This window comes from Urocitellus parryii, chromosome 4, assembly GCF_045843805.1.
Source record: "Urocitellus parryii isolate mUroPar1 chromosome 4, mUroPar1.hap1, whole genome shotgun sequence".
NCBI classification, from domain to species: domain Eukaryota; kingdom Metazoa; phylum Chordata; class Mammalia; order Rodentia; family Sciuridae; genus Urocitellus; species Urocitellus parryii.
In genome coordinates, this window is record NC_135534.1 from 30417610 (window position 1) to 30540567 (window position 122958).

General features: G+C 43.9%; 1 protein-coding gene across 1 annotated transcript; it reads left to right on the plus strand.

Annotated features, from left to right (window-relative positions):
* Nucleotides 1-681: 681 nt before the first annotated feature.
* On the plus strand, nucleotides 682-115858 carry Slc1a2 (solute carrier family 1 member 2). Its single transcript, XM_026405123.2, has 11 exons — nucleotides 682-1026; nucleotides 55160-55299; nucleotides 57054-57206; nucleotides 59016-59266; nucleotides 64049-64214; nucleotides 68947-69073; nucleotides 76912-77145; nucleotides 82201-82395; nucleotides 88183-88317; nucleotides 102224-102455; nucleotides 106662-115858. The coding sequence occupies exons 1-11, from the start codon at nucleotides 1004-1006 to the stop codon at nucleotides 106731-106733; spliced, it is 1728 nt and encodes a 575-aa protein (XP_026260908.1). The 5' UTR covers nucleotides 682-1003; the 3' UTR covers nucleotides 106734-115858.
* Nucleotides 115859-122958: the final 7100 nt, after the last annotated feature.

A 122958-nucleotide genomic window follows, 5' to 3' on the forward strand; every position in this document is an offset into this window, starting at 1 on the left:
ATAATTGGGGTGTCTAAGGATCCAGGGCTGTTCTCTTGACTCTTCCTGTCCCGTCTCTTGGCTGGCCTTCTTCTGGGTTGTCTTTGTTTTAGGCAATGACAACCTTTAGCAGCTCAAGATTTACAGCATCCTCAAGCTTAATGACCCCAGCAAAGAAAGGCGCCTCTTTTCTGAGACTTCCGGGAAGAGGGCCAGGGAGGAGTCTCATTGGCTGGATTTCAGCCCCGCCCACTCCTGGTCTGACCACTGAGGAAAGGGCTGCTGTGATTGGCCGGGTCTGGATCTTTGTGTTCCCAGTCTGTGGAACAGATGGAGAAGGGTGGTACCCCAGAGAGGTTTTGGAAAGACTAAAAGAAAAGAAGGATGGAAGGAAGGGAGGGAAATACGTGTGGCCACTACAGATTCCTAAAAATCTCATAATTAGATAACTTAAACCTCAGCCCAGAACTTCTTTGCAGCTTAGTTGTCAAGATTTTCTCCCTTTCCCCCACCTCCATGTATGTGCAAGTTTTAAGTGAAGCGTTGTTTCTTCTCACCTGAAGCTTTAGCAGTTGCGTGAATCCTGCTTCTTTAAGCTCAGTGAGTCATTAACGGCATAACAGCCACCCTGTGCTGCTTAACCTCTCCCCACAGATTCTAAAAATACCCAGAGGACCTCAGAACAAGCAGGGAGCCCTATGTGTGCTATGCAGACTCGGCCTCTAGTTCCTTAGCACCGTCTCTGTGGAGAGGGTTGTCAGCGCGCTCGGCTCTCTATTTCTTTAGTTTTGGTTCCCCTATACCTCTGTTGACACTAAAGAGGAAGGGGTTGAGGGATGGAACAGCATTGACTAGAAGAGAGAAAAAGAGGGAAACTCGTGCCCTCTCTTTTTCCATCTCTCTATAAAACTGAAAAGATGTATCAAGAGATCAGACCAGTCCAGGGAGCAGCACAGATTAGCTGGGATTTAAAATAAAACTCTTTACCAAGAGATCACCTAGAATAACTCTCCCGTATGTATCCATGAAGAGACCCAAGGACCACAGGTTAGTGCTCGCGGAGAACAGGGCTACAGCCTGGCTTATTTTTCAAAGATAAAACAAAGATCAAGCCCCTTTCTGGGGAATCTTTAGGTGGTGTTGATACATACCAGGGACCAGGGACTTCTTAATTCAAGGTCACGTTTTGTTTTATGGACCTGAGGGGCTGAGGGTATTGGCAGCCTAGACTGTGCATCTGCAGTTTCAGAACCAGCTCAGTGTTGGTTGTGTTATCAAACTAGTGAGCAACAGGGTTTTACAAAAGCTGCCCTAGGGATTAAATGATAATAAGAGACAAGTTATGGAAATATGTGAGTCATAACAGACCTGACCTTTTATATACTGCCTGGAAGCCTCGGATGTCTGCTTATTTGGATAATGAACCTGACCTAGTGTAAGCATGCAGAGCAATGTCTTTTGCTGGTGGTGGTCAAATATTATCTATTAGATGCTGCTAGAGATGATCATGGAAAAGAGAAAAAGAGGCCATAATGTCTTACCAACTCTGTGGATGTCTGGACCTCATGGAACATCCTTGTCAGCCATTGGGAATTGCCACGTGGTTAATAGATTGCCCAGAAGTTGTTCTCAGAGCAACCTTTCAGTTGGCCGGTTTCAGCAGAATCCTGGGATTTAAATTAAAAAGTTAAACTTTAAAGGATAAGCATGAGTAAGTTCTTGGGACAGAATGTGCTCAGCATGTTTCCATCCATACGTGAGTGGAGGAAGCTCATGTTCCCTGGACATGTGCTTCTCATTGGAAAATTTGTCTCTGTCTCTCTAGATCGGTTCTCATGGAAAGTCCTTGGCATCTTCTCAAGCTTCAAATAAAGGCTTCTGAGCTCCCAGATTGCTAGGTGGTCACTCCCAGGGAACGTGTCAGAGGCAGGGGTGCCTTGCTCTTTGTGGGTGGGAGTTTGCTTCTCCAGTTTTTCATGTCTACCTTTAAGAGGAAAAAAAAAAAATCTGCATTGCCTATATAAATTGCATCACCTAAGTGTAGCAAAGGATTTAGAATAGTTTATGAGTCAGGGCAGCCTATTAATAATATTAGTAGTAACAGCAGACACAACTCAGTAAGATCTAGCACAGTGCTTCTGTGTGGGCCAGCTGCTGTTCTATGTGTTGCAAAACGCAGTGCAATTAATCCACAGACAATGGATTTTGGACTTATTCCTCTACCTTCTCCTTCCCTTTCTCAGAGCTAAGATTAGTCCGTTTGGCTATGCACCCTTTCTGAACCTACTTTACCTACTAACCCTACTTTACCTGCATCTTTGCAGCCTTGCCTTTGAGTAGAATCTAATTGAAGACAGCTATGGGTTATGTACTTGTTTACAAATTCCTTGTCTTCACATTCTTGTTGATCTCATGGCCAGTAAATTCAAAGCACAGGACTCATTGTTCCAGCGGAGAGATTCAGTTACAAGGACCCAGTTCCCTTGCCCCTTTTTACTCCACACATTAGAAACGTTCTTAATTTCATGCTGGTGGTTCTTAATTTTCATTAAAAGGCGGTACAGTGGATGTTCAGAGTTGCTCAGAGAAACACCGATTGCTGATGTGACTGAAAAGGGAAACTCTTTGGGAGATAAAGATTTTAACAAGTCAGTCTAGGCTTGTGACAGATTTAAATGGCTTCAGATCAGCCAGGCCTCATGTTGGTTCTTTTTTTTTTTTTTTTTTTTGCCTTTGGTGAAAGATGTACCCTATGCTACAGGGAGTGGCTCTCGTGTCTTCCCAGGAGGCACAGCCCAGGCTCTCTGGTGTCATCACCCAAACAACCTTCCAGGGAGTCCCTAAGGCATTGTTTTGTAAAGGCATCCATCCAGCTGTTTCCACTTGAGCCTGACGATTGGATCTGGGGGTTCTGCTGTTTCCAAATTGGCATATTGACTTCCTTTTTCAGAATTTGGAACCCTGAGCTGTGAATGGGTTTTGGGGATGGGCTGAAAGGGTGTTGTTCACATTTTCAAGTGTAAAACTGGGCCTGGCTTTGTGAAGCTCCTCTGGTTCAGTCTGGCTTTATTCTGACCTAAAGGACTAAAGGGACTTCCAAATTTCTTTACCATGCTGGCTCCCTTTACAAGGTCCAAGTGTTTACTGAAATGGGTTTTGAGTCTTATTCTTACAGAAAAACTCATGTTGGAAGGAAGGACAGGGGTGTTTGTAATTTTCGAGGTAAATTAGAACATAGGTACTAAAATAGGTGACTTAGGCCCCCAAAGCAAACAAAACAACGGAAGCTCTTTCTATTTGCTGAGGGTCTGAGTTACCTGGAGTTGACAAGCCTGACAGGTGACATTAATTGGATGATGGCCAAGTCAGCATGATTCTGCCAGGCTTTCTAGGGCTACTTCCCAGGGTCTGCTGGGGTTCCCTTCCTGGTACTTGCTTAATGATTTTTGCACCTTGAAAGCCTTCACACAGTGGAGTGAGCACGGGCTTTCGCTCTGGGGAGTGTGTGGGTTTAAACCACTAAGCTGTCTGGTTGATGGACCAGTTACTCAGGCTTTTGGAGCTCATGGCTCCCCATTCAAAGGACCGAAGGGAATGATGGATGGGGAGCACCTGCTCCCTGGTTGTGCTCTGTGGCATTTGTCTGGTTCACTCCATGTCCCACTCTTGGAGTTGAAGACAAACCAGGGGATGATTTGACAAAGATTGCAAGTCCAATATTGATTGGAAGAAAGAGATGCCTACAGTCTCTGGAGGCACATGGTTTCCAGGTTCTAACGCCAGCTCTACTGCTGACTTGCTGTGTGGCCTGAACTCTCTCATCAGTCTCCTAATCTGTGAAGTGGGTATGATAATAATGCCTCCTCCCCCCCTAAAGCAGCGATGAGTTTTAAAGAAGTGAATGCAGGAGAGGGTTTTACCTTGTATAGGAGGGAGACTGCCGACTCCATTTATCCTTTATCCTTCTGGCTCTCAGCCATCTTGACCCTTGTGAGGATACCTGGGTCTTCCTGGCTTGCTCATTCCTCAGTGTGTAGAGTCCTGTTACATTTCTGGAGCCTCATGCCTGCCCACATGTGACCTTTTACCTCGGGAGGTTGTAGCCCTTCCTAGCAGCGGCCATCCGTGTGTGTGGATGGAGTAGATTGGCTGGGAACATGAGCCAAAGGCAGGGAGATGGTGGATTAGCACAGCAAAGCCTGTGGGAGTGTGCTGTTCTGCTGAATCAGGTCCAGCTTGCTCAATGTAAGCATCGCCAGCGTAAAAAAAAAAAAAAAAAGAAATTATTATTCACAATTTAAAACACATTTAATGTTAAATCAAGGTGAGCACACATTTGCATGCATATGTAGAAACAAGGTAATCTGATTATAATTGCAAAACAAGCATGTTCGTTTATACACTGGGAAAGTCAGTGGCTTTTTTTGTCATTTGAATGTAACAATTATTTTTATTTTGAGATAGTTTTATACTTGTGGAAGAACTGCAAAAATAATATATAGAATTCCCATATTCTCCCTGCCCAACTGCCTGTAATGCCATCTTACATAACCACAGAACCTTGAGCAAAGCTAAGAAATTAGCCTGCTGCTAATACTGCTGCTTAGAGCTTAGGTGGATGCCACCCGTGTTCCCACGAAGGGCCTTTGTCTGCTCCCCCACGTGCACTTAGCTGCCCTGTCTCCATCGTCCCCCCACACTGCCTCCATGGGGGTTCCTCGGTGTCTCCATATCTTCATGACCTTGACACTTTCAAAGAGGACTGATCAGTTATTCTGTAGAAATATTCCTCGATTTGGGATTATCCGATTACTTTCCCAATTTTCAGCTTTTTAATTGCCTGCACTCCATACATTTTACTGCTCAAGGATCCAGTGACAAGTGGAAGTTATTAGTCCTAGTTATCTAGCTATTTCTGAGACTAGCCTGACTGAGCATTATAGATCCTGGAGGGTGGGAGTATGGATTCTGGAGCCAGACGACCTGGGTTCTGTTCATGGCTCAGTGACTTATCTGCTGTGTGATCCTGTGAATATTACTTGACTTTTCTGTGCCTTGATGTCATCTACAGAACGGGAATGATAATGTAGCTGACAAAGCACAGAGAACAGTGGCTCATGGGTAGCCATCTGCACTAGGTCTTCCCTGTTGCCATGGCAGCACCCTCCCCCCTCGCCCCCTCCTGTGCAGGTGCAGTGAAACACTGATGTCATACCTCAGCTCTGCAGGTTGTGCTGGCACTGATGGCTTTGCAGCAAGCCCTGGGGTGTCCAAGCACGGCTCTCATGTCCTAGCTGGAGTAGCTGCTTCAACCAGAGGGCCCGCGCCCTGGGTCTGGCACTTGTTGGGGCTCAGTATCCAGGCCCACTAGCTGCCCTCTCTCCAGCCCTGCACAGCTGCCCTGAGATCTGCTTGGAAACAGCTCCAGGCTCCCCTTTCCTGCCCTCCTTTCCTGACCCCCTTGTGTGTCTCTTGGGCTTCCTACCTGGGCCCTCTCCTCACCTTGCTGCTCTGGGTGGAGGGGAAGGGTGGGCGTGGTGGCTAGCTGGGTTTGCTTCTAGCCCTGCTTCTTAAGAAGCACCGAAGTCTCTGTTCTTCCTCTTCGTGGTATCCAACAGTGGCTGGTAAAAGCAATCACTGTTAAAGTTACTGAGGTTTCTTCTCTAAATGGTACCACTGTTATTTTATTGAATCCTCATCATGACTATAAATACTAATGACATAAATACTAAGTCAATCCCAGGAAGAAATTGCAAAACAGAGTTTTAGGTAACTTGTCCAAGATCACACAGCTAAGACGTGGAGGAAGCAGAACTCAAACCAGACCTGATTTGGGAGCCCACGTTCTCCCCCACTGTCTATGAGGGATAACTAAGATCATCTACCCAGAGCATTTAGCAAAGTGCCTGGCTCAGAGTTAATACTTTAAATTTTAGCTTTTATTAATCCCATGATCTGATTTTGGTGGCCTCTGGCTCCTAGGGGATCTGACTCTGGGATGCTGTTTCTAGTGTTTGCTAGTCCCTGATCTGTGCCCATTTCCCACACAAGTGTGCCCCCTGCCTGTGGTGCAGTAGCTCTGCAAGCCCCCACTCAGGAGATGGGATCACTGATGGCTGTGGAGTTCACCTTGATACAGCTCAGCCTGCAGTCCTCCACCTGTTTTAGACTAACTCAATTTCTGGTGTCTTCACCCACTTCTATCTAGTTTCACTTTGTACCTTGACCTTGGTTCTGCTTCTCTGACCAATTATTCTGTTTTTCCTCCCTCACCCACAGCCTGGCCTCACCTCCTGCCCAGGTCAGCTGCTTCCTTGCTCTTTGCTTGGTCTCTGTGGCCGGCCATGTGGCACAGTCTTGGGCAGATCCTCATGGGTGGTGATCCTGCTGGGCTTGCCCAACTCATGAGGGACCCAACCCTACTAAGGAAAGAGCTGCATTTGGCCCTGGGCCTGGAAGTCTGAAGGAAGGTCTTCAAAGTAGGAGGGATTGTGAGAGGACAGAAGCAGAAGGGACAGGAGGCAGGAGGTGGCCTGCATTTCAGATGTGACACTTCACTCCCTGGTCCCAGGATGCCCCTTTCCTCACTCACTCTGTGTGACTCGGAGGCCCTTTGTGTTCTCTGGGCTGTCATGTCACCCTCCCTGAAAAGACGTAGCTCAGCCCTGCTTTGTGGCCTTAGAGCTTCTGAATTTGGAGCCCTGAGCTGCACACAGGCCCAAGTCTCTGACCATGATCATATAGTGGGCAGAGCCCAGTTGCCTCAGGCAGATGTGCTAAACAAGCTCTGGCAAGTTTCTGAAATCCCTCTATGCCTCAGTTTCTCCATCTGTAAAATGGAGATCCTCCCAACTGCACAAAATTAAGGATTAAATAAATTCACACAAGTAAAAGGCTTAAGAAAGCACTGGCATCTGGTAAGCACTCCAGAAGGGTTATGGACCAAAATAATTCTATAACTGGCAATTTCTGGAGGCCATGTAAAGCGTTGTTCTTGCTTTTGGGGCTGGTCCTGGCTTAGATCCTTCCTGGTTATTGAGAATAGGTTTGCAATAAGCACTCGAGGATTTGAGTCTAAATATCTCAAATAAATCGCAGGACATGTGTGCTGGGAGATGCTAGAAGCAGTAGAAGAGTTTCTGTCTCGCTCAGGGAGTTTTAACTTGCGCCCCTGCTTGGCCTCCACTGGGTATGTGCAGACAGACCTCACCTCTCACATCGCCACTCCTGTGAGCCCTTCCCTCCTCTCATGAGTCTGGGCTGGAGAGCTTAGAAGGCAGACTCTGCTCCTTGGAATTCTCTTCTAATCCATCAATTCCACCTGTCAGGCTCCAGAGTTTGCCCTGACTTGGGCCTACTTCTTCTTCAGCTGGTGAGGAAGGTGGTTTACTACAACTCAGCACAGTCCTTGCCCACCTAGATGCATCCTGCAGGCCACTAAAGGTCAGTAGGAAAGGGCGGAGGAATGTCCTGTGGTCAGCCTCAACCCCATCACTTTCTCTGAGGGCCTGGGCTAGGTTCCTGGAATGATCATTCCTTTGACCTTCAGCAAGGCCAAGCTCATTTTCCTTCATCTGAAAAATGAGGCTCATAATGCCGTATTCTTATCGAGGTGCTGTGCAGAAGAAAGTGGGTGCTCTGAACTAGCCTTTGCCCAGCCGGTGGCTTAAGCACATCCTAAGCATTAGTGATGATTGAGGCTGACATCTGACCTGCGGCCTAATTATAGGTAGCATGTACTTTCTCTTCCCAGCCTTCGCCCAAGCTGCTCCTTCTGCCTCCCCTCAGTGTCCTCTCCTCTCACCCTCACTTGCTATGAGTCTGTTGAAATACTACCTTACTTAGCCGGGCACCGTGGTGCCCGCCTGTAATCCCAGCAGCTCGGGAGGCTGAGGCAAGGAGGATCGTGAGTTTGAATCCAGACTCACTAGAAGCAAGGTGCTAAGCAACTCAATGAGACACTGTCTGTAAATAAAATACAAAATAGGGCTGGAGATGTGGCTTAGGGTTCTAGTGCTTCTGAGTTCAATCCCTGGTCCCCCCCCCAAAAAAAATTACCTTACTTATCTCTAATTCTTATTTTCAAGAATCAGATTCTGCATTAAAGGCCTGGATGGGCATTCTCAGGAGTCTCCCATGAGTCTTCCAGATATGGTATTTCTATATGGACCATTTCTTGCTTTGCCGGCTGGAGCTGCGTGTCATGTTCTGAGTTTCGCTGGCATTAGTGATGTATTTGAGTCACTACCAGGCTGTCCTACCCCTGCTCCCTCCCTCAGTCCATACGCCCTGGTATCCACCATGAGTATCTGTTCTCAGAGGGCAGGGCCAGCCTTGTGTGGCCTGCAGGTGGAGCACAGAAGGCAGCCAATGAAAAGTCAGAATTAGTGGAAGCTTGAAGTGCAGGTGAACTCTTTTCTGGCACCTGTGTGTGTGGCTCTGTCACACTCTGGTGGCTCTGGGGATCTGGTGTTTGGAATAATGCTGTCACAAGCATCAACAAAGCCGTTTTCACAAATAGGAGAACATGTTTCTATCCCGTGTTCTCCTTCTTGCAGATGCCACTTTGCAGCCTCAGGTGTCTGTGGCCGTGGCTCTGAGCTCTTGATGCCATGTCTGTCACGAGCCTCCTGAGGACACCCAACCAGTCCTTTACTGCAGCACGGAGGGGCCAAATCCAAGCCATTCAGAGTCCAGCAGATGCTGGGAGGTGGAGCAGTTGTTCTGGTCTGTTCCACCTGTCCCAGGGCTCCCAACATGGGCTTGGGCCTCTGCTGCAGACTCCTGGGTGTGCTCTGGGAGACCCTGTGGTGGGTGGAGAGCTCCCCTCAGTCCTCTGTCCCAGGGTCCCTTAAACGATTTAGCTCCCTTATCCCCAAAGCCCCTGTGCTTCCCATTCCCAGCCCCAGAAGGGGGTTCCATTCATTCTCTGTACATTGTTTTGCTTCAACTTGGGGTCAGGGAGAGTCAGAGGCCTCTGATAGGAGACCTTGAGCCTTGTAGCTAATCCTAGACTAAGGACAGAAAGCCCGAAACACACTCAGACCTCGTGGGTCACGCTGATGGCTAGCTTGCAAAATTTCTGCTGAAATGGTGTCCAATCCTCCCCTCTTCGTCCTTTGAGTTCCATGAGAAATGACACCCCTCTGTCCTTGATCACCAAACCCCTTCAGTCTCTGAGAAGGTCGTGGGGCAAAGACCGTGACACGCTCGGCCTGTCTCATTTCTGCTGTTCACTCACGGCCCACTCCAGAGCAGAACTTGGTGTCTGAGGTCCAAAGAGGGATGTGGTGTGTTGTCCCCCAGATGTGTGCTTTTCTGCAATTTTAGAGTATTCTCTGCAGGTGGAAAGGAATGAGCAACTAAGATCAGGGGGGAAGTGTATCAGTGGAATCTTAAAAATAAAAATGAACAGGACTGACATTTTCCACACTCGTCTCTATCACAAGGTAAACGACAGGTCTCCGTACCACTGATGCTTCTCCAAGAGATGATAGGTGAGACCCCGGCCTTCATGTGCCTTCCTCCACAAAGGTGAACCTCAGGCCAAGTCAGCACATTTTGGGGGCCAAAGACCTGGCAGGAGCATCAGAACTGGGCCTGAGTCCGCTCCCCCTGATTGCCTATGTCCTGGACCAATGCACTCTGTATTTGAGTGTGAGGAGTTAGGAAAGATAAAACAGGGCAGGGATAACAATACCTGACTCAAGATACAGAGGAGAAGCAAGGCTGTGGGACCTTGAGGGGTTGCTTAACTGGGTCTTACTTTCTTCATCTGTAGAATGGGTATCAAAATACCTATCACACATATTTGGTGATAATAAATAATAATGCTATCCATAACAGGTTGAGCACGACTCTTGGCTGAGCATTTTCTGAAAGCCTTCACATAATGAAGGACTATGATTCTCCCCATTTTGTGGATGGGACTATGATTTTCCCCATTTTGTAGATGAGAAAAGAGCTCAGAGAGGTGTAGTGACTGCCAAGGTCACACAGCTAAGAGATGGTAGAGCAGGAACCAAACTTACATCTGATAGGCTGTAAAATCTGTGTTATCCATAATTCAACCATTCAGGTGTAAGGATCCAGGGAAATAATACACCTTTATTCAAAGTGCAAAAGGGATGCCCTGGTAAAGTGAAAGATGATGTGAGGAGCACACGAGGTGACTGGGTACTGTGACGAGAAATTAAGTGCCATTGTACAGTGTGGTGAGAAAATGATTTCTTTTTCAGTTCTCTGTCAGTCTTTCTCATTATGACAGAGACCAAAGCTTGGTCAGGTTCTGTTGTGTCTTTGAAACTGTCCTAGTAGCTTTAAACTTCCCTTTTTTAACAAAGAGCTAGCAGGGGGCAAAACAGCCATATTCAGCGGGTCTTCGGTAGAAGGACCTTCTTCAGTAGAAAGTCCTTGCTCTCAGTCATTTTCATGCCCACCTTATGCTAATGGCGAGTGATACTGGTTTTTCTGTTGGCGGTGGTAATGTGAAATTTCCTCTTGGAATGCGTGGGTTGAAGTTCAAAGCATCAGTCAGTGTCAAAGCCAGTGTCAAACTTTATCAGGAAAGGAATGATAGAGGCGATACTCAGACATGGAAAAGATAGCCAAGGCTGATGGTGAGTGTGCAAGACGTGGTGAGAAGCCTCTGGCAGTAGTTACCAGCTGATGCACAGCACATGGTTCCCAATCAGTAGAGGTCCAGGGCAGAGGAAAGGAAAGGCGTGGCTTTCACTAATGATCTGTTGGAGGAGAAAAGAAACAAGCCATTTGTAAAATGAATGAGGCAGCCTTTCTCCTAACAAGTTCGTTTTGGTCCTCATTGACATAGAAGCTGAGTGCTGGGATGGAGCTCCATCTCAGGGTCAGATCCTCTCTTGGGAAGCTTCAGATGGGAAAGGACTTCCCCAAGGTCGCCCCTGCTGAGAGGAACTGCAGCGTGACGATGACTTTCATTCCTTTCTGGCCAACCTCCACCATCCGTAGTCTTCCCACAACAGCAACCAGGACTGAGCTGACTCACTGAAGCCCACACAGCTCAGGGTCAGACCCAGCAGTCCGTAGGTGCTCATCAACTCCCCAGCACTGCACAAGGCACAGTGAGTTACAGAGACTCACAAAGGGAAGGAAGTAAATAATTGTCTCCAAACTCTAGGAGCTGACAGGGTTCTGCTGTCTGATTTTGCTCTAAGAAGAATGTCGTTGGTGACCTAAGTAGCACAGGCTTACTATCAACGAGTTAGCTAAGAAGGTTCCCAAGAATTGAAAAGCTATTAGTCAGCTTTTATCAGGTTATGCTGCAGTAACAACCATCCCCAAATTTCAGTGGTTTCCAACAATAAAATTTTGCTTATTATGTCTGTTATTTATTGGTTGCAGGTCAACTATAGATGTTCCCCATGTCTCCTTCTGAGGGGACCCAGGTGGAAGAAATAGCCCCTACCTGGTTGGTGCCTCTCTTGTAGCAGAGGGGGAAAAGAGTAATGTCAGAACCATGGAAAGTTCTTAATACTTCTGCTTGGAAGTGATAAGTGTGACTTGGATTCTGTATTGATTTGGGTTCCTAGGAGATGCTTCTAGGACAAGGGTTCAGGCGTATGTAGCTCATTTAGGAGGATTAGAAACACCAGAGGGGAAGTGAGACAGGAAGGGAAGCCAGCCAGGAAAATGTGGGTTAAAAAGTTAGCTATACTCCGCAGCAAACTTGAGTTAAATCCCATTTCCCATGGGCAAATTCTGGAAAACAGGTAAAACAGAGTTATCCTCTCAGGGATCAGGGGAGCTGGATATTTACACATCCAAACCTGTCAGTCTTTGGTTGAGGGTTACTTCCAGGGGCTTTGATTCCCCAGCACCGATGGCCTGTGTGGACACAGGCAGAACAGCCATCTAGCTTCTAGAAAGACCTCAGACACAAGATAGGCATAAGCAGCTGGAAGCTGGCCTAGGAGTGATGAGGTGAAGGGACTTCATTGGCCAAAGAATCACACGGCAAAGAAAATCTTCAGGGATGGGGGAGTGTCATCCTCCCACTGAGCTTCCAAATTCCCAGATATTTGAGAACAAAAACATTTTGCAACGTGTCCTGAGCCCTGATGTATGAAGTCAGCAGAGTTGATCACAGCACCTTGATCTTGGCACTGCTGGCATTGGGCTGGATAGCTCTGCACCGTGGAGGGCTGTCCTGTGCACTCCAGGATATTTAGCGGTGTCCCTGACCTCTCACCCACCAGATTCCTGCAGCTTCCTTGCTTTCTGTCTCCCATGTGTAATAACCAAAAATGTCCTCAGACGTTGCCAAATGTTCCGTGGGGGCAAAATCACCCTTTCACCCCGAAAACCAGTGAGGTACACCATACGTGCATGGCTAATTCTCAAGGAATTGCAATAAAGAGTAGGTGGCTGGATGGAGGAGGTGACAACCTAATGGGAGAGACTAACGGACACATAGCCTATAATGTCAAGTCACTCTATGTTACAACAATTTGAAATAGTTTCAAATATGAAGAATAAATTGTTCAGGAGTGGGGAAACATTAGTTCTGTTAAGAGTTGGAAATGGTCAAAGAAGGCTTTACAGATGTGAGATAGCTGAGCAAGGTTTTGAAGGTTGAAGAGGGGTTTTCCAGATGAGCAATACCACATGTGGAATTTAAGTGTCATCTCTGGGGATGCTGAGCATAGCTCGGGAATGCTATACTAATTGAACTTGGATATGCTGACCTCAGAGTCTTCTTATACCAAGAAAGGCCAGTTGTCCAGTTTTACCAAGCGATCAACATTGTGTACAGAGCAATGTCAAGGGCTGTGGGGGACGGTTAGATGAGTCGCCCTAATGGCATGGATTCAACCCAGCCTCAGAGAAACCAAGAATGCCCTTGCTCTGTGACGTTTCGTTCAGGGAGAAGGCCAGGTAATTCTGTGGGCTTCTCAGTACCATTTCCTGATCCATCTGCTTTGATGTTTGTGACATGATGTTGCACAAAGAACACTGCATACAGTTTCATCATTTATCATCTCTTGCTTGAGTTACTTTACCTGTGAGGGAGGGACCAAGGGCGCTCTCGCTCTCTCTCTTTCTCTCTCTCTCTCTCTCACTAGCTTCGTAGTCTTGTTCTAACCACACAATGAGAGCATAAGCATTAACTGCACACTCAGGTGGTCCTGGTCCCAGGACAGCTCTGTCATTGGTCAGGTGTGGACTTCTGACTCCCCACTTTCTCATCTGTGAAATGGGTGTGGTGCTTGTCTCATGAGGCTGTCTTATAGACGGAGTCATGTGAAATCATTGAGCTCTGAGCCCTGCACCAACACACACACAGAGGAATAGATGCCTGTGTATTGTTACCATGACAACATAGGTTGTGAGCACAATGGTAGCTGAGTTCTCTTGAGTGCATATGGTATTCTGGGCACGGTCATGAGGCTCTGCCTGTATTAATCTATGTCTGCCGGAGTCATTACAGTTCTCTGCATTTTACAGATGAAGAAACTGAGGTGCGGAGGCGTCTGATGGCCTGCCTGCTGTGCACGGCTAGCGGGTGGTACTCAGACTCCAGCTGACTGTCCCAGTGAGTCATCACTTTGCTGGATTGCGTAGTACCCAGTGTTTCCCCAAAACTCTGGGGGAAAACAATCAAGGGCTGAGAGAGTCCTAAAGCCACTGTGGCCACTTCTGGGTAAATGAGGTTTCCTTGTCATGGACTGAAGGCCCTTAATACATTCACAGAATGTTAATGAGCAGGGATATATTATTAACTACAGTATCTGAGCTGGCCCCAAACTGACCCCTTCCAGAAACGTCTGTGAGAGCAACCCAAAGGGAAGCCTCGAGTGGCTTACCTCTCTTGCACCTGCACCCCCACCCCCACCCTGCACCCCGCTATTGAAATAAAACTGGAGAGATTGTTCGCCATCGTCTGGACACCACCTCCAGAACAGTGGGGAGTTTGTCTTCTCTGCCTTTGTGGCAGGGACCCATATGGTGTTTTTTGGGCTACAGGGGACAGATTCTGTTCCAAGAGCTGCCTGAAATGTTGCCTCTGTACTCAGAGTGGCAGCAATAAAAAGCTGAGCAGGGCCCTCTGGCCAACGGGCACCTCGTCCTGCCCATTTTCCTGCCTGTGTTGGGGGCACCTATTCTTGTCTGTCCTCTGATACTTGCTAAGCTCTCACCTTGGACAACCTTGCCTTGCTCGGAACAGAGAGTACAGCTGAGCGCGCCACGGTCCTGGCCTCTCTGGTGCAGCTGGGTGTCCCTGCCTCTGGCTGGGCCTCCAGAGAGAAGGAGTCAGTGGATGACAGGTGGGAACGCCCACTCCTGCTCCAACTGCACCTGCTGTGTAGGGGGCGGGCCGTGGGGGGGGGGCAATTCTTTCCCTTCTTTGTCTCATTCCTGGCCACAATTCTTGTCAGTCACATGTCTCTGAGGCAAGTGACTTTCTCTCTCCGCCTTATTTTGGGCAAAGGGTTGCAGGAAGGACTCAGGGAAGCACCTGCCAGACAGGAGGTGCTCTTGCTTCAGTTCTTCTCTTGGTTATTTCCAGATAGAGTCAGATGAGTTGGAGATGTCCCCGGAGACCTGCCTCCTGCAAGTCCACAGCTTGATGGGCTCTTAGGCACCTCTGGTTCTGAATCCCAAATGCCTTTGCGGCCCTCTGATGAGCTCCCTGTTTCACAGATACAGAACCCTCTGGCAACCCAGAAGAGGCATGTGTAGCGGCCTCACTCCTTTGCTGTGTCCTAGGCTCCAGGCTGTCCCCTGGCCCCCATCCTTCGTTGCTGCCAGACAGCAGCTTGCTGTGGCCTCCTACTCAGATGTCTAAGGTCTGGAGCAACCGGGCACTGTCTGCTGGGGCTGAATGTCAGCCTGGGCTCTGCTGAGCCTGACTAATTGATTAACGGACTGTTTTCTCTACACAACACCCAAAGATGGCTTGACTTTCTGTGCCTTGCCTGGTTCCTCCAACTTCCCATCTTTTTTTATGCATTCTACTGGAGAGACGGCAAACACCTTCAGTGAGAGAGAGGCAGAGTGTGTAATGGTTTGTGCACAGGGTCAGGAATCAGACTTGAAGGCTCTGCATTGATCCACTGTGTGAACTTGGGCAAGTTACTTGACTTCTCTGTGCCTTCTCCTTGTCTACAAATAGGGATAACAGGGTGCCTGCCTTATAACATTACTGAAAGATTTCAACAAGCCAGAAACATGTAAAGCACTTGGAATATGCCTGGCACATAGAAAGCCTCCTGTGAAGGTTAGCTAGTATCCTAAAGTGACCCATGTCAGCACAACAGGAAGTAGATATCAGAATTCAAACGCAGTCAAAGGTGCCAAGGAGATATGAGACCAGAAAATCCAGTTTCATGTGGATTTGCTATGATTCCAATGGCAATTTCAATAGCAAAATTGCTTGTAAGAATTTAAGGATTCATGAGGCAATGGTTATTTTTGCCTAAGAAATATTAATGTAATGAATAAATCCTGGTGATGAGAATAAAAATTAGCCTGTGTTACATTTGTTCCAGGCACTTTTATACATATTGACTAATGTAATTATCACAACAGTCCCATGCATTGCTATTATTATAATTATTACTACTATTATAAGCATCCCTTTTATAATGAGGTATGTAAGTTCGTAGTTGTCAGGCCCAAGTTCACGCAGCTCAGGAGTGGTGGAAGTAGGATGGAAATCTCAGGTGGAGCTCCTAAAGATGTCCACTGCAGGCTCCAGTACTCCTCATTCTGGTATATTTACTTAAAGCTGCAACTAGGAACCAAAGATCCTTTCTCAGGGGCAGGTTCTCCTATGAAAATTTCTGATTGGGACGGAAATGGGCCACCATGGGGCCAGAGACAACTTGTGAAAAGAGCCACACAGATGGCGAGAACTCTAGTGGATCAGATCCTCTGGGCTGGAGGATCAGGCCAAGCCTCCACTGTGGGGGTTCCTCTTCAGGTCACCTGCAAAATACCTCCGACACCTGCATTCTAGGGTGGATGATGGCTCCCATATTTCCTGGCCTCTTTCTTATCAACACCCGTCCTGGTTGAGCTCCATTCTCTGTGCTAACTTTGGTCGGATTAATCATTCTACGGGGCAATCTGAATCTTAGCAATTTTTGACAAAAGCCTTTAGTTAGATGTAGATCCAACTAGGTCCCTCACCCCACTAACCCTTCTCTCAACCTGAAAGGTTGTCCCAATATGGGGTTTCTGATGGCTGGCAAGGGATGGGGGAAACAGAGACCAGGAGACAATGATGAGGCAGACGCTGAGGAGGCTGGGCCCTTGCCACGTTAAGGAGCTCCATCTTTATATGGCAGATACTGCTTCAGAGTGTGACCCTGGATCATTGAACCCATAACATGCCCATAGTGCTTATGTAGGAAAGTAAAACAAAAGGAAACAGGTTGTGGGTCCCAATAACCTGGAGTCTGGCTTGGTTAAATGACGTTGGTGAGTTTCTTCACGGTGGGGCTTCTTAGAACCTTTCATGCATTAATGCACATTACCTCCAAGGGTGAGGGGTGCTTTCCAATCTTATTTGACACCCTTCAGTTTGGGGTCCAAGAGCCCTTTGTGGGATTAATAATCTGAGGGACACATTTCTGCGAGATGATGTGTGCTTCCACTGGGAAGACTTTGAAGGTGACACAGGAAGGCCTGCTGTCCAGACCTGCCTTGAACAAGTGGGATTTGCATTTTACATTTAATTAGAGGTCCTTAAATTTTACATTTAAACAGGAGTCCTTCAACCAAATCCATGGATAAATTAAAGCTAGAATTTTAGCACAGAAGATCAGAAGCTGGATCATTTCTGGGTCTCAACAGGAGTCAGTTTCTTTTATTTACACTGGGGATTATAAATTAAAGACTCCCTGCAGTAGGGCTGAATGTCAAGATCAAGGCTTCCTGGGATTGCATGGTTAATGAACATGGTGGTTGGAGGGACAGGGTTAGAGAAATGGTAGCAGGTGCCATGGAAGATCTTCTGGGAATAGAGCAGTTGAATCCGGGGCTTAGCACTGAGCTGTTTGGATAGCAAGTGGAAATTCACAAAACCTGGGAAGGAAACAGCCCTGTTTCTTGCTCAAGGAGAGGAGAGGGACATCAAAGCCCAGAAATAATCCTGATGAGGTCTTTTCTCCCATAATTACACAATGTCCAAACAAACGCTGGGCAACCTTGGGATCTGAAGCCAAATATCAACCATCAATAGGACAGTTTGTGACTTCTTTGACATCAAAACACTGATTGGGTAAACTTTAGAGCACCTGACACGTTTTCCCCTGGGGTACAGGGGGACAGTGATGGAAGATGGCATTCATTCCAGCACTCCACGGTCCCCGAATCCCTGGAGCTACAAGAATGAGGTCAGGAGTCTTGGGTGGGCAGGGATGGGCTGTGAGGAGAAGGGAGGAAGCACTTCACATTCAGGAGAAAGAAGAGGCATGACCAGGGAGGAAGGACCAGCAGAGGTTACTATAAGGTAACCATGAAAGTCCCTGTGGCATGTGGCAAATCACTTGGTTTGCCCAGGGGCTGAGTGACTTGAGCTTCCATCAATGTAGAAGATCTTCCTTAGGAACGTAGAGAGAGAAAGAAGGCGTGGAGGTTTGGAAGCACCATCTGTTTATGCTTCTGTAGACAACTGGCCTCTGATCTCAGGATGGTGTACAAAATGCATAGGTCCCTGGACCCCGGTGCCTGACCATGAGCCAGACACATGGTACCTTTGGAACGAATGTATGTTGAAAGGATCAGTGATATTTATGTCTTCCCACCTGGGATATTTTCCTCTTTAAGTGACTGCTTAAATGATGCATTAATAAGACATCTATCTAGTGGTGGATTAGAAAAAGTTGTATATGTTACAAAACCATCACCCAGGGTCATATCTCATAAAACTTAAGCACCCAGAGGTGCGTGACATCATCCTTAATGAGAATGTTTTCTGCACTGAGTTACAAGTTCTTTCTAGAGATTGAAAGGTTAGCATCTTCATCAATTGCTGCTGAGGAAATGGGTCTAGATAAAAATCCATGATTTTCAGATCTGCCTGTTGGGTGATAGCTGTTGTTTCCATTTATAAAGGTGAAGTGAATGACTTAATATTTTTGTCAACTGATTATCCTGTTGCAAAGCTCTGCAGGCTCAAAATCCAAAGCAAAAGTGTAAGTGATATCACACTCTTCCTGCAGTTGGTATGGTGGGAAAAAACAGCAGGTTTGGTTTTGATGGTAGAAAAGGAAGTTTCTAGTATTACTACATCCATAAGGTCAAATGATATCTGCAGGACCTTATTAAATATTTCTCAGAGTGTGGGTATAAAAAGTCCACCAGCTCCCTCTTGCCTTTAAGTTACTCTTCAGATTCCTCTTCCTTCTCCTCCATGGTTAGAAAAAAAATGGCCTTGATCATTTAGTCCCTCAACAAAATCTATTGAATGTATGCGAGGTTCTAGGCACAGTTCGAGGATTTACCAGAATTGGAGCAATGTTCAAGTGTTCCATCCTTTTACACATTGGCTTCCCTTTTCAGAAGTCCAATAAGATGACACACAAAAATGTCATCAGTGAGGAAGAATCTGCTGATAGCAATGACTCAGGAAACCAAAAAGCACAGAGAGCATGGAAAAGCTGGACTCCGAGAGAGGGCTTTCTGTAGTGGCTTGGTCCTGGGTGATGCAAAATTATGAGAAATCTAATATTTTTATATCAATATAAATGACTTGTTTAGCTTCTATTTTGTCTATTTAAAACAGATTCCTTAATGTTGATTTGTTCAGTTTCATTTTTTTAAAAAAGATATTGATACTATGATTATAAAAATTCTATATGTTCATTTCAGCGAATTGTTAACATATGCAGAAGTGTAAATCAGGGGGAAAATCATTTGCAACTTCTTCAACCAGAGATAAACATGGTCAAAATATAGATGCATCTCCTTCTTATTATAGTATACAATAGGTATTTGGGATGTCTCATGTGGCTTTAGTCCAATATCTGTTTTTTAAGTTGCCTCCTTTTTTTTTTTTTTTTTAAGAAAAAGAACTTAAACTGTTTACCATGCAATCCTGTTCTAGACCCTCTCTGGTCTGGGCATTGTTCTTCTGTCTGTAGTTAAATTGTGTGGATGTTTTCTAGAATCTGCTCTGTGCTCAGCTCTGTGGACACTGAGTTGCCACACAGGAATATGACATGAGAATATGGATGACAAATGACATCTTTTAATGGATCTATCTCCTGCACTATTGCTGTCATTTGCTTAACCTTTTGGCAGTGGTTGAACTGGGTCGCTTTGAGTTTTCTCATTTTTATGAAGTAGGGCTGCAAATGACCATCTTTGTCTCTATTGCATTTATTTTTCTTGGAGATTGTTCCACGTACCATATTCCCAAAATGGGGTCACCAGGCCTGGGTGCGCAAACAGATTTATAACACTTCCTATCCATTTCCCCAAAGACCAAATCTGGTTAATACTGCTACCCTGATGGCCAAATGCACTTGTTTGTACAAAAAAACACTCCTGTCAGGTTTAAATAATTTAGATTTTCTGCTTTAGTAGGGATATAAAATTAAGTTAAATATAGGCTGAATTTAGTTTTTAAAACTCATACCTTTTTTATAAAAAGAAATGATATTTGCAATAAAATGTGCAAACTGAATGAATAAGAAGTTAATTTGCCTGAGTAAACAATAATATATATTGTTATATATAAATAGATATAATATATATTGTTATTAGAAGAATAGTTTCTACATTTTTAAATAATAAAATAAACATTGGTTTTCCTGGGGAAAGTTCTGAAAGAACAAAAGCTGTTTCTATCTTCATTTCTTCTCAGTTTTCATCTCCTCTCCAAACTGTCAGAAACTGGTGTCTTCTCAGTGCTAGTTACCTACCCTAAATGTTTTAAAACCAGCCTAAGCCATAAGACTAAAGTGACATTATAGTCCCTGAAGTGACTAAGAAGGGTGCTTGGATTTTCTTCTCAAGAGAGAAAAGACATATTATGTTCCTGACCCAAAGTAGCTGTCTCCCATCCCCCACCAAAGGCATTCGGGCAGGGCTCCAGGTGAGCCCTGGGTTGCCCTGAGTCTCAGCAGTCTTAGGTACTGCACAGCCACAGTGCTTGGCCAGAAAAGCCCAGGAACATGAGTGAATTTTCTCCAGTTAAGCCTTTCCGTAATACATGGACACCAGTGTTTAAGAATAACCTAATCCCCTGAAATATGATAGACCAAAGCAGCACATTTCCACAATATTTCTGTTAAAAGTCAATTTTCAGTGATATTATGTGCATTGATGATAGGCTCATGAGGATAAAGTTGGAGAAAAAAAAAATCATGGAGGTCCCCATCTGGGTGTATTCAGTGGCATTTCATCTGCTCAGGAACTCCTGCAGTGTGGCTGAGGACAGTGCTACAGGGTCTTTGGAATCATGGTGGCTGGGTATCTTACAGAGTCTGCTCTGGAGACCAAGCCAACGGTTAAGGGCAGTGGACTATGCACTGTGTATGCTGCATGATTTTTTTTTTTTTATATATTTAAAGAGAAAAAACAGCACTTGGTGGAAAGCATCACCACCTTTCATACAGAGAGCCAAGGCCCACAGTGGCCTAACTTGTCTAAGCAGACAATCAGAGAGGGTGTTAGCCTGGATCTGTGACCGGCTTCCCTCCAAAGCCCGTGTGCTGACCACTCCTGTGTTCTGTAAGCAGGATCCAAGGTGCATCTTTCCCAGTGAGCTTCAGTCGGCCCCAAGTGCTGGCACCAGCCAGTTAAAGCAGAAAAGAGATAGGGAGTGTAAATGTGGGGAGAAGGGTTGGGAGGAAGGAGACCAGGGCGATGATGCTGAGATTTTAAAAATAATCCCCCATGGCTTCATTCCGAGGGGAGAGTCTCATCCTGAGGGTAAAGTCTATGCTTGAAGCCTTTCTATCAACAAGGCAGAAAAATAAGAACTCCATTGGCTGAAGGAGACTGCGAAAGGGAGGAATTCTTTGAAAGCTTGTGTTATCCTTGGGAATCAAACAGATTTTGTATCATTCTCCATCATCTTTGTGTGTTTATTCCTAGGTGACCATTATGTTTCATACTACATAACATGTAATCACCTCTAAGAGGTTCCAATGACTTCATGACAGCATTCCCCCACACACACACTTTTTTAAGGAAACTACATTAATTATAAGACACCCTACAATTTCAGAAATGTTAAAATATGAGAAGAATATATATCTTAGGCTAAAATAGTCCTCAGAAGATGTGTGGTGTTTCTGGTGGGGCCTGTCTTCTGGCAGATATTTGTGTACAGGTGGGATTGGACAGCACCTCGGTAGGTGACACACAGTCTCAGATGTGAGGCTGAGTGGCAGGCGTGGGGTGGTCAGGGGAGAGGTGGGAGGAATTGCCCAGGGTCTGTTCGTGGTCCTTCTGCCTCCTCTGACATCTGTTAGGGCAGGATTTCTCTCTGTTGGCACTGTTGACATTTGTTGTGGGGGAAGATTAGCAGCATCCTGGTTAATACCCATCCGTATAATTGCTTCCCCCAGTTGTAACAACTAAAAATGCCTCCAGTTATTTCCAAGGGTTTCTAGTTGTGAAGCTGTTCTCAGTGGTTGATAGGATCATGGGGTTTTAGAGAGCACTAATAATAAGTAGCATTCTTCTAATTCCCCTGTCTGTTGAAGTCTTCCTTCCCTAAAGTTTAAAAGGTTTTTAGTTTTGCCCTAAATGCTGTGGTCATGCTCTTTATCTACTTAATATCCTCTTATATGAGGCTTTGGTTTGTAATTCAAAAAGGAGCAAGAAAGAGTCATCAGGAGCTCACAGGGCAAAAAGCACAAATAATAGTAAATGCCTAAATATTATTTGACATGCAGTTAAGTATCAACATGGCTCAGTGATGGTAGGAAGATGACTAGACTTTCTCCTTTTCTGAAGGTCTAGTTCATGCCCACCATTGCACTTGGCTATGTTTGTTAAGGATGATTGAAAAACTTACGATCACTGGAGTGGAAATCAAACATTTATCTTCTGTCTATTAGAGACTTACATTTATTCCTGTAGCAAGAATTTATTGAAGTTTCTATTGTGTTCTTAGATAGTAATATAGCAGTGAGGGGAAAATGGTCCCATTCTGGCCTCATGGTGGGTACAGTCTACTGGGGGGGGGGGCAGAGATGATATCACACAGAGTGACAGGGGAGTTGGACGTGTTCAGGTAAGCCAGAAAGCCTTCCTGGGGGAGGCAGTGTTTGCTCACCCTGGAGGATGAGCAGGTGGGCACATTGCTTCTGTGCATTTCCATGAACAGCTGGGACAGTGGCAGCTTTACCATCTCAGAGACATAGGAAGGAGGAAGTCAGGGCAGCCTCATCTGTTTCTCTCAGGAGATTCTTCAATGCATTTGCTCCATACGAAATCACCCTTGATTGTAAGTTGTGCTGGAATTTCAATAATAGTTTTTTTGGAATTAAAAAAAGAAACACTTTATTGGATGTATATTGAACATAATATACATCACAATCTCAGCAATGTTAAAAGCAAAAAAACCCAAAAAACAAAAAACAAGAAAAGAAACCCCCCAAACGAAAAACAAACTGCCTTGAAATCAAGGCGATAAGATATTAAAATTTAAAGAACAGGGGCTGGGGATATAGTAGCTCAGTTGGTAGAGTGCTTGCCTCGCAAGCACAAGGCCCTGGGTTCAATCCCCAGCACTATAAATAAATAAATTTAAGGGTCAGTCTCAAAATGGTTATTGTTGTTGTTATTATTATTATTGACATCCCTTGGACATGCCACCAGCTGGGATAGCTTCCACTGGGCATCTCTGCCATCAGGAAGCCACCTACCTCCCCACCATGTGGACAGGACCTCTTGCTCCCTGGTCATTTCTCTCCTCTCTCCTCCCCATGCCACTCATCCCAGGCCCCAAGTTCTCATTTATTTCTCATGCAGGGTAGTCTAGCCATTCGGGATCTCAATCGCAGCCATCTCAGCCTACACCACGTAGTGAATCGTGTCCACGAGGTGAGTTACAGGATAAGTGCAGCCCTCTCTGCCTGCAGGCAGCACCCGAGGCAGCTGCAATCCCAGAGTTGGTGAGAATGTTAGGAGGGGAATGGTGGGTCCTCTGGAGAAGGGAGCTGTGCCTGGGTTGGCTCCTGGGGACACAGCTTTGGAATGGCTTTTAGAAAGCGTGGCTTGGCTCTATGACAGGATGAAAATGCCTTCTCTCTGTGACCTCGGTGACCTTTGAGGCTTGGCCAAGGCAGGAGGGGAGGAAGAGTTGACCGGCCCTGCCTGCCAGCCAGGAATAGTGTGGGCTGTTCCCAGAGCTTTCGCTATTGAAGCCTTCCCTCTGCGGAAGGCCATGGCCTGGGCTGGAAAAGGCTGTGGGTGTGTGGAGGGGCCTCATGCTCAACTCTGACAGCCTCCTGCTCATATCAGAAGCTGGTTTGCAAAACCCAGAAGTGCAGGTGGAGGTGGACGTTCATAGCCAGGGCTCCACGTGTGCATTGTGAGAGGGGTTCCAGATTAGGTTGTTCACTGTCTCATTGTGAGACAGTGAGGTCACTTCCAGATTAGGTTGTTCTTTGTCTTACTCCAGGTCACCTAGACTCTGTGTGTGCACATGGTCAATCGACTTATTGTAGAAACTCTTTTTTTGGTTTTATTTATAGAGCTGAATTCATATTTGTTGTAGAAAGTTTGAACATAAAGGCGAGACTCAATGAGGAAAAACAAAGCAATACTTTCCCACCATTCACAAATAGCCTCTGGGATCTTTTATGTCTTTTTTTTCCCCCTCAGTGCAATATATGGTTTTAAAAAATGTTTAGATTATGATTTTTCTGTCTTGTCTTTAAATAGACCTTAACATACTTCGAATGATATTTTGTATCTTGGGTCATTTTGCCGATGTCTTGGGGGGCACCAGAATCAGGAGGCACCACAGCTTTGTAGGTTCAAACAGCAATTCTTTATTCCCGATCTCACACCAGCCTCCACACACGTTCAGGGGCAATTCCAATATGTCCGTTCCCAAATCCTACTCCACGAGGCTTTTTTCAAATCCCATTTGAATCTCACGAGAACTCAACGGGAACAAGCAGCAGGAACACCCTAATCCCAGCAGCAATAATCTTCAACCTCAACTTCCCTAAAACTCCTATTGTCACGCCCTAAACCCAAGGACGGAGATACTTCCTGCAGGAATACGCCCTAATCCTGGATCCACCCTGGTGATTGAGCAGGGTCACCTTTCTCAAACACACAAGCAAGGTCGCAGCAAATTTCCAAGGCAAGTCCATTTAACATGGGGTACACTGGCAAGGATTACGATGCGTCATACCTACTTGGTAATGGCCCTCAGCATCTCCCCCCTTCTGATTAATTAAACAACAAGCAATGTGGCTTAGGACCGTGCCTGGTAGGTTGTCCAATTCAACATGTGGTTCTTACCCGTCATGGGAGAGCTGACCTTTGGGCGTCAACTTCCTGTCTTAGGTTGAATCCACTGCAACCAGATCAACCCATCACTGACTACCGGTCCAGCATTCAGCCATGCTTGTGGATAGGCCTAAGCACCAGTGGGGGGGTGAGGTTCTTGCCTCACCTCTGTTGGCCCCCAAATTTAACCTAGGTGCCAGTGGGGGGGTGAGGTTCTTGCCTCACCTCTGTTGGCCCCCAAATTTTAGACCATCACTAGTAGAAGGGAGGAAGACACAGAAATGCCACGACACCAAGCCAGTTGACGGCTCCTTTGGAAAAATTGCGTCACTGGTGACACCATCAGCAAAGATGCCAGCATTACCACAATTAACATGGGGTGCACTGGCAAGGAAATTGCATCACTGGTGACACCATCAGCAAAAATATGCCAGCAGTACCACAGTTCGCTGCATCAGACGATAGTTCACAATGCATGCAACTGATATATAGTCCAGGCAAGTTCTGCAGGCAGTTCAAAGTGGAAGAGTCTATCAATATGTCCATTTCCTCCCAAAGTAAATCAAGTCCTTGATTGAGCATTACTTGTTAAGTTATATTCATTGATGCATCAGTTTATACAGTTTACTGTGATACTATCATAGAAGCTGTAGTTTGGTTTTCTTAGTCTTCACCGGCACTGGGATGGAGATGGGAATTCTGGCAATGATGTTAAAGAGACATTATCCTGAACAGAATTATTAAATATAAAGAAAAGGAAAAGTGAAAGTAAACAAACAGATCTGTCAATCACTTTTAAAAACAATAGTAAGCAAACAGATCTGTTAACCACCTTTGAAAACAATCATTAACAGCTGTTTACCTAATTTAGATGAAACCACTTAAATCACGTGAATAAAAAAAATTCGGATCCATTATTTCATGAGCGATCCTCATATAAAAATATGGACATACACACATACAGACATACTACACAAAACAGTACACACATAACATACAACACATAAGACAATAATAAGTAAAGGCCTTGTAGCTATACCTAGGTGAAATCTCCATTGCAATGTTTAAAAACTCAACAGTCAAAAAATAAAACACAGTCAAAAAACAAAACTGATCAGAAAAACATTAACCTAGGTTTCTATGAGCTCAAAAAACAAAATAGAACTTTATGATGTGGGAAAAATGCAATAATAAAATAGATATTGAAAAAAAAGCACCGTGGTTAATCACTGTTGCAGATGTAAGAATAGCCGAGCTGGAGCTCTGGATATCAGCTGTTATGGATTTCAGTCAAATCATCTTCTTTTTCTGTAGAAATTGTTTTGGTTAACCTCTCTGGAATCCAAATCGGCTGCTATTCTCCCTGTGGGAACACACAAACGGAACCCCGACTCCAGACAATAACTGGGTCAGGACCTTTCCATTGTCCTGTTAGAATATCTTTCCAAAGTACCTTAGGCTTATGTACATTTTTCGGATACATATGTCTTTCTGCAGCACTAAGTCCTGATGAATCCAAATTTAGAAAGTTTAGAGTAAAAAGGGTTATTTTAAGTTTATCTTTGGGGGATATATACCCCTTAAAGATCCTTTTAAATTTAAGTCTTTCAAAAGCATTCTGCCTTAGTTTTTAGAATTACTTTAGTCCTTTAATTTTTAGATGTGGTTTTAAACCATAGTTGTCTTAGCCTTTTGCATTTTCTATCTGAAATACCTTTACTTGACATTTTCAACCATTTACTATCTTATTTCTATCTTCTAGTTTTCTTCTAAGGTTTTTATATTTACCCTTAGTTGCTTTTTTCCTCTCCTAGTTTTCTTGTTTCCTATTTTGTGGGTTTAAAATTCTTGTCTTTCTACATCTTTATTATCTTCCTATATCTCTTTTTTTTTTTTATCTTTCTACATCTTCTCTCTTTTTTTTACCTTTATGTACTTCTGTTTTTGAAGTTTTGGATCAAAGAAATTGATACTTAATAGTGTTCATTGCCATCCTGTCTTAAAGGGAAAGAACTCTGCTGGTGTCATCTGAGCAGCCATTTTAAAACTTAAAATCATTTTAGACTCTTAGCAGAGCAACAAGGATGCATGCTTATATATCCTGGCCTGGTAAAAGTTGTGCAATTTGAGAGGTAGAGGAAAAACCCACTGTGTCTTCCATGGATACTGACTCTTATTTGCCTTGGTGCTAAAATCAAATGAATCAAGTCCTTGTACAAGCTATTAATTGCCTTTGAAAATCTGGCCCATCTTATTCCAAGGCAAGTCCATTTAACATGGGGTACACTGGCAAGGATTACGATGCGTCATACCTACTTGGTAATGGCCCTCAGCAATTAACTATTACTTGGAAGTCAGACCGTTTTTAGCTTCAGACCTCCTTAGGGTGCCCACTGAGTTGTGGACAGGCTGGGTGAACTCATGATGGTAGGAGGGCCCTCTGCTCTGGAGTGATCTTCAGGCAGAGTCCACAGATGCAGGAGAAATCGAGGTGCCTTCTGGGAGAGCAGAGGTGTGTGGTCAGTCATTCGGGAGGTGAGCAGGAATGGGAGCTCCCAACCTCCCTGGAGAGTCTCACTCAGAGGACAGAGCGTAGGCTCCCAGGAAAGCCTTCCAGGTTGGGATTCTGCCTCCACTACTTCCTGGTTACTGGATCTTGATTAACCAATCTAACCACCTCCCCCTCACCAAACCTCTGTTTTCTTGTCTATGAAGTGAAACTAATGATCATCTGTTTCTCTGGGTTACTGAAGGATAGTAACCCAGGACTCAATACCTGTCAACCATCATTAATTTATTACTGTTATTCGTCTCTCAGTTGAAGACCTGATCATCTGATTTCATGGGACAAGAATAGTGTATAGGTGGGTTCTATCTTTAAGTTATTCTCTCTAAAGAAGTGAAAATATTGGCAGGTTCTAGTGTATTCTCTTGGAGAAGTGGTGGGTTTAAGGTTTAGGGTGCTCAAAAGAATGGAATCTTCAGACTCCCTCCCTGACATGCTGGCCATGAGTCCAGGGGGCGTCAGTGCCTGGAGAAGAAGCCAAGTCTCAGTCTAGGCATCTGCCTGTCTCCGTCAGGCTTGAGTAACTCATCGAAGGGTTCATTACCTCATCCAGGCTTTCTTGAGTCCTAAATTGAGAAGCTCAGATAAAAATCTTATCTCAGTGAGTGTTCTGGAAGGATCCCCAGGGTCTGGGGTTCAGGCCTGGCTCAAGTCAGGAGCCAAGAAGGAGCATGAGGTGGTTGGAGAAACCTGGGTTTGGATCTCATCTTTGCTGTTTATCAGCTGCTGTGTGACTTTGGGGACGTTTTATACCTCAGCTTCTCTTTATTTTCTCAGTTAATGTGAGGCAAACATTGGTACCTCTTGGGTTGTCAGGGGGATTAGAGGAGACATGGTCTATGACATGCTGCTAGGATTTGGGTCTGGACTCTCCCCCAAGAGCTCTTGTGTGAGGCCATGCTGCCATGTTCAGAGGTGACATGATTGGCTTATAAGGGCTCTGACCTAATCAGTGGATTCATCCATTTGGTGGATTAATAATTTCAATGAGCTACTGAGTGGTGGTAAAAATTAGGCAGGTGGGGCATGGCTAGAGGAAGCAAGTCACCAGGAACGTGGCCTTGGGGACTATTTCTGTCCCTGGCCCCTTCCTGTCTCTGTTCCCAGGCTGGGTGATCTCCCCCTTCAGTGCTCTCCTTTCCAGATGGGAAAAACTGAGACTAAGGGACATTAAGAAACTCACCCCCAATTTTTTTAACCGTTGAAAGGTAAAGCTAGAATTTGTACCTAGGTCTCTCTAGAGCTCAGGTTCACAACTACTCTAAATGGATCTCACACTATGTAAGACTTCTGCCCCCTGCTGGAAAAGTAAGTGCAATGCAGACTAAGATGACCTTTCAGCTGGTTTATCTTAAGCCCCCTGAGCCCAGACACTGTGAGCTACCTTCTGGATCCCCTCCCAGGCTTGCAGCCACTAAGGAACCATGGAGGCACATGCTGGAAATAGAAGATCTGGGCCAGATGTCCCCAGAGGGGCAAGCACCTGATTTCCTATAACCTGAGTTCAGCAGATGCTTAGCATTGCTTAGGGAGAAACCAGGATTTCTCAGATCCTGGATGGCTGCCCAGAGTGAAGAGAACCTGGAGGGGAAGGCCCTTCTCTCTGGTTATCACATCTCCAAGTGAAGGGAGTAAATTACCCAGGAAGGGGAGCTGAGAAGAGCAAGACAGCTCCTCGGGTATCATGAGAGAGGGCATCTGAATTACTGGTTTCCAGGCCCTGAATGTTTGCTGGACGAGGCTTGTGGGGTCTGTAGGCTACATCAGAATCCAGGTCTGTTGGATTCATAGAGAATTGCCACCCACTGTAATCTCCTTTTATTTCCCGCCCCCTCCCCCGCAATCTGTTGGCCTTTGATTTTTTTTTTTGCAATTTTGATTCCTGCCCAATCCTCCCTTTTGATTTGGCCCTAGTTTTTATCTTTATTTCAATCTGTAGAGTGCATACCTTAATTTGGAATGCAAACCTCACTGCCTACCTTCCTGCAGTACCCGCCTCCCCATTCATAGATTGGTGTCCCTGCTTCTGACCTTGCTCCAGCTGCTCCAGCTTCACCCCTGGGTCCTGTCTGTGTCCCATCTTGCTTTTCCTGCCTTGGAGTGTTTGCTCCGGGTTTCCCCTGCCTGATCTGTCTCTCCCTTTCTGCCTCCCTACCCAAAGTCTGCCCATGGCCTTCAAATCCTTCTCTTTATGAATGTTTCAATTGATTCCTTAAGTCTCTGCCTCTTTCCTCCCTCCCTCCCTCTCTCTCCCTCTCTCTCCCTCTCTCTCCCTCTTCCTTCCTCCCCTCTCCTTCCTTCCTTCCTTCCTTCCTTCCTTCCTTCCTTCCTTCCTTCCTTCCTTCCTTCCTTCCTTCCCAGGGATTTTACCCAGGGACACTTAACCAATGAGCCACATTCCCAGCCCTTTTCTAAAAAGAAAATTATTTATTTAGAGATAGGGTCTTGCTAAATTGCTCAGGGCCTCACTAAATTGTTGAGGCTGGCTTTGAACTCACGATCCTCCTGTCTCACCCTCCTGAGCCACTGGAATTACAGATGTGCACCACTGCGCCTGGCAGTCTGTGTCTTCTTAATTCCAGAAGCACTGACATGTGTCTCTGTTGGTCCATTTGGCACTTGATCATGTGCTTCCTCCTGACCCTCTTTGAGCTTCACTTGCCTCTTAGAGCAGAATTTCTCACCTGTTTGTCTTCCTTTCTACCTATGCTGGAAATGATTTAAATTTAACATTCCTGACTTGTTCATTGGACATCTTCTACATGCAAGTGCCTATAGAGGCTTGAGAGACAAGAAAGAGGAAATACAGGGTTTGCTCATCAATACACCCTTGAGGGGAGACCTCCAGAAATGTGTGTCCGTCAACCCAGCCCAATTCTAGACAGTTCTCTCACCGTCAATAGAAGAGGCCAAATGTACTCCATATGCCTTTGTACCTCATCTCTCTTATATAAAAACCAGATGCTCAAAAAACACTTTGGGGATATCTCCAGTTGCCAGGCTTGATCGGAGGGAGGCTCTGCCCATCAGTTCCAGGATCCGTTAGCTGTGTTAGTAACAACTTCTGCAGGGCCACGGCTTGGTGGGATCTGTTTGGGTTCAGTCCACAGAACAAGAGCTGCCTGAGTTCATCCCAGGTGGAGCACGGACCTTCACAGGGATTTGACCCTAGGCAAGGTCAGCATGAAAGGCGACTTCAAAGCCAGAGGTCTTTCCTGCCACCCGTGCATTCCGAAAGCTCGCAGCAACCAGCTTCTTTGTCTTTGTTTTTCTTAGGGACAAATGAGTTTGATCATTCACTTCACAAACATTGGCTGAGCAGTTTGCACAGTGCTTACCTGGCACAGGGCCTGGCACAAAGGTAAACATGACTATCTCTGCTCTACATGAGCCCCTAGCTAAGAACTAAAGGGAATGCAAGTAATCCAAAGCAAGCATGGCAAAGAGGGGCACCTATGTGGCCATGTCTCTATTTTGTGTTTGAGGCAGAGATTGCTAATCAATCACAGATCTCATTCTCTATTTTGAGGGGGGAAGGGTGCTGGGGATTGAACCTGGGGTGCTTTACCACTGAGCTACATACCCTGCCTCTCGTTTTTGAGACAGGGTCTCACTAAGTTGCTTAGGGTCTCATGTTGAGCTTCATTCTCTTTGAATCGGGATTAAGCCTCAGAATCCTTCTCAACACATTGCTCCAAGCAGCCACTAATAGTGAATTGGACTTTGTACATGAAAAGAAATCTGCTTATAATCCCTTTTTGTCTTTAAAGTGGTCTAAAGGCCTGGAGATAGAGGAAAGAGGCTCAAAATAGCCATCAGTCTACTTGTCAGTAAGTCTGGCTAGGACAGACCAGGAGAGTCACTTACTGGCGTGTTCAAAAGCCCTGGAAAATTGTTCTGTAAGATGCTTTCGTGGGGCTGCTCTGTCTCGTGGCTCCTTCCTGTCTGACTTTGTGGATTCTTCTTTCCCTTAGAAGTGGCTGTTTCTGTAAGATTTAGACTTCATCCCCCTTGTCTGTCCTCTCAGTTGGAGAGCTAATCTCTCTTCTCGGCCTTTACTAAAGCCTTGAAGTAGCTAACTCCCAAATCTATCTTTTTCCAAGTTTCAACTCCTTCCTTTGGCGATCGGGCAGTTCTGCCATCTGACACTAAGTATCTTTCCAGCCTGGCCCCTGCCTTCAGAGCTTCTGCTGTGACCACACAGTCTCCCTCCATCCTGGGTCATTGGCAGTGGGGAGACCTGTCCCGTGTCTTGGCTTGAACATCACCCCTCTTCTCTGCTGTGTCCAGTCACAGCCAGCCCAGAGTCTCAGCTTTGCTGTTACTTCACCAAGAAAGTTATTCCTCACTTCTTTATGACAGAGAAGAGGGCCATGTGCTGATCTCACACTTTCATTCACTCAACATTCACTGCATGTCTCCTGTGAATCCAGGGAATGCAGAGAGACCCTTCCCTCAAGGGGCCTAGAGTCTGGTCCTGTCTCCTGCCCTTGTTTATATGTCCCGTCTCTGCCTCTAGATTAAACCCCTTGCTGTCAATCATTGCATCCCCTCAGCCCTGTGCACATGCTAGATGCTCATCACAGCCCGAGTTGTGTGAAAATTGGTGTTCTTCTCTGCCAGGTGAGCGGTCAACCTGTGAGTGTATGGCGCTCAGGGAAGCCCCCTTCTCCTGGAGAGCTGTCAGGAGAAGGAAAAACCCAAGGAACCAAAGAATGGAGATGTCACTGCTGTGTGCTCGAGCAGCTGGACAGGGATGAAAGTGGATGTGTTGAGTGGAAAGTGATTGTGGTGAAGTCCTGTCAGGAATACAGAGGTTATCTGAGTTCTAGCTCCTTTGCGTAATAATTGTGAGACCTTAATAATTGCAGAGTACTTACTTTCTCTGTGTATTCTCAGCTACAAAATGGGTCTTAAAATAATGGTCCACCCTATTGAATGGTTGGGAGGTTTAAGTGAATAAATGAGTTTAAATGAGTATGAACATTGAAAGCAATCCTTGGTCCAAACGCTGGCTATTACTTCAAGTTTCCCAGCTATGAGATTGACTGGTGGTTTTCATTTTTTTAAAAAATTTATTCTTTCTGCAAACAAAATGCACATTATCTATGTAATCTGGAAAGTATATGCTACAACCATCTCTCATTCTCTCTCTCTCTCTTTTTTAAGGGATAAGGACAGAATCTGGTGGGTGAGGAGGGTCTAATTGACCTTGCTGGCAGTGGCCCCTTGCCCAGTGTGGGGAATTTCATGGTGCACAGGGCAAGGTAACCTTCAGCTCCCCTTCGCCCCTGCCTGCCGCCGCTATCCTGGTCCCCTTGCCAGTTAGCAGAGGCTCCAGCCGGCCTGGATGGTGTCACGTTGGCGCCTGTAGAACTAGGGATGAAGTCACCTGGCGGTTCCTCTGCGGAGAGTGCAGGGGCAGGCCAGGGGCCTAGGCCTTCTCAGAACTCTTAGAACAGAGGGTTCTAAGAGCTGGGAAGTGCTTCCCAGAGCCAAGGGGAGAAAGGAGGGAGGCGTGGCCGGGTTTGCAAAAGCAGGAGCAAGGTCCACACGTTTTATGAAGTGTTTTATGGGGCAGCTGTAATGGGAAGGCTGGTACTTAGCAAGAGTTATGAGGTGTGATGGATCATAACACTGAGAGCCCAGTGGTGGTGCGCGCGACGCTGGCATGAGAAACAGGCCGAGGTTTCGGGGGGTGGGTTGCTTGGACCCACTATGCTCCTGAAATCAGCCTGTGCATGGTGCTTAAAATAACTACTATCATTATGATTATTTCACTCTTGGGACATTCAAAGCTCAACTTAGAGGCAAACCAAAAATGCATGTCAGTTATTCACTCCCTGTGAGAAGCAGAGCTGCCAAGACTGAACTAAAAGGCCCAGTTCTCTTAGTACCTCTGGGGACCAAAAGCGCCTCCAGGTCACTTCCAACCCAGAGTGCAGTAGAATCTGATCCTCCAGGGTGCTCAGGACTCCAGATGCCTCTTCCACGTCCCTGTGAGTGGGCGAGGTCTGTGCTCCTCATCACCCCAGGTTAATTTCTCAAGCCCAGGTAGCAAAAAGATCTCCCATTCTTTCAGAAATTCCAAAGAAGAGGTTTGATTTCTCTTTTGGTCTTGCTTTTGCCCCATGAGGGATGGCAGCCAGGATTACACCTTTTTTTTTTTTTTTGTATCAGAGATTGAATTCAGGGGTGCTTAACCACTGAGCCACATCCCCAGCCCTTTTTTTGTATTTTATTTAGAGATAGGGTCTTGTTGAGTTGCTCAGGGCCTGAGTTGCTGAGGCTGACTTTGAACTTGAGATCCTCCTGCCTCAGCCCCCTGAGCTGCTGGGATTACAGGTGTGGTGACCCCGTGCCCGGCAGGATTTGGTCTTTTTGAGCCATGGGATCATGTCACATGCAAAAAGTGGTTAGAGTAGAACAAGAGAGGATCTTCACCAGGAGCTGTGGGTGAGGGTCTGCAGGGGTCTGAAGTTGTAAGAACAGTTTGCCTGAATGTGCTTTGGGGGAGAGCCCCTTATTCCCATTAGCCTGTGTTCACAGGATTTTGCCTGTGCACCTCATGGTGAGGAAATCCTCCTTTCTATTTCTAGAATTTGTCCCAATTTTTTTCAGTTTCCTCTCTGAATATTTTCCCTATGAGCCCACTCTCACTTTCTCTAAGTCACTGACTAAATGTCCCCTCCTGGCTACCTTACATGAAACATATCCTGTTACTATTCTACTCACTGTGACATGAATGCGTGGTTCTTTACAGTACTTATTCCCAAAGGGCTGTAACCACTTGTTTATTTATGATCTCCTCCCTTGATATGGATGCCTCTGTGGTGTTCACAGTGGGACCTGCAGCATGTAAACAGAGCCAAGCCCAGAGCAGATGCTCAGAGAATATCTGTTAATGGGCCAGTGAATGAACATATTAATAACTTTCTTCATATCTGGGCTTCAGATGTAAAAAAAAATTAATATTTTTTTTTTTACTGATGGAAAAAGAGACCTGAGTTCTCAAAGGTCTCTTTCGGACCCCTAAACCTTTCATACCTCATGAAATGGTCACCTGGTCATCTGGGCACTGCAACAGATGTTTAAGGCAGAGGTTGCCGAGAGATTTCACAATGTTTGTGAATTTCATCAATCCTCCAAAAATACCCAGTGTGTGTGTGTGTGTGTGTGTGTGTGTGTGTGTGTGTGTAAATACAGAGGCTGGGTTCTAGTGCAGAGTAATGGCTGTCCCCATTTGAAGATGGGATACCACCACTATTGACACACCACATAGCTCTCGCGCCTTGTCTGGGGCTGTGTGTACGAGAGCAGGACAATGGTGGAAGTCCTATTTGTAACCTCACTCTGGAGTCATGATTATTCCATTCCAGAAAGGACATCCCAGGGATTGAACATCAGTGTCCAGAATCAGCCCAGGGCCAGAATTTTCCAATGTATGAACTCCAGCGTGAATGAGGTGTGACTGCCTCTTATTGAATAAGAGATGGATTTTTTCTAATTTTAAAGGAGATAATAAAAAGTGCCATTCTAGAAATCAATATGTTGTATTTCGTTAAAAAAAAAAAAGAAAGGAAGAAAGAAAAAATGGTAGCCACTCCATTAAGGGGAGAATTCCCTCTAAGGCAGAGAAACCTCTTCTTTTCTGGACAAATTGTTTGCTTTGATTGTCAGGCATAAACCTCAGAATCATTAGGGACAAAAGGTTATCTTTTGTCAATATCTGTAGCAGGTGAGCTTGGAGGTAAATTCATCACTCAGTGCTTATCCCATTGCTGGAAACATCCTTTGAAAATGGTAGTTCATGTTTTAAAATATTAATATTTTCCTGTAGTAAAAAAACAAAATACCATTCTCTTCCATTTTAGATGGCTGATTTACCATTTCTCATAAGAAGTTTTAACTAGGCATTGTAATATGTGAACAGCATTGCTTTAAAAGTAAAACATACCAATATAAAAAAACCACCTATAAAATAAATCAAAAGCTCCCTTTACGCATCTGCCTTCAAAACCTTCTTCCAGTCTCAGAGGTAACCCTGACAAATTTTTTTACTTCTCTTTCCACGCAGTATAATGTTCACATGCACACCGGTTTTCACCATACACCTGAAGATGTGTCTTGGATATTTTTCTGTGTCAGCTCATACAGTGTAACTTCAATCATTTAAACAAGTCCATAGTCTTTCATGGCATCAAAATATGTCAGGATTTATTTAACCACCCCTATTGATGATATAGAGGTGGTTGAATAAATACTCATAATAAGCAGAATTCTTTAAAGAATTTTTGTAATAATTTCTCTAGAATAAATATTAAGAAAACTGGTTTTGAGCATCAAAGCATATCATATACTTCACATTTTGATAGAAACTACCAGATTCCCCCCACTCCCAGTACCAGTTTGGACTCCTTATTTAAAAACTTTATATTTTTACCCATCATAGGTGTTATCAACTTTTAAAAAATACTTTGTCAATTTGATGTGCAAAAGTTGATGTTTTCAGTGGTTGGGGGGGATGTAGTTCAGGAGTAGGGCACTCACCTAGCATGCGTGAGGCCCTGGGTTTTATCCCCAGTGCTGCAAAAAAAAAAAAAAAAAAAAAAGTTTTCACTTGCTTTCCCTTGATTTCTGAGATGGTTGAGCGGGTTTTTGTTGGTTGCTAGTGGTGTTCTCTATGTGTGAGTTTTTAACATAGTTTCAAACATTTTTGTTGATAAAACTATTTCAGAAGGACTTTTCTTCCAGGACTGATGTGCAGCTAGTAGTGGAAATGTTTTCAGTTATTGGTATTGACAGTTAACAAATGATTGATGCTTGTTGGTACAGTACCCCAGCTCAATCTTTGCCAAGGTCAAGTCAGTGCCCTCTGTCCTCTGCTCTGCCCTCTGGCTTCAGTCCCACACCTGCCGAGGAGGCAGCAAGGAAGAGGTTAAAATGCAGTGCTTCAGGCCTGCTCAAGAGCAGGCCAGCCTCTATTCAGATAATTTGGCATCCCGACATACCATTTCAAAGGTATTTCTGCAGTGCCCTCCCCAACAAAACATACTCAGCTCCTTCTTCACATAAGCTTCTGGCCTCTGAGAAATCCATGGTAACATACTGCTGGTGTGCTTCTTGAATGGGTCCCTGCTTTGTCTGCCAATTTCTTAGGATTATGCTTACATAATTTCCCTTTGATCTTAGCCTCCACACCGTAATCCAAGAGGGCAAGTGGGGGGGACTAAGATGACCCTTATGTAACTCGTTACGTAAGAGTCCAGCGATGCCCAGGGTCACTTGAGAGTTGGTGGGGTTTTCTAGGAAGTCTGAAAGTTCATTTTGACCGAGTTTCGTGTGATCTCTTTTCTTCAGTGAAGTCTTTAGAAAACATTCTTTCATTCTGAGATGGCCAAAGGGAAGAAGGAATGAAGAGAGGGTAGTACTGATTGCTACTAAGAAGTAGATACTTAATAAAAGTTATTGCACCTAATTTACTCTTCTCTAGGTCTTCTTCCCAAGTACAATAAGGAAACTGAGACTCTCAAGGATTCAAGTGAGTGGCCAAGGATCATATAGCTAAGGAGTGGCAGAACTTGGCTTTAAAGCAAGACCGAAGTCTTCTTATAGTGTGTGTGTGTGTGTGTGTGTGTGTGTGTGTGTCTCCAGGACGGTGGAGTGCCGAGTAATCCATGCTGACCAGTTCTGTGTCATGTCCCACTCTCTTGAAGTCTTAAACTTGATCCATTGGCTGTAGCAAAGCAGACAGGGAGCTCAGACCATTCCAAGGACTTCGAGCTCCCTGGAGACCCATTGTGATCAACTCTTTGATCTCTGTGCCAAGATGCCTGCCCTGTCCTGTCTGTGCCCAGATGGACAGTGGGGCCTTTGGAGCTGGAACTCTGGACTCCCTTATGACCCCCCTTCTCTTCCTGTCTGGTCTGCCACTGAGCTAGGGCATTCCCCCCAAGCAACAGGCCCTGTGTAACATGTGTGCCTGGCACAAGCTGGCATCTTCTCTGTCCTTAGGGAAGTGACACATGGAGCAGAGAGCTCATGTCCACATTGAGTGTCTGCAATGGCTGCTGTCACCAAGCCTCTGAGGAGAAAGCCCAACCAGAAGGCCCGAGGACATGGGGTTCTGGTTGTTGAATTTTTAGGGTCATTGAGACATGATCAAACCCCAATAGGGTTGTGTCTTTAGATACATTTTTGCTAATTTCTTTTTATTTTTAACCCTGACTTTGAAAAGTATCAAGCTTGTGTGGGAAAATGTTCAAACCGTGCTAAAAAGTATGTAATGATTAGTGAGTCACACTCCTATTTGAGAAACCCAGGTCCGCAATCTCCCTGGAGGCCACTGTCATTAACTCTGTTCTGCAGTCCTTCCAGACATATTGCTTGCAATCCTTGTATATATAACAAGTGTGTAATTTTATCTTTACTATCGATTTTCCATCTCTCTCTAATCTATCTAATCACCCATCCATCCAACCAACTTACACTTAACTCTCATGGTTGAATTCATTCTCCTGAGCTTGAATTCCTTCTCTTGTCTTGACTTGGTGTGCTGAGATCAGTATACCCCTGATAGAGAGTCTTTGTGTCTCTAAGATGTCTGTCTGGCCCCAGACCTCATTAGAGAGTCCTTCAGTGGATTAAAGTTAGCCACATATCAACCAAAGATCTCTTTGTGAGGTCTCCTCTTGGATTCTGTCTTTCTCTTCAAAGCAGAATATAAGAAGATGCCCTGGGAGATGTGTGGTTCCAGTTAGAAGTGATTTCACGGAAACTGGGTTTGAGCAAGGTCCCATCCTAACTCAGTCCTTGCCACAGAAAGGTCTCAACCCACAGCCTTTGTCCCCACATTGAGGCTGCCTGGTTATATATGTTACTTGCTGGGTGACCAAACGTCCCAACAGAAGAAGTCACCTTTCTCCCCAGCATTTTTTTATTTTGGCAGTTCCATGGCAAGAGTAAAGGGCTGGGAAGTATTGGGCACCGCTCTTTATTATAACTCCTCCTGAATTACCACATGAGAAGCTAGTATTCTACTGGGCCTTGTCATGGGACAGTCACAAGTAGAAAACAGGATGATCCCCAAAGAGCTGCCCTCTGGAGAGGAGTGATGTGATTTGGAAGCCTTCTTCTTCAAAGACAGAAAAATAACCTGCTGTCTCTGTTCCTGGTCCTAGCCAGGTCTCAATGCTGGCCCCTTCATCTCATACAGCGCTGTGAGTCTCAGCTTCTGCCACTCACTAGCTCTGTGACTTTGAGCAGGCAAGTCTTAGTAGGGAAAATAATTATGTATATTTCAAAGGGTTATTATGTTTTAGTTGCTTGCAAGTGACAGATGCCTAACTTAATCTGGCTTAAATTTAAAAAAAACATGCATTAGTTTATTAACTGAAAAGTCTAGGTGTAACTGGATCTAGAGGCTAAGGTCTTATCATCAGGACTTATTCTCTCTCCAGGTCTCTTGGTCTTCAAACATAGGCAGGTTATTTCCATGCAGGCTCCAGGGAGCTCTGGACTTCTAGTAGCTCAGAAACGTCAGCAAAAGAGAGCTTCTCCTTCTTACCTATTTCTAGAAAATGTCTTAGAATTTCTCATTAGATCAATGTGTTCTAAGTACCCAGTCATGATTGTAGTCATGGGATGGAGTATTCTGATTCTCTCCAGGCCTGAGATGGGAAGCAGGTCAGCTCCACCCAAACCACGGGAACCAGAGTGGAAGAGGGAAATTCAGGAGACTGGAACCAAAGGAGTAGTGAGCAGATACTAGGTAGGCGAGGGCTTCAGGTTGCAATGCAGGGTCTCAGTGAGGGGGTCAGCAGTTTTTCTGTAAAGGACCAGATAAATACTTTAGAGTTTCTGTTACAACTCTTCAACTCTGCTCTTAGAGTGAAAGAGCAACCTCAGAGAGTAGGTAAAGCAACAGACTTGGCTGTGTCCTAATAAGACTTTGCCAGAACAGGCCTGGACTGGGTTTGGCTTATGTAGAGCGGAGTCTTCTTCCCATATATTCTAGAAATTTCAACCAGTAAGATCTGTCACATACAAAGAATTCAACACGTGTTGGCAGTTATTATTATTATCATCTTTGCCATAAGTAAGAGTAATGACAGTGATAACATTGGTGGTAATTACAAGAACACTAATTGAATAAGGAGCCTTAACGAATTATGAGTCAGATGTCAGCCATGTATTTCAGGATCATTTTTACACTGTTGTTGGAGCTTTCTCTCCACATGCTCATGGAGCTGGAAGGCACAGCAGAAGTATCCAACTCACCCATTTTTATAGGTGAACCTATAAAAGAGATGGCAGCTCTTTTATAGGTTCAGCTAAGAGATGGCACAGGCCCTAGTTCACACAGTAAGTTGGGGCAGTTTTGGAATCTAGAGCTCTTTCCTCCAGTCTTTATGTAGCCTTGAAGGACTCGTCCTTACAGCATCTGGTATGCCTCATACTTTTAAGCACATAGGTATCATCAGATAAATATTCATGCTTGAATCCAAACTGGTTAGGGTAATAATGGTATGGGTCAGATTCTTGGTATGTCATTGAGCTGGTGGAAAGATCTGATTTGGGACCAGCAGGTGTTACATGACTCATGAGAACCCCCTGCTGCTAAGATGACTCATGTCTGTGTTCCACAAAGATTACCCAACACCCCCCACTACATTGAAGACAATGAGTAAGATGGGCCGTTCCTCACTGCCTCCCTGACTACCCTCTTTGTCACTATCTCTGCTGGCTGAGCATGCTGGCAGCTACCCGGCTAGACTTGAGTTTGGCCACATGCCGGTGAGAGGATTCCCCTCAAATCCTCCATCACTGTGGACAGAGGAAGGTCTGTGGGCACTTTAGTCTGCACTCAGTGTATATCCATTCGTCAAATTCTTCTTGACTCTGGAAGAACCCCCCCTGGATTTTGGTTAACCAGCAGCTCCACCACAATCCAGGTGGCGGATGTTATAGGACCACAACTCCTTAGCTCTTGTTTTTCCTTTTTCCCAAATTTATTTCCAACTGTCATCACTCAGAGCCATTTCATGAACCAATGCAAAGAAAGGTTTTCATGAGTCAAAAAGAAGCTGTAGAATCTTCTGGTGCAAGTACTACAGAGATCTCAGTGGATGGAATGGGAAATTGGGGATTTGGTTTACTGTCCCTCTTAACTGAGGATCAGCCAAGTTTTTCTGTAAAAATCCAGATAGTAAATATTTTACGATGGGCCGTGATTCACAATCCCTGCCTCGAGTGTTGGTAAGTTTAAACATAAGATGGAGTGTTTGAATTAGTTTCTTAGACACTTGAGTAGTCTCTGAAAACTAGGGCTTTGGAATTGGGTGGATGTAGGTTTGGCTTTGCAGTCCAATTACCTACTAAGTGATTTTAGGCACTTTGGTTCCTTAGTTGCTTATTTTATTTTTGTAAAATTGAGTTCAGGGGCACCCAACCACTGAGCTACACCCCCAGCCCTAGTTTGTATTTTTTTTAGAGACATGGTCTCACAGAGTTGCTTAGAGTCTTGCTTTTGCCGAGTTTGGCTTTGAACTTTCTGTCCTTCTGTCTCAGCCTCTAGAGCTGCTTGGATTTCAGGCTTTTTTAATTGCTTTTTTTTTTTTTTTTTTTTTGTAAATTGAAAATAATGGCAGTACTGAACTCACCCCCTTCCCAAGCTGCCCACAGAGCTGTTGTCAAAATGATCAAGCACAAGTCAGTTACCTACCCCAGAGCTGGGATGCTCTGTAAACAACAATAGTAGAATCGATACTGCTAACCAAGCTCATGGGGCGAAAGCAACATTTCCAAGAGCATAGATAAGATAATGCACTATATGTTAAAAAACAAAACTAGGTGAAAGGATTTTGAATGTTTTAGCCATAAAGAAATGATAAATGTTGGTGGAGATAGATATGTTTAACCTGTTTTAAACGTTAAACAATGTATATCAAAATATCACATGGAACCCCATAAATATGTACAACTTTTATGTTTTTATGTACCAGTTAAAAAATCCCTTCAAAGGGATCTGGAGAACATCAATAAACCTTTCCCCAGCATTGTCTTTGGGGAAAGTCTGAAGGGATTGATGGGATTTTGCTTATCATTGTTGCTATATCCTGGTGCTAACTTGTGACAAAATGAAGTTGTTTCTCAAAAAAAAAAAAAAAAATGATGCTTTGCAGTATTCAGAGGAAATATTTTACATTAAATAAACATCCTTTCCAGAACATTCCCTTCAGCCACCGAGTTAAGCTAAATAGCATGCATGGGGTCAGGATTGTCAGCATGGTTGGAAACCATGGTGAGGAGCGATTACAGGCCAGAGGAGCTGGACACTTCAGCTAATTAGTTCCTAGTGACCTCATCTTGATGCCTTCGTGGCTACTATGGTTACCACTGGAGTCTGAAAGGACTTGGCCTGAAGCCACCTACATGTCCGACATATGTTGCTTTCCGTAAGTAAGCTTTGTGGATATTTGTGAAGAATTAGCAGCTTTGAGGTTGAGGATGGGTATGTTGGTAAGACTAGAATGAGAAGTTTGCTTGAATAAACAAATAAAAAAAATACAAAGCACCAGTCCCCCTTTCTACAACACACACACACACACACACACACACACACACACACACACACTAATTGAGACAATTGAAAGTCATTCATATTAAAGTCCTAGGCCCGTGTTGCCACCCTGTTGTATAAAAAGCAACTGTGCTTAAATGAAGACAGACACAAGAGATACGATTCCCAGTTCTGTGCTTTCCTAGCTACCTGACAATGGGCAAGTTACCTAAACCGTGCTTCCTCATCTGTGTAATGACTAAGAATCAGTGTGCCAACTGTTTGTCTTAAAAGAGGCTATAAAATGCTCCTGTCTGGCCAGCCTTTACGGGCTGAGTCCAGCTCCGCCATCTGCACACTCTATAAACTTGTAAAGAAGAGGCTGAAGTCATGTCTCAGTGCCCCAGCACATACTGAGTCAATACTCCAGAGGGTTCTAATCTTGGGACTATTGATAAGGAGACAGGCAGAGAGGAGGATGAAACCTACTCAGTCCCCGTCATCTGTAAGAATCAGAGTCAGTCTTGGCCTCTGCCTGCTTTTAGGCAGGTGAGATCACAGTTCATTTACTTCTCTGCTCACACTTGTCCCCAGGGAAACTGCTCCAAGTTGTAAATTATGTGACAGATTTAGTGGTGACAACATGATTCACTCTGTTAAACCACACCATACCTACTTTGTAGTTGGGTGAAGAAATCTGCATTCCTTGTTGGGGATTTTGTTTGAGCATATGGAGAAAGCTCCCATCTGTACAATATGAGGCGCAGTGGGGAGGGGGCTGTTCACGTAACAGAGGCCAGGCAGGTGTGTACAGGGAATCAGGATAGTTTACTTTCCTCTTAACACTTCTTTCAAATAAAGAGCAGTGGAAGCCTGATGATAAATAATTGACACTTGGTGTTGGTGTCAAGGATATGATAGGAACTCGTGGGGACTGTAGCATGCTGGAAAACTCATACCTGACTAAAGGACAGTCACTTCTCAGTTCTAGCTGATGCTTGCTACTCAGGAATGTAGATTCCAGAGCAGCTATATTTTCTAGTACTTTATAAGAGAAGGGTGAAATCTGGATTTTGATGCTAAATCAACCAGCTTTTAAATGCTGTTAAAATCCGAATTTAAAAAGCAACAACATGGGCAGCCCTGGGCTTCCCTTGAGTTTATAAGCACTCTTAATGATAGCATGGGAAAGTTGTGAGGGGATTGGTAGTGTAGGCGAGTGCTCTTCAAATTGTAGGTGACATTTACCACAAAAGACTCTCCACAGAAGCAGCTTGCCTATTTATTCAAGTTTTTTTTAAAAAAATGTTTTTTAGTTGTAGTTGACACAATACCTTTATTTTATTTATTTATTTGAGGATCGAACCCAGGGCCTTGCATGTGCTAGGCAAGCGCTCCACTGCTGAGCCACATTCCCAGCCCTCAAGTTTTATCCTGTCCTTAAACTCCATTTATCAAGGAAGGAAAGTAGACAGACACCTTTAGTTTCTTTCAATTACAGGGTTATTTGATAGAATTTGCTAGAATTTACCATTGTAAATGAAAAGGTTTTAGAATTCATTCCAAACGCTTTATCATGAACATTGTTAACATTACTGCTTATTAAGCTTAGGAAAAAAAAAAGGAATCCTGACTTAAAAGATATTAGGCTCCTTGCTGGCCCTCCAGACCCAAGGATCTGGATTCAACCAGCCACAGACAAAAAATTATTTGGAAAACAAATTGCATCTGTATTGAACAGCCAGACTCCTTTTGCCTTGTCATTTCTAAACACAGTGTAGCAACTGTTTACATGGCATTCACATTGTATTAAGTATGGTAAGTGATTTAGAGATGATTTAAACATCAGGAGGGTGTGTACAGATTGTCATGCAAAAATGATATGCCATTTTATATAAGGGACTTTTGCATCCTCAGGGGTCCTGGAACCAACCTCTCATGCATGCCAAGATCAGTTGTGTGCATTGGCTCAGGGTAGATACACTGTCCTTGATTCCAGGTCTAGTGGGACAGGCATTCAGACCAGAAGCCAATCCTATGAAGGGAATGAACCATGCAACCTGAGATCACAGAGGCATGAAAAATAGATTGGTGGCCCGGGAGAGGATTATTCAAACTAAGAACACTGAAGAATCCACTGAGATTCCGGTTCTCATGGGTGAAGTCACATAGTCCCCAGACACCATGAATGAATAACGGAAGAGGACACAGCCCATTGTGGATGATGCCATTGGACTGGTGCAGAGCTCTGTGAGCCAGCCTCTCGATAAGCTACCAACGTGGGAGACGCATGTTCTCTGTCAGAGGTGCCTGTCTGGGGTGACGATTCCCCTTCTGGATGGCACAGTCTAGCACTTGTAAAATTAGCATATCAGACTAGTTAAGCCCCGTGGGTAGTCAGTAAGCTGAATTGATTGGTGGAATCAGCAGGGACTGGATATTTAGTGACTGATCAATAGCCACAAATTTAATGGTTCATTAGAAGAAAACCAAAGTAAGCAAAGGCACAAACCCTTTGGGAGGCCTTGGAATGCTCCTGTCTGCAGTAGGAGTCATTTGGGGCTTGGGGTTTTCAAGTCTTTTAAACAAGTTATTGGCCAAGGAGAGAAAGATGTATCTTTATTCTGTGTTTAGCGAGGGCCTCCCTCAAAGCAGGAAGGAGAGAAGAAGGGCAGATCTAGAAGACGCCTGCTGGCATCTGAGGGGGCCTGGGAAGCCGGTGTCTGGTGCATACTGCCTCTCTGAACAGATTCCTAGAAGGAGCGATGAGTGGGTTTTGACAGGAAGCCGTCTCCCACCTCAACTCACAGGCTTATTGCAAACGTCAAGATAACGTACAGAACACTTAGCATAGGGTCTGGTACCACATCGGCTTTATGTTGTTCCTGTGACAAATTGCCATAAATGCAGAGGCTTAACTTAAGACCAATTTATCTTACAGTGGCCTGGGAGAGGATTATTCAACTATCTTACAGTTCTGGAGGTCAGAGATCTGACCAGGTTCTCACTGGGTGTCAGCAGGGATGTATTCTTTTCTGGAGGCTTTAAGGAAGAATCAGTGTTCTTGCCTTTGCCAGCTTCTAGAAGCTTCCCACACTCTCTGGCTTGTGGCTCCTTTATCTTTAGAGCCAGCAATAGAGAGCTGAGTGTTTCTCATGCTGCTGTCTTTCTGGTCTGCTCTCTCTGGCTTCCCTCGTCCACCTAGAAGGACCTTGTGATGACTTTGGGCCCACCTGGATACTCTGCCCATCTCAAGGTCAGCGGCCTAGTAACCTTGGTGCCACTTGCAACCTTGTTCCCCTTTTGCCATGTAAGTGACATATCTACAGGTCCTAGGGATTCAGTTGTGGACATTTGTTGAAAGGGGCCATTATTCTGCCCATCATGGCACATAACGTGAAGTCAACAAATGGTCTCTACTCATTAAGCTCTACCCAGACATGGTGAATGGGGATGGGGCTTGTTTTTTGATTTGTTTTATTTGTTTAGTAAACTCTTTTTGGTTTTGAATTTTTTATTGGTACATAATAATCATACATAATAGTGGGTCTTTATTTTTTTTAAAGTAGTTTTAGGTTCACAGCAAAATTGAACAGAAAGACATATCTATCTCCTGTCCCCACACATTCACCACCTGCCACCACTGTTCACATCCCCTACCAGAGTGGTACGATACATATAGCTGATGAATCTACACTTCACTATCGTATGAAGACCATAGTTTATATTAGGAGTTGTCTTGGTGTTGTGCATTCTATGGGTTTGGATAAATCTGGAATGGCAAGTGTCTGCCATTTTAGTATCATAAAGAGTATTTTCACTGCTCTAAAAAGTCCTCTGTGCTCTGATTATTTATTTCTACCCTCATAGTTTAGGCCAAGATTCATGTCATGGGGTTCTTCCAGCAAATCCTGGTCTTAAGGAGGGATTGAGAAGCTCCTTTGAGCTGGGGTGACAGTGATTGGGTTGTTTTTTCCATATGGCTTTGACTTAAATCGGAGTCCTCTATTGGACTAGAAAGGGACAGGGCTTCAAGGAGAAATTCCAGGCCCCTGGGAGCTGCAAGGCCTTTGGGTGAACTCCGAGGAAGGCTTAAACATGCCTTAAAAAGCACAGTGTGGCCAGCCCTGGGAATCCTCGAGATTCCCATGGTCACGATGGTGACTTGCCTTCTTACTTGAGACAGCGCTGCTTTGCTCCGTCTAGAAAGAAGAGAAAAGGCACAGAGACCAATGGCTGTGCTTGAAGAAGGGAGAGCACTCCAGTGAAGAAAAGCGATCATAAGGCATCCCTGAGACACTAAGAAGATCCCAGTGACTGAATACCCTGCCCAGCTCTGTCTGGTGCCCAAGGGAACTGCAGTTAATTTAGCCATTTCCTGGTCAGCATCCCAGCTATACTCCCATCTGGGAGACCCATTGGGAAAACTCAGCTTGGAAGAAAACTCGAGAAGAAGCAGCTCCCCAGCCTGAGTGCCAAATCTAGAGCTCTTAGCCAAAGCGCTCCCCGAATCAGGATTCTGTTGATCCTTAGAAAGGGAGCAAATATTCATTTCTCTGAAGTTGAAGAACCACAGTTTGGAGGGTCTACATTTAGAGATGTTGATGCTTTATGATTGGGTCCTAAGAAACTCTTCAGGGACCAGGGCATCTTCTTGTGTCCTCACTAGTTTCCCCCAAAGGCCTGGGTACCTGAGCCTAGACTGACTGGTTCCTGGTGCTATCTTTGAGAGTGCTGGGAGCACTGGGACTGTCATGCCTTGAGCAGGTCAGCAGGACCAAAGTCACCAGCAGAGAAGGACCAGCCTTGCCCTGGTGCTCAGCTGCCACTTTCTGTCACTTGCTGATTTTTCTAACGCAGATGTTTCTTGCATCTTGCAGGATGGACTTTCCCACTTGTCATTTCTGATCTCCCTGCTTTTATTTCTCCCTTTTCAGGTTTCTTAAGCTTTTGGACCACAGTTCTTTAAAACTGAGTGTCATATAGAACCTATGACTTGGATATATGTTTTATCTAATCATCCATCCATCCGTCCATTCATTCATTCAACACACAGTCATTGAACATCCAAATGCTAGGAATGATGCTAGGTGTGTGGGGAGGGAGAGTTAAATAAGACAGTCTTATTCCTAAGAGTTTACCTTCTAAAGGGGAAGACAGGTGAACTGTGAGAGACGTCTAGAGAACACAGGTGATATGATCACCTGCAGAGGGAGCATCCTTGCAGGTCAAGGAAGCCTTCCTGAGGGAACTCATGCATGAGTTTTGAAGGAGAAATAGAAATTAGTCTTAGCAGACTGGGCCAGAGGGAGGGTAGGGAAGACATTCAGCTGGGAGAGACTTATTCAAAGCAATCTGCCTTATTCATATGGAAGTGAATAATTTTTCTGTGGCTCAAAACCCAAGTGCATTCCACCCAAGTCTCCCCAGTTTATTGGAGTTGTGTGAAGTTTTAGATGAAGTTTCATGTTTTCCCATGAACCAGAGGTGGGTAGCAATTACTTCAGAAGTGACATGTCTTTGGGGACTGGGCTGGCCAGCCAGCGTGCTCCTGGGCCATGGCATAATCTTTATTTTTAGAAGTGATTTCCAACTGGGGATGATTGAACACCCCACCCAGTCTCTCACCAGGTCCAAAGATTCACTCTTCCTTGGTGTCTTATTTCTGTTTGGGGTGGTGAGTATTTATGGAAATGAGCCAATGTGTTGGGTCAAGGCTGGCTTAAGTCTGTCCTTTGGGAGTGTTTCCCAGAGTCCAGACGTTTTATGTGGAAGGTGGTATTCCTGATGTTCTCTGTGAGATTGTCCAGGCATTCCATTGTCTGGGACATAATGGCAGTGGGGACTTCTTAGGCCCCATGTCAGCCCTTCTAGAACTTCCTCCTAGTAAAAATGACAAGCACCACTATGTTGACAAAGAGGTTTAGTTAAATTCAACTGAAGATATACTGTCTTAGCAATCATGGTGTACTATTTTAGGTGTGTAAGTCAAAGAAAGGAAATTAAAATGGGATATCCACTGTTCATCAGATACCCTATTGGCCCTTTCCTGAATTTTATCTCAAAGGACTCTCTAATGACCCAAGGATTTGAGTGTTATTAAGTGTCTTGTCCAGCCGTAGCTGGGAGGGGAAATTTAACCAAGAATCCAATGGCAATGTAATTATGTAAGTACCTTCTGCCAAGTTGCCTTCTACAGGCTGCTGATCAGAGCAGGTGTTTTAACTTCTGTTTTTTGGGCAAAATTCATGCTATTTTTATGCATCCTTTTAGAATTTTGTCTTCTACTCCTTCTTTGCCCATTGGGTGAGGACACCCAAAGGCCCAACCGGCTCTTTTCCTTAATATGAGAGGAAGAGTCCTCCCTCTCAGTCTTCATCTCGAATGCTTCTGTGAGTGCCGTCTGTCCAACTCCATAGGAATTGAATGATGTTGGGGTTCTTCTAATGATTTAGTGATGAGTTGGTTGGTCCCAATGCCAACTTACCTGAGTATGTTCCCAAGACACTGACCTGACCATCTTAGAAATACGGACTGTGAATTGCTCAAGGATGATGAAGAGTCAAGATGATGCTCATATCTGAATTCTAGACTGAATTCAACCCCAACCCAGCTTTACTGTTACTAGAAGGGCATGCTTCTGTAGCAGAGAGAGAAGGGGCGGAAATGGAGGCCAAGACCTAAAGAAATGGTGGTTGTCAGTTTGCTATGCTCTCTTAAGTCACCCTCTGCCTTTCTCTATGCTTGATGTGATACAGCCTCTGGGCTGTGCTCTTGTGGGATCCTGTCTCCTAGATGGGATCTACCTCTGTGGAAGTGAGTTTTAGTAACATCTTTTCCCAGTTAAAGAATCACAGAACGTTAGAACATTAAAGGATTTCTAATCTAACCAGTTTATTTTACAGATTAAGAGCCTATGATCTCAAACATAGAAATGGGCCAAAATCCAAACCTACATCCTGTTGATATTTCATATTAGGAGCGTGTTTGTAACCACCCACAGCGCTGTATCGTTCTATCTATTATCAGGGGCAAGTGACTTTATGTCCATTTTATCTTGCACTATTTCTGAGACAACCAGTCAGAGGCAACCCTGGAACTGGAACCCCAACCCCCTGACTTCTACTTTTGCTGGGTTTTATTTAGCTCTCCAGGTCTAAGCCCCTCATGATCTAGGGTAGCTGAAAACTGCTCTTTAGCCTGAGCCTTGGATGTTCAGGAGGAAGCTATAGAAAAGACGTATTATACATGAAGTCAGCGGGACCTTTTCAGAAATTATTTTTGTGGTTTTGCAAATGGACACAGTGACAGAAAACGAAAAGAAGGGATTGAAGAGAATTTGGAGGCTGTGGCTCTTTCCCTTTCATTTGTAGGAACTGTGGGGATGCAGTAGCTGTCAGAAGAGAGACTTCTCAGCCAATAAACTCCTCTGTATGGTTAAGCCAGGGCTTATGGGATCCAGCAAGGGTGGCAGAGCTGGCAGGCTGTCTTAGAGTTCCAGGCCCTATTATAGCAAGGATGGTGTTCTTAGGGAGCTGGGGAAATCCTGGATGCAGGGAAATAACAGCTGTGATCACTGTCACGGGTTGCTAGGTGTTTGGAGCTGATACCATTAGTATTTCCTACATTCTTGACCAAACACATCCGCTGTCTCAGGGGAAAGCCCCTGAACAAGCATTATTTTTGTTGCTGACCTAGTATCTCTCAAGAGCGTGATTTCTGGACAGCTGTGTGACACTGCCAGCCTGTCTGCAGAAGGGCCTCATTCCCAGGAACATCAGGACATCTGTGTCCTCCTCAAGTCCTCAACCTAGTGGGTGGGGAATCGTCCTTGTGCCGTGCAGGGGTGGGTGAGTGGCATCATTGCAGACCGCCATTGTCCTCTGGGCAAAACACACCAGTTGCTTTTAGGCTCCCCGGGGGAGTGTTCCGTTGCCACCTCACGAAGCCAGTGAAGGAGGAACAAAGAATTGGTGCCAGATGAGGCTAAGCTGGAGCATGCAGCAGGAAATCTGAATCCAATACCACCTCTAATGAGCCTGTTATTAGAGGCTCTTGGCAGAGCGAGGAAAATTGAATGCTAATGAAAAGCAGGTTCTGGGAATAGTTTAAAACTTAGCATCAACCCCATTATCTGCTCCCTTTGTGTCATGGAGGAGGATGATTCGCACAGGAGCTGGGCTTGCCACTGAAATGGGGACTCACGTGGATTTGCATGTGAAAGAACTGGGCAAAGATCGCAAAATTAACAGCTGTTTAAATAATTTGATGCAGAGGCTAAGGCTGAAGGAAATTGTAGGTTCATTGTTCAAGTTTTTAATTATCTCAACAGCTGGCCCTCAAATAGCCTGACTTTGCTGTCGGGTAGTGGAAGCCGTTGGAGAGATCTGGGTGAGTGGGCCTAGGGAAACCTGCAGTGTAAAGGAATTTCATTGCTAAGTACATCCCGGATGTACTTAAGTTGAAACAGAGGTGACCCAACGGTGTTGGAGAGTGTTTGGTTCTGTGGAGTTGTTGTACCCAGCCCTCCCTGGCCATTCCAATTCTCTATTGCTTTGTTCCATCTCCACTGTCAGGGGATGTAGAAGGGCAGCATTAACAAAGGGATAAGCACCCACCCTTGCACTGACTTGCTGTGTTCACCCAGTAGTCCTACCCAGACCAAGTCTTGCCCTTTCTGCTCATTGCTCTGGAAGCAAACCCTCAGGCTATCAGGATCTCAGGACTTCCATCTGTGTCCGACTCAGCTCCCTGTCTCTGGGATCTGGGACAGACATTGAAGCTCCAGAATATTCATGAGGGCAATAGGACCCAGCAGTACTTATTTGACATTCATTTGAATCAGTGCCTTGGCTAAAATCCCACATGTGGACAGCAGAGGTTGCATCTGCAGGGAGCTATAGGCTCTGGGATGGGTACATCGATTTCCATATCCTGTGCATTCCATTTATTTGCTAAGCTTTGGACAAATTTCATTATTAATTTGAGTAGATCCCTCATTTCTTCCAGGTCTATGTTCAAATGTCCCCTTATCACAGAAACCTTCCTTTGGCCACTTGAAATAAAATCATACTGCTTTCTCACGTGTTACTCTCCATCTCCTCCGACCCTCCACCTTGTCCTTACTACCACTTGCAATAGATTGGTCCACTGATTTGTTCTCCCACTACCATGTCCATTCCTTGAGAGTAATGGCTCTTTCTCTTTTGCTTATTGCACTATTGTTAGCATGTCCAACATGTGAGGCCTTTATTATATGCCCAGTAGAAATATGTGGGATAAAAGCAAGACTGGGAAGAGCTTGCTCTTTGGCACACTGCCAGCCTGTCTGTAGAAGGGCCTCATTCCCAGGAGAGAGCAAGGCACCCATTAGGGTTACTTTTCAATTCCTGATTTCTTTAGCCAAATTTATGGAGTACTCAGTATTAGGTATTGAAGAGCTCCATCCTACTCTCTCAAGGCTTATCAACTGATGGAGGATGCAGACATTTAAATTAAATCCATTTTTAAGATCCACTTCAGAAATCAGTCACTCCTGGGGGCCTTTCTTGAACATCCCTTCTGCCTCTTCGAACCTGGGTTAGGATTCTTCCTATGATTTTTCATAGCATCTGTGAAGAGCTTTGTCATGGTCCATTTGGAAACCAGCAAGCACAGTGCAGTATGCTTTCTCAGCCTTTCCTTATCAGAAAAGGCTTCATCATCAGAAGGATTGTTCCTTACTCATTATTGAATATAAATGTCTGATAGATAAATAATAGTCAATAAATATGAGTCAGCAATTATTACTGCTGCCTCTGTATGCATTCAGTAGCCAGCATTTATTTAGCTGTGTGTGTGAATGCATTTTAATAGTACCTGTTCTTCTGAAGGTGTGCAGGCTTAGAAACAGCTTTATATGATGTTTCGTTCTATCTTGCTATTCTCTATAATATTCTCCAATTCGGGCTCTCTTTGTGTTCTGGGAGATGCAGTCATTCAACTGGTATAGAATTTTCGCAGAGTTTTCAGGGGACTCCTTGTGTCCCCAGCTGTGAGTTGGAGCTCTGATTTATTTAAAAAAAATTTTTTTTGATGTGCATATGTCAAGAACTCTTAGAAGCCTGGAGTATCTATTTATTCCAAGAGGGGCAGTTATGGGAATTCTCTCAATAAATACTTGTGGGTTCGTGATATTTTGATGCTGCCACTTTGATGTGGCTGTTTTGATTCAGGGACATTTTGTCATGGCCTCGAAAGCAAACCCTTAGACATGCAGCAATTTTGTGTAGCTAAGAAATGTGCACAACAGGCACCCAGCCACATCCCAGGGCTCAGGGTTGGGTGTGTATGTTAACCTAATATTTGTGTGTTTTCATCTTGACGTGGCTGTTTCGATGCCTGAGGCTTTCATTACATCATATGGATCTTACCAGAATGTATGCTTTAAATATTTGCTTGTCTCACTTGAATACCGACCATGTGCCTGATTCAAATTTCCATGGCAGGAGGAATGCAAGCGAAGCAGAAGGCAAGGGGATCAACAATCTCAAGGGGACCCCGAGATTTGCCAAGGGCTGGCTGAGGGAGCACATTCGCCATTGCAGAACGCATGCTACCTCTGTTCTTGTGGGCTGTTTCCTGGTTTAGAGCTTCACATTACAGTACTGGCTGGAGAAATGTTTAAGAATGGAAAAAAGATCCCAATGCAAACACAGAAATATGGTCTCTCCATGTTAAACAGATCATTTTGATCATTTGCTCCTGCTGTCTTGCAAAAGTACTTTTCCTTCTGTTTCCCATGGTGATGGGAGGACGTGGTATTCACCGCTCACTGATCAGAAAGGCTCTGGGCTGCAGGCTGGGAGAACCAGGCCGTATTTTCTTCTTTAGGTGATCTGAGGGATCATTAAACACATATGCCAGGAGTCAAAGGTTGCCTCAGACCTTGAATAGATGACTAGAAACAGAGGCCATTAAGGGGAGATTGAGAAGTGTTTGTTCTGGCCAATGTTTTTATCTGAGTTTTCTACCAGATCATGCAGCATTATTTCCAACTTTAAAACATTTTGGTAGCAAGTATATTAAGTGGCCTGTTATTAAAAACAAAAACAAAAACAAAACAAAACAAAACAAAAAACTAAGTCATCATCTTTGGGTTCCGGATCTTAACTCTGGGACTGGAAACTCAGTTCTTGGTGTCTTGATGGAATGTGGTACCACTGAATAAGTTGCCCGAATTATATGTCACCTTTGCCATGAACTTGTCGAGAATGGTCTCTTCCTCCCGTTCCCTAGAGAAAGGAACTCCTGGGTGATGTACCATAAAAGCATGCCTGTGCTTAATTTTCACAAGGTGTAGGTACCAGGCCCTTCTTGCCACACTCCACACAGTTGGTGAGTGACAGAGTCAGGATTTTAAGCCACAGTGCTCTGACCCTGAACCCTCGCTCTTCCCGTTCTTATCAGTCTATAGATTGTCATGGGCTCCAAATGAGGGTCTGTCCAGTCTGTGATGAGACTATCTGGGGTGGGGGTAACACTCTGGTGTCTTGGAAGGCACTGTTCTGCCATCTATTGTCATCTATTCCGAGATGGAGGCCTATCATTCTAGGTATTAAGGATCCCCCCCCCGCCCCTCTTGTCAAATGAGGTGGTTGTAAATGGCAGTTGCAGAAGTGTATTAAGTTGTTATGTCTAAGTAAAAAAAACTGTCACCCCTCGTGCCAATGCCCAGGCTTAATTGTGGAATAGCATGGGCCTGGGCCTGTCAAAGGTGGACAAGGAGTAGCTGCCAGGGCAGCCTGGGTCCACCTGGGGTTTGTACAGAAATGGGCTGAGCTGCAGCCACAGATGGAAGGGACCAAAGTGCCTCTTAGATCCCTACATATTTCACTCTGTGTGGCATTGGCCTGTGGCCAGTTTGACAGTCCTCATTATACAAGTGACCTTCTAAAAGCCCCAGTAGACTGAACTTTCTTTTAGCTGGATAAGCTAGCTTTTCCTACAGGGTGTGGTGGGGTAAGGCTTGGGTTATCAGCCTCTGTAACTTTTCTGTGTCCAGGATGGGGAAGGCTAGAGCTTGGAGGCGTTTTCATCTTGGCCTAACTCAGGCCGTGACGCTCCTGAAATCACCATTTGGCTCTTATTTAAAGAATGAAAGAGCGATTGTATGCCTTCTTCTGCAAAGTGTCTGTTTAGTTCAGATATTCAACTTCTCTAGAAATTAGAGAAATGCAAATCAAAATGACTCTAAGATTTCATTTCACTCAAGTCAGAATGGCAATTATTGAGAATACAAGCAAGAATAAGTGTTGGTGAGGATGCGGGGGAAAAAGGGCACACTCATACATTGCTGGTGGGACTGCAAATTGTTGCACCCACTATGGAAAGCAGTATGGAAATTCCTTAGGAAACTTAAATTGGAACTACAATTTGACCTAGCTACTCATTCCTCAATCTATACCCAAGGGATTTAAAATCAGCCTACTATAGTGACACAGCCACATCAATGTTCATAGCAGCTCAATTCACAATAGCTAACCAGTGAACCCAATCTGGATGCCCTTCAATAGCTGAATGGATAAAGAAACTGTGGTATATACACACAATGGAATATTACTCAGCATTAAAAGAGAATAAAATTATAGCATTTGCAGGTAAATGGATGGAGTTGGAGAAGATCATGTGAAGTGAAGTTGGCCAATCCCCCAAAACCAAAGGCTGAATGTTCTCTCTGATAAGTGGATGCTGATCCATAATGGGGGAGTGGGGGCGTGGGGAGAATGGAGGAACTTTGGGCAAAGGGGAGGGAGAGGAGGGGAGGGGGCATGGGGGTATGAAAGATGGTGGAATGAGATGCACATCACTACCCTAGGTACATGTATGACTGCACATGTGGTGCGACTCTACATTTTGTACAACCGGAGAAATGAAAAGTCGTGTTCCATTTGTGTACAATGAATTGAAATGCATTCTGTTATCACGTATAACTACTTAGAACAACAGCAACAAAAACGAATGAAAGAGCTCAGGTTTTAGATCCAGACTATCTGGATTTGCATCTCCATTTCCTTTAGGCTTTGCAACCTTAGGCAAGTTAGTCTTTGTAAAATGGAATGGGGAGTGCATCTCCCCCACCCCCAGGATGAGCATGTGGGGTCTCTTGAAAACCTGACCACAGCTTGTAGTCTTCTTTTCTCTACTGCAAGGACCCAAGGAAATGGGAGTAAAAGCACCAAGCACATAAGTGCTCCAGATGTCCTACTGTCCTGCTTATAGGTGAACTGGAACTCAGCATGCCCTGCGTCACTCTTTTTTGGGGGGAGGAGGTGGTTACCAGGGATTGAACTCAGGGCACTTGACCACTGAGCCACACTGAGTTGCTTAAAGCTTCGCCTTTGCTGAGGCTGGCTTTGAAATCGAGATCCTCCTGCCTCGGCCTCCTGAGCCGCTGGGATCACAGGCGTGTGCCACCGTGCCCAGCCTCTGTCACTCTTGTTTTTACATGCCCAGCTGTGCCTGGGGGAGGCCCCTTTACCTGAGCCTCTGAAGCTGCACAGGGAGGTGCCCGCTGACTCCACTCACCACCGTCCCTTCTGTTGCAGTGCCAACAATATGCCCAAGCAGGTGGAAGTACGGATGCTTGACAGCCACCTCAGCTCAGAGGAGCCCAAGCACCGATCTCTGTGCCTGCGCTTGTGTGACAAGCTGGGGAAGAATCTCCTGCTCACACTGACGGTGTTCGGTAGGTGCCAGACACCATGTCACTCTCTCTTCTCGGGGGGCTCTCCTGGCTCTTGCTAATTGTCAAAATCAACTTTCTGTTACCAGAAAGGGAACCGCGTGCTCTGCCCAAGGCCTGTGGCCCAGGCGAAATCGTTCCCATCACCCACTCCAGCCATTTGTTCTGCTTTGGACTCTAGTAATCCTCAAGTGTCAGGCATAGGCTTGTCCTATGGGTGTGTTAGCACGCAGATCCCCAGGCTACACTCACGGAGACCATCTGAAGTGAGGCCCTAGGCTCTGCACCTTAGCAAACCTTCTAGGCGATTCCAAAGAAGGTGGTCAGTGGATCACATTACCCGCATCAAGGCCAGTGGCTGCAGGAAACCCCACTAGAAGGGCTCCCCAGGCGCCTTCTGCAGATCATTCACTGGGCACGTCAGCCAATGAGAGCAGCGAGCAAGAAGCACATGGTGAAGCATTGATCTGCTTCCTCTTCCTCCTGGCTTCAGGCCACATGCTGGGGTGGTTCTTCTGTGTGCACTGTTGCTAAAATCTTGGTCTTCAGGTTTCCAACCAGGGTTTTTTTAAAAATGGGGATAAATGGCAGTTTCTTGCAGTGACAGCCACATCATTTCTCTTTGAAATCCCTCCCTTGTTCTCCAGCCCTCACTTAGCAACACAGAGAGGCAGATGACGGCTCCTCCTCCCCACCCCTCACACCCACCCACACACCCTCCATCTGTGGCCCAGCGTGTGAGCCAGTTATCCTGGATGCTGGTGGACCAGGGTCAGGATGGGGAATTTGCCATGGCTCATTTCACTGAATAATAGGAAAACCATAAGTGTGGTTGGATTTTCCAAGGGTTTCCCTGCATGTAAGCGGATCTCATTCATCCTAGGCCTTCAAGTTGGACAGTACCATTTCCACCTGTAGAAGAAAACGTGACCAGGCCTTCAGCCTCATTGGTCTGTCCACATTCTGGAATTTACTCCCCAAACCTCACATCTGGAAATGCCTCCCCTCCCTTCCAGCCCGAGGTGCTGTGACCTCACCTGTGGGTTCCACAGCCGTGTGTAGGGTGGGCCACCCTTGTCAGGGGTCTGAAGTTTTGCTCGGGGGGGATCTGTGGGTTTGTGAGGCTAAAGCCTCCTGCCAGCATCTCTGCTGGATGGGGTTCCTCCCACAGTCTATATTTTCAGTGTCCTTGAGCTCCCATAAGATCAGCAAGTTCAAGGATCGTGTAAAAGGACAAACAGGGAGGGTGAGCTATAGGGAAGTTATTGGAAGCCCCCTGTCCCCCGCCCCCTGCCCCACCAGGGGACAAAAAAGGAACACATAGTATTTTGGTCAGTCATGTTCATCTTATCTGGCCTTTGGTTAAGAAGGAAGACACATGCTTCGTGCCAAGTTGTGTGGCCACACCTGGGCTGGGAGGAGAAGCCATATGGGGCGCTGTGAGTTGTTTCTATGCATGAACAGTCAATATCTTCAAAGATGGTGGAACCAGGTCTTCTTTTTAGCTTGCATAAAGCCTTGAGAAGGCTCTCCTGCCTCTCCTGGAGCTGCCTGTTGGAACAGTTAGCACTCCCCAAGGGTCTCTTGCTAATTGTCAAAATCAACTTCACTTACCTCGTGCTTTTATTCCATTTTATTCATCTTCTAATAAGGCAGAGCATGAGAACATTGAGTATCATTGAAGTAAGTCCTACAACTATTTATTTGACTGTGGCAAACCATAAACTCAGTCTGCCCCCCACTTTCCTTCCTCCCAGGTGTCATCCTGGGGGCAGTGTGTGGAGGGCTGCTTCGCCTGGTGTCTCCCATCCACCCCGATGTGGTCATGTTGATCGCCTTCCCAGGGGATATCCTCATGAGGATGCTAAAGATGCTCATTCTCCCTCTCATCATCTCCAGCTTAATCACAGGTAAGCCTCTCTCCCTTCGGATGGACAATGGAGATTTTGAATTGACTGAAGAATCTCAGTTTGGTTGAGTAAGCAAATGTCTGTGTCATTTCACTTTAGAGCCTCCTTTTCCCAGTCTCTGAAATGGAGATAAGCAATCCTAAAAAAAGAAAGCGCTTGCTCTTTGTTGGTGGACCCATCTTTCCCTGTAACAAGACAAGAAGGAAACAACTGCGTGTTCAAAGGGGTGATATCTCTAGTGATTTTAAGTTTTGACATGCACTTTTCTCAATTTTCTAAATTGCGTTTTGTCCAGAAACTGATAAAAGTGAAAGATGGGAAAGGACACTGTATTATTTAACTTGGCATGGACGAAGGTGCGCATTAAAAATAAATGAAATGCTAGACATGAAAGCCCTTTGAGTTTCTCAGAACCAAGATATCCTTAATGGATGTCATCATGGTTGCTTTTTGTTTTTGGCTAAAAGAATTCATGACTTTATTTGAGAGAATTATTTTCCTCCCTCCGTGATTGTTTTCTCCTGCCACGTCCTTTTGTTCAAGCAGGGAATACGTTAGTGTTTAAGACTTGCTCTGAGTGAGGGTGGGCACCTGGGCCTTCATCCAGGTGACCTTGAGGAGTTGCCTTTCTTTCTGCACTGATCGCCTTACGAAGGGAATGAGGCTCCAGCAGCTCCAAGAGATTGAGATGCTAAGCCAAGGTTTGCTGCACCATCTCGCAGTAGGTTGACCAGTGAGCCCACTGGGCAGAGGGCTGGGGCTCAGGATTGAGTGCTCAGAAGCTAACCAGAGTCACATCATTCAGCCCTGGATTAAGTGAATCTGTTTTTTTTTTTTTACCTCCAGTGTTTTCCAGCAAACAAGAAAATGATTAAAAAAAAAAAATTCTTTGCTAAGAGATGACCAGCCTGGTAAGGAAACCTGGCCTCCATCGCCCAGAATTAGACTGTAGGTTGTAAAGAGAAGTAGGTCGTAGGTGGGTCAACTCAATTCAGAGAAGTTTGCATCAGTGACTTCCTCCCCCACAGCAAAAAGAACGGATCCCCCTGAAAAGGGCTCCATCCTCTGCCTAGTAAAAGCAGGAACTGAAACCAGGAAATGGACAGTTTGAAGAAACAACTAGAAAAAAACCCAGTGAAGGCTGGAGTTTTTGTGACTGGCTTGGAATTTTCTCTCACCTCCCTTCGTAGAGCTGAGGGCCACAGCCGGTGGCTGCTTTGCCAAATGCTCTTCAAGTCCTTCATGAGGATCAGGGATGAGGACCATCAGCCTGCACCTCAGGGAGATGAGAGAGCTGTGCTCAATCCCTGTTCTCCTCTCTGTTTCAGTGGCCAGTCATGTATTCCAAAGAGACTTTGAGTATAGCATTGGGTCGACCAACCTCTTATTTTCCTAAATAAGGACCTTAAATAATAATAATAATGATAAATAAAGTGAACACTGGCAGGTACCAGCACCATCACTCCACAGAAAGGTACCATAAGGCCACAGAGTAGAAAGGGCAGAATGTCAGAATTTAAGATGGAATAGATTCAACTTTAACTCACGACCAATAAACATGTCATGACCGGCCACTTGCAAACTCTGAACTGTATGATCCCTAACTCTCTCCAGTTCTCCAAGAATCTCAAAAATATCCTTGGAAAATAGAATTGTAAATTGTAGGATAGGTCAGCTGTTTAGTGGTTGGGGTGTAGTTGACCCCTGATGCATATGAGTAACAGGGAGCCAAGGCTTAGAGACGTGCAGATGTGGAGCCTTAGCAGAAGCTTGGCAGCATTAATCCTTCTGGATTTCTTTTCCTCCCAGGGTTGTCGGGCCTGGATGCTAAAGCTAGTGGGCGCTTAGGCACGAGGGCCATGGTGTACTACATGTCCACAACCATCATCGCCGCCGTGCTGGGGGTCATCCTGGTCTTGGCCATCCACCCTGGCAATCCCAAACTCAAGAAGCAGCTGGGGCCGGGGAAGAAGAATGACGAGGTGTCCAGCCTGGACGCCTTCCTGGATCTTATTCGAAATCTCTTCCCGGAAAACCTGGTCCAAGCCTGTTTCCAACAGGTAACCTGAGGTTCTGATTTTTCTCTCTTCTCCAAACTTCTGAGTTATCAAGGAACTTCGAGAGAGGCCATTTCCAATGAACCAACTCTGGGTAGCAATTTTCTTAATATTTAATTATCTCTCTCCAGGCCCAGGGATTGGATGAAGTGGTCTGGGGCAGTATCTTGGGATTAGAGTCTCATGGTTTTTTTTGTTTTTTTTTTTTAAACCTTCCCTTTTCTCCTGCTCTCTTAGTGTGTGTGTGTGTGTGTGTGTGTGTGTGTGTGTGTGTTGGTTTCTTCTTTAGTCTCTTCCTTCCTTTTCTGCTCTTATCTCTGAGTTGTGCCTGAGCATATTTTAATCAGTCTTGTTTACAACCCTCTGAAGCCTAGTAGTTCTCAATCTTGGCAGTATAACAAAACCCCGTGTGGCACTTTAAAAAAGGTACAACTACCCTGCAGAATCAGAATTTTAAATCCATCTTTAAGATGGATGGGTGGCTCAGATATTTTTTTTTTAAAGCTGTGGAAATAGCACATGCGTGGATTGTGTAAAGTTTAAACAGTATAAGAGGGAGATAAAATAAAAACTAGAAGCTCCCCTCCCGCACCCTAGAGCCACTTAGGTTGAAAATTTGTTTCTTTCCATATATTTTTTTTTTGCCACATATGCATGTGTGCCTGAACTTAGAAGTTCAACCCAAGTGCAGTGTGTTACATGCACCTCTTTCTTTTTCGTGATTGTATAATATTTCTATGGTGTAAATTCCTAGAAGTGAAAATGCGCTGCCAGAAATCTTGGTACTTTGAATTGGCTGGATATTGCAAAGTAACCTTACTGAAAAGTGTTGAACTATGTATTCCTGCTGACAGCACACATGATTTTTTTTTTTAAACTGTGACTTTTAAAAACAGTTAATTCTGCCAAGTAGAACCACTGAATAACCACTGAATCAGCTGCCTAGACTCTACTGGCTTATTTTCTGTCCCCAAGGCCAGAAACTTAGGTTAGAACTTACCCAAGTTCCCAGCAGCCTAGGGAGGGGCGAGGTGACAGCCACTGAGCCTCTGTCAACCATTTCCAGGGAATCACAAAAGAAGGAACTTAGGAGACAGAAGGAAAGTCTGTGTTCCCAGTTGACCCCAAGATGCAGTTGCCAACCTCTGCTGAATCCAGAACACATGTGTTCTCTGATTTTAGATGCTATTTTACAAAGAAATGATAATATTTGAGTGACAGATATGCCCATTATCCTGACTCGATCATTACACGGTGTGTACATGTATCAAAACATCACATCGTAGCCCATAAATATGTATAATAATTATGTTAACTAAAAACAAAGTAAAACAAAAAAAAATGCTAGTTTGGTGGTACATGTAGCATGGACCTGTATGCGAGGAAATCATTCCAAGAGGAGAAGTATAATGGGAACCACTAGAATTAGACTGGAGAAGAGGGTGCTTTCCGTGACCCCCCACCACTGTGTCACGTGCTTGCCCAACCGCCAGCCAGCTTAGAAAGATGAAATTACTTGCTTTGGAGTGACAGACGCAATTGGCTGCCAAGTCTATCCTGAAGATTTTGGAAGGAGCCCTCTGGAACTTCTGGAACTGTAGCTCCTGGGAGCTGAGCTAGGAGGAGACTCTGGAGGGTGGGAGAGTGGGAGGCACCGGGAAGGACAGAGCTGGGCCTCCCTCCCTCCTGTGCCTGCTGTGTGCCTCCAGATGCACTTCCTCTCAGTCTGGAAGGCAGGCCCACGAAGCAGTCAAGCCCTTGGAGCTGTGGTTCCGATCTTAAAATGAATTTCTGTGATGTCCGCTGGGCTCATCCTCAGGGACCTCTCTGGCTGGTAGACCGTCTTTGCAGATAGCTGTCCATGGCAAAGGCCACCGTCTGTGACCCTGAAATAGAGGAATGCACTATTCTCTGCCTCACCCTGGCTGGGTCCTGCCCTCCAGTGACCAAAGTCATCTGAGAACTGAGCTTTAGTCTCTAACTCAACCCAGGATTCGAGTTCCTTTCTGTTCGTAGGACCTGAGGAATAATAGTGTAGAATCCTTTACCTCCTTTAGCCTGAGTAGGAGGAGGGCCTTGGAGGAGAGGAGGCCATTCTTATACAGCAACATGGCATTGCAGAGAGAGGGGGCAGGAGAGGCCCCTCTGTGAGTCACAGCAGGAGTGTGTGATATGCAGGTCTCCAGTGGAGCAGGCTTCCTGATCAGAGAAACAGAGGAAGAAAGGGAGCTGTCCCCAGTGAAGGCTGTCTTACCCCAGGACCTGGCTCACTGGAGTCAGGCCTGGGTCTCTGAGAGCAGGGAGGCTTCTTGGTGTTTAGGACTGACTGGACCAAGGTGAGGTTTCCAAGGGAGCAATTGGCTGTGACGTGTAGCCTGGCAGCACAGCTCCAGTCCAGCAGGAGGCCACGCAGGATCTTTTCTTCCAGGGAACTCAGCCAATGCCTGTGGGCCCTCTGCTCAGCATCGGATGCCACAGGAATGAGAGAGGAGGGTGCAGATCCAGGGAGCTTATGCATATCCAGGGGGAGGGAGAGAGCCCCAAACACGTGTCAGGTGAATACACAGGATAGGTGCCTTCTGAGGGCCGGATGACGTGGGCTGAGTAGTCACTAGGGGAGATATTTGAACTGAACCGACAAGAAATCAGAATGAGCTGGGCCTGTGGGAGGCTGGGAGGAGAGCCTTCCGAGCTGAGGCAGAGGCCAGTGGGTGGTGTTTAGAAAGGAGAAGGGAGGCCAGCGTGAGGCCACTGTGTAGGGAAAGAGCAGGAGAAAGCCCAGCACAGGGGGACCTGGTAGGCCAAAGTCAGGTGTGGGTTCTTCTAAGAGGGCTTGAGCCAGGGAGGTGACTGGTTTTCTATTTAAAATAGCAAGAAGAATAAAATAATGAATCTGGCAGTCATGGAACTACAGGCAGCTATAACCGTAGATGGTAGGTAGCCGAGAAGGAAGGTGAGTGAGTGAGTCCGGAGGCGTGTGTGTTTGTGTGTGTGTGTGTGTACTGGGGATTGGGCCCAGGGCACTCTACCTCTATGCTACACCCCCAGTCTTTTTTTTTTTTTTTTTGAGACAGAGCTTCCCACTAACTTTCTGAGGCTGGCCTTGAACCTGGGGAGTTGCTGGAATTCAAGGCATGCACTGCCACACCCGGTGATTCTGCAGCAATTAAGCTGGGAGGTGAGGGTGACCTGGACTCAGGTCGACTAGAGCTGGTACTCATGTGGGGTTGTCCACCCCAGAGAGGGTCTATGTCTCCGGGACTCAGGCAGAGGACTAGGTCTGTGTTTCAGTGTTCCCGTGTCTTCAACTTCAACTTCATTTCCTGGCCTTGCTATTTGGAAGCTGAATTTTGGAGTCAAACATAATACCTTTTGACCCCTATTTCCGTCACTAACTAGCAATCTGCTCTGGGGTTGGCCACTGACAGGGGCAGTAGGTGTCAAACCTGGAGCGCCTGGCCTTCTACCTGATCCCTGCAGCCACCGTATGCTGGGCCAATGACTATGGCGACCTCTAACACCAGCCCTGGCTTCCTTTTGCCTCCTCAAGATAGGCTGTCAGTTTTCTTTCCTGGGAGCCTGATTCCACTCTGTGGCGGCTCCCCCTCTGACCAGTCCTGTGTCTCTCTTTCCTACTGCCATTGCCCAGAGCAAGGTGCCAGTGAGCTGCCTCTTCTCTCCTTGCACAGCCGGACCCTGCCCTAGCGCCTGGGCCAGGCTGAGAACACAGCACCCGACTCATCTTAGAGAATGCCGCCTCCCTCTCTCCCATTTTATCATCTGGTCAACTCAGCGCTGTCGGGCCCAGCGGCAGGAGGATTGGGTCTGCCTAGTCTAACACACAGAACGGGTAGAAGGAGCGACCTCAATCATGGTCAGGCCATTTGAGCTCAAGCCCCAGTTCTGCCAGTGACGATGACGTCTGAAGATCCCTTGGCTTCTCCACGCGTCCTCTTTCCTATCTATTCAGGTTCAGCCATCTGTCACCTTCTGCATGCCAGCTCTGACATTCTAGGATTCTGCCTGCGTTCTATTTTCATACCCTCGGAGGTGGTGCTTTTGGGGGCTCAGATGTGAGTTTTCACAGCGGTCTGCGTGCAAGGTGCCTGACACCTTTAAAAATAGGGCCGCTGCCCGGATATCGAGGAACGGCATGGGAGGTGGGAGGTTCCTTGGGGGCCATCTGCATTTAGTGACGTGGGGGAGCACTGAGCTAAGGACAGTGGCCAGCACTGCCCAGAAAGAGCAGGTTTTCTCTCACCGAACACAACATTCAAAATACAAGCACATGCTCCTGCTGTGGTGGCTGCGGGCAGCTGTCACACCTGGGGTCCAGATGGACACCCTGGTTCTGGAAGGAATCCAAAGTGAGAGTTGGCTTTTGATGACTGTCCGACGGGCAGGGAGAACCACCTCGCTGGGTCTCCAGCTGGACATTTGATATTGTCCCTGAGGCCCAGAAGCACAATCATGGTAAAGAAAGACACCCATCCCTCGACTTTCAGCTTGTATTCTGTCGCACAGGACAAGCTAATTAACCAATCCTGTAATTATCTTGAGATAAAGACAGTTGTATCCCACCCACGGTATGTGTGTAATAAAATACCATTTCTTAAATACAAACATATGAAATAGTCTCCAATTCTCATAACCTTGTTTTGGCATTTCTTCATTATTTTTAACATATGGGACCCTTAAAATCTATGAGTGGTGGGGCTTTTTGTGACCTTTCAGATCAAGTCTTATCTGTGTGCTTCTTTTTTTTTTTTTTTGTTCCTCCATTAGATTCAAACAGTGACAAAGAAAGTCCTGGTGGCACCTGAGTCAGAGGAGACCAATGCAACCAACGCTGTTGTCTCCCTGTTGAACGAGACTGTGACGGAGGCTTCCGAGGAAACTCAGATGGTTATCAAAAAGGGCCTGGAGTTCAAGGACGGGATGAATGTCTTAGGTAGGCAAACTGATGGTGGGGGTTCCTGGCTCCGGGGAGGTGCCTCTGCTGGCTGGTCGCAGCCTTTCCTGCTCTCAGCAGCTCCACCTCCCTCACACCTTTTCAGAAAACTCTGCTGACCTCTAGGTGGAGCAGGAGGCTCTCTCTCTGGGGAGCAACCTGAGTCTCTCTGGGACTGGAAGCTGATAAGAGCAAGGGGAACCGGGCTAGCAGTCAGGTGTGGGAAAGAGGAGGGGGCTGACATTCGCCGGGCACATTCCCTGCCTCTCTGATGTTGGCAAGTAATCTTATCTGAATCTCCATGTTATTCCGTGACACATGCATTTCTTTCGCTGCCTAAGTGTTGTTTGGTGCTGCCTGTCTGTACCAGTGCTGTGCTAGACAAGGTGTCCTCCCGTCTGTAAACAAATGCAAAGCTACCAGTATCTTGGAGTATTGGAGTAGAGCCCCAGGGGCTTTGAAGATGGTCTGTTTAACTTTCTGGGATTCCAGGGAGTGCTTACCGCCAGCCAGGTGCCTTCTTAGCATTCCATCCCGGGAGTTCTTTGCAGCTGGCCAGACCTGGGTTTGGACCCTTTGTGGACCGGTTACTAGTTCTCTGACTTGGCACAAGTAGCTCCACTTTTCTGAATCTCTGTTGTAAAATGGAGATGGGATTATCATTTTCTTTGCGGATCCTTGTCAGGGTCACATGAGATTGTATATATAATACACAATAGTGCCTGCATGTGCTCCATTCAGATGGACTATGATCCTTAATGAAAGTGGCTGAAGCCGGGTGTGGGGGCGCACACTTGTAATCCTAGCAGTTTGGGAGGCTGAGGCAGGAGGATAGCAAGTTCAAAGCCAGCTTCAACAACTTAGTGAGGCCCTAGCAACTTAGTGGGACCCTGTCTGTAAATAATAAATGACAAGGACTGGGGGTGTAGCTCAGTGGTAAAGCACCCTGGGTTAAATTCCCAGTACCACTCCTGCCCCCTACAAGTGGCTAAAGAGCTGAGGAGCTCAATCAAATGCACCCCCACAGGAGATGAGATCTCCCCCAAGTTGGTAGTTATACCTTGACCAGTTTACTCTGCACTCCCTCACATTATGGGGCATGCTCCCCTTCATAATCTCCACCCACCACTAGAATGGAGTCCCTAAAGAGGAACATTTGATCATAAGAGAAATGGGGAATCTGGTTTTCTAAGCCAGGTCTTCCAAATGACACTTTGAAGAAATCAGTTGAGAGCATTTAGATCTCAACTATCTCGGGGGGCAAATGTTCCATCTCCTTGGTTGGGTTGCCAAGTTGGAATACAGGGTAACTCAATTAAATTTGAATTTTAGATAAATAATAAGTAACTTTAAAATGTAAGTATGTTCCAAATATTGCAGGGGATGTACAAATACCAAACAACAACAAAAGTCACTGTGTATCTGACATTCAGAATGTAATTGGGTGTCCTGTTTTTATTCTAACTCTTCTAACTTTGATATCCCTACTGCTCACTAATCAAGGTAGTGCAAAGGTAGTGTGAGCAGGACCTCTCAGTTACTGAGAACTGGGAGTGGGATCTCTTTTATTTGGCCTGTCAGGTAGCAGGTTGGGTAAGTGATTGAGGGAACAGATAAGCTGACTGGGTTGCCAGGCAACAGGAATATCAATAAACATTGTTGATCATCAGTGGGAGGGGAGGGGTGGAAGGAGAGAGGAGAAAGTGGGAGAGTTCTGAGAAGGAGGCTTTGCAAATATCCTTGGCCTGTGAGCAGCTTCCTCCAACTGCCCAGATATCCATGGTCCTTTCAGGACCTTCTCAGTGCCCCCTGGTTTCTTCTGACAGGTCATAACTGGAGACCTAACTCCTTTAAAAAAAAAAAAAAAAGAAAAAAATATTTTTCAGTAGTAGGTGAACACAATATCTTTATTTCATTTTTATGTGGTGCTGAGGATGGAACCCAGTGCCTCATACGTGCTAGGTGAGTACTGTACCTCTGAGTCACAACCCTAGCCCCAAGACCCAAATCTTTGTCACAGTGTCTGCCCCCCCCAACTCTGTAGGAGGTGGGGGTCCTGAATAACAGGGGTCAAGGCTTTGGAGTGAATCATTCAGAGTCTTGGTGGAAAGTCACATGACCTTTGGGTGCGCTGGGGAGTTTCAACACAACTTGCAACCCTCCCAACCCCAGTGACCGCGCATCTAAGAGGGCTTTGTTCAAGTGAAACTCGCCAGTCCCAGTGAGTGATTTCAATTAGGCAATGTTTACCCAGGGAAACGACAAGTTGTATATGGGTTTCCATCCAAGTGCAGATCAAGGCTCTGGAAGCCAAAGGAAGTTAAGCTATTGGGAAACTTCCCATGTACCAATCATGGTCGAAATAAGGTTCTTTCCATGATCTTCCAGGGGTGGAGATGGAGACTTTTTTGGTCTGGTTTTGTTTTTTTCCGTCTTTCTGCTCTTTGACTTTGGAAAGTCCCAAGGATCCAGCACATCAATAAATGAAGATACAGCCCTGGCTCTGCCTCACACTCCTTTAAGGACCTGTTTCTCTCCTTTAAAAAAAAAAAAAAAATCTGGGCTCCATCTTAATCCCAACTGCTTAAATCAACTCCAATAGCTCTTTTTGAAATCTGCCTTCTGACTCATACATACAGTCCCTGTTCACTGACCCAGGGGGCAGCTTTTTCATTCCAATTCTTTGGGACCTTGAGACCCATGCATTTTTCTCTTGAAGTTTTCAAATGGCATTAACCAAGTAACACTGGGTATTCTCGGGCAGAATATCCACAGATTTATTATTTTTCACTCAGAAAACTGCTTTCCCTGGGCTTGAGAGAAGGGTTTAGGAGTGGTCTGAGATTGATCTTATACATTATTTAGAACTAGTCTGCTCGGTTCTGGATCCAATCTTCCCTAAGCCCTTGTCTTTCTTGGGTGAATAACTCACATGTGAAGTCACTAGTTAAACCTTATGGCCAAAAGCTGAAAGGGGAGATATTAAATGCTAAACATCAGCAATTTAGAAAGCATAAGATTTGGATTTTTTTTTTTTTTTTTTTTTTTTTTTTGCTGGAGAGAGAGAGAGAGAGAGAGAGAGAGAGAGAGAGAGAGAGAGAGAGAGATTGCCACAGAGGGTAAGCTAAACAATTTGGGTAGAGATGTGCTTTGTACAGAGAGGTTAGTGGTTGCAGTGACTAGGGAAAGCATGGAGTCAGAGATTCAAGGACAGAACTTGACTAAGAGAGTCAAGTTATAATGCTATCATTTACCTGACATAGGTCAGGATTCCAGGCATAACTGCACACAATAGGAAACTGGATATAATGGGGAGAAACTGGAAATAAGGGCTGCCAAACTGGGACAGGGTTGGTGTGGAGACAGAGGATAGAGGGAAGGACATAGAAGATGGCCCATGCTTCATGGTCAGGGTCAAAGCCACAGGACAAGCAAAGTCTGTACCAAAGGTATAACAAGATTTATACATAGTTCACACAAATAGCCAGAAATAGCCCCCAAACCGGGAATAATGGGTCAGAACCCATAGCAATTGGCAATCAGAAATCCAGATCAGCCTCAGGAGGTATTGCAGATGTCTGTGGGCCATGCAGTGAGCCCCAGTCTCACCGGGTTGGGGTGAGATTCTGAGGGAGAGAGTGGAAAGGATTAACTGGAGTGGCAGAGGGAATCTTCTAGGGGGAGAAAACCAGGATCAGCCTTGGAGGAATTAAAATATAGGGCAGATTCCCAGGACCTCAGGCGCAGGTGATGAGGCAAAAATTAACACAGAAATAAGACCCAAGAGTTGGACTTAGTCCAGGACTTAGTCAATTCCATGCTGACTGACATCAAGAGGGTGGGGACCCAACTTCTCAAATCCTTCCTGCCTGGGGTAAGGATTGACCCTGGAGGCTGGCATGGGGCTAAACTAGGATATGAAGTGAATGGAGGAGAGGGGAGAGGGGCTAGGGACTAGCAAAATCTGACAGTGAAATCTACATTCAGCCTTTATGATCCTGAAAAAGATAGATAAAAAAGAAGGTATTCTAACCATTTGATCATGAAAATAATTACGACAAATTAGAACATAAATAACAGATTGAGTTCAAACAAGATAAATTGGGGTTTCCCAATTGTCCTTGGATTTCTTATCACTTTCCATTTGAATTTTCAACATTCTTCCCCCTTTTCACGTTAGATATATAGCAATAGAAAAATAATTTTATCTCTAGGGTTTTCCAAGAGTGAAACCTGCCAACCATTTATTATGTGGGGAATAAGACCCAAATAATCTAGACATAACCCTAGCAAAGACTTTATTAGCTAATGGGTCTCTGCTGTTCCAATATTGGCTGCAAAGTTTGCATGATAATCTCCAAGTCCCAACAAGTCTTTCTTCATTAATCTATGTAATAATGGAATCTGCTTACACGTGGTTTCACAGGATTTCACAAGTGAGGAGGGAAAGAAAAGAGCACTTTTTTTTTAAGCTAGAAATGAAAATGAATTAATTTTCTTCAAGGAACTGACACTTAAACTACTTGGAGTTTAACCTGCTGATGTGGAAAGTGTTAAGGAAAGTTGTGATTATCCAGGGAGAAAAATACTTTCAGTGTGAAATATGATGGTTTTGTCTCTCGATTCCCAGGGTAAATGGCTCCCTCCCCTACATTGGGAATGGTAAAGACAGAGGGAAAAGAAGCACATGGTTTATAATTTGCCCTTCTGTGTAATGTGATTCCCCCAACAGGTCTGATAGGATTTTTCATTGCCTTCGGCATCGCCATGGGGAAGATGGGTGAGCAAGCCAAGCTGATGGTGGAGTTCTTCAACATTTTGAATGAGATTGTAATGAAGTTAGTGATCATGATCATGTGGTAAGTTGTGTGCTCTTTATCGTAGTGGGGAATGCCAAAGCCTAGGGGTCCCCAGAGGATACTGGACCCTCCCTGCAGGAAAGAGTGGATATGCACTGTCAAGTGGCTTTCTGGAAAGACCTTGAGAAAAGATGGAAATATTTTCTTGAGCTTCCCCTAGTACAGGGGCCAACATATAGTGACCGTGGAGTCAAATCTGATATATCACTTATTTTGTAGGTCCCATAAGCTGAGGATAGGTTTAACTGTTTTAAGTGTCTGTCTTAGTTCAGGCTGCTGTAACAAAGTACTGAGTAACTCATCCATGACCTAGATTTGTTGTGCAGAGTTCTGGAGGCTGGCAGTCTGAGATCCGGGTGCCAGCATGGTTGGGTTCTGGTGAGGGCCCTCTTCTAGGTTGTAGATGACCAATTTCTCACCGGATCTTCACTTGGTGAAAAGAGAGTTAGAAACCCTCTTAGCATCCTTTATAAGGACATTCTTTTCAGTTCATTTCAGCTGCTATAACAAAATGCCTTAGACTGGGTAAATTATGAAGAATAGAAATCGACTGCTCATAGTTCTATAGGTTAGGAAGCCCCAAATCAAGGCATTAACAGCCTTGGTGTCTGGTGAGAGCCTTTTCCTCATAGACGACTCCTTCTATATGTAGAAGGGGCAAGCAGGCCTCCTCAAGCCTTTTTGATAAGGACACGAACCCCCTTCTTGAGGACTCTCTTCCTGAATGGCCCACTTGCCAACACTCTGCATGAGAAGTTAAATTTCAATGTATGAATTTTGGGGGGAAACACAAACATTCAAAATGTAGTAGGCACTAACCCCACCTAGTAGAGCTTCACTATTATAATCTAATCACATCCAAACAACCCCCACCGCCCAATATCATCACATTGGCAGCTCCAATTTCAACACATGAATGGAGAGGGGCACAAATGTTCATCTGATGGCAATGCTTAAAAAGCAAAGAAAATCAAAAGAATAGTGTTCCATGACACATGAAAATTGTGTGGAATTCACATTCAGCGTCCATAAACAAAGTTTTATTGGAACACAGCCATGCCCATTTGTTTTTACACATTTCCTGTGGCTGCTTGCTTATTATAACTGCAGAGTTTAATAGTTGCCACTGTGACTGTAGATTCACCCCAAACTAAAGTATATACTGCCTGGCTCTTCACATAAAAAGTTTGCTGATCTCTATACTGGAAGAAAAAGGAACAAGACTGAAAAACCAACCAGCAATACTACAGATGAACCGGATCAGAGATGCAAGACCAATCCAAGATACCAGGGACAAGGCCCAATCCAAGGAGTGTGGAGATTCTGATCCAATATTCTAAACTCCAAAAGTAATGTCTTCAACCCGGGTCACTCGTGATTCATACAGAAAAGGAAAGAGGCAGTTGTCAGCCATGTGGACAACAGTGAGGTTGCAGAGGTTGTGCTAAGATCGGACGTGCTCTTAGAAATCTGGTCTCACCCACTGGTTTCCCAACTCTGCTGAGTGTTTACTAAGCAATAGTACATAAAGCAGAATAGGCCTCTCGCCTACATATTAGAATCTGCTCTTGTTCCCTAGAATTCATAGCACAATGTACATCCTTGTTCTAAAGACACAGTTTATATTTCTGAATATGAGGCCAACCATGTGGATAATGTACACAAATTGGGTTCATCTATTCCAACATCATTTCTACTGAACCCTTGCAGAAAATGGAATCTTCTAGGCAATCTGATGAGTCAGGGGGATAGAGCGTAGTCTCCCTTCTCCTCATGGGTGAAGGGTGGTGTGGATTAAGAAGTTTCCCATTCATTGAAACCAAAACTCTTACATCTCCCTCTTTCCCTGGGAGATGAAGGGCCATTGTGAGGCATTATTCCTGAAAGCTGTCTGGTTGCCTCATCTAGGTAGTCAGGAGGGCGTTCTGTGTATGAGGTGCCAGTTCTACACATTCTGTTCATTCTTTAGCCACCTCATCAGCATCATCATTTGATAATGATGTATGTATGAGAAGGCTCTGGGAAAACAGCCAACCACCCTTTAACTGACCCCTCAAGTTAAAATCATCAGAGTTCTTTTGTATTCTTTTCTATGTAATAGTAAAAGTTTGAAATAGTAGCAAAATATAGCATTGAGAAACTAATAATAGTAATTATTAACTTTTAACAGTTGTTAAATTCTTGGCATTTGTTCCGTGTTATTGTGATTACTGTATATGTATTAACCCATCTATTATTGAGGAAATTATAGTTATTATTGTTAAATCACAGTTAAGATTTACCAAATTCCTGCTATATGCTTGATATAGTTCTATTTATTTTACATGCCTTAACTCACTCATTCTTTACAATAGTACCTAGATACTTAATAGATACATAAATGGATACTTCTTTTAGTCCATTTTCCAGGTGAGAAAACTAAGCACAAGGTTGACTTTCCCAAGTTCTTTGGAGCTATACGTAAGTGCTACCTAACTCAATTTCTTTCTGTCTTCAGATCAGATTGAATCTGAGATCCTCCTGTTACAGGCTGTGTGAATTAGGCAAGTTAGACACATTCTAAACCCCAGTATCTTCACTGTAAAATGAGATGATTGTAGAATTCGTGTCATTGGGTTGCTACGAGAATTAGGTGAGACTGTGAGCCAGTTGTGGAACATTTCCTGTGTGTCAGGAACTGTCTGAGTGCTTTGCACAAATGATTATCAATACAGTAGTTTTGTGATTAGCATCATTATCATCAATTTGAGCCATATCTTGCGTATTTCTGTGTTCAGGAATTCTCTACAAAGCCCGAAACACCCTTCATTTGGTGTGATTTTTTCATATCCTCTTTTTTCCTTTTTTGGAAAATCTGAAAAACTCAAGTAGAAGGTATAACTTCTCATAATCTTCTACTCTAAAAACAAAAATAAGTAAAATCTCTATGCCCCCTTCTAATTCTTTTTCCCACTTAACCACTGCCTTCCACCAACCGTCCACACTGTTAAAACGAAACTTATTAGTGACACTTGTTAAGAAAGTGAGGAAGGCATTATTCAGGACCATCTTGAGGTCTGGGGACCGTGGCAATGGGATGATGCTGTGCAGGAGAGAGAATATGCTCCACCTCTAGTACAGCTGGGCAAGTGGGGAATTGGGAGCCAAGGAGCAGGCTGGAGGTCAGTGGAGGGAAAATTTCTAAGTGGTCATGAGGAGTGAGAGATTGTGGCTAAACTGACTTAATGGGATTCTGCCTACAGACGGGTCAGGGTGAAGACATCAGCTGGGAGATGGAGGATGAGGAACCTGATCATATATGCACAGTGATGATAAGTGAGGATGGGATTCCTGCTAAGTGACTCAGAAGGGCTCTTTCAGGAAGTACACGGGTGGACCTAGAAGGTGGAGGAGTCCCGCTAAGTTTAGTCTATTCTCTCATTCAGTACATATCTCTTCTGTGCCAATAGTGACTCCAGTCACTGGTGATATCGTGACGAATAAGACAGTTCCCTGCCCTCATGAAGCTTACATTCTAGGGAAAGGAGAGAAGAGAGAACAAACGGAAGCACATAATTCAAGTAGTAATAAGTTCTACCAAGACAAAAAAGCAGGGATGTGGGATAGAGTGATATGGGGGTGGGTGTGAAGGGACAGGCAGGGTTCTCCTGGGGGGAAGGCAACGCCATGAAGACCTGAAGAGTGGGAGGGTTTTGAAGATCAGGACAAAGGTCTGCGGTGGCCAGAGTGTGGTCAGTTGGTGAGATAGGGATAGAAGGCAAGGGAGGTGGACAGGCAGATAGATAGTAGGCAGAACAGGAGGAGCCTGCAGGCCAGCTGATGGACTGGGGTTTATTTACTTGTGAAACTAAATCCATGGGGTTCCCCCCCACCTTTTTTTTTGGAGGGCTGGGGAGGTGGGCAACAGCCCCGGAGTCTATATGAACTGAATTTTACTCTTTCCAGATAAAAGTTCTAATCTACATGTGGTGACTCTCAACAAAAATTCCTCTTTGGGTAACTGAAATAACTATCCCTACCTGGTAAAGAAATTGAGGTTTGGAGCTTTTCTGAGCCTGAGTCCAGACAGCACTTTGAATCAACTCTTGGGATGTGTGGTTATCTCTTTATTGATGTTCTCTTTTAATTCTGAATTCTCTTGAGATCCATCCCAAACTGTCACATGGGGGTTGCTACTGGAAACTATGGGACAGAACCAGAGGGAGTTTAGAGCAGGACTGAGAAAGTCCCTTGGCTTACCTCCATTCCCAGAGACTATCCTACCATCTGTCCCAAGCTTGAAAGTCCCCCGTTTATCATTTTGGTGGGTTGGGCGTCAAAGGTCTTGAGTAAATTGGAGCTAAGGTAAATGGTCTCCAAAGGCTAACCAAGTTCTATTTGCAGTTCCTCATTGGCCAATGAGAGTCTTGTTCCTTGAAACAGTGGTTTCCAAACACATCAGGCCAGCTTTAGGTGGTGAGTTTTGGGAACACACACTGTTAAGACAGCCGGGCAGTGATGACTCAGGTGGCCCATGAGTGCGGACACTGGTAGGTTGAGTGCTGGGGATGAGTTTGTGGAGTGGAGACCGTGGGAAGGGGCATGTTTCTGGGTCCCCTATGCTCATAAGAACTGAGTTCTTAATGAGTCGAGGCTGGAATGGATGTCACAGCAGTAAGAACAAGACTCAGGCCAGCTCTTGATGATTAGTGGCCTTGAAACCATGAACAGAACTGAGAATATCACCAGCTGAGGGTGGCATGGGAGTGAATTCACACCTGCAGCTCAGGGCTCATGTCCTTCTAACTTAGAAACAGGCCCAAGAATGACTGGACATCACTTTTTACTTTTCTACAGAACTCTCAGTTGGTCTTGTAGCCTCTTGACTTTGTTGGTTTGTGACTTTCTTGGCTTCATCTCAGAAACTTTGAGTGGTGACTTTAGACCCTGGGCGTAGACCCTATCTTTTCCATGGAATGTCATTTTCAATGGGGTGATTCGTTGATCTGGAAGCCAGGAACTCAGAATCTCAGCTTCTGAGTGAAGACTTGGTACTTGTTTTCAAAACAGTTGCAGGGAAGTATCAACCCCTAACCTTATCCCAGAACAAAGGCTCTTTTCTTGTCCTAATCAATGCTCATACTAGTCCTGGACACCAAGGTGTTTGGTAAACAAGGGCTCCTGCATTCCATGTTGATTGACCAGAACACTTCACCTTCTGTCCCTTGATTAACACTCTCCATTTACACTGGGAGCTCTTGCTTTCCCTGTGAGTGGAGCGGAGGGCTCCAGAGGTAAACTCCTGCCTCTCTCTAGTCCATTTGGCTCTGGCTCAAATGAGCTCTCCAGGGCACTCCAATAGCTGGTCTTCCTTGGCAAAGAGCCTTGAAAACATTTTCTCTCCATTCTACAAACTACTTGACCCAGATTGGGAGAGGGAGGGGGAATGGAACGGCACCCCAAATAGCTCTTGTCTGTGTTTTTTTTTCTGGACATTGTTAAAGGGTGATTGGTGCTTGGGAAAGAACTGATCTCTTGGTTTATGAAGATAAACACATTCTGGCTTTATAAGAAGGTGCGTTTCTGCTTAGTTCTTTACAATGAGACTACCCTGCTGACTTATGAGTGGTTGTGACCATGGATACACCAGGAGAATGTTAGACAGCGGGAAAGACAACGGATCAATGTCATGACAGAGGTCTCAGCCTTTCTAATGTCTAGGAAAGTAGGCCTCAATCATGGCCAGCCTGTGCCCCAGGGAAAGGATCATGAGGGCCAGGCTGGCTGGTCTTCAGGAAAGAGAGGGGCTACATTCCTGTTCTATCTCATTACTGTCAGTTACTATCCTGGCTCACCCAGGATAAACTTCCTCTTGAGAAAATATTTTGCTCATAAAAGCATCTGCCATTGGGTGGCCTGCAAGATGTCTTAGGAAGCCTCGTTAATTCCGAGTTGACTCATTAAGCATGGATGATGAGGGGGCACTGGGTATACGTGTGACCCCAGAGCCTCTGAGGGATTCCTGTGTCAGGAGTCAGAGAACTAACGGTCCTGGCGGGCACGGAGGAGGAGACTGAGTTTCAGCCATGCGCTCACATGCGTGTTTGAAAGTTTCAAACTCATAGCACCAGGTGAGGTTGGAGTCCGTCTCCGTACACCTGGACAGCCGTGTCTGTAAAATGGGAACCAGGCAAGGTCACACAGCTGACAGGTGGCTGGACCAGCCTCGTGCCTTCTGCCGTTGCCTGTGTGACTTGCACCTGCTCTTCTGTAACCCAGGGAAGGACTTGGTCCAGGTGCAACTGAAAAACACAAGTCCCTTGAGACAACTGCTTTCTTTCCAGACTCCCTGCCCTTGCAGGGAGCCTTATGTGAGGGCTTCATCCACCCCATGGTCTTTCTCTATGTTTATCATTTTAAACAACATATCAACCTTCCTACAAATATGTTCATTTCAGCAAGAAACTATCACAGGCTGAACAAATTCATGTCCCAGCAACACCACATGGGATAAAAGAGAAGAAGAAGAAGGGAAAACAGGATGTTGCCAACACACAGAGAATAAGCTCAAGACAAGAGAAAAAACGGTTGGCTTTCCCAAGGGTGGGAACCAAATCAGTTCCCAAGCTCTCCATAAAACAACGATAAGCTAGGGATAGACGATAAGCTTATAGGGCAGATGGGGACGCGGTGGGTTGTCTGCTTATCTTCCAATAACTGGGATTCCTCACTAAAGGGAAGTCACTTGGCTTGAGAGAGGAAAACCCCTGGGTCGCGGAGATCCACAGACCTGAGTTGTTCTTTTACTTCCTGGTCTTGTGGCTCTTAGGCTGCTTATTGAACTTCCCCAAACTACAGTTTCTTCACTTGCCATATGAGAATAACGATGTCTAGATTTTAGTGTTGTGGTGAGAATTAAATGAGGCTCTAAGCCGGGTGCGGTGGTGCATGCCTGTAGTCCCAGTGGCTAGAGAGGCTAAGGCAGGAGGACAGAGAGTTCAAAGCCAGCCTCAGCAAAAGTGAAGCACTAAGCAACTCAGTGAGACCCTGTCTCTAAATAAAATACAAAATGGGGATAAGGATGTGGCTCAGTGGTTGAGTTCCCTGAAGGTCAATCCCCAGTAAAAATAGACAAACAAACAAACAAACAAACTTAAAGGAGGCTGAGTGTCCCTTTCTCACCAGGGTGCTTGAAAACACAACTAACAGTGGTCAGCTTTATTGTTAAGGAAGAAGTGGTTTCAGGCTTAGAAGTAGTAAAACCACACTTCTCTAAATGCACACTTTGGTTTCAGGTGGTTTTCTTATTTTGGTAGTGTTCTCTCTCTCTCTCTCTCTCGCTCTCTTTCTATATATTTATATATCCCTGCCTTCCAAACAAAGCAATGCAAATTTACAAACCCCAGTTTATAAATTTCTGAAAAGCTCTAAAAGTTATCCCCAATGTCTAAGAAGGAGCTGCAGGACACAAAAATCCAGCAAGTTAGCTTCCCAGAGATATAGAACCCTCCTCACCTCTCAGTTTTTCACTTGGCGGCTCAAGAAAGACTGTGGGGGTGAAAGGTGATAAGGTGTGTCCCTCTTATTTCCCAAACGCACCTCAGCAGCACAGTGTGCCTTTGGACTCTTCCGTCAGAGCAGGCGTCACTAGGTGCATAAACCAGACTTCAGTTAAAGCCGTTAATCCAGAGGGAAAATAACAACGATTGAATCTCATGACCCCTTTTCTGAGCAGAACTCTTTTTTGTGCGGAAAATGAACGGTTTCCCTGAGGGTGAAGCACATAGGAGGGCCCAGATTTGAGTTCCTAATCCCCTAATGATCTCTTCAATGCTCTTTCTTTCCTGTGTGTTTTTCAGGTACTCTCCCCTGGGTATCGCCTGCCTAATCTGTGGGAAGATCATTGCCATCAAGGACTTAGAAGTGGTTGCTAGGCAACTGGGGATGTACATGGTCACCGTGATCGTGGGCCTCATCATCCACGGGGGCATCTTTCTCCCTTTGATTTACTTTCTGGTGACCAGGAAAAACCCGTTCTCCTTTTTTGCTGGCATTTTTCAAGCTTGGATCACTGCCCTGGGCACTGCTTCCAGGTAGAGAACATGAGAAATCACCTTTCTTTCTGCTTCGTCCTTTGCCCCATCGGCCACTTCCCGTTTCTCAAAATCCTCCCTTTTGCAAAGTTCAATGAGAACGCTTTTCACCAATTATTAAAATCCTTTAGGAAAGGTGAACACTTCAAATTTTTGACCTTTTTCTAGGAACCTCCAAGCCTTCTGATGAACATTTTTGTTGCTGTGCAACTGAATTGGAAACATGATATTATATTATATTTTTAAATGAATGCACACTATCGATTTGCATGCCTAACTTGCTACATAAATCATTGATTCAGTTTGGTTTTTATGTCTTTTCCAGAAGGGTGTTACAGGATGTTGTTCAATTAACATCCCACCTATGATTTGGAAAAATGATATAAAAAAATTCCACTCTTGAGATTTTGGGGAAACAATTTTTCAAAAGGAGGAGGGCTTTTACAGGGTGAATGGTATATTAAGTGAGATTTTTCCAACAAAATGAGCCAAGCCTCAAAGCCAAGCCTTTGCCCTCAACATGAACCTTTAATGGGCCATTCTGCCCCAGCTTGATTTTTTTTTCTCAAAATCAAATTGACTTGATTTGACCTTGACATAGAGTCAGATCCTCCATGACCTCATGCCAGTGCCTAGGGAGCCAAGGAACATCCCAAATATATGCAAGGAAAATAATTTTTTAAAATATAATCTTGGAGCCCAATTAGCAAAAGCAACACATAATAAAAAAAATAAAGAAATATGAATACCTAAGAAATGCCTGGATATTTAAAATTTCAAAGACTTAAAGAGTTTTATTACTTAAGGATTCTATAGTTGTTTTATTTTTGCCTCTGTGTCCGTAGGTCACAAAATTAAGTCTGAGATCATGAAACAGATGGCAGTGAGGCCAGCAAACTCTGAATCCCACAGCTTGAAGCCAGATCCTGGTTGCTAAGCCCACACACCGCTGGTGAGGTGGCCCCTCTGTGACACAGGTGTGGCCAAGCTAACCTAAGGCTACTGAGCAGGCCTTCAGTTTTTCCTGAAGTGACCTACCAGGCCCAAAGTGGTAACCACCTGGGAAGCCAAATTATATTTCCATCTTGCAAATCAATGAGAACACAGGCTTTCATATAAAGCTAAAATATATACATACCATCCTGGGGACGCAGATTCAGCATCCTCTTTCCTAAGATGAAGGGAAACACTTTAAAATTTGCTTTTTTTTTTTACTTGGTTCTATAAATTATCTGTGGTTAAGTATCTCTATCTATCAAGACCCTCTCCCTTTAGAGGAAAAGTAAATCTTTTTTTTTTTTCAAAACTAAAAACAACCTTACTCGATTTTATTTTTGATTACTAATTATGAGTGTGGTATTTGCTCATAGTGATAAAGTTCAGATAGTGAATAAAATTTTGAATAATATAATGAACATGACAAGTTAGTTATTTGATCCCCAAGTGATGATTGCCAATAACTTTTTTAGTTAATCTTTATAGTTACATATATCTGTCCAGTCTTACTATGTGTATGTATTGACTTGGAAACTGCTATTTTTCACTGATCAACATATAATAAAAAAATTATGTTCATTCATAGATTTTTTTTTACTACTATTTTGTAAAGTACTGTATGTACTATGGTACAAACTCCATCCCTTTCCACCCCCAGTAATATACATTATTATATTATATACTGTCTATTAAAGGGGGCTGTGACAAGAATCCTTGTAGGTATATCTCTGCAAGTTTGTCTGATAACCTGCGGAGGACATACTTCTAGAAGTGGAACTCCTGAGTCAAATGGTGGACATATTGACAGTTTTGAAACATGTCACCCAATTGCAATTCATAAAAGTACACTATTTTATGTTCGCCCTAACTAGAGTGAGCCCTTCCCTTATCTACCTGGCAGGGAGGACAGATATTCTGAATACGTATTAGTCACTTTAACACATTCCAGTCTCATTGGTGAAAAGCTATCTCATTGAATCTGTGTATCTTGGAGTACTAACAAGGGGAAACATCTTTTCCCATGCTTATTGATCCTTCTCCCTTCCCTGCCCACCCTGCACTACTCTCCCCACCTTTTGAATTGTATGTGAACCAGCTCGTTTTTTTTTTTTTTTTAATCCTCTTCTGCTCTGTTTTCAAGCTTTTTTGTGTGTGTCCTGTGCCACGTGTTGCAATGATGCCCCTCTCCACTTGACTTTGTCAAAAAAATTCACAGTGCTCTTTTGCCACCAAAAGTTTTAAATTTGACCCTTGTCAAAACTGTATAAACTTTAAGGAATTTCAGTTTTGCTCAGGCATATGTTTCTACTCACAATTTCAAAATATTACTTTCTGTTTTCTTCTAGTACCCTTATGATTTTTATCTTTAAATGGTTTCAAATATATATATATATTTTTTTCTTTTGAATGAGCAGACCATTATTCCAGTGCTTTTTAGGAGGAGATAAATCAAGGCATATCCTCGTATTTAAATCAAAGATAAATGCTTGGACCAAGACTGCAGATATTACAATTATTTCTCCCTTTACCCCTGCATTTCATTTGAACAAAACATATGGTTTTAATCTTCCCCCCAAAACATGATTTTTGCCTGGATGTGGAGTTTCCTTTTTGAAAAAGGCAATGTGGCAGGAATCACATAACAAAAATTAACTGAGAATTTCTTTGTCATAATGGCCACAAGGGAGATTAAAAAAAATAAAATCCCAGGGATAGTCTGTTAAATATACTTTCTGCTTCTTTGGACCTTATTCTGAATGAGGACATTGAAAGTGGTTGATTTGCTCTTCTCGATGGGTACAGAGTCTAGTGACAAGGAAGACAGATGGAGGGGTGTGGCCCAGGTCAGACCTCTGTGCATCCCTGGGACTTCAGTGTATGTCATTAAAACTCATCTGGAAAACAGGAAGACTCTCCAGAATCTGACATTATTATTAGCAACATTTGAAGACAGTCCTACGGCCTTTGAGGCAGGAGCCAAAAAGCAGTGCCAGAATGCCAGCCTGTCAACACAGGAAAGCATTGACATTCTCAAGTCCTGGTTTGGATTGATTGGGTCTTTGTGGATTTTCAAGACAAAAATATAAAGTCTGTCCAGTGGAGAAATAGAGAATATTTTCATGCCTTACCAATATTTTTTTCCATTTTTTTAAATTGTCTAAAGACCCTTTGATGACATTTTGGGAAAATGAATAATAAATATTATGCAATAATAAAAATTAATATATTCCAGTGATCCAGAAGTTTGCTTAGGGGCATGTGATGGAGGATCCAGCTGCCAGCTATGACTGAGCAGACCTTTTAGACCAGCTATGGTGTCCTGGCAACCCTTTGAAACAGTCCCAGGAAATGATGGGGGGAAAAGGGTGAGAGAGATAAAGAGACACTAATTTCTCATTAAAACATCTGGGGCAGCAAGCCAGGTACAATGGCATCTTATGCATGCAAAACAACAGCAAAACAATGTTTCTACTGGGCTTATAATGTTTTAGTAATGGGATAACCCCCAGATATACATTTCTTTTTCTTATGATGAGGCATTATATAGATCTCTGACTTATAATCACAAAGGATGTTCTAGCAAGATGATTCTGAGCCCCCTAAGGTTATTATTATTAGCTTGTAAGTCTGTTTAAGATGCATATCAGACCTGTAATCCCAGCGGTTTGGGAGGCTGAGGCAGGAGGATCGTAATTTCAAGGCCAGCCTCAGTAACTAAGCAAGACCTTAATCAATTTAGCAAGACTCTGTCTCAAAATTTAAAAAAAAAAAAATGAAAAAGGGCTGGGAATGTGATCAGTGGTTAAACAGCCCTAGATTCAATCTCTAGTACCAAAAAAAAAAAAAAAAAAAAATTCAGATTTGGATGTCTCTAATTTTAGAGCTTCTGGATTCCCTGGTCCTGAACAGTAGTACCTGGGATCTGCATTTCACTTAGATGTTGGTCATGTTGGATTTTTGTTATCTGTGTCTAGCCTATTTGGAGCCCCAATTCTGACTTGTAGAAAGTAGTGATTATGACTGAGGCTCTAAGTGCAAGAGAGTAGACATTTCCAAATGCTCTCTGCATTCAGGGTTTTCCAGTGCACTGTGCTAAGATTTGAATAGGAAACAATTCAAAAGAGAATGAGCCCCAAAGCACTCTCATGCCATTTGAGTGTCCTACATTGCTTTCCATATTACTTAAACTTTGAAGCAAATATGCCCAACCGCCTATGCACCTCTCCACCAGGAAATCATATTCTGGCCTTCAGCAGCCCTTGTTCTAAGAAGTGTCTATTTTAGAAGACATATGGACATGCCAAGAATTCTAGGCTTTGACACTGGGTCATATGGTTTAATCTCCAACCCACGCCTGGGAGGAGTGTGAGTGAAGTCACTCCATATTGTCTTTGATTAGCTACAGATCACATGCCTTACTACCCCAAGTCATTGTAGAGATTTAGAGTTGGCTGATGGCCATATATCAGGGAGTTGGACTCTATGAGAGGTTCCCCCAGCTTGAAGCTTGGGTTCATGCTGAAGAGTACCTTGACATTTTTGTCCTGCATTTTCTAAATTAGCAGGCCAAGCTCAGGGCAATTCCCAGGGGCTGGATGCAATTCATGTAGTCACTTTGTTGGAAACAGTCTTTCTAGCATGAAATTATGGGTCATTCAAAAATTCCTCAATCCATTTTACTGTTGACAGCTGATTCTTTCTCAACTTTTTTTTTTTTTTTGCAGCCCAATTCATGTGGGCAATCAGATGTGCTTCAGTATTTAATCCAAGATGGAAATAGTGACCAAAAGAAAAAGAGAACTTGAAGCTCTGAGTAGACCTCAAAACCAAAACCCAACAAAAATATTTTTCTGCCTATTAGCATCTTAATAAGATTGAAGTTGAGCCTCTAACTCACTGGTTTTTAATTTGGCTCCAGATACTGCTTTTCTGCATGTCACATTGCCTGATGAGAACAAAAGAACAAAAAATTTGCAGTGTCATTCTAGTTTGTTCTTTGTCCTAATTCTCCAAAGCAGACATAACCCTCTTTCTCTCTGTTTCTTTCTGTCCCCCCAGTGCTGGAACTTTGCCTGTTACCTTCCGTTGCCTAGAAGAAAATCTAGGGATCGATAAGCGCGTGACCAGATTTGTCCTCCCAGTTGGAGCAACCATTAACATGGATGGTACAGCCCTTTATGAAGCGGTGGCCGCCATCTTTATTGCCCAAATGAATGGTGTCATTCTGGATGGAGGCCAGATTGTGACTGTGAGGTGAGGAAATGGATGGGGGCAGGGCGAAGGGGGATGGGGACAGCAGAGTGACCACCTTCTACCCTGTTGCATCTCCACATTAACTCCATTTGACAGAGGCTATTTGAATTTCAGTTTTCCTAGTGGATGAGGGAAATAACAGAGGATTCGGAATTGTTGGCCACCCTAAGGGTAAAGGTTGTGACAGAAAAGCAGCAGACTCATATGAATCCCTTCTGTTTGTATTACACATGTTGACTCTATCCAGAAATTGAATATTATTTGATTATTGACAATCCTATGGTACAGGTAGGGCAATTATTTCTATGCCTATTTAATAAATAAGGAAACTCAGGCTACAGGAAGCATGGATATTTGTCCGAGGTTATACCACTAGTCCTGAGTTGGCAGGGCTGTAACTGGGGCTGATATCAGCTGATTCTGGATCTAATTTTTCTTTCATTAAATATTCTTCCTTAAGTATTCCAGGAAGTGATGGCAGAAATTGCGAAATGCTGGAAGAAACAATTCCTCAATATGACATATAACATTTTATTACAAATAAATAGCACATATTTTTGTTTTTACTAAAGCTATTTAAAAAAATTCAGAACACTCCCAAGAGGTCATTAAAAATGCATTGCTTCTGTACAAACTTAAAGATCACATTTACTAGCCAGGCCAACTTTTCAGCTTCTTGCTTAGATGTTATTGAAAACATCAGTCTTCAAATGGTTCCTTGTATAGACATTATAGCATGAAATAAAACTCTTTGCAATCATCATTTTAAGATTATCTTTCCCAGTCCAACTAAGAGTTCAGATAAGTTAGAAGACAATTTTTGGCTTTGATTAAAGTCAAACAAAACAACACACAAAAAATGAGCTGGCTACTGGTCTTATTCATGTCCTGTTTCTACTCCTAGATTCTCCTTATCTGCAAATAAGGAAGATATTCAGAATTAGGAACTGTAAATTGGTAGCTCATGGGCTGAAGCCAGCTCAGAGTCTCACTTTGTCTGCCCTACAGTATGTTGTAAAAAGTTAGAATTTTACTGACTTGTAAGATGGGTTCTTTCCAGTTCTCAACAGCCTCCCCTGCTCCTTGTTATTTGTACCTGGTCCTTGTCACCTACACCACTGTTTGGCTCTTTAAGACAGTTGAATTTGTGACCTTTGTTTTTTTTTTTTTTTTTTTTTTATTTTTTTAGTTGTACACAATACCTTTATTTTTGTTTATTTTTATGCGGTGCTGAGGATCGAACCCAGGGCCTTGCACATGCTTGGCAAGCGCTCTTCCACTGAGCCACAACCCCAGCCCCAATCTTTGTTGGTATGTGGTGCTGAGGATCGAACCCGGGCCGCACGCATGCCAGGCGAGCGCACTACCGCTGAGCCACATCTCCAGCCCAATGACCTTTGGATTCTATGATTTACGTTTTCTTTCCTCCTCTGAGATCCCACGAGATCAGTAAATGCAAGGGACAGGAGGATCACGTTCTGTGCAACAAATGCACTTAGAGAAGGAAAATTTCAAAACCCGTGACATCCAAGTCCCAGGCCCAGTCTGAGAAAAACAATTAAGTAGATACTGAAACATACTTTTAGTCCCTAAAATGAGAGTAACTCCACTCTTTTGGAACTTCTTTACATATGTCTCTTTACATATGTCACCTTGAATGTCTCCAATAATCCTGGAGAGGAGCATAGTCACCATCTCCATTTTTCAGAATAGTGACGTGAGGCTCAGAGTATTTATATGACAAACCTAAGTCTCCATGGGTGCCAGAGGCAGGAGGCAAATCTACTCCATGGCCAACTTCTTTCTGACTCATCATCCCTGCTTTCTGACTTTGACACAAAGGAAAATGCTAGAATCATTATTTGTTGCTTCCCCCTCCACTGGATGGTCAGAAGAGGCAGTGGCCTTTTGTTAAGATTAAGCTTTTTCCAAACCCTAGATAACACTGTCAGCCTTTACTTCAGAAATGCTGGTGATAATCAGGTGTCTGGTTGGCCCACTATTTATTTGACAGATCATTCTCTGGGAGACTTTCAGTGGCCTATGGGTCACTTCAGGAGACTACTCCTAAGAGATGGGGGCCATTCATGTCTGATTTCTCTACAGGCTGTGCTTCTTGAACACTCCAATCGCAAGGGATGACCAATGTCTACAGTAATACTGGAATTTGTCACTGGTCGGGTCTTTTGTGTGTTCTGCTGGCTAATATTGCAATGGAACCACGTGTCAGAACTTGGCTTGATCTATCCAGCTCTGAGGCGTTTAAGAAGCCCAGGGACATTTTTATAGACTCACCCATTTCTCATCTCCCCTTATGAGTCTTCCAAAAGATTTGTTAAATATCCCATATGCATCTGAGCTCAGTTTGGCAATGAAATCAGAAAACAGAGAAAAGGAAAAATCACCATGTGTAACACACAACAGGAAAACATAAATAAAAATCAGATTTATTTTCTCAGCAAGAATGCATCCGCTGAAAAGTTTCCTAGAGGCTGTCTTATCAAATGCCTTTCATCTAGTAGATAAGGAAAGGGAGGCTTAGAGAATAGGTCACACATAACCAGATAAGAGGAATCTTCAAATTCAGGTTTCCCAATGCTTATGTGGGCTTCCATTTATTGAGAATGTTAACTTGTGTTTGTAGAAAGAGACCTGGAAAATAAGTGTTGGGTTTTTATATTTTGCATATGGAGAAAATGAAGTGCAGGAAAGTGAAATAACTTGTCTAATGAAAGTGGTAAAAATGGGATTTGAATCCAGGTCATCCACCTCTGGGGTCTGGCCTTTAACCACTGCACACAGTACCACCCACACTAGTCTAAGCTGTTGGTTTGCATATGTTAATTTATCTAATCCTTACAACCACTTCATGATGTATGCTCTATAAAGGGACCTCAGTTTCCTCATCTCTGTAATGAGGACGACAATCACACACTCCAGGGTGTTTGAGAGCATTGTACTGGTGTATAGTATAGTCAGCTGTCAATACACATGAGCTGTTAGAATCGTTACTATTAAAATACAACTGGACTCCTATACTATTTAAAAAAAAAATGTGGCAGTGACAAAGCGAGTACTATGAGGTTTCTCACGATGGAAACTTTGCTTCAGGTCAGAGTCTGAAGCCTTCTACATCGTGTCCTAACAGAGAGCATGTGAGACTGCCAACTCCCTTACTTTTAAACTCCAAGGGCTTAAACCCTTTACCAAGTAAAAATGGTTTCTGGTCCCTTGATTCCTGGTCTTGAAGCAACCCTGGCTCCCCATCAAGTTCATTCTGTTAGGAATTAAGAGATGGGAGAATGAATCAGTGACTAAGTGATTCAGTTGTGCTGGAAGGATTCAATTTTATCTACATATTTTATATTAATAATGATAGTGCTGAGAATTTATATTAATAATGATAGTGCTGAGAATTTATATTAATAATGATAGTGCTGAGAATTTTCACTCAGGAAAGGATAAGGTTGGCCATGTATATTCAAATATCTGGTCTCTGGCAGGTGCTGCCAAACCTACCTTAATGGTAGATACCACAAGGGCTGCCTCTGGGGGACCTGCATAAAGTGTGTTGCAGTTCACTGCTGGAAATTTATTTGGAGAAAAATAACCAAGTCCAGCTTTATACTGTGTTACCAAGGAAATCCCTCATGCTTTCCTACCAAGGATCCCAGCATATTCATTAGGTCATAGAACTTCCAGGATGGGGGTGGGAATCAGGGACACTAAGAGCCATCAGGGACTTGGAATCAAGCTGATGAGTATTCATATCCCAGCAGACCATGTTCCAGCTGTGTTACCCTAACTTTCTCCTTCTAGCTAGTCCACTGTTTCCTCATGATGGAGCCAAGTATTGCCACACATGTATCTTGCAGGATTACTGGGAGGTTCTGCTTTATGTTGTGTATATAGCACCCAGCACAGTCTCCAGAACTGGTCATAAAGAAGTGAGTGGAAGGCCCAGCAAAGCAGAAAGGGTAGAGGGGCAGTATTGCCTAAGGAGACTTTGCAGCTGTTGCTTGGAATTACACAGACGCTGTGCCCATGGGAGGGTGAAGGTATCACTGGGGTGAAGGAACTGACCCCCAGGAAGAACTTTCTTTATAGGATTTGTCTCACACAACCAAAAATAAGCCAGATAAAATGGCTACAGTGCAAAGGATGTGTAGAGTGATTCATAACAGAAGAAACTGATGCTGTAAATAAAATGCAGAGGCCAAGATCATTGGAACTTGGAAAGATTCCCTTCCCTGCTATTCTGTGTTTCTTGGGGGAAATGGTTGAGAATTCCCACCTTCCAGTGCTGGGGCTTTTGGGAAGTTTCCATTGCAAAGCAGTCTCGCCCTTCCCCTGATAAAAATGACAATTCAGTTTTCCCAGGGAGGTACAGTGTGACTGGCCTCTTCAAAATGCATCTATCCTCACTAGTTCCTGAAAGCTTCCGGCTACCCTGTGCATGAGATACTATTATTGCCTCCATTTTTAAGATGAGAAAATCAAGGCACAAAGAAGTTAGGGTACCCAGAGTCAGGGGGGTTAATAAATGAGAAGGCTGGGATTTGAACCTGGGTTGTTGAAGTGCAGAACTTTGAGAATCAGTACACACTGTATTTGCTGATGCAGATGAGTTCAAGGAAGATGTAGTTTTCTAAACCCAGATACCAGATCCACATTGATGGATGGGGAGGGCAGAGCACAGAAGGGAACAGACGCCCAAGACAGGTGTCTGCACTGACCGCGAGGGATGGCATTATGAAAAACTCAGCTCAACTCATGGAATCTCCAGGGGCCTTCATTTCCTCCAGTGAAAAATTAGGTAATCCCGGTCCTTTCCCGCTCCCTGTAAGATCCCAGGGTTCTGTTCTCAATGATGACCTAGGTTGGCTCTCATTCTGGAGGCCGAGTACCTACTCTGGAATTTTATGACCATAAATAAAGCAAACCCCCTTTTCTTTTCAGTGAACACAAAATCAAGTTGTGCATCCTTCATTTTAGAAGCACCCTTCCTTTAGAAGTGATAGCTTTTATAAACGGCATCCATAAAAGACACTGCTCTTAGCTGGCTGGGCTTCAGAGACCTCCTGGTGTCTAGACAGAGCACTTGAACCCTAGGTTAACCTCCCAGAGACAGACCTGGAAATGGCCTTGCTTGGAAAGAAGACAATGGGATATTTCGTAATGAAAGCTTTTCTTTATTTCATTATCGTTGCTTGGCACCTTCTTTCCGAATAATATATTTTCCAGCCCGTGGACAAGCATCCAGGCAACTGAAGCTTAATGTCATTTGAAATCTGTTGATTTCTTCCCCTGATGTCCACTCAGTTGGGTCTGGATATTTCCTATTCTGAGTTCTCATGTTAACATTGGCAATGACCTTCTCAGACTCTTGCCACATAGTCCAAGCGCCTCTGGTGCTTGTGGAGACATAAAGGCGTAAGCAGAAATGAATGCAGTTATGTTCCCGTGGGAGAGTTAGGGTGATTTATTTTTCTCCTTTAATATTTCCTTGTGCCTGCTTTTAGAGCTATAGTTACCTTATTTGAGCGCTGTGATCGATTAGGCTAATTGGATACCATGATGAGAATAGGCTTCAATCCATAAACTTATAAGCTTCTATCACAGTTGAGCAGAATCCAAAAGAGACCCTAATTCAGTCCTTTGGACTTCTGTGTTCCTCGGGGAGGAGAAGGGATTTTTTTGACTGGAGGAAAATTGGAATTGAAGATTTCCAGGGATGGTTTTGCCAAGACTCTTCTTCCCATGACCTGGCCTTCTCTGTTCTCACAGCCTCACGGCCACGTTGGCGAGTGTTGGTGCAGCCAGTATCCCCAGCGCCGGGCTGGTCACCATGCTCCTCATTCTGACAGCTGTGGGCCTGCCGACAGAAGACATCAGCCTGCTGGTGGCTGTGGACTGGCTGCTGTAAGTGCCTGCAGAGGGGATTCTGCTGGGGGTTGTGAGTGCTGTCTTCCAGGGGTGGACAGGTGGCAAGGCCACAATGGAGACCTTAACCATTCCCATGGCACCCCCTCCTCCCTGGCTGCCTCCCCACTTTCCTCTAACATTTACTGAGTGTCCACTTAGAAACCAAAGAAGAAAAAGAGGAAACTCTGAGGGCCTCACAGTCTAGTGGAAGAACCAGATAGACTGCAATACCAAGTTAAAAGTGAGTAGTAAGAAACAGACAAAAAAATCTCCAATTATGTATACAAAGCCAGATAGAAAGGAGCACATACCACATGATTCTGTTTACATGAAGTTCTAGGAAAAGATAATATAATTTTAGCACTAAAAAGAGGTCAGGATTGCCTGAGTTTTGGGATAGAGGTGTAGAGATGAACTGGGAAGGGGCACAAAGGGAACCTAAGGAGTGATAAAAATATTCCATATGCACAGGAGTCTGCATTTTTCAAAACCTCATCAAACCAGGAACTGAAAATGAGTATGTTCTATTGTATATAAATTACACCATAAAAACATATTAAAAACAGCACCCACAAAAGAGCATAGTGGTGGAGAGAGACATCCATTCCAGTCTAGGATGCAGAGGCACAATGGAGAAGGTCAGAAAATAGTGAAAATGGTTCCTGAATTTGAGTGCTCGCTCTGTGCTTGTAATGTCCTCTTTTAACAATTGTGAAAGATTGGGGCTATTATTTTCATATTATAGACGAGGGAACTGAGGCTCAGAGAGGTAAAATGATTTGGAAATGAACAGAGATTTGACTTTAGGCGGTACTGGGTTCTGGAGACTGCCATGTTCTTGTTCATGGCCATATTCAAGCTATAAAATGCAATGAGAGCTGAGCTGAATCATACTCGACAGGTAGAAATTACCCAAGAATATGCAGTGGAGGGAAAGCCAAGACCAGCCTGTGCTGAGGCTACTAACAGTGTACCTAGACTGTGAGGACCTATAAGTGAGAAAGGCCAGGCAAGATGGACAGCCCTGAAGCTCTGCAGGGAAACTTGGACTTGACCTTGGACATGTAGCCCAGCCTCATTTCTGATGAAAGAAGTTTTCTGGGCACGCTTGAAGGTAGATAAGTCTAGCCAGGTGGTTCCCAATAGGGACTTTGGAATGGACTTTCTCTATAGTCCACTTCTCACATTTGGGCACGACTGCTCTGTGAGAAGTACTCTGGTATCTCCTGTCCAGTTTGGGGGTTAAATGGTGGCAGTCTGAGTGATGCCTTGGATTTTAGTGTCAGAGGTGCAGAGTGACAAGAGCTGGCACAGAGGTCTGAGGCTAAAGTGTCCACACTGGCTTTTTTGAACAGCCTTATCCACCAGTGGCAATGGTCCTGGTATTTATTGGCATGAATTTTTAAGAGCCAGAAGCCACACTTTATGGATTCGAGTTTGAACTTCCTCCCTACTTTCATACTTCCAAAGAGAGAAAAAAAAAAAGCAAGAGACTGACAGGAAGAAGTACATCCAGGAAGGTAGAAGAAAGCCTGGTTTCTCCATAAAATGTGCCTGCTGGTGGTGCAGGCTGGGGATTTTACATTAGAAGAAAGAAGGGCTCTCAGGAGGAGTTTCGTTATCTTCCTAACTGGCTCTTTCCTCATCAGAGAAATGGGTTGGAAATGGGAGGGTGAAGAGCAAACTAAATCATCTCAGATCTGTGTCTGTCTGTCTCTCAGCTACTGAGGGCTCTACTCTGCTAACTCACCCCGTGTGGGCACCAAGGGGCAGACTTGCTCATGGCCTCCCTTCAGACAATGGCTGGAAGGTGCCCTTCCACCTTCCATTGTGATGCAGCTGACAGTCCATGGTGGGGTCTGGGTGGAAAGGGTTGGGTGAGAATGGGATGAAGGAGACAAAGGAGTGGGGTGGGATTTAGGTGGGGAGGAGGCAAAAGAGAAACGAAGACCTTTGCAGTGGTTGCGGGGTTGAGCAGGAGCTCAGTACATGTGTGCTAACCTTGACCGCAGATGCTGTGTGGCCCTCGGGGTCTTTCCACACAGAAGACAGGGAAGAGCTCCGATTCCGCTCCCTTCTTCTTCCGTGACTTGCTGCTTCTTTACACCCTGGCCTCATTGTCTGTTGAGTCCCTCTACTCATGTTGTCATGCAGGGTCCCTTGCCTGTTGTGATTACTTTGCCTGGTCTCTTCTCCATCTTGTTTCTGAGGCCTGAAGTCCACCAGAAAGAGATTTATCTTTTAAAAGGCTGCACCCCATCAGAATGCAAATGCCTTTGGGTTGAAAAACATTCAATAATATTTTCAAGAATGAGGAAAAGGAGCTGACATCCGGTGGGGACTGCAGTGCCTTTCCATCTGCTTTCATTTATTCCTTAAAGAGCTCCATGTTATATTTCACAGATGAGAAATGGGCAATCAGGAGGGTCAGTCTCTTGCAGAGGAGCATGTGAGGCCAGGTCAGAGCCCTTTACCCCACCCAGGCTGTTTCCTCACTTGAATCAAGTAGTTTACTGGTGGAGAAGGGGACCACAGAGATCCAGAGCTGGTGAGGCTAGGGAAGACATAACTATTAGGTCCCTCGTACTTTGGTTTGGATGTCTTTCAAAACTCATGTTGAAATTTAATTTATATTGTATCATGCTGAAATTAAATTATATTCTCAGAATCAAGAGGTGGGAGCTTTACAAGTTGATTAGGCCACTAGAGGTAGGATTGGTGCCATTGTGAAAGGTGACTTTAGCTCCCTTCTGCCTTTGCCCTTCCACCTGCCATCATGTGATGATGCAGCAAAGGGTCCCTGGCCAGATTCTGATGTCTTCTTTATCTTTCTGTTCTCCAGAACTGTGAGAAAATAATTTCTGTTCTTCATAATTACCCAGTCTCAGTAAGTGTTACAGCAGCACAAATGGACAGAGCCATCCCTGGTTCTTCACCATAACCAAAGATTTTTTTTTGTCTGACCTGTTTTCGCCTCCTTTCTCAGCCTTAAAACAAAACAAGGAGCCTAAATGGGGACAAATGGGGCATGCTCAAGGCCTCTCTTAGAACTCAAGTCCTCTGGCCCCAGTAGGTCTGACATTGTGGACCCTGTCTTGCTGGCAGGCGTTTGCTCTCAGTTCTGTTGGATGAAACATTCAAGACCCTGCCTACTTCTGACCTCAATGTCAGCAAATGGAACCGGAGGGCTGGGTCCTCTGGGATCACCTGATGCAGGTGATCACATGCTCACGCCTGCACAGAAAAGCAGGGCTGACACATGGGAGCAGAAGGGAGTTGGCTGAATAACAGCTATGAAAAAAAACTGATGATATATTTGGATTATCTATATTGAAGAAATCATAAGAGAAAACTGCCCTCTTCTAGAACTAGAAAGAAAAGAGCCCATGAAGAGCTCTTCTCTACTTCTGGGGTTCTGATCTCAGATGCGGGGAGAGGAAGGCATGTGGTTGAGGGAAAACAAGATACCAAGGGGCAGGAGACCTGGCTCTGAGCTCTGCACTTACTGTCTATGGGACCGGAGCAAATTTCTCACTCTCTGGGCCTCAGCTCTGCCGGGTACGCAATAAAACAACGACTTTGGCCTGAATGCAGGAATCTCAACCCAATATCTTTGGGTACCTTCTGGTTGTGAGTCCTGATGTTAAGATTCTGCTGGTGAAGGATGTTTGTATACAAATCAACATGAGTATTCCATTTAAGAAGGAAAGAAAAAGGGAGGGTTGGGGATACTGGGAAGATAGGCATCTGAGCCTGTAGCTGGGTCAGGTCTGCTTTGAATTAGTAATGGTGCCACATTCTTTCTCACCAGCTGGAGGAGTTCTGGAAACGAGCTCTTAGGGTAGGCTCCATGGTTTTTGGGTGCTGGTCAGTGTGTAGGTTGGGGTGGGCGTTGAGTTGAGGTGGGGGCAAGGGGGAGGCTGAGAAAGTTTCTCAGAAAAGTAGTTGGTAGAGGAAAAGCAAAGAAAAAGATGGGGGAATTTTTGTCCTCTTTAGGCAAAGTCTGTACGCTTTTATAACTCTAGCAATTTTTCAGTCTAAAACCAAACAAAGCTTCAGTGACATTTAATGTGTCACAGTGCTTGCCAGCCGCTGGACACCAGCCAGCCTCATTACTGCCTGCGAAGCCCTGGATACTTTTCAATGGGCAGGCTTAGCTGGTCTGTAAATGTCATGGTGAAATCCAAGATTCCAGAGCCCTGAAAAGTGCCCGAGTCCTAGAACAACAGATAGGCAGGTCTGGTTAAAAGCAGAGCCTTCCCCTGGATCCAGGAAGCCATTTGTGTGGGGGAAACCTTTGGCAGCTATTTATAAGAGAGCTCACTGACACCCCCACCACAGAGACAGGATGGAGTAAAAACTGGGAGCCCCTATCAGGGAGAGGTAGTAAGTAATTCAGTCTGGCTATAGGTTGAAAAGAAGTCTAAACCCAATATCTTTGGGTACCTTCTGGTTGGGAGTCCTGATGTTAAGATTCTGCTGGTGATGGATGTTTGTATAGAAATCAACATGAGCATTCCATTTAAGAAGGAAAGAAAAAGGGAGGGTAGGGGATACTGAGCCCCTCTTCCACACTCACACTTGATAGTGTTAGGACTGGTACAGTTGAGATGGCCCACGAAGAGCCCCCGTCCTGCAGGACAGACTCTGAAGCTCCTCTGAAGCCTCTCTGGAGGGAATAGAGTTTTGGTTCTCAAACTTGAGTGTGCACCAAAATCTGTTGGAGAATCTGTGTTGGGGCTCAGTAATTGTCACTTCTAACAAGTTTCCAGGTGATGCTGATGATCAGTCCAGGGACCTTCCAGAAGCAAGGAACTAGAGATCCTGATAAGAGTTCCTAAGGGTGGGCATATAAGCCCCTCTGCTCTTTTTTGAGAAACTCTTCACAGTTTCTGCATCCATTCAATAAAAATACTTCAAAAGGACACAGAATGCTAAGAGCTAATGTTCGATGAGTGTCCTGAAGTGTTACCTATTGCTCTAAGCACTTGACATGAATTTGTATAAAAGTGGTGGTTCACAATTAGGCAGCTGACTTATCCCAGGTTAGTGGATATTAAATATGTGAACTGGGATTCAGACCCAGATGACCTGAACGTCGCTTAGGGATTCCAGGTCTGCCAATGTGCAAGCGTACACACACAAACACCTTCACACAACTGACTTCAACTCCACTCCATGCCTGATTGAAAAGAAAACCAAATCCCACGTCTGTCTTATCTCTGAAGATTCCAGACCCGTCTGTTGATCTTAGTCTTGATTTCAGCTCATACACTGAATTCTCCTCATTTCCACCTGCTGCCTTATCTCTAGTCTCTGTCCAACCTCACTGTGAAAGGTAACCCCTATGCCACTGAGTCCTTCCCTCTCCACTAATGTGTCCCTGCCTCGGGGCTAGTACAACCACAGATCAAGGAGACAGAGTAGGGGGGAGCTCTGCACAGCAAAATCATTTTTTAACATATTACAAAATAAATGTGTGTTCACAGAAAGGGGAGAGAGCAAATCTCTGGAGAATGAGAAAATGAAAAAGTTTCCTTCACCTGCCATTGAATCTCCACTGCCCATTCTCTGAAGTACTGCAGTCACCATTAATAATGTCACATAGCACAGGAATTAAAATTTTAATATTAGGCATCCCTTTTCTTAAAATCAACAACAAACCTTTTTATGTTCCCCGCCTCTGAGCATCTCCCTGCCCTGTTTCCACCTTTCTTGGTCTCTCACTGTCTTGCTGGATCTCCTCGATCCCCATTTGTTTGGTTCTTCCCCCAGCTCTCTGGATGCCTCTCTTATTTTCAGTTGCAAAACAGTTTGGGCTGTCTGCATCTCCCTCCGCCTCCAAGGTTATGCCCTTTTCACATCCAAAGTTGCCGCAAGCCGGCTGGGCACAGAAACACAAGCCGCTCAAGCAGGAAACAAAGCTTTATTTTTAAAAAGGCCGCCAGTCCCCGTGTGCGCCCTGCTAACAAGCTGGTCGACACACGTGTGTCTCCACCGGAACGGGGGCCCCCAACCGGGGGCCGGGACCTCCCCCAGAAATTCCCTCCTACTATCCTTCCCCAACCAATGGGAACGCTCCGGGAGCCCTGAAACATGAGTCTGGTAACAGGCTGAGGTGAACAGCAGGAGTCCAATTTCCATATGAATGTAAATCTTAACATAATCATATCATCTCAATGGCTAGCTGGCAGTCACCTAAACCAAAGGTGCCATGTATCATAATACTTTTGCTGTGGCTCCTAGCAAAAGTTCCCAGCCAGACATCTTGCTAAATAAAAACCAGTTCTCTAGTCTCTAGAGTTCCCAAAGTAAAAGTCCATCCCATTTTGCCTGCTTCATATACCCACCTCCCAACTTTCCCACACCATCCTGGGCCTGAAGGAACAGTTATTGGTTTCTACATCCCCAGATTCAACCAACAGTGGACATAAAAAAAAAGGAAAAAAAAAACAAAACCTGTGTCTGACTGAACACATACAGTTGTTTTTCTTGCCATCACCCACTAAACAGTATAGCCTAACAACAGTCATAGCATTTCTGGTGTTTTAGTTTTAGTTACTCTAAGCAACCTAGAGATGATTTCAAGTATATGGAAGGATCTGTGTAGGTTATATGCAAACACCAAGCCATTTTGTGAAAGGAACTTTCACAAAGTTCCTCTATGAACATCTATGCATTGGAGATCCACGTGGAGTCCAAGAATCAATCTCCCACAGATCCTGATAACTATAAAATATGGTCTCAGCTCAAAGAGTTTATAGTCTAGTACTGAAGTTAAAAAAAAAAAAATCCCAGGAGATGTGGTTCAAGAAATTCCAACAGCATATGCTAGTTGCTAAAAGAGGAGTGTGCATAAGATTTGGTTGGGGAATTAAGGAGGAAGTGATCTCATTTGCTTTTTACTTGAAGTGATAATAGTAACATGCTGAGCAGTTGATGGCTGGCACCTACTTTGTGCCACGTGAGCCTTTCATGCAGAGGGTTTGTGGAGCACCTCTCAGATGGTGATGATGATTGCCTTCTCCATGTGTCAGGAGCTGGGTATTGCTTCCCGTATTTTGCAAGTGAGAAACGTTGAGTGGGAAAGGTTAAGTAACTCACCTTGATGGATCCAGGGTTGCAGCTCAGTCCGAGATCCAAAAATTCACACTCTTGACCCAAGGTCAGAGGGGAGTCTCCTTCCCTTCCTTAACCCCACATGGCTTTAGCCCTTTATTTTCCCCCAGGCCTCGGGTTTTGGGTGACCTCTCTGCGACACTGTACCCTCATGACAGTCTCTTAGCACCCTGCCTTCTGAGAGCAGGCACTAGAGTTTGTTTTCAGTAAGTTGAATCATATGAAACTGCCAATATTTGGCCTCTTTAGAATTACAAAAATGGCAATTTCTATGGTATGACCTAATACAAGGGATCAGAGGAATCATGTGCAAGCCAACAAAACCCTCAGCTCTGTTTTTCTTTGAGAAACAGGCTTTTCTGACAATCCCACTTCTTTCTTGCCAAAGGATTTAGACCAGGAGATAGAGAAGAAACAGAGCACCTTGGCAATTACTTTTCTTCCCATGAGCAGACCCAGCGACTGTGCAATCACTGTCCAGTCCCCCTTCCATCTTTGGTTCCCGGCGGCCACCAAAGCACAGCTGTGTCATCCAGTGAGTCCACTAAATGCAAGATTCTTCTCTTACCTCTGTCTTCTTCTTGCAATCCAATTACACAGCATCCAGACCCAAAGACAGGGTCTATACCTCTATTTTTTTTTAATCTAGACAACCTAAAAGTTGCTGAGGTCAACATAAAAGACACAGTTCCCCGAGAGGCCAGGGGTGATCATGAAGGAAAATGAAAGTACTTGCTTGTGGAGAAACTTTCCAGATGTGCACCACAAATTCCCACATCCTGCTCTGGACTTCCCCTGAGTTGGTCAGACATTCCCCTAGTGTTCTCTGTGATGCTGTTGGTCAGTACATTCAGAAAGCAAGATGCAGATAGAGGAGCCACGATGGACCTCCTGGCTGAGCATCCTGTGAATTTTCCCAGTATACTTTGTGGCAGAGAAACCTGGCCCTGACAGGGCTTTAATAGCATAGCGTAATCCAAATTTGCAAATTGGCATCTTGCTCTTCACCAGATCTCCTTTCGCTGTTGCCATTTCACTTAGACATCTGCATAAACTTGCTGTTCACTCCTTCTCTTCCGTAGAGGTGGGACAGAGTCCCTCTGCCAAAGACATGACCATCATCTCCACTTTGGAGCCCATCCTCTCAAATCTCCCAACTCTGTAAAGGATCCCCTCTTCTCTATACCTTTAGTTCCTCTTCCACCAATTCCTTCTCGTTAGAATTTAAACATGTTCAAATATTCCACATCTTAAAATAAAAGCAAACCAAAAAATTCTTCGTCAACCATTCCTGCTCCTCATCTTCATAATAAATCTTCTTGAATAAAAATGATTACGTCTAATGTCCCCCATTCTTCACTTCACGATCCTTTACCTATAGTGAACCGACTTCTGTCCCTACCTCCATATAGAAACTGCCCTTAGCACATCAACAACAGGGGCAACTTTATGGCTGAAACCAAGAGATGCTTCTCCTTGACCTCTAGGCAGTCCTTGGCATTGTCCACGGCACCCTTCTCTTTAGAACATACTTCTTTTTACTCCTTTGCTCATTCCTTCAATGTCAGTTGCCCTCAGTGATCTAGTCTGGTGTGTCTGCTCTTCTCCCTCTACATTCTCTCTGAGGGTAAACCAAGACTCCTGTGGCATTTATGGTTACGTCTGGGTAATGATCCTAATGTGTGTCCTGCATCTCAGGTGTGTCTGGTGACCATCAGTATATATTCCTAGTCACCTGTGGTACATCACCGCTTGACTAAGTCACATGCTCCAGGCTCAATGTGTTCAAGATGAAATGAGAGCCCTTCCCACGCCAGCTGGTCATGACCCCAGTGCTTGACTGTCTTCTTCTGTATTCCTTACAACCAACTAGTCCTCTCAAGTTCTTTAATTCTATATCCTAAATCTCCACCTAATCCATCTGTCTGTGTACCTACCACATCCTCATTAACTGGTCCCTCTCTCAGTCTAGTCCTTATTTAGCCCATAAACATGATCTTTCCCTTAAATGGCTCCTAACTACACTTTGGGTAAAGTCCTAGCTGTCTGAATTTGACTCTTAAGGCCATTTGTGACTTATTTTCTTATTTTCTTAATTCTTATTTTCTGCTTCTTTTACTCTATTCAGCCATCTTGAATTATTTGGAGTGCTCCTTCTCTTAGATTTCATGTTTATTTCTCGTCTCTCCAAAGCTCTTTTTTTTTTTTTTTGGACTCATCCTTTGGGCCCAACTCAAGATATGTCTACTGGAAGCTTTTCCTGTGCCCCATGTGTAATAGAGTATCCCACCTCTATAACCCTATCGCCCTCAGTACTCATTCCTATTAAAACATTGATTTCACTCTCATGTGGAAGACAAGAAAGTGGGGTTCTTGGGAAAAGGGAAGGGTTGGCAGGGTCTTGTTTTATTCTTTGCTGTCCTGAACACCCTGCACACACTAATATGCTCATTGGCATCTGTTGAAGGAATGAATTCATTAACAAAAAACCTCAGCAAGTATTGGTGTTGATGGTTTTTTCTTTTTACTTAGCTATTGAGAGAATGTTTGCAGAATGTTAAAAAGAATGTTTGCAGGTTCATGGGTTCTTGCAACCTGTAATGAGTACTTCAGACATCCTGAGTATTTGTCTGATCATATTGAACCCTCGAAGCCTCCTGTGAGGTTGGGAATAGCTTCATTCCCTACTTTCTGCTCAGGTGAGAAGTGATTTTCTTAGGTGAGTCAGAAGATGTGGGCTAAGGCTCCAACCCCAGGTCCAGGGCGCTTTCTGTTTTGATTTTGGCAGCTACATCAGTCTGCTTTAATTCTACTCAACTCTGTCTTCCATCCATTCCTGTCCTGATGGCTGTTTCCAAGAACTGATGGAATTAAAGACAGATGACTGAACAACCGTGGGACAGCTCATCCAGAAATCCTATTCCAAAAACTTGATTCAGTGGCTGCTTTAGGTGAGAAGAAATCTGGTGTCAAAAGTTAAGGGTTGAAGAAACAGGAGTCTGTGAACTTTTGAGTGAATGTGTCTTTATTAAACAGAGAAGTCATGAACTTTGAGCTTAGTATTTTATGCTGTTGTCCACATGATGGTGAATGGGGGTTATACACAAAGGGAAAGGAGCCAGGATATACTGAGTATAAACTATGAGTCATGAACTGACTTTATCTTTCCTAAATCCTATGAAATAGATATTTGGGCTGCATGAGGAAAATTCTGGCTGAGCAAGTATTTTAGCCCATTCAGGGTGCTGTAACAGTATGCCATGAAATAGGTGGCTTATAAATAAGGGAGGTTATTTCTCACCATTCTGAAAGCTGGGCAGTCCGAGACGGAGGAACTGGCAAATGCTGTGTCTTGTAGAACTCACTTTCTCACAGATAATTATGTTCTCACTGTAATTTCACATGGTTTATGGGGAAAGGGATCTCTGATGGGCGTATTTTATAAAGGCATTAATCCCGTTCTTGAGGGCCCCACCCTCATGCATTTATCATCTCCCAAAGGCTTCTCCTGCTAATACTATCATGATGGGGACTAGGTTCAACATATAACTTTTGGAGGGATGTAGATATTTGGACCATAGCAGCAAATCATCTGAATCACATGGTTATTAAGTGACTGAGCTAGATTCAAAATCAGGGCTGTGTAGCTATGAGTTTCTTTGCAACATGTGTCAGGCAGTGGATTCTGGAATCATACTGTGTGTGTTAAATTTGGCTCTATGAGTTTCCTACGATTGGCACTTTGGGAAGCCACTTGATCTCCTCAGAATTCATTTTTTTTCATGTATTAAATGTGAATAACAGTACCTCCTGTGTAGTTATGGTAAGGATGATTTAAGGTACTATCAGTAAAGTATATTCCTATACCTGGTCAGTGTGACATAATCATTGTCATAATCATTGTCATTATTTTTGTCACTATTACCCCATTACCTCTTGCCCATCTATTCTCCAATAAAGCAGGTACTCTTGGATCATGAGATCGATGGGTCCTCAGAGAGTTGTTTTTGAAGACTTTATCACTCTTTGGAATTTAACATTTGGTCAAAGGAGGAATTCAATATCTCTTATCTGAAATATTTGAGAACAGAAGTGTTTCAGAGTTCAGTTTTTTTAAATTTTTAAATAGTTGCCCTATGCACAATGAGATATCTTTGGGATGGACCCCAAATCAAAAGACCAAATTCATTTATATTTCGTGTCACACGCACACATACATGCACACACACATATGTCTATATCAGATGAAGGTGATTTTATACAATATTTTTAGTGAACCTACATTTTTTTTTCTGTGACCTGTCACATGAGGTCATGTGTGAAATGTTCTACTTATGGCATCATATTGGTACTCAAAACTTTTGGATTTGGGAGCATTTCAGAATTTTGGATTATATGGTTGACTACTTCCTCAGCAGACCACAACTAGATGATGGCCAGATAACACAGCAAGTTAGTTGGGAGAGCTGTCATAGGAGCTTTCCTACAAGTGAAGTTAGTGTTTTTAGGGGGGGATAGTAGCTTAGCCAGGTATGTTTGGATGTTCTATCAAGGAACTACCAAAAATACATTTGAATTTACCTGATAAAATTTAGAGTAATATTAAAAGTACACATGTATTAAATAATGTCTTTTGGGTTCGGACTAAATGGAAGTCTGAACACTTTGCTATGTTATTTAATCTTCACAAGAACCCTTTTTATTTGGCTATACTGGTTATTTCAATTTTATAGCTGAGACAACTACAGCTCACAAATGCTAACGTGCCGGGGTTGCCCACACAGAAGGGGCAAATATAGCATTTGAATCCAAGTCAGTCTGCCTCTAGAATCCAGGCTTTTTTTCTTTTTCTTACTTTATTCTTTTCAATTTTATTTTAAACTGATAGATCAAAACAGAGTCATACATATTAACGAAGCAACTCATATTTCAATACATGTATACACGTTACATGTTTAAATTAGGTTAAAGATATCTGTCTCATTAAAAATTAATCATTTCGGGGCTGGGGAGGTGGCTCAAGCGGTAGCATGCCCTCCTGGCATGCGTGCGGCCCGGGTTCGATCCTCAGCACCACATACCAACAAAGATGTTGTGTCCACCGAAAACTAAAAAATAAATATTAAAAAATTTTCTCTCTCTCTCTCTCTCTCTCAAAAAAATAATAATCATTTCTTTATGGTGAAAACTTCCCAAATCCTTTCCTCTAGCTTTTTAAAATATGCAATACGTTGCTGCTTGCATAGCCACCTATAGTGCACAAGTACAGGAGAGCTCCGTACTCCTCCCCGTCACCCTGCATTTCATGACTACTGTCATATATTGCTCCTCATACCCTTGTACTGGGGCTTCCTAGTAATCTACTTCAAGTGCTTGATTTGGTGGATCCCCTCAAGACCTTGTCTTCATTTATATACAGACTTTATCACCCTCAGGCAGATTTCTCCAGGGCAGAAGAAGGCAAGAACATTCCAAGATGGAGAGATGCTCCTGAGAGTTCAGAGTCAACTCTGATTTTTCCCCTCCCCATGGGCAGCATCTTCCTGCTTGAAATCAGGACAGCTGGTTTATACTTTTCAAACAACTGGCTTTCAAGGGAGCCAGGATAGACTTTTCAAAGTACAGCTTCATTATTATTCTTTCCTGGATGTAGGTTTTGAGCACAGGAAAGAGAATTTATTTTATACCTGTGTTCCAAGAAAAAAAAGAACACTAAAGTTTACACTTTGCTTGGAACTAATCATAGTACTCATTACTTAAACTGAAGGCTAGAGTGTCCTGGACTAAGAATTTCTCAGCAGCATCTTTACCTAATTTCCTTTCTTTTATTTTATTTTTTTTTGTGTTGTTTACTTGTTTACAAACTTGCTTAGTAGTTTTCCAGAATCCTTCTCTTTAGGACTTTGAATACCTAGTAAACATGCTAAAAGGATTTTTCACAATGATTTGGTTCATACTTACAGATGAGAGGACTTTACTTACTCTTAGGAACTCAATTAACCTTCCTGGCACGGATCTCCTAAGAGGAAGAGTTGTATATCAACCATCACATATTTCAAGTCAGAATCTGCAACTCAAGACTTGAAGAAGGGCATTCTTAATACTTTCTGGTACCAGAAACAGTATGGAAGATTCCATTTTTTTAGGTTAATTGAAAGAGCAAGATTCACTATTTTTATTTTTTCTGGGGCACACAGTCACAACACATATTTGAGAAAATTGTGGCTGGTTTCCTATCCAACAGCAATATCTTCAGGGTTGAGGGGGTGGCAAGCTGGGGGAAAGGGCAGGCTTAGTTTACACCCTTAAAAAAAAAAGGTGGGTTTTCTATTATGGAAGAGTTCATAGCTCCTTAGTTGTTTTTAGTAGAATTAATAAAACAAAATCAGCAGAGGTAGTATGGAATCTTTGAAGAACAGTTTGAAAGGATACAATGTCGGGCACAATTAGATGTGTCTGGAGTCTAGATACCAGTTTTGAGACACATTTCTCTCGAATTCTTTCTTCTCCTCTTTTCCTTGGCTGTTTCTTATTGGTTCTTTACCATTCATCGGGCATTTTTTTGCTAAGCACTTTACCTACGGTATTTCATTTAGTTCTCACACAAGCCTATAAGAGAAGTGGAAATCAAGGTCCATGAAGGTTAAATGAGTTGGCCCCGGTCAGACAGAGGGAAAAGGTGGAGTCAGAACTCAACCCCAAGTCTTTCTTGCTCTAGACCTTGACCTTTCAACCATCACGTCACACTGCTTCCTCATTAAACTTCTTCTGTTCTTTATCCCAGGGACAGGATGAGAACTTCAGTCAATGTCGTGGGTGACTCTTTTGGGGCAGGGATTGTCTATCACCTCTCCAAGTCTGAGCTGGATACAATTGACTCCCAACACCGAGTGCATGAAGACATTGAAATGACCAAGACTCAGTCCATTTACGATGACATGAAGAACCACAGGGAAAGCAACTCTAATCAATGTGTCTATGCCGCACACAACTCTGTCATAGTAGATGAGTGCAAGGTACCTTTTTCATTCCTGGATATCGAGACTTGTATATAGTAGTGCATGCTCGACTTCTTTAAAGAACAAAAAACCCCTGCATCCATTACTGACATGTTGTTTTTTTTTTTAAAGACCATGTAGCCTAAGCTTCTATGAGTCCCAGCTCATCTAACTCTGTGTCTAACATGGCAGGAAATCAAGTCTGACACTAAAAGAACCAATCTGTTGCTTGTTTCATCCATGTGATGTGTTACAACCGTTCTCATTCTGGCATCAACCTACTCTACTAATTGGTTAGCCTTCTTGACTATTTTACCCAAGAATGTGGAGATGGCTAGAGCTCTTCTGGCTTCTCAATCTTCTATTCATTCCTTGAATGGAACATTGAGAAAATACCACTCAATTGATACCGCATGAGTGTTCCTCTTTGTTGTATATAACATTGGTAAAAAGTGTGCCCATAGAACTTTGCTTTCTCTTTATTATTTTTTTGTGGGAAGGGTAAGTTTTGACCTGGCAGTACTTTGCTCCCAAAATAGGGAAGCAATTTCAAGTGAAGAAAAACTATCCTTCGGAACAATTATCCAGATAAGTCTTTTAAAAACACGGTATCTCACAAACTACCTAGCAGCGCCATCTTTTCTACAGCGTGGACGTACTGGGTTCTTCTCCAGGCTGTTGGAGGCCAAGTCTTCAAGCATGATGGGCTCTGCCCAGCCTTCATTGTAGCTAACTGGACCTTGTTAAAGACAGAGTGTTATGACCAGAGTAAAGCAAACTTGGAGAAACCCTGGCAGGTGGGCAGAGTCAACTTGGGTCTGGTTTGCTAAAATGATTCCATGAAGCAACTGAGGACAATCTGGTCCCACCACAGATCTCTGGTACCTTTTTAGCTTTATTTATTTATTTATCTGGTACTGGGGATTGAACCCAGAGGTGCTTAATCACTGAGCCACATGCCCTCTCTGGTACCCTTTTGATTCCTGTTGATGGAATCACATTAAGTCTTTGATTCTTTCCTGTGTTATATCTGAGCCATTCCAAATACATACCCTGATTTGTGACAGACATCTAAGGAAGCAATTCTCTTGACTGGACTGTGTCATAGGTCTGAAATTCTAGTGGACCAGGCACAGTCTTCTGTTTATCTCCTCTGCATCAGGTACCTGGGTGGGTGAGCGGGGGCTCTGATACAAATCAGAGAAGAAACCTACCCACCAAGAAGCCATTGCATAAATTATTGGACTCAGTGAAAATAATTTAAATTTTTAAAAATTCACATTTACCTAAAGGGCATGATCCATTCCTTGGAATTAGTGTTTTTCAGAAGTGAAAACACTATTCCCCATTGAAACATCAAGGGTCCACATTCTCATGGAATGGATTTCTATTCTATTCTATTTCACAAATACTTATCATGTGCCTTGTAAGGTTTAGTTGAGTGTCCCCACCTCATGTCTGGGACATCCTGCATTTTGATCATTCATCAAGTTTTTACTGACAAACCCCTTAATTAGGCACTGGAGGACAGTGAACGAAATGTACAGTGTTGTAGAGAAGATAGGACTTGAACTCAAATCATTGACATGTAAGGAAAAATTGCACGAGACAAAATGGCAATGATCATATATATTTTTTTAATTTCACAGTCATATGTATGAGGAATCCTAGTGGTTAATTGCCTGTGTCATAGCCCTTTTGGAATGTTTCAAGAGGTTTCTTAATATTGTCAAGAACATGTTTTGAAAAAAAATAAATAAAGGCGTATGTGCCTGGAGATGTCTTTACAGTAAAGCTTCCTGGATTTTTTTTTTTTCTTAAAGGACACCAGGAGAAATTTGCTTCATTTTTAAGCAAAATATTTCAAACTCTAAAAGGAGATGGTTGCGAATTATTCCTGTCCCTAAGAAGTAAGCTTATGAAGAGTAGAATTTTTGTCCCTATTCATCACTACCATGTCCCAACTTCTAAAACAGTACCTGGCATGTTGTAGGTACTCTTTAAATATTTGTTGAGTGTATCCTCTTGGCATCTTGACTCCATGCTATATTTCATGTAACCTTTTTGATGGACAGTTTCATACAGATGGACCAGTCTGAGATGGACCATAGAGACTGAGATAGCTCAGTCTCTCCACACAATTGACAATCCAACCAGCCACCTGTAGATGTGTTCATTTGTTAGCATTTAAACATTGGTCATTGGTCAATGACCCAACAGAGCAGGTCATGAAGATGATGACAATAGAATCATTGGCTTAATAACTATTTCAGCTGTTTGCATTTTTAGTAAAGTGACTGGGTTCAGCTTAGAGAAGAAGAGATGGTCCTCAGCCTTTGGTGGGATGGGCAAGTTGGCTCCTCTCTCTCCAGGTCAGTTAACTGTGTTCACACTGACATAGAAGCAGGTAGTCAGAGCGATGGAGATGAGTGGACATCATTTTTCACAATATCTGGGCCATACTTATTCATTCCTTTGAACTTTCTTCTAGTCAGTTTCAGTCTCCTCAGTTTTTAAGCCAGCATGGGAAAAGTAAATGTTTCCTGCAAAAACCCTCCCCTTTTTCTTTTCTATCCTCAATTGATTGGACCACAGATGGGTAAAATGGGTTAGGGAGTGGAGTCCCAACTTTCATTAGTTCAGCCAGGAAAGGAAATGCCAGAAAAAAATCCTTTCCCAGCTCCTCTGGAAGCATAGGCAACAAACATACAAACATAAAACAAACATAAAAACAAAACAAACAAACAAACAAAACCCTACCTCCTCCAAGTTCTGTCTGGTTCTTACAAAGGCACCACACCGTGATTGATAATTTTGCACTGCTATTGATCTGGTTCATCACTGAGAGCCAAATGAGCACATTCAAGGTCACAGTGAATAGCCAGCTTTGTCCAGTCTGTCCCTGGCAGACTTTCTTGACAGTTCACTGAAGGGGAAACCAATTTGCTGTAGCTCTGGTCAAAACTTTAGCCACTTCAAGTATTGTTATGTCATGTTGGTCTATTTTCAACTCTTGCCTGGTAATAGTAGCTTGAAGTTATGTGATAGCTTTTACATTTTAATCAGAATAACTGCATGTGGCCTAGTCATTGCTAACTGCATGGACTTCCTAAACAAAATGGTAAAGGGTGGTTGGCTAATAGGGATGGGAGGAATGAACGGCTTTTATTTTTATTTGCTTGGTTTGCCAAGGGCGCTTGGTTCTCTGTTCCCAGCATGCTGCATGCTCACGATGCATGCATTTCATTTCCACTTGGGTAAGAAGGTCAGATTTCTTTCAAACATTGCTGCATTTGTCATGTCTCCATATTCTAATGCTTCCATAAATCCAGTCTCTCCATTATGTGGAATATCAGTCGTGGGTTTAAGTTTGCACATGACGTTGAGGACAGACAGAAGGTAAGCTAGGAAAACTGCTTAGTAGTGGAGGGGAGAACCTCCCGTTCTGCCTAAGGGTTCAGTTTGCTTTGAGCCAGGAAAACATAATATAGATGGTCTAATAATTATATTTGATTAATTAAATGTCTGCACTGAAATAATTTGAATTATTATGACTGACCTCAGGCTTTGAATACTCCCTCCCCTCTCCTTAAAACAATTTTTTTAAATGTAAAGATAGCTTATTTGGTAGGGCCAAATCATGATGATTTCTGATTTTTAAAATGAGCAGAGACTGGGAATTTAGCTTAGTGGCGGATCACTTGCCTGGCACGTGTAAAGCCTTGGGTTCTATCCTCATCACCACAAAATGAATAAGTTATTTAATTAATTAAAAAACCAAAATTGTACCTGTGTGAAATATACCTGGCCTCATTGTAACTGAACTTTTCACATGCATGAGTAAAACTAGCTGTCTAGTTCTGGAATTTTCTCTCTGTGGTTGTATGGAGTAGCACATGGCACTCACTGTAGTTTTAAAATTATGTTACTGTGTGATGGGTCTGCGGATAGCAAGACACACCACAATCCTAAAACTGTATTAGGAGCTATCCCCCAAATTGCAAAACATCCGTAATCCCTACATACTTGTGATATTTTAACTCTCAAGTCACTTCTGAATGCCAAGACAGGTTCAAAAATCAATTTGGAAGGAACTCTTTTTAAAAACAATACTCAGTTGTGTATTACAACCCTAGATCTAGTGCTTCTCCATATAACCTCCCACCCCCCCTTTTTTTCTGGTTCTTGGCCTATAAGCTGGATGCTGATGATAATTATTTTCAGGTAACTCTGGCAACCAATGGAAAGTCAGCTGACTGCAGTGTTGAGGAAGAACCTTGGAAACGTGAAAAATAAGGATATGATTCTCAGCAAATTCTTGACTAAGCTCCCCAGCGTACCTTATGGTAAAGATGATATCAACAAGCTTTCTTTTAAAAGGAAAAAAAATGCATATATTTCTATGTTACTTAATCTGTTAGCTGAGGCTTAAAGGAGCTGTTGTGAGTCATGCTGACAGGCAGGGTGCTGTGTCTTTGCCAAATAACGCTTCATAAACGTCTAATTTGCTCACTTGTATTATTATTGTTTGAATGGATGCTGCTGGAGGAATCACACTGAATTGAAGACACATTCTTGCCAGTTTCTTTTTTTTTTTTCCTCTCAAGATGCATAACTGTGGAAATTCTTTTCCCAGGGGATATGACAAAAAGCAGTGTGGTACATTCCAGGGACTTGGGACAACGAACGCACATGGTGTGTTATTCCTTAAAGTGTTCATACCTTGCCTTGTTAAGCACAAGAGATTCTGCTAGAAGCCTCTAGAAGTAACTCCCCTTCAATGTCTTGTAGAGTTTGCACATGTCGAGACTAAAAGCAAATATCTCTTAGGGAATTTGGACAGTTTATCTTTCATGCACCCTTTAAGTTAAATGTTTCCTGAATTTTAGTGGAAGCCACACGCTTCAGTGTGGCTGATCATGGAACCTATTGCCTCTCCATCCCATGCAATTTGGAGATTCTAGAACACCTGTGCATAACCACTGCATCTATTGACAAAATTAAGGGAGCACAGTTGCCATGGATTTTAATCAGACTTAAATATTCAAATTCATTTATGCGCTCACCTGACACAGTGAAATCAAGTGAGATTGTTCCATCTGTGTTTTGCTTTCTTTGTTTTTCCCAAAAGGTTCTCATTTGGGATTCTAACCAGAAAGGTAGTTTCCATTCCCAAATTGCTCCTATCACATTCACCCAGCTGGCCTCTCATTTTGTCCTCCTGGCACACGGAGGATGCTTGTGTTGGCCATGCCCCTTTCCATACCATATCTTGGCACTTATATCTAATATGTAGAGAGCTTATTGTTGTATCAAAGCACATAAAGCCAGTTACAGGACACAGTTGGAAGCAGAGCCTGTCTTCCTCTTCAGTGGGAATGGAACAGAAAACAAACAGCCACGCACAATCCTGTACAGGTGGCATTCCTATGGCAGAGTCCAGGCAGCCTTGAACCACAGAGTGGCAACAAAGGAGGCTCCACACAGATTCCCAGATGGAATCTCTTCCAAGGCTGTGGGAGTCTGAAGGAATCCACAATCTAATTGGCATAGCCCAGTGCCTTGCCTGTGGTAGGCAGCCAGCATGACCTTAAAGATTGGTTATGCGAGCTGAAGGCTGAATGCCTCTGCTACTGTCTCCTACTGAGTCACCCACAATATTCCTCTAAGGTGGCTGGGGTTGGGGACTTGAGTTATTAAGTAAAGCACATTTGACTCTAAGGAGAAGGTGAACCTTGGTCCACAGGCGGGAGTAGGGTGTGTCATACGAGGCCAGCAGAGGGCTGTGGTAGTTCTAGAACCCCAATTCTCTGAGGAGAAGGTGGTTTTGGAATCACCTACCCTTAGTTATCTACTGCTTGTGACTTCTGTCTCCCAAATAGGACAGCTTTGGAACCTACAAAAGATTATGAGATTCTGCCTGTCTTGTCTCTTAAACCCTATTTTTTTAAAAAAAAAAATAAAGATCACTATGGAGCAGTATTAGCAGATTTTTAAAAAATGATGTGAGTCTTCCTTTCCATTAGATGACCAACAGGGTGGCCAAGGACATGCTCAAATGTAGTAGTGGACTGTACCTCCGTTATAGCAGATGTCCTGTAGGCCGGCAGCCAATGGGACAGTCCCAGGGTTTAGCTGTGAAACTGTTTAGGATCGTCTCTAAGTGGTAATCCCAAGAGCTTTTTTTATACCAAGTAGAAGAATCCAGGCGAGGCCTCTAGGAGCCTGCTGTTTTTTGCTGTAGAGGGCCAACGTGTCACTGGTACAGGCTAACGTGGTTTTTCAAAGCATTGGGTGTCACTGGTACAGGCTAACGTGGTTTTTCAAAGCATTGGTCACAGGATGGTCGTCTCAAGGTCCTGCCTGAAAATCAATCTGGTTTCTTTTGTCCTCAGCTTTTTTCTTGCTATCTTGTTTAACCAATGAATAGATAAGGGGATAATGTGTTCAGAAGAAACAAGAGACAGCCTTACAAAGCAGGCTTTTCTGGTTTGAGGCTGTAGGCATTGTCTCATGAGAATATACTCAGGAGATCACACTTATCTGTAAATTCAATAAATCATTAAAAGTAAACAATGGACCAAATTCAAGACTAGCCTGAATTTCCAGGATGTATGTAAAGTTGTCATGTGACTTATATCCTGTGGTGTTTTAGGCCTCATTCATTCTTCCCATGCCATGCCCATTAGGGATTCTCTTGCCCAGAATATGTGCCATAAACAGTGCGAACAGATCCAGAGTATACCTCTAATAGCCTTTATCTAAATGGGATACCTGTCAGTTAGATGTAGAGATTTATTCTAATAGAGCCATCACAGATGAATGCATATAATAGTCTGTTAATGTTTGATGAAGCATAAATGTTACATAGCCACAAATGGACACAGCAGGACAGGGACACATACCACATCCTGTAAAGTTTGTGAGTCAGAGCTTTGGCAACAGCATTTGTTGTAGGGTCATTTGATCTTTGCAGGAATCAGAATTATTTCAGGAGAAAACCACCCACGTAGACATCAATCCTTCTTTTTCTCAGTTTACCCTTTGGGAAACCCAAGTAGAATCATCACCTAATGATTAACCATAATTCAGGAGATCCAAATCAGTTAATGAGAAGGATGGCTTATCTTTCAGGCTAATGTTTGACCCTAGATTTTTTTCAAGATTGTGCTCCTGACCTATGTAAAAAAATAAAATAAGGAAATCTGCATCTAAGAGCACAGTTCCTTGATAAAGGATGTTAAGTGACTTTAGGAAGCTATTGAATTCCATTTTGAAAAAATTCCTATTGGATACAGAGGCAGGCTGTGATGTCCTTGCCTGTAGCAGTTACCATTTCCTATAAAAGACAAATATTTATTTTCCCCTCCTACCCATTAGTCAGCCTGGTTATTCACAAAAGCTTAAAGAGAACATGCCAAAATGCCTGCCTCCTGGCTTTAGACTTGTGGATGCTGAAAAGGGCTTGGGAGGAATTCTGTTCATGGGGGAATTCCTGGTAGGTGCTGCCAGGAATCCCAATGACCGGTTGATTGGGTCTCAGGTCATTTCCACTCATGCATGAAGAACGATGTCATTTGCAAGTACTTCTAGTCAAGAGGCCCTTTCAGAATTGAGTGGTTGGGAAACTTCTCTATTGGGTCCCCCAAAGAAAAACGATTCCTGTCATATTTTTTTTGCAAATATCACACTTCCCTTTGAAAGTTTGTTATAATTTTTCACCTTTGTCAGAATTAAGGCTTCTGCCTTTGCAATATTTTCCCATGGAGTACAGCAATAAATCCATGTAGGTATGCACATGCTCAGAGATAATTCTCCTTGGTTCTCACTCTTAAAAAAACAAGTCTCGACAGCTTTTGCCTGATTTGATGACTAAAAGTGCACAGCAGTTACACCCTGGGGGAGGGTGGTTCTTCCCACTTTGCTGCTCTTGAACTCTGAGGACCAGTTAGTTGTCTGGGTTGCTGGTTTTGCTTTGTATAATGTCCAGCTGAACTCATTCCAGGCAAAGATAAAGCACCAAATGGGATTTTCAGTTATTGTAATACTCACTCTTTGAATAAGAATCCTAGATCTAGGGGCATAAGAAGATTAATTGAAAGCAAAGACTCAAGTGAGAGTTTTATAAATCTAGTTGTCAGAGAAGATTAATAGTTTCAGCATCTGTGGGAGGTTCTGGCTAACTCTAGAAGAAGGGTCACTGTGTGCCAGTCAGGTAGGTGGCACTAGAGTCAGAAGGTTCTCCTTAAGTGGAGTGAGTTCAAAGACACTCATGAAACATTAGCTTATGATTTTCCCTAAAAGAAAATCCAGTTTTCCCTCTTCCTCGTCCTTCCTCTTATTTAGATGCTTATGAAACAATTAAGTGACTATATATACAGGTTAGTATAAAGATTGGTTTTCAAGCAGATAACAGGGAATCTTAATTGAATAGTATCTAATTTCATAGCATAAAATAACTAATTCAGGCAATGACAGAGATGAGAGAAACAACATGGTTTCGTGGAGGAAATATTTAATTTAGACTCTGTCCATCTTTAGCTGAATGTCTTACACAAGCTACTTTATGCCCAAGCTTCATTTTCTCCCATATGAAAAGTGAAGGGGTTGGATTAAATGATTTAAATCCCCTTTCAATCCTACAAATCCACGGTATTACAATCTCTGCTTTATTTTCTTCTTTCACAAGAGGCTTACTACTATAAAATAATACGTATTTTCACTCTAAGTCAGGGGGGCCCATGATAATGAAGAGTCTAGGTTTTTTTCTTATCCCCTTTGGGAGAAATTGAATTCATGTTATGCTTTCCTACAAGCTTGAAAGGTGGCCAGGTCAATCTACAGTTTGATGTGTTGAGACCCTGATAAACATTTTGTAAAAAGTCCCTTTACCTAAACTCACTTTCCTAATAGCAGTAGGGATTCAGCTCAGGGAACATGCTGCCATCATCGGCAGGAGGGACCGGACCTGTCTCCAGCTGTACCCAAGCTCTTGCATCATCCCTGCTGTAGCAACAGAGCCCACTCCAAATACCCAAACCACATAGTTTTCTCCAGACAGTCCTAATTGCCAACCCAGTATGGGAATTTGGGAGCCTTTGGCAAATAAACTTGAACACTCATGAAATTTGGTGCAAGACTTACACAATCACAGTGACTGTCTGTAAATACCTTGCCTGCTCTGCGTGGGTGTAGACATGCACATCCATTCACAAGTAAGTGGGGCTATCTTTTCTCTGGAGAGATGTGCAGGGAGATTTTATTGAATTCATTTTCAAATTTTCTGCTTGGTTTGCTTTCCCCGCGGGCATCACCACAGTCGAGAACCTCTAACTTCACAGACCATCATTACCCTTTTGGATGCCTGCAGAGTCTCTGAGTGGATGGGGTATGGTGCATGGTCTGCAAGGTACATGCCACAAGCCACGACCTTGAAGCAACCTCTTGCACTTTTTTGCTATTGTTGCAGTGGGCCACTGCTGGCATCTTTGCCCTTCTTCCAAACTCTGCTAATACAGAGTAGGGTTTGTATTTCTTGTGTGGTGACTTACCTTTTTGGATAGAAAAGGCTTCAACTCTCCACATTTGGGGGAGACAGACACAAAGCTGGGACTGAAAGGATTGAGTATTTTTGTTATTATCATTTGCTTTGATTTTTTTTTCCATTAACATGGAAGACCTGATGCAAAAGCAGCAAGATAAACAGTTTCTTAATCAACCCATTTAAGAAACCGTAAAAAAGTGAAAGAAGCCCTTCAGGTCCTATTCCATTCATTCTAAATAATATCCTGAATAATTACTAATCAGGTTCTGTCTCTGTGTCCAGCCTTGCTTCACCTTCTAGCCCTTGAGCCAAGTATCTGTTTTGATATTCTTTAAAAGTCCTGGTTATTATTCAGGGACTTTTTTTTGTGCTGAAAATGAAACCTACTACTGGAACAGACCTTGCTGCTTTGCAGAGTCAGCACTTGATCTAGACAATGTGTACCCACAGGTCCCAGGCTCCTGGGAGACATCCACCAACCCTGGGTGAGGGTTGGAACCCTCGTTATCTTCCCCTGTGGAGATGGATATGATGCAGTCAGAGTCTTGCTACTTCTGGGTCACAGTTTCTTCTCCCAGGTACCAGTTAGCCTGCCTGGAAATAGCCCCTGGTAGGGGGCAGATACACTCACCAATGAAGGAAGTTTGTCCAGCACATCTCTGAGGTTCCCCCCGCATGGGACAGATAGATCCTCTGAGATGTACAATGGTCTCTTGGGTGGCTTATCGCTCCATGAGGGTTTCTTTCCTGAGCAGGAACTCATCCTTTGGCATCTAAATTCTTCTACAGATCCCCTTCACTCCCTCTTGTCCTCCTCTCCCTGGAAGAGCTTAGCATTCTATCTCCATGTTGCACAACTCAGATCAGATTATCTGATCACTAGAGAGATTTTTATATAAAAGAGCTACTTTTTTTGAGAATTTTTGTATATTCCTTTTCTATTTGTTTTCTACAGTTTGAGGAAAGAGCTGGCACACTGTGAATCTAATTTTATCTTGCTGCCAGCGGATATATTTTGTCTTCCTGGTAAGAATCTATGGTACCAGGGACAATATATTGTCCTCTCATCAGTATTGCACCCCAAAAACTACAAATCACTTTAGCTCAGTCTTGCATTTTTTTTCTTAAACAAATCCCCATGCCTCTTTGCTATTATTTATAAAAGCACGAGAAAATGTATTTATAGTCATGGAAATTATATGTTTAATATTAATTTAGCCTTCCATAATGCTATACATTTGTATCTACAGAAATCATAAAGAACTCAGTATAGACTGAAGTAATCTATTTAGTATCTGTAATTTTGCAGACAGATATTTTCTTATGGTATTTTCTATATAACCACATATATAGAATTATAACTAGAGCACAAGAAGTTTCTACAGCAATTTAGAGCTATCAATTCTTTCCTGAGTATACCACCACATTTCAAAAATCGAAGGACCCATTCTTAGCAATGCAATGAACATGTCTATGAAGAACAAAGAATTACTCAAATGCCTTAGATTGTTAGGACGTGCATCTAAACAATCTTTCTCACTCAAGGAATGGTGCTGATTTTGAATTTTTGACACCAGGCCTTGTTTTATTCCAGCTAAGCATTCTAATTTTGATGGTCTTTAAGATGATCAAAGGCAAGATGATAATAGCAGGATCATTTTTATATCAGAATCTCCCCTACCTCTAAATGTTTATATGAGATTTGGCTTAGGAAAACATTGAGTAGCAAAGACTGAGTACTAGGAAGGAAATTGGAAAGCTATTTGTTGCAGTTAATTCTTGCTAAGGGAAATGCTAGTAAATATCACATTGTTATATGAATTGAGCACATATTTTTAAGGAAAATTTGAAAACTTTTTTTTTTTTTAATACTGACAATGAAGCAATGCTGTGTCACTGGGGGCTGTAGGTGGGAGCTTAGAGTCACACTGAAATTGTTTAGAAAAAGCCCAGGTAGATTTTTGTCCTCAGGTGAATAACAAACTATGTAACTTTCCCAAAACGGAAGTGGTAAATCACTAGCCACTGAAAAGATGAGGTGTCTTTCCTCTGCCAAACATACTTTCTGATAGGGTGGTAGGATTAGTTTTTTTTTTTTCTCCCATTTTAAAAAGTAGCCAGTCACATAGAAAGCATACTAGTGTGTAGTTGAACCTGCTCCTCATTAAGCACACAGATTAGATGTGTCCTCAACTGGCTAAGATTGTATCTGTTTTCAAGTACAGCTAGCTGTCAAAGCATGAAGTTCTTGTGTGTACACGCTGATACTTGGTTCACGCATGAAGAACAGTGCCTAAGCACTTTGTGTAGCTATAATGTAGGTATCTAAGTGTAATTTCAGTGAAATGGTGTATAGATGTATTGTAATTTAATTTAAATGTTATTTTTGGCTGTTCATCTAAATGCAATTAGACATGTTGATTTGTGTTTCAAAAACCCTTCTTTTTCTTCTTAGAAGCTAGAAGCAATGAGTCATTTCTCCTCTCAATGTCATTTGAGGATATATATGAATGAAGAACTTCTCTATAAATCCTTTCTAGTAATGATTGTGTGAAGGTCTGTGGGTGTCCAGCACCTCTGTCAATACACTTTTCAGAGCAGGGATGGGTCAGATGTGTGGTCTGGTTCTTAGGGAAGGTCATGTGATATCGGTATAATACACGGTGAATGCAGTGGGGGAGCTTTTGATTACCTTGGCTTAGGCAGGTTCAGAATGAGGACACTCACCTGCAGTCCTCCTGCATCTGGTGGATCAGGCTCATGGAGACAAAAGGTCGGTAGGCTCCCAAGCATGTGAGCATCGTGTCTTTAGGGAAGAGTCATTCTCTCTGGTTGCCAAATATTCAGTCACGATGCGCATGCTCTGAAGGTTCTGAAGAGCCTAGTCTCCCTTGGCCTTTTGATTGAGGATATGGGAAACACATTTTCTGACTAACTGCCATTCAGGTGAAACCCCACAAAAGCACAGTTTGGGCATCAAACAGCACAGTTTTAGAAAGAGTGTGCCCTAGAAGCACAGGGTCAGTCAGTTTGCAGTCTTGGGGACTGCTGAGGGCCAACTTCCCATATATGTGAAGGGAGTTTGACCTCCACCCAGTAGGCTTCGGGTGTATGTTTGGAATGACTGAAGATGAGATTAATGAATGCAATTACACCTTTGTCTCTGAAAACACACATTCTGTCTAATTTCCACTAAATGCCATGCTAGGAGTTCTGTAGTTCCTCTAATCCCTTTCTCCTCCCTAAGAACAGAGAAGAAACAGCAATGTGCTATGGGGAACACTGAGTGCCTCTCTCTTTTCTCAAGGGACTGAGGCCTGAGCTCACAAGGGCATAGAAGCACATTCATTTGCAGTGTTTTCTGCAGATTAAGTGGAGTGAGGGGATACAGTGGTTGGACAGATTTTTTTTTTTTCTTTGAAAATGTGGCTTCTTCCAATTCAGATTGAAAACTTGCAGAAAGAAACAAGCCTTGAGCCAGGATTATCTCTGAAGATTCTTGTAACTCCAAGACAAGAATCATAGTTTCCCTCATGTTCACAATCCCCGTTGGTCTGAAGTCATGTAGCATACAACATCTATAGCACGTGGTACTAATGAATGCAAAAAGATAAAACTTCAACTAATTTTGGGATTGTTTGTTACATATGGTAGTAGGAAATGCCTTGTTGGCAAAGCACATTTTGGGGATTTGAGGTCTTACATTTTCGCCTTTAGCTTTCCAAGCTTTCTTTTGGAGTGGACTGATTAATGTAACATTTCATGTGTAAAACAACTGGATATTCTTTATATGCTGGAAATAACCTGTGAATCCAATATTTCACTAAGTGTTTTAACTTTTGTGTATATATCTCTCATCAATAAATGTGGACTTCAATTTCTCTTGGTGGTTGCTTCTTCTTCAATTCCCACTTTAGTTTCTTGTTGGATACATAGAAAGGGTCTTTCTGAAGATATGCATGGACCGAAGGCTATAATATGCTGAATGTTTTCTTGGAAGCTTAGAATACATGGTGGGGTTACATATAATTATCTGAAGTTAGTAGTTTGGGGGAAAAATGGCATATAATCAGTGAACGAGCTAGTAAGGGCTAGCTCAACAAATCTCAGGGGCTTAAAACAACCAAAGTTTATTTTTTACTCAAGTAACATATCTACCACCAGTAAGCTGGGCGATATCTGCTCTTTGATATCCCCAGGGAATGTCTTAGTCCATTTTGTGTTGCTACAATAAAATACCAGAGATTGTGTACCTTATAAGAAAAAGAGGTTTGTTTTGCCTCATGGTTTTAGAGGCTGACATGTCCAAGTTTGGGTGTCCACATCTGGCAAGGGCCTCATGTTGCATCATAACATGGCAGATGGCATCACATTGAGGAAATACATGCAAGAGTGACCAGGGGAACCTGGAGAAGAGGCCAAGCATGTGCTTTATGACAACATATTCTCATGAAAACAACTCAAGTTGCAGGTGGGCATTAATCCCTTCTGAAGGTGATTTCCCCATTGACCTAATTACCTCCCACTAGGTTCCACCTCTTAAAGAGTCCATCCCCTCTCAAAACCCACACTTGGAACAAAGCTACCAGCACATGAACTTTTTTGGGGGGTGGGGATGGGGTGGGGTGGAATAGGATGGCGTGGGGAAGAAGAACACCCCCAAACCGGGCCAGAAGTGTAAGGGCGGCTCCATTTCCATGCTCCTGCAGTTACCAAGACAGGAAAAAAGGAACATGAGGATCCTTGACTGACTCTTGGAGCTTCCCCGTGAACATATGTACCTCACTTCTGCTCATATTTCAATAGCAAAAGCAAGTCACACAGCTCTGCCTGACCTCAAGGGGCCGAGGAACTGAAACCTTCCCAGGTGCCTAGGAAGAAAGCTGGGGGTAGCAGGCAAAGGGCTCTAGTGGCTATCAGGCCATGGAAACTCCGTACATCATTCACAAAAGATAATTCACAAAACATGGTTCCTTAGTAGGTCCGGCGCAGCCCACTTTCCTCCAGTATGGGGGAAGTTATAGTTATGGAACTGAGTGGCAAGCAGGGAAACGTTGTGTTAGAGAAATGAAATGCGTGGTCTTCAACAGCGGGATCCCCTCAGCGTGGCGAGATGTGCGTGTGGTGAATGCAGGCCACTGGGAGATCCCTTTCCACATTTCAGGGTACCCACTGCAGATGGCCTAGACTCATTAAATTGTTCTCTAGAATTCTTGTTTGGGGGGAGGTAGAGGAAAGGAGGCAAGTATTTGATTTTAAGTAAGTAAAATACATAGATATGTTACATCATCAATTTTTTTTTCATGAATGGCAACAGTTTATTTAAATTACTGGTGGGAATGAGCGCTTCATTGGAACAGACATTTTTCTCTTCCCTGGAAGGCCAAGTCTGACTCACATCCACATTTCAAAATGCTGGTCAAATCTTAATTACAGAAAACATACTTAACCGTAGGTGTCCAGGCTGCCATTTTATTTTAAGAAAGCAAAGAGCCACAAATGAAGTCCACTTCTAAACACTTTAGTATGGATGCATCTTGGTCAAAATCAGCTAGTCCTTGCAAAGATGACTTATCCAGGAAGAAATTTGATTTTGCTGGGACCATGACTCCTTCTCTCCTGGATCAGAGGTGTTAAATCCACCCGCTGTGCGGGGCAGGTAAGTGTGGCTTTGTTCCCAAAGAAGAAGAGGAAGGGGAAGAAGGAGAAGGTCAAGAGGAAGAAGAGGAGAAAGAAGAGGGAGGAGAAAAAATATTTTTGGAGGGTGAGTATGAAAAGAGCAGTTGTGGACTGAGTAATGTCACATAGGAGTTCTCATCTCCACTGCGTCATTCAAGACCTCTGCACATGTGGCTACGCTAATCGGCTATTACTGTCCATGTGGCATTATGAAACTTATAAATAAACTTATAAAGAGAAAAGGTTTATGTTGGCTCACAGTTTGGGAGGTTTCTGTCCATGGTCTGTTGACCCTGGTTGCTTTTTAGGTCTGTGGTGAGACAACTTATGGGGGCAGGAAGTGCCTGGCAGAGCAAATAGCCACCCACCTCATGGTCAGGATGTGAAGGAGAAAGAGGGTGAGGCCAGAGACCCACAGTCTCTTCCAGAGCACGTCCTCAGTGACCTAAAACCCCCCAGCGGGCCTCTTAAAGATTCCACTGCCACCCAATAGCACCAAGCTGAGGATCAAGGTTTTCACACGCCCTTGGGGGAACATTCCAGATTCAAACCAGAGCAGTGGCCAATTCTCTTTGGAAGTATATAAAATTAGGGCTTTGGGTTAGATAATTTCTGGCCTTTTGAACACTGAAATTTGAATTATCTTGCCCAGGTAAATCGGCATGACTACAGATATTTACTTATTTATTTGTTGATCTTATTAACATGATATCTCATTATTATTCTACTATTAACATAATAGAATACATGTAACCCAGATCTAAGTCATAATGCCACATGGACTATAATCTCACAAACCCATTGCCCAGGGCCGGAACTCTGATGCTTCTCCCTCCCATACTATATTCTTTTGCTTAATTTGGGTATATGATTTCCTTGCTTTTTAAAGAATAGTTTCATCCACATATATGCATTCCTAAACAAGCTTTGCTTCTATCAGTCTTTCTAAATACTACTGCATGTAAGTTTTTTATTTTTTAATTCTTTTTTTTCTTTCTTTCTTTTTTTTTTTTTTTTTTACACTATTGGGGGCTGAATACGGGCACTCTGCAACTGAGCTACATCCCCAGCCCTTCTTATTTTTTACTCTTTAGTTTACAGATAGGGTCTTGCTAAGTTGCTGAGGCTGACCTCAAACTTAAGATCCTCCTGCCTTGGCCTCCTGAGTTTCTGGGATTATAGCTATCCACCAATACACTGGGCTGCGTGTAGTCTTTTTGAAACATGCCTTTTTTTTTTTTTTTCCTATCGGATATTGTACCTCTCCGTTCATCCGTGTTGTTTCAAGTAGCTGTGTCTGATTAATTTTCACTGCTGTATCATAATATGTGAAATATGACACATTTTGTTGATTCACTTTCTAGCCAATAAGCTTTGCCTTATTTCTAGTTTTCTTTTCTGTTTCCTATATGTATAACCTACATGCATTCTTAGGTGAAATAATAAAAATAATGATATCATGTGTATGTGAGTGAAAATTTCCTACACTGCTTACCTATGAGTCCACAGTCTCCTCACTGGGCCCCACAGTGCACCACCTATGACACCCCTGGAAATCCATAAAATGCCACCTGTTTCATGGAGTCCCCTTCTCCAAGGAGAGCCCTGAGGCAAGCAAGGGACATTTCTAGGAGGAGAGTTCAAGGTTAAAAGTGGAGGCCTTCTTTCCTGAGGCTCACACGGTCAGGCCTTTGAGCCCAGGTGTGATGGTAGCTGGGCAGGGCCCACTTGGTCCTTGGTGTCTTGTTTGAGCAACAGCCTGTGAGGCCCAGCAGGCTCCTCCAAAAGCAGCTGGCTGCTTGCTGTGATGTTCCTTTCCATCGTTTGACAGAGGTTACAGGAAGTCACAGAAAACCCTTCTACCTACCCAAGAACTGCTTGTAGCCCCTTCAGCTCCACCCTTGTCTCAATCCGTTCTGGCTGTGATAACAAAGTACCATAGACTAGGTACTTTATAAACTAACATATTTATTTTTCACAGTTCTAGAGGCTCAAACTCTGAGATTGGAGGCAGCATGTTCGGGTTCTAGTGAGAGCCCTCCTCTTGGTTGCAGAAAAAGGGCAAGAAAGATCTCTGGGGTTCCTTTTACCAGAGCACTTATTCCTCCATGGGGGTCCCATGCTCATGGCCTAATCGCTTCTCAAAGGCCCCACCTCCTAATACCATCCACTTGGGGGTGAGGATTTTAACATGTGAATTGCCAGGGGTGGAGGCTCATGCCTGTAATCCCAGCGGCTGGAGGCCCAGGCAGTAGGATCCTGAGTCCAAAGCCAGCTTCAGCAAAAAGCCAGGCCTTAAGCAACTGAGCAAGACTCTGTCTCAAAATAAAACAAATAAAAAGGGCTGGAGATGTGGCTCAGTTGATAAGTTCAATACCCAGTTCAGGAAAAAAGAAAAAAGAAAAAGAAAATGTAGATTTGAAGGTGACAGAAACCTTCTGTTCATTGCCCCATGATGGAGGACCACAGGACCATAAACCGCAGCATCTCTGAAGAGGATGTGCTTGTGGCTCCCATCTAAGGCACTGAACCCTGTGGGTACCTTCTTTCCAGGCACAGTGACATAAACAGGAAGCCAGCGCTCTGCATATCAAAGAGCCACAGGTGAGAGAAGTTTCAGCCACTTCCAGGCAACGGGTCTCCTTCCCACTTGTCAGCCCAGACAGGAAGGTGGGGGTGGAGATGTTGCCCACATTTGACGTGGACCAAGCTAGAGACCATGGAGTCCCTGGCAAGAACACAAATGTTTCTAGTTTAAGGCTTTTTCTTCCTGGTAGTTTTCTAAGTTTAGTTAATCATGGCTCCCAACGAGGCACTGAGGAACCATATTTAGTTTCCATGTTGTAAGAAAAACCGAGCCACAGCGAAGTTCAAGTTCAGGAGTGCCGATTATGTCTGCATAGCTTGTCCAAAAAGAGTACAAATCCACCCAATAGGAATATGGTTTTTACTTTCAAACATTTTGAAGCACTGAGTTTCAATTTTCATGGATACCATTAAGTGGATGAGTAAAACATTATTCTATTGTTACCCCCACCCTCTTTACTGAGTCACAAGAAACATGCACAACCTCAAAATCTTTGTCTGTTATTTAGGGTAATTAGATTTTAACTTTCCAAATATTGCCTGGAAAAATCTAGTTTCTTCCAGTTAAGGGGAAAAAAAGGCAAATATAGAACTGCCGTTGTCTGTACTACCCTCTTTCTGTTGTATGACCTGGCTCTGTTGGAATTCTCCAACGGTTCCTGTCACCTCTCAGATAATTTCCAGGCCTGGAGAGCACCCTGATCACAGAGGGAGGAGCTGTGGAACTTCCCAGTTGCCTTCATCTGAGTGAAAGGTCCAGCTGGAACAGTCCTCCTTCTCCACCTGGTCCCAGACTTTCATGTTGGTGAGGACAGGGATCCTTCCAGAATGCGAGACTATCGAGGATCTCAGAGGGAGACTATTTCAAGTTTAGCCCACGCCTTTTTGCAGATGAGGAAATGGATACTCTAATTTAAATGAACTAGAGGTAACTCAGTGCCAAACCAAGGTTACCTCCTGGTCCCCTCCCTAGCTATGGTCCATTGGATTATTTTTTGGGCTTCACTCTCCTCCTCTGTGATATGGTGCTCATTATGCCTTTAATATAATGGATTTGATGAGACAACGTCGATAAAGCAGTTAACATAGTACTCGGCACATAGTAAGGGTTTAATCAATGAGAGCTATCAACATCCTCCTCCTCATCATCCTTAGTGCTGTCAATCACAGCTTCTTAGTGACGAAGCTGGAGGCAATCATGTATCCTTCCTCCTGGGTCGACCTTTTACCCAGTCATATCACCTGGACATCAGCATCAACTGCCCTCCCCCAAATCTGAGATTTAGTGACGGATCCTTGTGTCTTTTGATTGAGCAAGGGATACCCATCCTCTACTCCAGGGAAGCTCCTTGGTCATTATGAAGTGGTGTTATTTGATGCCTTCTCTTGCTCTGACGCTTGGCCACAAGAAGCACAGAATTCCTTCAGGGAGAAGTCAGTCTCAGCCCGGCCAAAGTGCTCTCTCACTGAGATGGGAGCTTGAGCTGGCCCTACCAACAGGAAGCAGGACATTCAGAAATGAAGCAAGTCTTTTCCTCACTGGAAAAGTCCCTTGGGGAGTCCTTAGTTCCAAGAGTTGCATGCACTCGTAGAGACCAATGTCATGAGAAAGGCCATTTCTGTGGAATGTGCCCAACCTAGCAGAACCATCCAGAACTCCCCTGGCCGGGTCTATTCCCAGCAGCTGCCTTACCCATCATAATGTGTGTCACCCACACATTATGTTTGCTTTCTCCCCAATAGTTCCAGGCAGAGATTGAGAGGAAACTTTGGAGAGCTTTTTGACTAGGGGAGTTCATCCACAGCTATGCCAGGATCTTCTCAAAATGACGGCCCTCAATGGTTTTTAGCAACTTCGGGGTCTGCTTCTTGTGATTAATAGTAAAGTATGAATTGATCACCATATTAATAATAGCATAGTTTTTAATTATCTGAAGTTGGGATTCCTAGAAGCATAGTCTGAGGCAGGATTCCAGTTCAAATGATTTTTTTGAGAGTGTATTTTTTAGGAAGACTTGCGAGGGTCATGGGGAATCCGTGCATGGAATGGAGAACATTGAACATGCAATTAGGTTTGGAAGAAGTCTGTGAATTTCTCCTCTCAAGGAAACAAAGCTTTTCTCAGAGCAACCCTATCAGTCAGACACGGGCTACAAATAGGAGGGAGCAGCTGTTAGTGACTAACTGTCAACACAGCAGTTAAGGGAGGAGTGCTCCAGCCTGGAAAGGGGACCCGGGCAGAGCACCCATGGCATCTCCGGAAGCTTTATCCCCTACGTGCCTTCCACATGGCAGGCTCACTCTCGTGTACCCTCCGTCATTTAGTTATGACCACAACTCTGTAAGGTAGATGCTATCACTTTCCCTATTTTATAGATAAGGAAATTGATACTCACAGGGGGAAATGTGCACAGCTAGAAAGAAGCTGGCCCAGAGGTCTTTCTAGATTCACTGCTTCCCTAGATTTGTTCCGTTTCCCTGAACAACCTGGTGAGTACAGTGCCAATGCTACCCATTCCTTATAGTGTATGGACCTCTGTGCTGAGTGCAACCCCTTTAGTATCTAATCCTGAAGTCCAGTTATACATGACTTCAGGATACTCAAGGAGGACTGGTCTTGCTGGTCATGCCATAGGGTTATATGTCACCAGTTGCCTTCTGGAATCATGAAACCCAGGGTTGGTAAAGAGGTTGTCTCAAAGGATACCTGGA

Coding starts and splice junctions, on each gene's coding strand:
- Slc1a2 (XM_026405123.2), top strand. CDS start 1,004: ATGAAGAGACCCAAGGACCACAG. Junction 77,146..82,200: donor GCCCTGGGCACTGCTTCCAG/GTAGAGAACATG, acceptor CTGTCCCCCCAG/TGCTGGAACTTTGCCTGTTA. Junction 82,396..88,182: donor GGCCAGATTGTGACTGTGAG/GTGAGGAAATGG, acceptor CTGTTCTCACAG/CCTCACGGCCACGTTGGCGA.